Genomic DNA, 139,112 nt, shown 5'->3' with positions numbered 1-139,112 from the left:
GTACCAAATAATAATTCAAAAGAGGAGATAAGCAATGAGATGGTCAACAGAAAATATTGACAATTCTCATTGAGACTATGTCATCCTCTCAAAACCAAAATAGAAATTTACAGACAAGACATCTAAGCAATGAGCTCTTTGCAGGTTTATTACTATTGCAGCAGATTTGATCTGTCCACATTATCTTATAAGCAGTCAACTGTGAATACCAACATTAAAATCTCACCTGTTTGATTTTGCTGAAACTCTGAGGTATCGACCAATTCTTCTTCATTGGATTCATCATCCAGATGTTCTTCCTGCTCTTTATTTTCATCACAAGTCAGTCCACTGTAGCAGTGTGGATCATTTTCAGAGACCATGACATCTATTTTTTCAAACAGAGCTATTATCTCTGTTTCATCCATCATACTTCTTGTACATGTGTGGTATCTTTTTTCATCAAAACTGCTGTTGGCTTTCAGGTCTGTCAATGCACTTTCACATTTTTCATCTGACTCATGAGTCACAACTGTCATTAAATAGGAAAGTGATCCTTTCCCAAAAGCTTTTTCTAACCACTGCAGTCCTGAACTGTAATGGCTGTTATGCAGACCATTTGTTAACAGTAAGAGAAAGGCGTGAATTCCCTTATTTAATGGGAATGTGTCAGTGTCAATGTTTTGTAGACCAAGCATGTTAATGACAGAGATGTGCCGACCACATAAATCATACAGTTTAGATGAAAACTGTCCCACATGTACTTGTTTTTCATGGTCAAGTAAAATATTTTTTGATCCAATCTCAATGGACTTTGTGTCACCAATTAACACAAGTGTGAGTTCAGGAATCACTGAAACAAAATACATGCAGAATAATATCAATAAGACACACCACAGTTAAAGTGAAGTAGAGTTGTCTACATTATATTATGTTACATTAAATATAACAAATTAAATCTAATAATTCTTCTTTACCGTCTGTTGAAGAGTCTTCCAGTGTTTCACTCTCCTCTGCTGACTCTTCACTACTTTCGTTGCTGCTTTTGTTGACCTCCATGACTCCTGTTGAAGTGTCGGTTTTAGTTAGATGGATTCCCCTTTTTGACAGCTTTTGAAACTTAATTGAAATATAATATATACAATTACAGTTAAATTCTTAACTTGTTAAAATGTTACCTTTCTCATTGGTCACAGAAGGTGCTACAGACTTGATTTCAGACTCTCTTCCTGCTGATGTGCTTTTATCATTGTTGTCCACAGATTCAGCCTCACCAGGTTCATTCACTGGATCACACTAAGAAAACACGTGATTTTAGACCAACTGAGATTAAAATAGTCTGTTTTAGAGGTGTCGGGGCCAGGAAACATCAAGATAAACACACTAAATGAGGATCAACAAACACAGTGACACACCAATTCACTAAATAATATCACATAAAATGAGAGCAAGGTGAATTAATGTACACTCACCAAATGCAAATACAATCGGAATAAAGTGAAAATATAATAAACTGTTTTTAACTCAGATTATAATGTCAAGCATTCATGCTGTGAAAAAACAGTGTTACTAATGAACCAATGTGAAATGCTGTTCAGTCAGTTTGAAAGTGAAAGTAGAAATGATAATGACGCACTTTCTAAAAAAATATAACCTTGTTATAACTTCTTCCTCTTGATTTATGCACTGTTAGTTGTATGTATATTTAGAATGTGTGACACAGGTTTTAAAATAAAAGAGAAATATTAAAAATGTGCACAACACTGCAGTGAATGACAGAGTGACAGTGTGATCCCAATCTGGTTTTGAGAAGAAAAGAACGAAGAGCAAAGAAGTAAAACAGACTGTGACATTAAGTGTACTGGATTACTATAAGAGCATGTGTGCACTGCACTGTAAGCAAACAAACTGAATAAAACCTTTTTCACACATGTTTACATGTATGTCAAATTACCTGTCTGTATGAAAGTTACCAAATCAGAATCAAAGAGGCTAAAGGAGAAAAATCATATTGTGAAACTGAGGTGTTTCTATTGAGTCAAGCCTATGCGAATAGAAACTTTGTATGAACTCACCTTTGTCTTGTGTTTCTTGAGTTCTGCCAGAGATCCTGCCAGTCTCTGTTCTGCATATAGAAATCAGAGGATTATAACCTTTGCCTTGAGGTGTGTCCATCACAAACCCCTCCCACTTGCTCTGATCAAGTTTGGTGTGATGTGATAGGTATCATGTTCTGTACAGATCAACATAATGAATCTAAATCACTGAGGGGAAATATTTCAGAGGAAGTATGACTGCCCAAACTCATTATTTTCCCTAAATCATGTGATTTTAGAATTATGTTCAGCTTCTAGTGGGAAGAGTTTGATGTTTCTTGCCTAAACCAAACTTCTGTCAACGCTGAAATATAGTAAAACAAAGGTTGGCATTTAATGTGAACCACAGTGCTGTAGTACTCGAGATTGGTCCTGGTCTCGAGATCAGAAGTCAGGCATCTGTGTCACAACTGTCATAATTGTTCCTAGGTCTGCTACATTATATTATGATACACAGTAACCTTTGATTCCCAATGAAACGGTCTGCACTGCACTGATGTGAACCACAGTGTTGTAGTACTTGAGATCGGTCTTGGTCTCGAGGCCGGCCTCAAAACCACTTCTTGAAGGTCTCAGACTTGTCTCGGAATCAATTGCATTTTTATTCGGTCTTGTCTTTGCCTTGGACAAAGAGGACTCAGGATTTTTTAAAAGTCTGTGTAAAGTAAGAATAAATATGTGTTGTCAGACCAAAGAAGAAATTTTATTTTGATTTTTTTATGTATTATGTTATGTGCTTATGTTACAGTGTTTTTAAGATTGCTTAAGTACAATTTTGAAAAAAGTGCTCGTCAAATTACTACACTCATTTCACACATTAATAGCAGAACACCTCAGATCTTTTAGAAAATGAAACACATACAAACAATATTAATAAGAACAAAAACCCAGTTTTGTCAGCAAATGGCAGACACATGGTTCATAAGTTCTGACAATAGTTACACACTTTTGTACCTAAAAGTATTTTGCTTTCCTTTTTATTTGTCCACGTCGTCTTCCAGGTCTATCTCTAGCTATTCCTACTGCAATGTTGCCTTGCACTTTGGTTGAAGACAGGTACACTCACCCATTTAGAGTGCTTACACCTGATTGGTGAGTTTACACCTAAGTCATGATTGCCATCCTTGATTAATTGGTTGGTGTGTACTGTATTTCAAAATACACTAAAGCAAATTGTGAATTATTTTTCATATTATCAGAAAATAGTAATAAATAAATAATAATAATTTTTTTTTAATTTGGGCCTAAATAACACTGCTTATCTGTAACAAAACAGCTTTAATGTTTTAAAAAATGAAAGCAAAAAAAAAAAAAATCATAAAATGTCTTGTCTGTTGTAAATCAGGCCTTTATTACATCAGTCATATCATTTTAGAAAAACATTAACTAATACTGATGAAAGTTCAACAAGCAATAAACATGTTACTTCATGTGACCTCAGATGAATACACATTAAATTATTTTACAATGTACAGAGGTTTCATCACAAGTGTTATAAGATTCTCAAATCCCAGGTTCATCTTTATTTATGCAAATTCCATTTTGTTGTTGAGCATCGTGATGTAGTGAGAGATTATGTACAGTGTGAAAACAAAATAGAAAAAATCAAAAATCCATTCAAAATCCATTGTTCTGAAGTGTTACTGAATTGTATAATTTATGCAAGACAAACTAACTTTATTCACTTTTGTGTTATTTATGAAACAAAAAAGCCATAATTAATAGTTTGCTTTGACAATAATGATTCTAAATCAGTAACTCATATATTTAAAATAGTTTAAATAATCTGTATAAAATCATGGCAGAAACATAGTGCAGAGAGAAAAAAGGTCCAGGGCTAAGATCAGTATCACACAAACCGTCCTGTATAAAGTGAATACAGACCAGGATCAGGTGGTTGATCAAAGAAACCCTGACATAGATGCACGTGATAAGAGGAAGAATGTTTCTGTTGAGAAACAACAGAAACACACAATGTTCAGCCTCTCTGACTTAAAATGACACCAGCACTCACATCGCTGGAAGTTTCTGCTGTCTGTCAGAAAAAGTTTCAACATCTAGACTTTGATTTCTTCCTCCTCCTCAGAAAAGGCATATGGTGTTTTGTGGTTGTGGGAAAGAGCAGGAGAGGTGGTGCTGTTGCTCATCCTCGTTCCCTTTGTGAAGGACCCTCCACCATAATGACGGGACAGCACGTCAGCTGCCCTCTGGAACCTTTCTGCCTCCATTGCAGGCTCCGCTCTCTGAGGAGACCCAGTGGACACATCTGGTGTGCTCGGGGACCTCCTCTCTTCCTCTTGCTCTGTCCAGTTAGAGCTACAAGAGCGCCCCCTGTTGTTCACGTTCCTGTTGAATGATCCACTACCCATGGAAGAGCTTGGTGAAGTCACAGCAGGGCTTTGCACAGGCGTCTCTGTCAGAGAGTTGTCATCATCTTCTTCCTCTTCCTCTTTATCCTGTTCCTCACCTGCTGCCTGGCTGTGATTGGACATCTGAAGGCAGCTGGGGTTGTCAAACATGCTTAGTACCTCAGTCATTAAGGAAGGGCCAAGATCTAGAGTAAAGGAGGTGAGGGAGTCCGAGCGTGTCAATGTTATGCCACCACTGTCTGGCAGAGATCCTTTCCGAACATCTCCACCTTGATACTGTCTGTCAATGCGAGAGAGGCGGGGCAGAGTGACAAATCCAGACTGCAGCCCTGAAGACAGACAAAATATAAAAAGAAAACATCTCTTTGTAAATATGTAAACAACAGCATGAACTCCAAACAGAACTGACAGTATGCTATTTTCATGATTTGAACAGTGTTTATGCTTTGAACTTAACTTGTAAATCAGATTATTACATCTATATGTGTTCATAGAGTTTCTCTTTGAGAGGAAGGAAATAATATGGCGCCTTTAAAGTTTGAAAATGAGTTACTGTAAGTGTAGCAATTACAATCTTTCCCCATAGGGTGGCAGTATATAACAAGCCAGAAACCCACTCACTGCTGAGACTTCCCTGAGTTTCTGTCCTGGACAGACTTCATGTTATAAACTGTCAGAACAGAAGGGGATGCAGGAGCGGTGTGGGAAGATAGAAGAACAGGAGACATAGAGATATAAATGGGAAGTGCCTGGAAAAAGTAGAAATTGTCATGGTGCTTCATGATGGGAGACCCTGATGTAGACCACAAGCTGAAACACGTTGGTCTGAAACCAGAAGTCGCTGCTTATCTTCTACAGTCCAGTACAGAGTGAGTGATGCTCAGTTGATAAAGGTTTGTTAATAAAAACACAGGAATTATATTTACTTTGAAATTATGTATTTTTCTGTGTAATATTGGAATCAATTTTTGTCTAATTATATCTAGTTTTGGAAGACTGGAATTGACTTTAATTTTTAAGACTGATTAAGGCCGTGTAACAAACTCTGACTAACAGCTGACTGCGAGAAAAAATGACATGGGTGGCAAACTGAGATGACAAAATCATGACAAAAGGTCCCCATCATCCTTCACCTCACTGACTCTCTATGTCTGCTCCACATCACTCCGTTTGGTCAAATTCTTTATGAACTGAGTAAGACTTCTGGAGATAGAAAGGGGGTTTCCAGTCCAGCCAGAGCTGCTGCCTGATAAGCTCTGATTGGTTAGCAGATACGATGAATGGCGTGTTTATGCTGTGCGTTCAAGCAGTGACACACGCACACAGAGATGACAGGAAATGCCCACTAAGTATCTTTCGTTCTCCCAAACCAGCTGTGAGTGTGTGTTCGTGTTTGTGTTTATAGGCCTAATTGTGTACAGGTGTTGCCTAGGCGATTCCAGATGACTCAGAAGAAGCCCGCTTGTTTGCCGGTTACTTGGAGGAATGCAGGCGACGATGTTGAAAGGGAGAGGACAACCTCAGCCTCTCTGTTTGTGTGTTCACTGACATTTATAGTTCTGTTTGCGCCAAGTCAGCTCACCGGCTCTTTATGCTGTTTGGTCTGCTGGAGAGTGAATAGTGAGAACAGAAACTGTAATGATATAGTGCACCACCAGTTTTTTTTTTTTCCTAATTCACGGTGACTAATTCAGTGCTGCTCTACCACTTGGCTTTAGCCCATAACTAGGTCAATGATCATTCTGTCTGGATTGCAGGACATTTTAGGAGTTTTTCACTTCTGGATTTACTGTAATCTAAAGACAACAACCAAAAAGAGAAAGTACTGGAACCACAGAGTCATGTTCTGTTCTCCAGACTACTCATTTTTATAATAAATAATTTTAAAGTAACATCCAGAAACCAGTTGTTTGAATTGTTTTGCTGGAGCATGTCTGTTTTCCCAGTTGATGGCTTTCTTTTTCCCCCACATAACATATATACATTATGTTAATTTAACACATTAGTTTGCAAATTTGCATATGTGACTTCTGTTGCAAAATGAACAAGGATCACTTGTATCAAATAGAGAGAAAGATTTGTTTCTCTACTTTAAAAAAAACAACAACTTAAAATCTCTTTAAACACAAAAACTTGGCAGAGAAAAGCTGAAGTAAATCAACCCTGCGTGTCAGTGGAAAATGTGTGTGGAAAAACAATGCCAAATTATGCTTTCTTTTATAGATTTAGCCTAGAATAATCATCACAGGCATATTATAGAAGCCACACAATTTGAAAAATGACATAAATAAGACTGTTCATTTCACTTTTTTCTGTAAACGCTTGGGTCAGTCACACTTGAGAAATAGTCGATTGTTGACTTTCATTCCCAGATTGTCAAATACCAATACCAAAGTGGCTCGAAGGAAACCACACAACCCTACCGGTGGTGTTTGCACTGGGAAAGAGAGTCAACCATTAGCTACCTTTCTCCAGTATGACTGACCACACCTTTAACTGTGCAGTTTTACTGACATATATATGTCTGTGTTAGATGTAGATGACATTTGTGCACACACACACAGTTGAAGTTGCTGTGAATGAATCTGTACCACTATAGCTGTTCTGTTTTACACAAACCCCATCACATGCTGGAAGTGATTATCTCTATTATCTCACCATATGTGCAGAGGGAGTCATCTGTTGAGCTGATGGAGCTGGGGAACAGCACCCTCTGTAGGCACCCATTGGGGGAGTCCATGTTCAGCTGGGGCAGAGAGATGGCATTCTTGATGATGGGTGAAATGTCTGGTGGCGGAGATGACAAGTCACGGGAGCCCGCTCGTGGCCGTGGCACAGAGTTCTTCCGCACATGCCGAAAGGTGCGTGTGAAGAATCCAGTTGTCTTGGAGCTGTTTGCCGAGTCCGGACTTCCCGGCTCCCTGGTGCCCCCATAATTGCTAAGGAAGGAAGTGTCACCAAACACATCCCCACCACGGCCAACATGCATAGTATGTCGGAAATCACCCATCGGCGGACTGATCATATCCACGGAGAGTTCACTCTTGAAACGACGTTTCCCCTGAGAGCCAGATACAAGGCCCTTAATCCCTGGCAGTTTTCCCAGACTCATGGTGGCAGAAAAGTTGTGTGATTTCCCTTTAATTTGAATTTGAGTGTCTGAGCTCTGATTACATGTCAGTCAAGTTTAAACTCCAGTTTTTGGTCCACTGTAAAACCAGAGAGAAAAAGAAAATTTAAATAGCAAGACAGTGCGAACAGAAAACACAAATATGTGGTTGTTCAGTTAGCAGAGAATGTGTGTATAATCCATTCTCTACACGACCAAGGCCAACTATTCATCCACTGTCTGCCCACGGGTTCCCATTCAGATCTACACTGAAAGATGGCAGTGTGGACGTGGAGTCACTCAAGTCACCATCAACATCTGCTCTCTCTCTCTCCCCTTCTCATGCACATCCTGTCCTGCTGCTGCACATCTGTCCAAAATGACCAAACAATTAACTCACTTCTTCTACACAGCAGCTTTCAGTAATGACAAAGTAACAAAGAAGATGAATTACAAGGTCAGGATTTGTTTTCTCTTCTTGCTTACGTGGTTGGAGAATTTGGCGCTCAGATTTGAGTCAGTGAATGATAGTTTTGCAACTGCAACTTTCAACTGGTTCATGTGACAAAAGTAGACACAGACTGATCTCACCCAATATATATATATATATATATATATATATATATATATATCTTTTTAGACTTGGAGAACTAACTTGTTTTGCTTGCAACACTAAGAGGATCACCTCACCAAAAGTATTTGTAATTTAACCAAACCTAGTAAAAGAAGATTTTAAGTGGCAGAATTGTAAAGACAAAATGAGACTGGGCACCACTACACCTGATAAAATGTATAAATCATTTTGTTTTTGTAATGTAATTGAATTGGGTAACTTCACAGGCCCATTTTCACCAGACAGTGGTGCCATTTCTCACTAATACTTTCAGTTTAGCAATGAGCTACAAGGATTAGTATCTGAGTTTAAGTCTGAGTTGTTACTCAGTTCTCAAGCAGCAGTCGTCATCCCTTCATTTACTGATTAGTCATCTTAATCTACATGTCTCCTACCTCCTCCTTTCAGCTTCAGGAACCTTCAGTAACTTTATAAAATCCTGCACTTTTAAAGAAAAACACACCCGAATATCAAAAAGCAGCAAAACTTTGTTACTTACTGCCAGTGAGTCCTTTTTGCTTGTGTGTTCAATCGATTCCGACTTCGGAGAAGATCTTATGTGTCTCATCCACTAAGCTGTTCTGCGTTTGTTTTCCTCAAACTCCAAGCAGAGAGAGAGAGCGGGTGGTCCACTGCCATGCACCGTCTCCCCCTAAAGAGGTTTATCCATGTGTGGCACCACACTGTCCATGGGACATCCTGTCACCAGGCTTGTCGCCCCACTTCTTTGTCCACTGTTCCCTGGTCCCTCTGCACCCAAGACCCCAGCACTTCTGAGAGGTTTATCAGAGCAAACGAAGGAGGAGGGTGATGCTTTCTTGAAAAGGGCAATAAAGTAAGGCGCCGTAATCCAGCCACTGTTTTGTCTGCATCATCCTGGAAGAAAGATAAGGCTCCTTCAGGATTGTCCGTGCACTGGATTAACCGCTAATCCCTTCTGTCTTCCCTCCCTCTCTGACTCCCTCACTTGCTCTCTGCCTTCTCCAATCCACTTAGTCTTCCGATGGTGTCGGGGTAGGGGGGCTTCTGTGTTTTCATTCAGTTCACTTAAGGCCAGCTAAAAGAATAGACAGGGAGAAAGGGAGAGAAATGTGAGTTACACACTGGACCAAAGACTAAAGTAGAAGCATTCAGGCGCACATAAATGTGTCAGGCAACTGAAACTTGGTCTGACTGATGCTGGGAATGTTTTTCTCTCTCTCTGTGTTGCCTGTGGAGTCAGCAGGTTCTCAAGAATTTCTTAAGAGACTGAGTTTGACAAAACCTGACACCTCCACCCAGAACTTTGTGTATTTTGTGTACTTTCTAAGTCTGACTCATATGATTAATATTCATTTCAGCACTTCATTATTCTCTCCTGAGTCAACAGCAGCTTTTACACGTTTATACACTTTATAATTATATATATATTTTTTAGAAAGATGTGTCGATCCACACTAAATCCCCAATTAATTTGACAATCAAGTGATTATTTACAGTAAGTTATTTATCAAGCTCAAATGCTAAACATTTGCTGGTTCCAGAGGATTCTCTCCTTTTCTCTGTTTTTTTATCATCTGGCTTTGAAAGAAAATGCAATTCGAAGGCCTTGAACTGAGAAATCGTTTTGTTTTTTTTTACTTTTTCTTGACACTTTATAGACAACAACTGATCACTTTATTGGGAAGAAATTTGACAGACTAATCGATCATAAAAAAACAAAGTTAGTTGCAGTTTATTTTATGGCTGTTTATGGATAGGTAGTGATGTTCCTAATGTGATATTTATGTTGGAGGGAATCCATTTGACTCCGTGAAAAATAAATTACAGTTTAATGTGATGTGATGCTGAGTTTCCAGGTCTATCTAAGAGATTTATACACACATTAATACCAGAAATCCACTACTCCGGAGATATAAATTTCTCCTACAACCCCCACAGGTTCTGTGTATCTGTTTTTCTGGATACGCTACCTTCTTCCTGTCTGCTGAAGAAATGACTCCAGGGCAAAGGGAGTTCTGATAAGCTCCGAACACGTGACCTCTGCAAACCGCAGCCAGCGTTGGATTAATGTCACAGGATCCACTTGCCAATGTTGCTGCCAGGCTAATCTGGACCTGTTTTATAACAACTTGACCAAGGTGGTGGTGCTACTTTTGCTGGGCAGTGGCCTGGGATAAGATTACCTTCCCTAAATCTTTATCTAATCCCAGTTTTTCACGGGGGCAAATGTTTAAAGGTGGTCATCACAGACGGCATTCACTGAGAAATAGGGAATATGGTGAAAGCATGGGTGTGACAGAAGGAGAAATCAACTTAGGAGAGTGACCATTCATAATGAGGAGGGGAGGTTGGATTTTAGCTGTTGCCTGATCCCACAGCTCAGTAACATTTAGCTTAAGGGAGCGATTAGGGCCTGTGGGGCACGAGAAGGTGAGAGACAGATAAACATTAGCAAGGGAGACAAACGTGCACTGTCTGTGTCAACACCAAGTTTGGATAAAATCAAACATCAGAAACTGCTTCATGATGAACAGTTTCTCTCTCATCTGTCCATGTTTGGTGCTGCATATCAGTGACTAGTGACTTAATTTAGCGTGTTTTCTCCTGCTTCCATGGATGCCAATTTCTCTTATATCAGCCTTTTATATGGTTTTCCCCTTCCTTCGTGGTTTTGTGGGAGTAAACACAAATGAACTCAGATATCTTTGTGTACTATAAAGTGTAAGTGTAAGAATTCACTTTGGGAACTATATTCAGAAAACTGACTTCATTAGGAACACACAGAAAGACATTTATATCTCCTAAACGTGTAATTTATCCATAAATTGTACCTGCAGATGTCCATAAACAAGCCTGTTTTGCATGAGCTGCCTGACTGATTGCAGAGACAGACAAGGGGGGTTGGAGAGTGTAATGGGAACTGCATGCAATGGGGAAAGCAGACCGGACGCCATCTATTACGTGCCATCAAATAAAGAATCTGAGGGCGCTGATGAAAAACACATTTTTACCTCCTGTCGTTGTGTGTGTTTTCCCTTCCGGACTTCTATTTTAATGTCTTAATTCAATAAATCTGGCTGTCTTGTATCTCCCTGTTTGTCAAACATGTTTCCCTTCACTGTCATTCTCCCTGCTGCAGGCAGATTTACTGTGTTAGTCAAACATCTGGTATCACACAACCTCAAATTGCAGAAAAGAGCTCTGATGACATGTGAATCATCCCAGACGCTCAGAAAGAGATTGATTTGTGCACTTGTACTGCACATGGGCCTACACATTTACGCACACAAGGCTGTGTCGCAGTGGGTCATCTCTGAGGCTGCTTCCTCCACTGGACCGGAGGGCCATGGTTCTTTTACAGCACAGCACCAGCAAACTGTGGTTGAGGTCAGAACACCCTGACCATTACGCATGGCTCCAAAATACAACATGCACTCAGTTTACAAGGATCCACTGCTGCAACGTGGCAATCCACTCCAAGGCCTTATGGAGAGGTGTGTGTGTATGTATCTTTGCACTGCATAGGTGTCTTGACTGCAGTGATAGCTAACTGTGACGATGTGACATATGCGTCATATCTGACAATTGCAATTTGTAAATGAACTTCCTGTTCAGTGTCACACCTTCCTTAATGCAAGACTGAAATAACTCACAAGAAAAGACGTTTGAGATAAGAATTCACCACGCATTAGTCCTCCTCGACTGCAGTTCAATGGCTTCTTTTACAGCACACAAGGACTTCAAAGAAAACAGAACAAAACAGCGAGGACGCTAAACCAAATGAATCTTTATGACTGATCGTTCACTAAGTTGCATTAATGGGCAGCAGTACACAGGAGAAATGAGGCCAAGCAACAGAGAAGTGCAAACACATCTCATTCCATTTCAATAGCCACGCTGAACAAAGAGTAGAAGGAAATGTTGCCTCTCCAAACTTCCACATAGCAAGCACAAACAGAGAGGCACAGTTAAAGTGGCCGTTTAAAGGATCAAAAGTCTTGTTTAAGTCTGTGCAGCAGGGTAAACTCAATGACATGGGCCTCCACTTCCACCTTGAGTGCTCACTCTGTCACAGGTTTTTTTCCATTTGATCCTATTTTTATATCCCAATGTCGTGATCTTCACCTCTCAAAAACATAATATTATCTAGCTGCGTTTGTGGTTTACCATCACAATCATATAAAACATATCGTGGTCCTTTGCAGAACATCCGCTACACAAATCCACACTTCAAATCACACAGCAAACCCATTATTATGCTCATATATATTTAGTTTGCTGTTCCGGTTCTTGCTTGCTGTTCTCCAGACAACACAGATGTCAGTGTCCACACTGCTGCAGAGCGTAGGTCACTTCAGCAGGCAGATTTTGGATGATTGAAGGGCGGTCTCTCTAACCGTGACGCCACCTCCTTGACAGCCTGCCAACCCACTGATCTGAGATCTGGCACGGCTGTAGGACAGTTGTTCTGCGGTTCCACTGCAGAAGCATAGTGACCAATTGATTTTGATTGTTTCCACCAAACATAGTCGAAATCCATCAGTTAGAGACAAGCTGCAGTTCATGATGCGCTGCAGGATGTAAGGCAAGTAACATGACACATAATACAGGGCTTCATATTTCAATGGCAGGTTCTATCAGTATACGGCCTAAAACACAAATCATCACTGAACTAATGGGAAGTGATGTCGTAGAAGAGGATGTACAGAAGGCAGAGCAAAGTGTTTGCACTGATGAAAGAGGATTTTAAAGTCACTGTCTCTGATGCAGAGGATTGTCCTGTTAGTCCATTCATGTTTCAAGTTGGTTTTCTTATTATCAGGATTTTTGAGACTTTTCCTCTTGAGTTATTAAACTGAATAAAGACTCAATCTTTTGACTGATGCTCCTGCAATCTGGAGACAGATTTGGACTCTTTGGAGTTCTTGAAATGTTTTATTTATGTCTATATAACGGTGGTTATTAAAACTGCGATCAAGCTTTTCCACGAGTACAGACGTTGTCAAATTCATAAGCAGTTGACCACAGAGACACACAGTGCGTGACAACAACGTGTTTATCAGACGCATTTTGGTTTAAGAGTGCAAAAGATGGTCCGAGGTAGCTGAGGATTAAATTTAGACTGTGCAGAAACTTACAGTAACTCTCGCTGTGTCACTCGGACATTGGTTATTCCCAGTACACATTACACAACAAAGTACAAACTCCGAGTTTTAGAGCGATCTTACCTGAAAATGAAGTCGGAGCAGTATTTTTCGCAGAGAGAAAACTTCACCATCTCTCCTCTCTGTCACCTTCCTCGGTTTGCGGTCTTCACCGTACGTTTCCGCTTGGACGTGAACTTTGCATCAGTGCAGTGTAGTGGTGCAGCGGCTCTGCGCTGCTGCTGACAAGTGGACTGGGAGGAGATGGAGAGGAGGAGGAGGAGGAGGAGGAGGAGGAGGTGGGTAAACTCCAGAATTACTAAATATAGATTATAGACAGAGGCTATTGAATGAAGCCCTAATGCAGAGAAAGAATTAAATGATGTTCCTGATGTGCACTGTAGTCTACTGTGTGTGTGCGTGTGTGTGTGTGTGTGTCATCTTCAAGCATAAGTAAACTTTGAAATAAAAAATAAAATTAAAAAACACCTGGAATTTGACCTTATAAGGAGTTCCTAACAGGTTTTTGCAACATAACGGACTGTGACACTCAACAATATATCAAATCATGTAAACTTTTAAAACAAACCTTTCAAGACACATGCAAAAGATTTTAAAAAAGCAAAAAAAGAGGAAAAGGAAAAACAGAATACAACAACACAAGTACACAATGTTAGTCTGAGGTCATCAAAGGAGCCAGTGCGATGAAGGAAGACACAGCAAAGGCTGCAATAATAAACCACTGTGACTATCCCCACACTGTCCTGTCAGTGCTCGTGCTTCTGGCTAAATATGGCTATGTATATGTGCATGTTTACAATTTCTGAATTTTTTCAGCATGTCTGTGTGTGTCTGTGTGTGTCTGTGTGTGTGTGTGTGTGTGTGTGTGTGTGTGTGTGTGTGTGTGTGAGGAGCTTGAACTCATCACGTCTTAAGCTTGGATCCTTTCTGTCAGGCTTTGCCTTAGACAAATGTTTGACATGTGAACCGACTTTAAAACGAAGACAGGCTGCAATGATATTTAATCAAACACATGAGATACTCGGCGAACACAACAAAACACACACAGAAATCATCCCTGACCTTTACACAGCTCTGTAAACATGATCACTTAAGTGACCCCACAGGTGTCATCAGCCTTTCTTCTGTCTGTGACCCCTCTTCACTTCACTCTTCACAAAAATAACATCATCATCACCAACTTTCAGTCGGGCAACAATAAATTGCATATGTGTGAGACTGACCCTGTTCTGCTTTGTGGAAAGCTTACAGCAGGCAATAAGTCAATCTTCTACCCTTCACAGATTTATGAATGAGATTGGTTATTTGGTTTAAATGATCAGATGTTTGAATGCTGCCTCAGTTTGACATACATGCTCTCAGTGTGTGTATGTGATGTTTGGGGATCTAAAACAGAAATACAAGCTCAGATACAAAGACTGGTAAGTGCTTAAGTTGAGTTCATCACGTCAGTACACAGTACTTTCATCTGGACACCAGACTGAGACACCTGTAGCTAATAAAAAAAGGCCAGAAAATGTAGGGACTTGACCAAAATGTAATAAAATATCCTCTCTGAAATCAATGCAACTTGACCAAAATGTAATAAAATATCCTCTCTGAAATCAATGCATCAGTGCAACAGAAGCTCAAATGTCCATTTTACAACCTAGAAAGTAATATCCCATGACATGTGAGGGAAAAAAGTGGAAACCTGGGATTAAAGAGAAAAGCATGCAGGGTGGACACATGAGAGGAGGCAGATGAGAAGGCTCTGAGCAAGGGGAGAGGGGAGGTGAGCAAAGAGAAGGACATGTGAAAGGAGGTGGGGTGGGTTTGAGAGCAGACATGAGGAGGGGGGAATCATCTTGGCTGTGAATCTGTGAGGACGAGCTGAGCGGCTCCTGTTGACAACAGCTGCAAAGTATCAGACGCTCTCTGATGAGCAGTGAATGTGAGGGCGAGGAAGAGAAAGCCAAAGGAGCGATAAAAAAAAGGGAGAGAGCAATGACATGACATCCAACACCATAAACTATCATGTTGAAAATGTCATCTCCGTCAAACATTGTGTCAAATGGTGTTTTAATCTTTATTGTGTACATTTCAGTTATAGTAGGGATGCAGAGAAGTGTCAGACAGATATAACGGGAGAAGCAGATATCCACCATGGATAAAAGAGGACAAAGCTCATGGGCATGGAAGGAGGAAAGAAAATGCGGTAGGGAGGAAAGACTGCTAGTCAAACAGGATGAGAAGTCTCTGAGACAGAAAAACAGTTTTCACAGGAAATGACTTTCTCACAAATCAGAGAGGCGGCCAAGAACTTTTAACTCTTTTCAGACACTGAAACCCGTTTAGTATTCAACAGCTCACTCCTGTCACTCAGACAGAGAGATTCATCCAGTAAAAACACCTTTACACAGGTCAGGTATCAATGACAGATGTGTGAAGATGATTCCACTTCACCCAGGTTATCACTCTCCATGGTCTGGATATATTTTTTAGTTTTATTGTGAAACTGGCTCCTGTTCTGGTGGACAGATCAAGGTTAGACTCCCGTTGTCATAAATCCCAGATGTACATTTGGAGAACATTGCTCAGGAAGTGGGACTGTTCGGTTGAAGTCAGGGGGATAGTAGTGTGATGAGGTTGATATATGGAGGGTTGAGTTAAGGGGTACATAAAAGACGTTGACCCCTGTGTCTTTGTTTGGATTGCGCTCCTGTTTCCGTGGATTCTGACCTGCCAGGAAGCCGAGTGTTGGCTCAGAGACAATAGAGCATTGTAATATCAGTCCTCAGTGCTTTCTAGGCTACAAAAAAAACAAAACAGATGCGAACACACACAGACGCATACTAAAATACTTAAAAGTGGCTGTTCACCTTCATTTTTAGAAATCTGGTCTAAATTTAGGAGCCAGATGTTTTTGAGAAAAGGTCCAGAACAGAACAGAACATGGCACAGAGGTCATCTCTCTATCTGTGGAGTATCAAATATTCACCTTCTGTTTTGTAGGAAAACATTCACAGAAACATCCATGAAACACAGTCCACTTCTCAGCTACTGATGTTCAAATACACTGAATTTATCGCTTTCTTTTTTTCAAGCTATTGATTTTCTTTTGACGTTTGGCGCTCATGAAAAATACAGTATTTAACAGTGTACAGTATGTTTGTCATTGCTGTGAATCCAAGTTCACGTCAGCAGCGAGTGGACAGAAGAGAACTTTTTAAGTTCCCTAGTCTTGAGGTGTGGTTGTGTGGTTGTCAGTGATGAGACAAAATGATGATTCAAGGGTCCAAAGTCTAAATTTACTACTGAGGTAAATTTTATATGCAGTGCTACAGTTAACCGTGAACATGACATGTCTCCAGCAGCAATCATGTTCAACTTCCCCAGCAACAACATAACAGCTAGAAACATTCTGTAGTTTTGTTGGAGTCACATGGACTCAACAAGGGTTAATCTCTTGTACCCGGCCTGGTATAGGGAGACAGATGATGATGTCTGGGCGAGCTGGTGAGCATTGAAGCCAGCCATTGTACTACCAGACATACAGTATTCATGGTTAAAATGTGAACACAGATGCTAGAGATGTAAACAGAGACCAAATATCGCCAGGCGTTCTAAACGGTTTCCTGTAATCTCAATGAATAACTTGCATGTCCACATTCCTGTTATATAAAATGCTATTGTTAAGCTTCGTGTCTATTCGAGGACCCTGAAATATAACAAAAGTTTGTGAGATTACAGACAAGCATTGTTGTGTAGAGCTGGAAATAGAACTTAAGGGTCTGACCACACTGCCAGTCTCTGGCTTTATTGTTATCATTCCCGGGAGGAAAGGTTTTTCCTACTGTTTGTTTTGTTGATGTCAGTTTGGGATTCCCAAAATCCAGGAAAATGTGACCCAGTAGAAGGTGAGGCATGCAGGAAACAGTTACTCCTGGATCATATCCAAGTTTGTCTGTTTAGCCATCATACAAAGTGCAAAAAGAAGTGCATCCACTTGCAATATAGCACACATGCTGAAATGTGAGCTTAAATATACACACACAAATACTCAGACATGTGGACTGTTGTGTGACTGTTCTATTACTATTATGTAACGCTGTTCTTCTTCTGAGGCAACTTTTAGCATGTGGTTAGCAATAGTGGCATTTTTAAAACTGTTTGTGTATCTGGAAATTGATGTGCAGTGGTCGGTAAAGCTGTCTATGTCTGCAGTTCAAATGTGTGGTGGAGCTCAGATTTAGACAGCTATGTAATACCCTGTAATTCAAACGTCAACTCAAACCTCACGGCTCTGGAAGGACAGTGACAGGAAGGGAAGCAGGTCGGGGCGTCAGTTTTCACTGGCACCGCAAAGTCATGCATGTGCACATTTGTTTTTGCGAGTGTGTCGAAAAAGTTGTATAATGAGTCGATCAGCGGGCCATTCGTACGTCAGAGTGTGGGTGTCCTGCTGTGGGAAACAGGGGTACTTATAGGGTAACTACTGTGAGACTTGAGCTGAGGGAGAGTGACTGGAGCATCTGGATTAAAATGCCTTTTGTAGTATATATTCGTGCTTTAGATTTTTACTTCACACTGCTTTTTTAAGCAGTATCTGTGTGAAAACAGAAAAAAATGATGGTATTATACAGTCCAAGCTGTAAACCAAAGACACATTTTTAATTCTAAGGACCAAAAGACCAGGAGCAAAAGCTGAGACATAATGATTTAAAAACGTAAGCATGTAAACTTATTTACAGCTGCTCTTTGATTGTAGCCAGGGACCCGGTTGGAGGATGAATTCTCCCAGCCGCTCCACAGTGGTCCAGATGAGGTTTTGGGAGGTCAAGGATTAGCCACATTGTCTCCATATGAGGTTTTTGTCAGGAAAAAACAATCCTGTATGGCTTTGTTAAGTACTGCACACAGCAGCTCATTAAAATTACTAAAATAAAATATAAAATGCTTTCTGGTTTAAGGCATTTTTGTCCCACTCATTGTTTGTCTAAGCTTCTTGTTTGCTTCACTAAGAATTCCTTTCTTCAGTTTGACCCTCTGGTGTTACTGATGTTGATTCCATGTGAAACAGGAAATTGCATGGTATTACTCTGGGATGTTTACAAGCTCCTATTAAGCTACACTGCTGCTGCCATGTATGACAGAGAGTAGTTGCAGAGCTGAGAATGAGAGGACACACTGTATCAACTGCATAAACCACAAGTGGCTTTTTGGTCAGAGCAAAGTTTATCGCAGCACGGCACAGCACACTTAGAAACACATCTTCCTATTTACAAGTGGAGTGTAGACGCGTGTATGTTTCACTGGTGTCTGATATTCATTCTGCACTTATAATCTCATTTTTATCTTAAGTTTTTTTATCTTAAGTAACAGCAGCCTGATCAATAGTGAAACTACTGTCATGGTATCCAGGAAGCACAAATCACATGTTGAGATTTAAATCTATCTCGATTACTCATGCACCCATCCCTCTCTTTCTATGCCTCTGTTTTCCAAAAAAGAAAAAGAAGTCAGAAAAGACACATTCTTCACGGACACAAAGGAGCAATTCTGTGGAGCCGGCAGCCTTGAGTCATAGATGGAGCCATAGGGGGTCAGCTGCTGGGTGAAGAGCCAGGCCTGTTGTGTGCCGGGCAGGATCAGAGTGGAACAAACATAGAAATGAAACTTATAGACGCTTGGTGCCGTTCTGTGTTGAGCAACGGCTGAATAGTTGTACATTAAGTTGTACTTAAATAAATTCAGACATCCGATTTAATCCTAAACTCAAACTCTGTCTAACGTAAACTTGAGGTAAGAAACATGCTTCTTCCACAAAGTGCAGCAGTGATAGTTACTAGACACACCCTGTTCTCATTGCCTTGAAGCTACTATAATTCAGCTACATCTTCGTGGCCATGGTGGTTAATTGGGATGTGTATCTATCTCATATCTATCATGTCTTATCTTGTCTTTTCAAAAAGACACTGAAGCAACTGCAACTTATTTGTTGTCTGGAGAACAACAAAATGAACCTAAAGAATTAAAAATTAAAGCATGCCGCAGCATGGATTCTGCACAGTCTATTTCTGTGTGAATGTCACGATATTACACATTCCAGCATGAGCAAACTGTGGGGTCCAGTGCCGTTGTCAATAGCTTCTCTGTGCCGCTGTCACCTCAGAAACAACAGGAATGCTCATCCACTGCGGCCCTCCCTCCCTCCTTCCTCCAGACTAAGGCCCGGGCGAACTGTTGGAGGATGGATTGGGCTGTCGGTGGCAGAGGCAAGAGGGTAAATGACAAAAAGAGCAGAGAGACAAAAACAGTGGGCAAGAGGGAGCTATGAAAGAATGAGAGAAAGGCAGAGAGGAGGTGTTACGATTGTGAACTAAAACTAAAGATGATGCCAAAAAGAGAGGCGAGAAAATAAAAACACAAGCAGAGTTATAAAGATAAATGTTGATCCATGCACACAGTTAAGATAGAACAATCAGCACTGCTCAGCTACTCTAATTTTGTAGGCCTTTGTGACTACAGCTACAACTACAGCTCCTTCGGGGAGTGTATAAAATGCAATGATGTCGTCAGTGCTATTTTAGACATGTTACATGTGGCCAAGACCTGATGCAAAAGCTGTATTTATTCCTGAGAGAGAGAAAACACTACCCAGATTATTCAGAGGACTTTTTCAGAGAAGATGTCTTCACCTAAATACACTTCCTGTTGTGCATGCGGGTAGAATAAAATAGCTCATTTACATCCTCTGTCTACATTAATCTGTCCTATCTGTAAGCAACTGTACAACTGAGACCCCAAACTGTAGGCCTGTTTATTCAGGCTCAGAGACGGAGGGCAGTCTGACATTTCCTGTCCACATGCCAAGAAAAAGACACATTCTTCTGCCAGGCACCCCATATTTCCTGTCTGTCTGCTTCCATACTGTAACTAAAAGACATATTTCACACCACACCCTCCACCCAGTACCGTCCCACACACTCAAGAGTTTCCCCAGCTGCCTTGGAAGATGAGGAGGAGAAGTTAGCCTCCCAAATAATATGAAGCATCTATCCGACCATCTGTCCATCTTTGTGTATCTTTTAAAATATCTGATATACATATATGCAAATTTGAATTGTGTCAAACACAAAATCACCATTTTTTACTCATTTAATCCTCATTTAGTCTTTCACCTGATGTTAAACCCCTTATGTTTGACCTGTAATCATCACACTAATCTTCATAATGCTCTGGGCAAGATGCACATGTCTCTACTTGTTTCAACCCTTACATCACTTCCTGGTTTCATATATAGGCTAAACCCGTCATGAAACACTGAAATATCTGGTTGTACCATAGTTCTCACAGAATGAGTCACCTATTCCACTTATTTAATACTCTATTAATTATTGTGTGTAGTGCCAGAGGCATCACAGCCATAGATCTAGAAACAATAAAAGAAAACAAGGGGGGTGAAACTGTGTGTCACTCTGTGTCAGATCACGCTGGTGACTAACCTGCTCTCTCCTCCAGGGCAGGAGGTCCCACAACACAAAGCTGTCTCCTCTGTAGTTTTACAGTCTAACTTATTTTTGCTCTTCGTTGCAGTGAAGCACCTGGAAAGTGACTCACAGTGTTAATGAGTCATCACAGCTCCATGACAACCCTTCGCAACAAAATTCACGATTTAAAGAGCCAATCCTGTAAGAGCTGCAGGGGATATTGTTTTACTCACTTCTGAGAATATTTTGCAATATTAATAGTATTACTTGTTTATGGGCGACAGCTTTGAGAGTGGAAAACCGTTGGTTGAAAGCGCCATCTAGTGCTTAAATTATCCACATGGTTTTCTGATGAACCCACCCTGGCCAGTAAATGTGTTGATAGAGGAAATCCGCCGTAGTGTGTCGATAAGGGGGACTTTTATTCGCTCCTTTTGGCTGCCGATTGGCTGGTTTTGGTTGGTTAGGGTGGAGGAGCTGAGTGCGCCAAGGTGTGCGTAAAAGGAGGACCTTTGAGCTCCGCTGCGTTTCAGCCAGGTGGCACCCACACACACACACACACACTGACCTCACCGCTCAGTATCACTCCTCCTGACTCGTCTCTGGAGCTGAATGGGATGTAAGAGGACTCGATTACACTCCTTGGTCTCATCTTCAAAACAGATTCAAGCTGATTCAAGACATGAGTGGTAAGCCAACATTTTCACTCTTTTTTCCATGTGTTCATGTTCGTTTGAAATGTATCTCTGGGTACAAATGACTGACAGACTTTACTAGATTTTCTATCCATGTAGCCTTAGTGTTAGTGACAGGTTTCTGAGGTACCAGCGAAATGAAATATACATCCAGTGACAGTCTGAATGTGGTACTGCGTAAAAAAAAAAGAAGCATAATTAGACTTGAACAAGACTCAGGTTATTTTTCTGCATCAGCTGATGTGATATAAACAGTTAACACAATAACCTATCATATATATATATATATATATATATATATGTAACTAAGTCTAAATCTGCATCACATGTTCCAAACTTTTATGCATTAAACATAGATAAAATATCTTATAATAGCAACAGAAAGAAAGAAAGAAAGAAAGAAAGAAAGAAAGATGATGATAACACTACATCTTCCATAACAGCCTTCTAGTATATAATGTTCTAGTATATAATGTTGTGTCAGTGTTTGTTTTTTAATTAGATCTTCATTTTGCGGTGCAGATGAACTATTTTATTGTTCTCACTGAACCTCTGTTTTAACTGGGTGCTGCTGATCATTTTATAAGAAAATGGGATGACAGGTATGGGATATTATTCCAGTTTGAGTGAGTGGTTTCTACTACTTGTAAGGAGGAGGAGTTAAATGGTAATCACACGGGAACAATGTCTCAATAGACTGTTTATGGGTAATGACAGAGATTCCAGAGCATCCAGACCTGCCTCAGCCTGCCTGATAACTCAGATCAGAGGCACAAAGCAACAGACGCTTCACTCTCATTACGAGTAAATAACTTGGATTGAGACGCAAATCTTGAGGGGGTTATTTTCATGCTTAAAACTATGACAAAAAACTTTACTAAATGTCTTTTTTTAGGTAGATCAGCACAGCCTGGGAGGCCTGTGTTGTTATAGCACGCCTTGTTCAGCAATCTCTCACAGGATTTGGAAGGCTGCAAGCTTTCTCTCCCTTGCATCACCGATAACCGAATCAACTGTTCTTTTATCATTACTATTCCATGCAGATAATTCAAAGAATAACTTGGTGGTGGCAGATTTACTCACTTTCTCTCCTTGTCTCCTCCACAGTGTGAGAGAAACCTTTTGTCTGCAGTCCCCTGTGCGTGTTTTTAAAGTGCGCAATATGAGTCACACTGGTGTTTTCATTCCTGCGCTCTGAGCCACTGACCCACCATACATACAGCAGACCCTGGTGCTGTTATATTAACTCACACTGTATACATACAGCAGACCCTGGTGCTGTTATATTAACTCACACTGTGCATGAAATATAGGTTTATTGATGAGCATTTATTGGCTTTCACCTGATTAAGGATGTGTGAGACTTAAACACCATATCTGCTGTCCATGTGGACAATGTCTTCAAATTAATTGTTCATCTGTCAGACTTTGTAGGGAGTAAAACCACTTCAGCCCTCCTTGAAAGATTTTCTGTAATCTCATATCTCATTCATTTGCTATGCAGCAGATAAACCCAGAAATAATTTATGCATCCGTAAGAATGGCTTCTAAATCGTTTCCCTCTGACGTCTAAGTTTCTATTTAGACTGTGATTGATTAGATATCATAGTAGAAACATACTGTAATGATACAATTCTGATGGCAGAGACTTGTAGAGACTCAAATAGCCTCCTCCAGTCAATAACAAAGCATAGATAAAAGTAATTTTTCAAGTTGAAAGATATTTTGTCTAGGAGTGAACAACATCACATCAGATAATGCTGTAAATCTGCCCTCAGGATTGAAATGTGTTGGTGAAAGAGACCAAAATACCAAAACATTTCTGGAGTCACTTGTATAAATTTTCTCAGGACCAAAAACCTGCCTCGGTCAGCTCACAGTCATTTTTACAGTACTCTAACTTCATGAACCGCTTGTAAATTTTTCGACGTCTTGCAGGTGTTTGGGCAGAGGAGGACGGCATAACTCAAGAGGAGGTGCAACCTTCTCCTCTCTGGTCAGAGGAGCGCTGTGAGGAGCTTTGGGATCGCGTGGAAGGGGTACGGCACAAGCTCACGCGCATCCTCAACCCGGCTAAACTCACCCCGTATCTGCGCCAGTGCAAGGTCATCGACGAACAGGATGAAGACGAGGTGCTCAACTCCACACAGTACCCACTGCGCATCAGCAAGGCCGGTGAGAGGATCAGTAACTCAACATAGTTACACACCTAAAGCAAAATCATTAATAATTTAATCAATCACTATTTGACATGACCTAGAGGTTACCCCAGCTAGAAATCTTGTATACTCAAAGTACAGTGTATGTACTTTGTACTGTGTGATTCTTTTGTAAAATCCCCCAGAGAAGAAACATTGTGTGAATGACTGTGTAGCAGGTTGTCAGGGAGGAACAGGTGGGTGAAGATAAATGTTGCAATGAGAGAAACAGGCAGAAACTAAGGAGGGAGTAAGATGAAAGACAGTGATAAGTAAAGAGGAGTGTAAGGCAGACACAGAAGAATGAGGAGTGAACGGAGATAAAGATGAAGGGGAGATGTCGCAAGTAAAGACGGGATGAAGACAAGCGCCTGAGAACCCGGTTCATATCATTGTTGTTTCATTGCAAGCGAGTTAGCTCATCTAGTCATTCATTATGGTCATGTCTGAAATACCTATGTAACTACAGAGGTAAATGACACTCACATCAAAGAGGTAGCATTTATGTGGTTACACTGTTTCAGCTGTGTGATAGTTTACAGTACCAAATTACTTGGTAACCGTCTTGGATAATGATCAATTCCACACTGTTACAGCTTTTTCCCCTCTCATTGAACAGGCCGTTTGCTGGACATTCTGCACGGTCAAGGCCAGAGAGGTCTTCAAGCCTTCATGGAATCACTGGAGTTTTACCATCCAGACCAGTACACACAGCTGACCGGACAAGAGCCCACGCAGCGATGCTCCCTGATACTGGGTAAACAGGGATTTCTCTGCATGTTGAAGATGACAGAGTCAACTCAAATCAAGCATATTAAGACCTCCTTAAAGGATAGTCACATTTGTTTTGATATGCTTTTGAATAAATAAGCTACATTTTTATCAGAAATTCTTATATTCTTAAAAAATTGTTCATCCAATACTGCATTTAAAGAAAAGGATAGAGAGAAAAGAGAGAATTTACATGGATACCATTTGAATGAAAAGACTCAGGACTCAGGACTGTTATAGAAGTTATGCAGTGAATACGTGTATAACTGTGCTTGTGGTTTCATTTTTAGACATTGTATTGAATTTGGTCACAAAGATTTCAGGCCCAGAAGTACTTGAATTACTCCAGACTTGAGTTTAGTGTTGGGACTTAAATCTGAGTGGTTCTAGCACATAGTAAACACATTAAGAGCTAAGAGCCTAAAAACATTTTAGAGCCGGAAACTCAAGTCTTGAATGTTATCTAGTAGATAAGTGCTCTCTACAGGGCTAAGCACACAAATCTTTGTTATTATGATGCTCAAAAGTATTTAAAGAAATGAAGAGCAGGTTGAACAAGCAGAATATAATGAAAAGCTTTTGGACATTGGTCACTGATGCTGAAGTTGTAGAGCAGCTTAAGAGAACTTAAGTTAAGAAAATCTTATAACAAAAGTTCTTTCTCTTTGTAGATTTTGACCTTTGCAGCACCTCTATTTCACAGTGTGTATGCACAAGGTTTCAGTGAGGTGTACAAAGCGATAAGGTCATGCTTATCTCCTGGATTTTGACACATATTCATACACACTCTTTGACCTACGTGTCTGTTTACCCTCTCCATACATTAACCAGTAGTCTCCATGACCTATAACCTCCACCTGTCTTTACTCCCAAGATGAGGAGGGTCCAGAGGGTTTGACCCAGTTTCTGCTTCTGGAGGTGCGTAAACTGAGGGAGCAGCTTCGAAACAGCCGGATGTGTGAGCGCCGCCTGTCTCAGCGCTGCCGGATGGCGGAAGACGAACGCAGCCGCGCCGAACGCAAAGCTCAGGACTTACGGCAAGATAGGCTGCAACAAGAGAGGTTTGTATGATCTGGTCACAAAGCACTAACGTGTACCTAATTCGCACGTCTATGATTGTTTTGTACAAACTAATATTGAAGTGATGAGGGGGGCAAAACACTAACTAACATTAACTAATTTGGGCTTCTATAGAACACTTACCAGCCGATTTTAGACATTTTAGATTCTCAATTCTTCACAAAGCAGAGAGACTTATCATGTCATGAACCTCCAACAAGTACATTAAAACCACAATGAATGAATGAATTGGGAAACGTTCACAAAAAGCAGATCACAAAAAACAAAAAACACTTTTGTGTCACAAAAATGGATCAGTAAGAAAACATTATTCCCAAACTCAAGGCTGCGTCAAGACTTGGAGTCGGCCACTCGAGAGCTGGGCAAGCTGAAGGACAGGCACCTGGAGCAGGCAGTGAAGTACTCCAGGGCCCTGGAGGAACAAGGCAAGGCCTCCAACCGCGAGAGAGAGCTGCTCAGCCAGGTACGTGGGTTGCAAACAGCATGTTTTTTTTTTCACCACAAAGTTTTTAAACTCAGTGAACATGCAGATATTGATTTTTGAAGTTGTCTAGCACAGTCTGAGAAACTCCACTGAAGCAGTTGGGGTCCTTCAGTGTTAAGAGAGGATGACTCATTCCCTTCCACATTCCTAAACTAATCCTAACTCGAAAACCAGCTGTATACTTACTGAAGAAATGGTGAATTTGCTAAAGATAGTGATCATCTCGTCACTGTTGCTCTAAATTTTAAGGTGATTTTTTTAGGTGCTCTGTGAGAGCCAGAAATGTCTATTTAACACAAGACTACTGTTTGTCAGTTTGTCACAAAACCGTGTTGCACATAGAGACACGGGTAGCTATATTTAGAGGTTTTGAGAGATGTTGCGGTGATAAAGTCATAGAGGCTTTGCCTGATAGAATGATAACACAGCAAATAACATCTCCCGAAGCAGTTCAGGTGAAACTGGCATGCAGCTGCAACATAAGAACTGAACTGAGCAGTTCAAACCAACTGTGCAATCAGTTATCAGCTCACTTTTTTTTTTGCGTGTGCCTCAGTGATATAAGCCTGGAAATATTGTGTGGTTATATTTTTCCTTAAGATGTTTGATAACTAAAAGCATTATTTCCACTACGGTCTTGTTACCTACTGCATGTATAGTGTGTTTGCTAATGTAATTTGAATTGTGTTTAATAAACACTTTGGTTTACCTTTGATTTAACCTCAACTCTAAAATTTGGAAAGTTTGTACCACATATCTTGCATAACAGTCTTGCACTGACAAGTTAATGGTATTTACAGTACATAAAGCCTGCATGTCTTATTACGACATGTGATTTTTATCATCAATAGTAGATAAACAGCCCATTAACCACGTCTTTGCATTTTAAATATGTTAAGCATAAGAAATACCCAGCCTGCATTACAAAATGTTGGAGTATGTCTTTATGGCTGCTTTGCTTTGCTTGTTCTCCATACAGGTAGAGGAGCTAAGGTCCAGGTTGATGGAGGCAGAGAAATTCAATACTTCAGGAAATACTACATCAGTGAAAAGAAACAGTTTGATCTCTAATGGAGCAAATGGATGTCCACCTGCTTTACCAGAAAAGCTGTCGCACTACACTGAGGTCAAGAAAGAGAATAAAGGAACTCAGATGACGGACTCAGCTCCTGCCTCTGGAGTCATAGTATGTTTTTAAATCTAAATATTATCATCTGAAAGGTCACTTCTAGGTTCACTGTCTCTTTTTGTGTCATAGTTTGTCCCTCAAGCCAAATATTTTTCCAGTGATGTGACTAAATCACTGTGTTTTATGTCCTTAAAATGTTCTCTCTCTTGTTAAACCTGAGGCTCTGATGGATATCCTGCAGCAGGACCGCAGGGAGTCTGCAGAGCAGAGGCAGGAGCTCTGTGACATTATTACCAAACTACAAGGGGAGGTACAGAGCACCGAGGAGCAAAGGGACAAGGTGAGCAGTTGCCACAAAGACTAGATTTCTAAACTGAACCGGCCAGTGTTTTAATTTCTTTTCCGCCTTTCAGCAGAAGTTGTAATGCCAAACTATGTTTGTAGCTAGAGTCACAGTGTGAGCAGCTACGGCTGAAGGTGAGAACTCTCCAGCTGGACTGGGAGACTGAGCAGAAGAGAGGTGTGTCCTATTTCAACCAGATCATGGAAGTGGAAAAGGAGAGAGACCAGGTCAGTGTGAATGGATTGTATGAATCAAGGCTGGACTCATGGCTCACATGTGTAAACCTGCCCTGTCACGCTCACTGTCTAACCTCTACTGTGGTCTTTAACCATCTTACAGTGTCCAACAAGGAATATTTGTAGTTGTGTTGCAGTCGTACAGGTGCATTTTTATGCACTACAGTATTTACACCGTGCAAACTTCTTTTGTTCTTTTTACCAGGCTCTACAAAGTCGAGACAGCCTGCAGTTGGAGTACACTGACTGTCTGCTGGATAAGAACCGTCTGCGTAAGCGCATTGCAGAGCTGCAGGCCAACCTGGAGCAGCAGCAGAGGGAGCTGGAGAGAGAGAGGGATAGGAGCCGAGAGCAAATGGAGCAGAGCAGCCCCTGTCTGCACTGCGTGAGTAAACACAGCAGTACAGCAAGTTAAGAGTGCAGCACTGTCTTTCCTTTGCCACCACACACATGTATTATTCCCTGTGTGTGTGTCCCCCAGTCTCACCTGTCCCTGTGCAGTGAGGACCAATGCTACGGCCCCTGCTGTTCCCTCGGCCTGGACGTGAGACCCCAAGCCAATAGCACCCGTCCGCTGCTGCGAAAGGTTAAATTCACAATAACAGTGGAATCACCTTCTCCATAGCCATGCTTTAAATCAGAATGAGGGCTCTTCATTGTAGGAATATGGTGCTGTTGTCAATTGTTGGAGGTGTAGCTGCTGTTAACGCAGTGTAACCTCTCCTTTGTGTACTATAAGAGATCATTTTCATAGGACACAACTGTTCTGGTGACTGTAACATGTTTTCTCCCGTTGTTTACACTATGCAAGGAATGTAGCATTTCGTCTGCCAAGTCAATTTTTTCAGCTGGACTAGGATCTCATTACTGTCTAGAGTATGTGGCATTGTGGTAGATTCTTATGCAACTCTTAACATGTTAGTACCTGCACAATACCTCTCACCAGCTGTGACGTCATACTATATTTGTCTTTTCTGTGACACAGACGCCCTCTGGAGGCCAAACCAATGACAACTCAGGGGGTAAGTTGTGCGCACTAACACCTGGTAAATACTTAATTTTACCCAAAATGTACTTAAAAAATCAACCTGCTCCTTCACAGACTCCCGTTCCAACTCGGAGGAGAATCTCCTTTTGTCAGTGAGTATCGCAATGTAGCTCATAAATAAGCACAGGAACAAAAGGAAGAGTCACTCAGTGTGTTTTCATTTACTTCTCCACCTCCAGACAGAAGACAATGAGAAAGAAATAAATCGGCTCTCCACATTCCCCTTTCCTCCATGTATGAACTCTATCAACCGACGACACAACACAGAGTGAGTTCAGTCACTGCCACTGCATATTTCCATCCTGTTCCAACTGATTTCCTCACCTCATCCCTTTATTCTGCTCTGAAAAGGTTTGACTTGGAGTCCTGGGGCAGTGATGAGAATGATAACATCACAGGTATATTTGTTTCTGTCATTTGTTTTGCATGTCACGGTCTTTTTTTGCAAACAAAATGAGACCTTCAGGTGCTTATTAACTACATCAAACAAATGAACTTTGTCACAATGTTATATGATCTGATATGATGATTCATTTGGCACCAGAGTACAAAAAACAAACAAACAGAAAAGATGATGAGTCCAGTTCTGGTTTTGCTTTCTTTGCATTGTGAGCTTAACTTATGAGGCTCTCTGGTGTGTTCAGGTGAGCAGGGTGAACCTTCTCTGTGGGATTCCTGTAACTCCTTAAACTCTCATCTCTTCCCCCCTGACCTGATCAACCTGCCTGCTGTCTCTTCAAACCAACTCAGTCCCAGTGTTCCCAGGTACAATCTCACGGTTTTGCTGCCACAGTTTTAACAGCTCCACACATAAAAATGATGACGCTATGGTCCAGACTTACAAACATAACACAACTACTTGATCTTAATTTGTTTGTGGAAGCCTCAATAAGCAACCAAACAAACATTAATTTCTAGCAGATATAGTTTAATAGAACTTAGAAGTTATTAACATCTACGTAAACCAAATATTTGTATTGTACATTGTCACAGCATCCTGTTGCTTCCCATTGTTACCATCTTTCAGGAGACCTCTCCGCTCCCCGTCTTCAAGCCCTCCCATTTCACCAAAGCAGAGCAGAGCCAGTCTAGCTGATGATATTACGATAGTTGGAGGAAACCGAACAGGGATCTTTGTCAGCCATGTGAAACCTGGTTCACCAGCAGAACAATGTGGACTGAAGGAAGGCAGTGAGCTGCTGGAGGTGTGTGTGTCTGCGCAAATACATGTTTCATGTCACATGTTTTAGAAAGTGTGAAAGAAATGGAGTATAAACACAAGAACATAAGGCTGGAACATAACATGCAGTTTTCTCTTCATGTTGTCCAGCTGGAGCGGGTTCTGTTTGGTGGAGGCAGTGTGTCGCTGGCCCAGTGCACTGCTGAGGTTGCCCACTTTTCTCTGCAATGGTGGACAGAGCCTTCAACGCTCAAACACCAGAGCAACCCAGAGGGTGAGTCTATTTTCCCCAGACACACATAAAGTAGAGAAAGGTGGTCAGAAAGGTGAGACTAAGCTGTCCCCTCTTTTGTTCTCTGTCCTCAGCATACTCCAAGCTGTGCACCGAGCTGTCAGTGCCTGCTTTTATGGGTGCTGACTCCTTCTATGTGCGAGTCAATCTCAACATGGAGCCTCACGGTGACCCACTGTCTCTGAGCGTGTCCTGTGATGATATTATACATGTTACAGACACAAGGTACAATGGAAAATACCAATGGCGCTGTTCTTTGGTGGACCCACGCACAGCTAAGCCCCTGCAGGCAGGAACCATGCCCAACTACAACAGGTAGACCTTCATTTTACTGCTATATTATCTCAGACTGAAACTATTCTTTACACTAGCTCTTAAAGAAGTAAGTGATATGTTATGTTATAAGTGTTATGAGAATGTAAATGTAAAATTATTTTCCATCTCAGGGCCCAACAGTTGTTACTTATAAGGCTACGAAAAATGGCCCTGGAGCAAAAGGACTTCAAGAAAAAGGTAAGACTGCTCATGTTCAAATCACATGAACAGCATTTGAGTCACCAGGCTGGTTAACACAAAAATTAAATGTTTATTTTTCTCCCTTGTCTTGTAGTTCTTGAAAAAATCACCTGGACGTGTGCGTCTGGTGAAGGCAGTGGATCCCGTCAGCCGTGGGATTGGTTCTACGCAGCATGTCCTTTACACACTCAGCAAACGTAAAAGAAGCAGCCATAATGTTCCCAGAATGCAAATCTGTGTGGATGTTTGTGTGCACTTTGTGTTGATGTGTGCGTACCTCCACGTGTGCCTATCCCCTCAGGTCACGAGGACCACTTGATCCCATACAGTGTAGTGCAGCCGGTGCAAGTTCCGACTAAGCGGCCGGTCATTTTCTCCCCCTCTCTTCTCTCTCGTGGCCTAATAGAGAGGCTCCTGCAACCAGCAGAGTCTGGTTTGAAGTTCAACACCTGCCCACCAGGTATGTGCACAGCAAATACACTTAATCATACACATAATGTTCCAAACACACATGAACAAAAAGGTGATTCTTCATTTGATTGATTCACACCACGGTCTCTTCTTTCCTCTCGTTTCCTGTGGTTTTGCAGAGCCTATCCAGGCTTCAGAGAGACGAGACAAGAGAGTGTTCTTGTTGGATTCCTGCAGTCCAGAGCAGGCTCTGGGCATACGGCTGCAGTCAATCCAGGATGTCATCAGCCAGGTGATAAAAGAGACACAGCATTTCCATTTCATGGAAAGAGCTCATGGTAATAATAATGAATGTACATTATTATTATACTATCTAAATCTCCCTTTTTGTCTCTTTGTCAGGACAAGCACTGTCTGCTGGAGCTGGGGCTGCCCAGTGTCGAGGGCTTATTAAGACAGGGGATTTACCCTATTGTCATCCACATCCACCCTAAGAATAAAAAGCACAAGAAACTGAGGTATGTGCACACCATGCACTTTGCATCCACCCTGCTACAGTAAATACACATCAGATCATAGCTGCTTAAGGTGCGCTGCATTTTATTTTATGTTAACTACTTTCCAATACTTGAAACAGGAAGTTTTTTCCACGTTGTGGAGAGGACACCATAATGGAGGAGGTGTGCCAGGCCGAGGAGCTGCAGCTGGAGACGCTGCCCCTGCTTTACTACACCCTGGAGCCCAGCACTTGGAGCTGCACTGATGAGCTGCTGGCAGCCATACGCAATGCCATCCATAGTCAGCAGAGGGCGGCAGCATGGGTCGAACTGGACAGGCTTCAGTAGAAGGATAAAGAATGGGGATATTCACTGTCTTTGAATAAAAGAACTGGCAGCTGCCAGCAGACACAAAACCACATCCAGATTAGATCATCCTGCTACTCTGAGTGGACAAAGATCAACTTTTGACCTACCTGAAATCTCAAGGAAAGGCCAGATAAGGCCTACGTCCATGCATACAAACAGGAATTTAATAATTCTCATCTATATAGCCAAGCTGGACTGACAGATCTGCCCCCCATAGTACATACCTAGCTGTAGTATCAACAGGAATTATGCCATGTAACTTTTTTCCCCATTCAGAAAGCTTACTACACTTACATTTTTCTTATTGAACTGTAATTTCAAAATTATTCTTGGGGGATCACATAATGTTCACAATTTAATGGCAGTTGGGTGAGTCATTGTCATTCTGATGTTATGATGTGAGTGGAAAGTTAAGCTGTGACACAAAGAGAGTTGAAAGGTATAGGCGAAGGAGACTGGAGTATGTTGTAAGCGGTGATGTAGTGGATGGTACAGGTGCTCATCCATATTTTGTAACTGCATTAAAGACTATGTCTTTTTTGGGTATGCATAATCTTGAAGATGTAAACCACTTATACAGGTCATACTTAAAATATCAAACTGTTATATGAATACACATTTTTTTAAAAAGAGGATATTTTAGGTGGGTTATGTATGACTCAAAGTCAGAAAGTGCGGGATTTTGAATTTACACTATGACTGATTTTTTTTTTACTGACATATTTTTCTTTGTAACCAAGTTAAAAAATAAATGAATTCAAACATATTGATTTCTAATTAACTTGTGTGCTCAAATACACAGCAGACTTTGTTTTTCAAACAGAAACATAACAGCAGCTGACATGCTGACATGGCATAAAATATTACTTTCTGAATGATTTTGTTAAAGAGAAGAGCAAGAGTGATGCGTTTTAAACTTAAATGTTAACAGACGTTGCATCACTCATAATAAGTCATGTTTAGAATGAACATGATCTTAAGATTTGTATCAACTTCATGCAAGTTTGACGTGTTCCATAAAATGTACTCTTTGTTATCGGACTCCAGATGTTGTTGATTTGTTCACGGCTTAGATTTGGTTGTATTGTCTTTTTTTTTTTTATGATGATTGTGACAATGAAAACAAAATTGTTACAGAACAGTACATTTGTGTGTAACTTTTATTGGTAATTGTTTTACATTTTTAAAACATTATTATTGGCTCCCTGGACACTGGACACCCCTGACTTAAATGTAAAGAATTGTGTTCACTGTGCAGTTTTAATACCGCAGATGTCCAGAAAGCAGGTTTTTTTCTTTAGATGATGATGCTTATTTTTCCATACAAAATTCACAAATATATTATTAATTTCTTTACATGTAGAATCACAAACACTGAGGGAAAGTGCTGGGTACACAAATCTAGAAACACCTTCAGCTTTAGTTGAAAGGACTCTTCTTAAAATTGATAAATCTCTTTGAAGCCATAAGTTTAATATAGTTTTAGATTTCTTTTATTTTTTTCATTTTGTGGCGCTCCATGACATTCTTGCAAACATCTAACACAAGTTTTTAACAGGTATGTTATATATAGTTTTAACGTTTGTTTGGAACAAACATTTTAGATTTTTTTTTTTAAGGAGCAGCTGATTTTGACCCATTTGTTTACTTATTTATATTCCGCGTGTATGACGTCATGTTTGCAGCGCTCGGCCGCCCCCTGGCGGACGGGGCCGGCGCGCCTCCTGCTCCTCCTCCCCTCCCTGATCAACAACCAGCCCGGTGAGCTCATATGCTGGCTGAACCTCCACACAGAAGCAAAATGGCCGACAGTAAACTAACCGATCACACAGCGTCTGACAGTCATCAAGGGGTTATGCATGTTTTGTTTACAGCTTGAGAACTACAGCCGCTCAAAAAAAAAGAAGAAAAAAAGGGATACTCTCCTTTCCTGAGTTGTTTTTTTTTTTCTACGCTTCACATTTCGCCTCTCGCTGATGTCATTTCTTATTCAATTCAGCCTCGGAAGCCTCGAAGAACTAGCTCGCTAGGCTAGCTACCTTGCTAGCCTGCTAGCGGTAGGTCTGCAAGAATTTTTGCACAGAAGCACTTTATGTCCTGTGTGATTCCCGAGGTGAGTACAGCGACGAGGACGTTTGTTTGTTTTGTTGTTGTTGTTGTGGGTTAGCTTTTATTGTTTTAGTGTTTTAAATTTAACAGCGTCGCTTATCTCCGCCTTTTTTTTTTCTTTTTTTTTTTTTTAACACAGCCACCGACAACGTTTGGGTTTCAGTTTTAAGAGCAGCTCCGCTTGTTGAAGAAACGTCACTGAAGTTCGTCGTTACATTTGGCCCTGTCCGACCGTTAGTGCTGGTGAACGAGCTCGCGAGCCGCCGCCTGTTCACTGGACCTGATATTTTTTTTTTTTTTTTTTTTTAAAGTTACCTATTTCAAACGGTCAGCTGTGTAAATGAAATGCAGTGTTTTTGAAAAGAAAATCGTTTTTTAAGCTTGTTGTCTGCGGTCAACTGCTGCGTAGATACGTCGCGCGAGCACCTTGCTCCGGGACGGTCTTTAACTAATAACGTTACCGCCGCGAGCTCTCCGGGTCGTGACACGGTGCTTCACCAGCTGCTTTTGGTCGACCCCCCCCTGCATTAGCTGAGGTTTCTCATCCGAGTATTCTGGTGGTCGTAGTAGCCGGATAGCTATTCCCTTACTGGCCTGTTATTTACACGAAATCCAGTGTGCTGGCTCCTTAATGCGTGTGTTAACAGACACCGCATGAACCGAGTGTTAAACCAGTTGGTGTATTTATATAAGGTACAGTGGATGAGGAGGGAGGGCCATAAGTTGTCAGTTGTGCAGCTTAGCTAACAGAAACACTCGGCCCGGTTGTATTTGCAGCTCTGTGGTGTGTGTTTTTGTGTGTGTGCATATCTCCTAGGTTTACTTTGTGCATCGTGGACGCCAGGTGAGAGGTCAGCGAGCAGCCTTCATGACACTTTAAAGCTACTACTGCCGTCACAGTCTCTACTGCTGTGCAAGAGAACTTGACTTTTTTTTAATTTTTATATATAGATATGTCTCAAGAGTTTCAAGTCACTTGTTTGTTTGGCCGCTGTTCTATGTTTGTCTCTTGGTTGGGATTGCAATCGGTTTGCTGGTTAATGAATTATGCAGCGAGAAACTAGGCTACCAAGGGCTGTTGTCAAGCTGTCTGCCTCTCAACGTTACAGTCCTCACAACGTCGGCTGTGCAGGAGAATACTTGGCAGTGATCCGATGAAATACATGTTATTGATTTTTGAGTTGAAGTCAGTACCTGTGTGTGTGTGTTTGTGTGTATAGTTGTGTATGTGTGCGTTTTATTTTGAAAATGGTATGCGTTTGTGAGCATTAAATTACGTTCAGTATGGCTCGGTGCAACATTAATAATTGAATGTGTACATTTCTCCTCACAGACAGGAGAATCAGGAAAGGGAACAGTAGTTCATGGAAGACAAGAAAAAGAAGAAAGAAGATAAAAAGAAAAGGGAAACCTCTCAGAAGGTAAACGTGTCACCAAAAAAATTCACAGCTGACTTGGTCTATATATTTTGCAGAGGCTCAGAGTGATATTATTATTATTATTACCCTCTTCCATTCTCTCTGATTGTGTTTGCAGAATTGTAGCTGCTACATCTCAAAATTAATTTGCCAAGTAACTGAGGTGTATTGCTTTGGGATGGACTTTTCCATGTGTAGAACTTGTAAAATGAATATCCACTGTCATATTGTTGTGTTTGCTTAAAGAGTATGCTGCTAGTATATTTTCCCAGTTGCAGTAGCAAAACTACAACAAGATCACACTACATAGATTGTGATGTTAAAACATAAAAACATTTTCTGTTTGCCCTTTTTCTCTTCAGTTTGCCACAAGCAAATTCTCCTGTGCTTTGTGTCTGACTCACTTATCCTTTCTATTTTAGGTGCCAGAACAGAAAATCAAAGGTACGTTTTGTTTCCCTTTGTTTTTGTGTCCTCCTTTATCACTCACTGTTGCATATGATACAAATGTCAGTGGTATAGTGTCTGTGGCCTAGAGAATTATTCTATAGGATCAAGAACATGTATGCTTACCCTTTAGTCCTGATTTCCTAAACTTTAATCAAATTAAAAGCTATAGAGTAGTTTAACCTACCTGCAGTTGAGTAACATACCCACACCCTTACATTTCTTCAGTGATTCACACACACCTTTGTTGTATTTCAGTGCCAGAATCAGCCAAGCCCTCCTGTTCCCAGCCGCTCGCCACCCCAGGCTCAGTGTCCCCCAGCCCTGGCCCTGTTGCCCCCTCGTCCCCCAGTCCTGGTGCAGCCGGGGCTTCTGCACAAGTTCCTCCTGGTGGCGGGAACAATGCAAAGCAGCGGACTGCTGTGGCCAACGGACAGCCCTCCTCCTCCCCCTCTGGAAGCCAGACCTCCCAACAGCAGCGCTACATGTCCAGAGAGGTTCCACCGAGATTTCGCTGCCAGCAGGACCATAAAGTGCTACTGAAGAGGGGCCAGCCACCGCTGTCCTCCATGCTGCTGGGGGGAGGAGGAGGAGGAGCAGGGGAAGGGGGTGCAGGGGGAGTTGGAGGGGGCAGTGGATGGGGAGCCACTCCACCTCTTTCCTCACAGGGAGCAGATAACCCCAATGCAAACGCAGCTGGAGGCACAGGTGAATTTTTGTCTCAAAAAGATAGTCAAGTTTAAAATGTGGTATATGAATAATGGTTGCAAAGTTGTGTTTAAGACAATGTTAATATTTTAATTGTGTCCCTACAGATTCCAACCTGGGTTCATCCTCCCCTTCACTCCCCAACTCCTCCTCATCCTCATTATGTGTCGCTGCTCTGTCGTCGTCTTCTACTACTACTACTTCAACTTATGCAAATTCCACATGGGGGGCAGGCTCTGGCAGCCCGTCCTCTTCTCAGGGCTGCGGGAAGGTGATTGTGGATGGGACTGACCTGGGGGACTGGCCTAGCATCCTAGGCGGGGCCAAATTGAGTTCTGATGGGGCTGGAGGAGGGGTGCAGGAGCAAGACTGCCCCGGTAACAACAACAGTAGTGCCTCATGGAGTGAGAGAAACATCCAGCAGAAGGGAGGAGCGGGAGGAGGAGGAGGAGCAGGGAACATGGACAATCCTTCTTCACCTCGTTCTTCTCCTCTATCCTCCTCTTCTTCGCTTAATGAATGTGTTCAGTCAAGTGGTGGTGTGTGGGGCTCTTCCACCTCCTCTCAGGTGGAGGCAGGGCTAGGATCAGCAGCATTTTACAATTCCAAAGTCTCCCATCTTCTTCCTGGGCCTCAGGAGAGCCCTGTGGGTGGCAGCAGTAGTGTCCATGGTGCCAATTTTAATCCCAACGTGAACCCCTCCGCCTGGCCTGCCCTGGTGCAGAGTGGGACATCAACTTCGGCTAGCGACGGCCTTCCACTACATTCGTCCATTACATCAGCTTCCTCGTTCTCTGCCAGCACCCCCCTCATCACCACTCACTCTCCATCATCTGTGAATCAAACTGGTCTCCACCAGCAGCACACTGAGACAGCTGTGGGAACCAGGAGTGGAGAAGAGCAGCAGCACTTAGGAAGTCTAGGGCCGGAGTTGGGTTCAGGTGGTGGAGCACGGGGAGCCGGACCAAATCAAGAAGGTGGCGATGAAAGTGACTGTGGTGTTGCTAGTGTTGAAGGAGAAGGAAGTGGTAATCTTTCTGGCTCTTCTACTTCCTCCTCTGCTGCCTCTTCTTCTTGGAGATCCATGCCTCCAGTGTCCTCTGACCTCAGTACAGGTGCCTCACAGGCAGATGGATGGGGTGGAGGAGGGACTGTAGCTCAAGGGCAGGAAGGGAATGTGTGGGGCTTTGGTAGCCAGGGTGACAAGGCAGGGTGGGCCAGGGGAAATGATGGTGGCTCAAATACCCCAGTGGTATCTCAGGGAGCGTGGGAAGGAGGCAGTTCAGAAGCAGAGTGGGGTGGCACAGTGGGAGGTGTAAGTTCCAGTAACTTAGCAATAGGAGGTGGAAGAGGAGGTGATGGGAGCAGCAGCAGCAACAGCAGCAGCAGTAGTGGAGGCAGTGGAGGTATTGGTGGTAGCGTTTTGCAGGACTCTGCCTCACCAAAGTTTGCAACTATGACAAAAGCATGGGACAATCAGAAAGGGATGGAAAGTGGGGACAGTGCAGTTGGGGAGTGGGCTGGTCAAGGTGGAGGCACTGGAGGTGGAGGACCCTCAGGGTCTAGTGGAGGAGGGTCCATAGCTGGAAGTGGTGGAGGAGGCAGTGATGGTGGACAAAAGTCGGAGGGAGCCTCGTCTGCACAGAATTCCCAGCAGACCTCCAATGCTGAAGTGGCCTTACTCAGCATGCTCAATCGATCTGACCTGGACCCTAGAGTTCTGTCTAACACAGGCTGGGGGCAGACCCAGATCCGACAGAATGTGGCCTGGGACCTGGACACCGCACGAGGTGTAGGAAATAGAAATGAAAGAAACGCTTCATCTTCCTCTGCATTCTCATCAGCAACCATGAACACTACTACTAGTCGCGGTCCTGGGTACCCGTCTAACAACAGTTCAATAACTAATGATCTATCTGCTAGCAGTCACACGACCAACCTAAACTCTGGCCCTGCTACAGTTAGGGATGGCTGGGATGGGGCCACACAGTCCACCCCTGGTCCTCACATGCCTGGTAGCAATGTAAGGAAACCAGGAACGCCAGAAGAAGAACTGGAGGACAACCAGGGAAAGGCAGCTGGAGGCTGGGGTGATCTCCCACCCGAGAAACGGAGCAAAGGGTGGGGGACCGAAGATCAACAATGGGGAGAACGCAGAGGTAGAGGAGGGAACTGGAGAGACTTTGGAGAACAGGGTAGTGGGTGGGCAGATGGTCCAGAGGATAAACAGGGCAGAACAGGAGGATGGAAGGGGGCTGGAAGAGGGGAAGCAGGTGGCTGGGGAGGAGACTGGGGACAGAGAGACTCTATACCTGGAGGTGGGAGTGGTGATGGGCGAAGTAGAGGTGGAAGCAACGCTGATGAGGGATCTTCCTGGGGTAATTTGGAAGAAGGGGGATCTCAGCGAGGAGGATGGGGAGGAGGAGGAGGAGGAGGAGGAGGAGGAGGAGGAGGAGATGTGGGTGGAAGCAAATCCCACCAGGACTGGGGGAGTGCCAAGCCCCACGCAGCAGCAGCACAGATACCAAACAGCCAAGTGGCACCAATGAAAGCCCCAAATCAACAGCAGCACCAATCACAGGGCCAGCAGCCACAAGGAGGTCCCATGCAAGGAGGGTGGAACAGCCGGTCCAATGTTGGAGGTGGAGGTCCACCATCCAAGAATCAGAACCAAAGTTCGGGCTGGACCTCCGGCCCGATCCCCCGAATCTCTGCAGGTGGGGGGGACTCCCTGGAGCCCAGTGGCTGGGAAGAACCCTCCCCTCAGTCCATCAGTCGCAAAATGGAAATCGATGATGGCACTTCAGCCTGGGGAGACCCAACCCGCTACAACAGCAAGAATGTGAATTTGTGGGACAAAAAAAGTGCTACACCCGACCAAAGCCACAGTCAGCAGGCCCCACCACCACCACCCATGCAGCAGCAACCACCTAGAAGGCAGCAGGGGATGCAGCACAGCAGGGACACAAACACTGGCAATGCTGCAGTTGGTAAGCAGAAGGTCTACCATGTATAAAAAGAGAAAAAAAATGTGCAGTAGAAGAAAGTGTTCTTAAATTAGTGCATATTTTCTTTACTTTGTCTAGTTTATATGAAAAAGAGCAATGCCACAATTCAGTTTTTTCATATGTCCTTGATTGCAAATATCAGGAACAGCTGAAGCAGAGGACGACAACATTTGCTAATGTCAGCCTCATTGACATCTCATTGACTCTTGCCATCAATTACAATTAATTTCATCAATCTCCAGGTCCAGGTATGTGGGGAGGAGGTGCACAATCTGTGGATAATGGTACGGCTGCTTGGGGTCAGACGACAGAAGCAGCAACAGGATGGGGTGAGCCAGATGAATCTGGAAAAGGCTCTGGCTGGGGGAACCCTTCACCCAACCCTAGTAAACCTGGTAAGAAAATAATTAATAATAATTCAGAATGTTGTGTTATCTGAGTTCTAAATTGTTAATGCTCACTATCATTCTGAAACCTGATGCTGAGTCTCAAATGTTACATATCTCTAAATTTGACTGCTTCGGTTTTGCAGCAGGGCCTAAGTCGATGGAAAGCTGGGGTGGGAAGGGAGAGGGCTCTGTTGCAGCCTCTCGTCACCCCAGCTGGGATGAGGAAGACGATGGTGGTGGAGGGGTCTGGAACAGCACTGGTTCCCAGGGAAGCAGCTCCTCCTTCAACTCCGGAGGCTGGGGTCAGTCTCATGGAGGAAAGAGAGGCAACATCAAGGTAGGGAAAAGGAGGTTGTAGAACACAAATTAGTTTACGTAGTTTCTCATTTTTCATTGTATTAAGATAAAGAAGTTTTCATTTTGTATAGTAACTTTACTCAAAATTGACAATTGTTTTCATTTCTTTCCTAAAGAGTGGCGGAGGGGACAGCTGGATGAACCCGGTGTCACGGCAGTTTTCGAACATGGGTCTTCTGGTAAGATGTTGACTTTCTTTAAGTGGATCATCATGCTCATTTTCTGCTCTCAAGTCTGAGTCTGAGAGTTAGCTGTGTCGCTACCTTAGCCATCATATAAACTGACTCTGCCCATACATGTCTCTGTTTTTTCACCTATAATGATAATGTTGTCGCATGGCTTGGGGCCTCTGTTACTGTCCTATGAATAATAAATTCACTAAATGACTGTGTTGCTTCTTAGGGTGATGACCCAAGTGTTGACAAAAAGATGGAAGGAGAGAAGAGAGGAATAACTGACTATAACGGAGAGATGCGTAGGGGAGGACGAGGTGGAGGAGGTTACCGCATACCTAGTTCCAAAGACATGGGTCCTGTTGATATGGGACCCTATGGTGAAAAGGTATGAGACGAAAATAAAGTGACTCGTCAGTTGTGCTAATTTAATGACCTCACAAAAATGATTATGAAATGAGAACACTTCATCACAAACACAGTGCAATTGTTACATGCTTTTATGTTCTCTAGATGGGTGGCCATGGAGTGTTTGTTGGCAGTGGTGGAGGGATGCCTCCACCTCGAGGGATGCACCAGCCTGGCATGCATCCAATGAACCCCTCCCAGGGGTTACGTGCTCAAGTGCCTCATCAGTTCCTGTCTGCTCAGGTCTGTTTCTTCTGTCTCTGATGTTATTAATTATGATGAATGTTATTTTCTGGAGAAATGGGAGGGTCTCCTGAGTCCTTTCAGTTCCAAACTTTTTGTTGGTTGAATGATTTTCAGCTCTGACTAAATATTGCTGACACTGTATGTCACGAATGGTTATGGGCAAAGTCATGAGCAGTAAACACAGATTGATATGTTATTCCTGTTCAGTAAATTTAACAGTTTGTGGGGTTTGCTAGGTGTTGAGTGGAATTATTGATTTACTGATTGCCTTGTGGTCTGGCAATAAATAACAGCTATGGCTTTTAGGCCGGAGGGTAGTTTTTAAAAGGCCATTAACGCAATGTTTAGACATTATGAAATAATCAGCCTCATCTTATTTATTCCATATTTACTGTACTGTATTTTCCCAGCATTCCTCGGTTCTCTGTTTAGTCCGTGTAACTTGGCAGCTTGTTAGTCGTCGAATTTATCTGGCCCCAGACAGTAATACAGCCTCACACTTGTCGCATCTTGAAGTGTCTTCACTTGATGTCATTTGTAAGAAGTGACTGCTCAATATTGGATTCTTCACAATCAATATGTTTTGGTCCCCTGCACCTGTAGTCTTGATGGTGTGCAAGGATTTTTTTTTTATTATTCATAAATTTGGAATGTATCAATATATCAACAGCTATACATAAAGAAATTACTGTGACATGCAGGTGCCGGGTCCTATGCTGAAGCAGATGCCTTCTCCTGGTGGCAGCGTGGGTGGAGTGGTGGGAGGAGTAGGAGGTGTCGGTGGTGTCGGAAGTGTCGGCGGGGTCGGTGGTGTTGGTGGAGGAGTGTTCCCTCCTCAGATTTCCCCACAGCAGCTAGCAATGCTCAGCAACATTTACCCCCACATGCAGCAGTTCCATCTGGTACGTGACTAAATGTTAGGAATGTTAATTGATGGATTGATTCCGTCTTTGTACCTCACACACGACATATTAACATATTGGCAGTGTTTGTGTAGCACTAGCTTATGTATTCTTCTTTGTTTACCTTTATCGCTGACCATTTCTGCCCGCCAACCCACAGGCTTGTCAGCTCTTGCTGCAACAGCAGCAGCAGCAGCAGCAACAGCAGCAACTTCTGCAGAATCAGAGGAAGTTTCCTCAGCCTCAGCCTCTCAGGCAGCAGCCTGACCCACAGCAGGTGAGCATGCCCTATAGCATACCACAAAATATCATCAGACATATAAAGACCCTTCGTCTCCTATGATTCGGTTACTTAGTCCCTATAATATGTTACAGTTTGACTGCAGTCTACCCCTCAAACTGGTTAACTAGAACCTGTAACTCTAAATACTTTATCAAGTTAATTTATCAAGACAATTTGTGATCACTATCCGAATAACTGTAAATGATTTATTTTCTTGAATCTTGTTCTTCTCAGCTGGCAAGGATTATGGCTATTCTGCAGCAGCAAAGACAGCATCAGCAGGGTGGAGTTGGAGGAGCAGCAACAGGAGGAGGGAGCTCCAAACTTTCCCCCTCTCACCTGGGAGGAGGCCTGTCCAAACAGCCCATGGTAGACCCCCTTCCACATCCTGGAATGGGGGGAACCTTATCAGACCTTCATGCCAAAACGCAAGGGATGTACTCCGGTGAGTGCAACAGGGAAAATGTTTGTGGCTTAACACTCCCAACGACTAGATGCGATGTAGTCAGCTGAATAGGTAACTATAAATAAAGGTGGTACAAGGTTTGACGTTTTATGTTTACTTTTAGCGCTGATTGTTAGGCTGCCAAAATAACACTGTAGAATGCTATCTTAGAGTGCATGGAGTCTGTTTGTTTAGGTGATCCAATAAGAACCATCCAGTTATATTTATCTAATTTGTGTAAACACAGACACGTTACCTTTTGTAATTATCGTCACTATAACAACAGTTCTCCATTTTAAAAAGCTCCTAGTCTTAGTGCAACCTCACTGAACAGAAGCTGGTTAAAAATACACCTGCCAGCTCAGCTGTATTGAACTGAATATTAGTCAAAGTATAATGTGCTCATGAGTGCTTGTTTTTCTTTCTTTTTTTTTTCTTGCCTGTTAGGACTTGCTCCTGGTGGTAACCTGTCAAGCCTGGAGCTCAGTCCCATGATGGGAGGGATGAAGGACACAGGAGGACAGCAATCCCGCTTCAAATGGATGATGGAGGGACACTCCCCAGCTCCATCTCCCCCTGACACAGCCCTTCACAAGAATGGTAGGTTGACAGATGGTTTGTAACGTGATTTTTTGCAAAGGCAAAATTCACACTTTGGGAACGCACACCTCCCAGGCTGTTGTCAATCTGGCTTTAACCGTGTTGGTACACCTTCTTAACAATGTATCTGAATTAACCACCGTGAATCAAAGCGATTCGAGATGTATTCATGTCAATCTGTTTGACCCTATTTTTGTCTTTTGTGTGCTGTTCCCAAGGCCCTTTACCCAGTGCTATAAAGGTGAGAGGAGGATCTCCTTACTCCCAGTATGAAATGCTGGGTGGTGATGGTTTGGGGATTCCCCCTCAAGGCTCTACAGACAACTGGCACCGGACCCCTGGGAGTAAAATGGGGAACAAGCCTGCCACATCTAGCTGGCCTCCAGGTGAGGATGTAGTTCTCTGCTACATGCTACCAAAGGGCGAGGAATTGGAGTTAAAGGTGGAGTTGGTCAACCTGTCCAGTGTGTGCACATGCATACTGACTCAGTACTTGTATATCTCAGAAGCTTTATTGCTGTTTTTATTTTAGTACCCAATCTGAAGCAAGAAAAAGAAACGTCTTACTTCCATTTGTTCTTTCCTAGTTTTATTGATATGTACAAAATAAGATGAGTCTCTGGCAAATTGTCTCTTTGTAATAGTAATATATATACAACAATAAACATAGCCACAACTACAGAATTTAGCTTATGTTCTTTTGGTTGTTTGATTTTAAAAGTAGCAATGTTGATATATCATTTCAGTCGATCAATATGTTTTCTGTTCTCTGATGACAGAGTTCCAGCCCGGTGTGCCCTGGAAGGGAATCCAGAGTAGTGGAGACCCAGAATCTGACCCCTACATGACCCCTGGTAGTGTTCTTGGCTCCCCGGGACCCCCGAGCCTCAACGACTCAGACCACCAGTTACTGCGAGACAACATAGGTATTTTTGAATGTGCCAAATATTTTGATGAGCATAGCTATAGCGGTTTTGACAAAACAAACGCAACGAGTTCCAATTTGATCCCAAATAAAAGCAAAACATAAATTATAGTGACTTAGAATTGTAATGGCATTAGTCACTCTACAGCAAGAACATGAAGGTAAAATACTGAATAAAAATATTAGATATTACTATCTAAAGGCAGGGTTAACCTTAAGGTTGTTGAAGTGTTTTACTTTGCGCTGTCTTTTCATGCCTCAGCCCTTTGACTTTTAGGATTAGAGCTAAAGAATAAATCAGTTTTATGGTATTTTTACCATCTAAAGCAATCACTCAGATTTCAGTCAGACCTCTCCCCGACAACTTGAAATACCAACTATAAAATTCTAGCCAAATTTGTATTTAATGTTTTGTTTTTTTGACAGAAATTTGAAGGGCAGAGGTTTAACAAACAGTATTCCTCACAGACTCTATCTGTAGTGGAGCTTTACTACTGTTCCCTTGTCTTGTTGATGACGGGATGTGTTGCTTTTGTTTAATGTTTTAATGTTTTGCAGGGCCAAACCCCACCCTCAACACCTCGCTGCCTTCACCTGGTGCCTGGCCCTACAGTGCCTCAGACAGTCCCCTCAGCAATGCACACAGCACAGGTATATGTTTGTTTGTCTTTATTCTCTATATTTTTGCATTTTGACTTTTTAATCTCCTTTATCTTATTAGCTCAGTTGTTGTTTGCTTTTCACTTTCTTTGTTTCTCTCTATAGCTGTGTCTGCACTGTGTTTTACTGGTGTACAAACTATGTCCTCGCCACTCCCATTTTTGCGGTCTGTTTGTTAAAGCTTATTTTCCCCCTCTTTCTCCCACCTCCCCATTTCCTCTTCAGGAAAGTACTCGGAGTACAAGCCCAGCTGGCCCCCAGAGCCCATCGGACAAAACAAGTTGTGGAAGACCAATCGCAACAGCTCACAGCTGCCACGCCCTCCTCCTGGCTTAACTAATCAGAAACAGGCATCGTCCTCCCCTTGGGGTAGCGGAGGCCCACGGTTGGCCCGGAGCTGGGGAGGGGGCGGGATGAATCAAGAGTCAAGATTTGGGCCAGGTACTGTTTACAGGGAAAAGAGTGCAATGTATTATTTCCCCTTTCTCATTTTATGATGCTGTATAGCATGTAGAGGGAGGCCTTCTTGACAATGATATGACGACTCCGGTCTTACTGCAGTATCATGAACACTGGCATGAAAGTTATCTTTATGTAAATAAAAGATCATCTTTAGCCTAATCTTTGAGCTATGACATCCCCACTACATTTTACATCCTTCTTTTCTGTTTGTCTCTTCTCTGCTTTTCTTTTTTTCTTTTAAAGGCTCAGCTTGGAGCGATGGTGTTGCCTCCAGAGGCAGCTGCTGGTTGCTGCTGAGCAACCTGACCCCTCAGGTAAGAAGTGAGAAAAAGAGGGAAGGGACAGGATGAGAAATGGAAAGTCTGAGAAGCAAATTAATATTACATGGATAATACTCAGGGGTTTTACTAGGAAAAAGTGGCAAATTTTAAATATTATCAATGTCACTTGCAGTAATCCTATTGTCTGCGATAATGGGAGCATGCTATGCAATCAATGCATAATTAAAATGTTCTTATAACTCTTCATCGCAGCAGTATTGAACATGGCTATACAGAAACGGATGCCTAGGCAGATTGGTCAGTTTAAATTCAAAAGCATTAAATCTCTGTGCTCATTCATCTGTATTCCCCTTCAGTCTGTCTTATGCAAATTAGATGGGATGATGCATGACCCAGCTGTAATTGGATTGTGAAGTTGGATGATCCATTTAATCAATTAGGGTTTGCACAAATGACACTTGCATGACACTGCTCTGGGAAAAGCATAGAATTTTAAAGTGTTATAAGCTTTTGTTTTAGTAATATAGCTTTTCACAGTAATCCATCTTTGCTCGTGTGACAATTAGAATGATGAGGCCACTATATACAGTCTCATAACATTACTTATTAATACATGGTTCTGTAAGCTCCTAGATTTCCTGACCTTTTTCTGCGCCGATAATTGATGACTCAAGATTGTGGACAATTAATTGTCATTGTCTCTCACACACACATGACTGTAGATTGATGGCTCCACACTGAGGACTATCTGCATGCAGCATGGCCCCCTGCTGACCTTCCACCTTGGTCTGACCCAGGGCAGCGCTCTGATTCGCTACAACAGCCGGCAGGAAGCAGCCAAGGCCCAGGGTGCACTGCACATGTAGGTTAACCTGTAATCTCGCTAATGCACATATACTTATCATTGAGCATGCTGCTGTTGATCTAAAGAGCCTCGTCCTGTATCTACTTTAAACAGGTGCGTTCTGGGCAACACCACAATCCTGGCGGAGTTTGTGAGTGAGGACGAAGTTGCTCGCTATTTTGCACATTCCCAGGCCGGAGGGGCAGAGGGGCCCGGTTCAGGAGGGGCAGCGGCCGGCGGAACGCAGGGTTCATCTGGAACAGGCACAACTGTGGCCAGCAGTGGAGGTAGCTCCCCGGGGAATGAGCGAGCACCAGCGGGCACAACAGGTGGAAATGGAAGTGGTGGTGGTGGAGGAGGGGAAAGCGGCGCAGCGGTTCTAGGTAGCGTGAGGTCCTCTGGCTCTGCCTGGCAGAGTCTCGATGGTACAGGTAGTTCTTCAGAAACTTCTTCAGCCCAAGGACCTGGGCTGGGAATATTTTCCCAATGGAGCACCAATGGGGCAGGGGAGGGAGGAGGTGTTGGCGGAGTAGAGTCTGGGAGGTCTGGGCTCTGGGGGGGCATGACTGCGGGATACCCCAGCAGCAGCCTGTGGGGGGCACCGCAAATGGAGGAAAGGCACCAAATGGACAGCCCCGCAGCATTGTTGCCTGGCGACCTGCTGGGGGGAGGAGCTGATTCTATCTGATGAGCCCCCTCTATTTGTACGTGTAGGTTTGGACACACTGATACAACATACACTGGGATACATATGTACTTACTATAGCACACACACACACACACACACACACAGAAACACATTTACATGGTATGCATTATTAATGTAATACACATATACACACATGCATACATATACATGGTATGCATATTATTGTGCACACACAAAGCAGAAATGTGAGACATGCTTACACACATTCTTGTGGCCAGACTTAAGCTATTATATAAACAAATGCAGGGACTGTTAGATGTGTATACAGCCTTTTTCCACAGATGAAGATTTCAACTGCTTAGACTTGAAACCTGAAAAAGAATGAAAAGTCAGTTGGTCTGAAAGACTTGACTGGATTGCAATGTGCTTAGTAAATAGGGGACTTTTCAACAGATTTACATACACATGCACACACCAAATACAGACAAGCCTTCAGACAGATGGGCACTGTAAACAGCATTACCTTCATCGTATAAGAACTTAAAACTACTACATGATGTGAGGTTTAAAGTGCAGTTTGTATTCACGTCCCCTTAAAAACGGAGACAGAATCCAAACACATGCAAACAGCTCTGATTGAAAACAGAACTGTATCTTACTGTGTATGTTAAGTTAGTTTTTTTTTCTGTTTGTTTGTATGTATGGTTTTAATTTTTTGAACAGTGAAAAATATTGAAAAATGTCATTGTTCTGTTTTCAAAATGCTGACCTCCTACTGTTGTATCTCACGCACTCTTTCTCTGTTATTCTCTCTTGAACATGTTTGTTACTGTTGCAGTGATAAATGTTAAATTGCTGGCAGTTTGAGGCTATGTTGCATTTCTCCATGTGTCAGTACTGTGCGCAGTATCATACACACTATATGGACATGAGTATGAGTGAGACTGAGACCAAGTAAGTGGATTAAACCACCACAGTTGTTGTGCGTGTGTGTGAATGTGAGGATAATGTGTGTGTGCATGTTACTGCCTGTCATAATGTGGGCAAGGCTGCTTACTATACAGAAGGTCTATACAAAAATGTTTTGAGTGCATTCGGTATACTGCTGACTGTGTGTTTAAGAATTATTGGCACTAATGCTTTTTTTTTTCTCTCATTTGAAGTTGTTTGGTTTTTTATTAGCAGACTTGTCTTTTTTATTGTCCGACCTGCAATAATAAAAAAGAACATTTTAATGACACAAAGAGCTGAAGGCATAAGCGTTGAGAAAATGGACATGCCAAATCTTATCAAACTGTGTGGATCGGGAGGGAGGGGTGGGACGGGTTGTTTACAGATGCAGAGTAAGAGTTACCGTACGTTTTTAATGTTCTGTTGTTGTGTATTCGTTTTAAATTAAGACAGGCTTTAACACTCCTGTTCAGTGTTTTCGTTATGAGATTTTACAAAGGAAAAATTTATTTAAACAAATGAGAACAAGATTAATAAAGATGAAAGTATTGGCTTCTAAATGTGTCCTCGTGGTCATTTAAAAAAAATTTATTTAGGTTTCTGGATGCTGTTTTTCAATGTTAAACTAATCTGAGAGAACACGGCACTGCATAGTATGAAAAATCATGCTTTTGTACATGTTGCAGTGATGAAGAAATTACATCAAGAGAAAGGCCTGTGAGCTGTTCAATGACACGGCCACAGAAAAACAAGCCTGCATGTCCATCTGTCACCCTCTCATTACCATCCACACACCAATCCTATTTAACTCCCACGTCATTCTACAGTAAGCCACCGCTTACTGTATGAAATAATTTAACTTCTCCGATGTAGCTATGGTGCAAAAGTCGGTATATTGTTATGACAGACCACAGATTTAAAGGCAGATAATTAAATGATTTCCTAACATTTTGTGACATAACACCAGAAATTGTGATTGGCCTCAGACACACAGGTGTGATACAGGTGTGTAGTTGTTGTAGATTTGAGCATCATCTGGAAGATGCTTGGTAACTTTATTGATGATAGGAAAAATACAATTATTAATAATTAGATTAGATTAGATATACTTTATTCATCCCACCACAGGGAAATTCACTTGTGACAGCAGCAAGATATAGAAACAAAAGTAAGAGGAGGCCAAAACAAAGTACAATAGATATCTAAACTACACAATGACCACGAAAAAGTAATTAACCTTCAAAGACAGACAAAGTACTGAGGATAAGTGTGGCATGATATATAAAGAGTATTGTAGTGTAAAGTGACCATAGTGTAAGTAATCTTGCAAAGAACGTGACCATTATATAAATAATAGTATTATTTCCAGAGTAGTGACCATAATATAAATAGCATTACAAAAGTAAGTGACCACGATATAAATAAGAACTGCAAGGTATAAATAAAATAAAGTGGAATAAAATAGAAAATTTCCCTGAACATGAACAGGAGACGACGACACTCAGGTGGTGCAGGTGGATGAAGGACCTCACTAACGCAACAAGAAATGCACCAACAATGACTGGATTCTTCATAAAAAAAAATGGGATTACAACTAAAGTAAATGTTGAGGTTTTTATGGAGGTGGGAGTCGTTAGGTGTGACGTTTTTCCTTTAATGACCTGACATCCAGAGAATGACATCATCGACGCTGTGAACGGGCGCGTTGTTAAGTAACGAGAGGGGGAGACAGACTCGAACGGCCGCTCGTGCTGCTGGAGCTTTAGGGACTATCAACAGGGAGCGCAACCGACGACAGATCTAAGAGCTGGGGGAATGAGAGCCACCAGAATCCGCTCCAATCCTCTTCTGCCCGGGCTCCTATCCGACTGACAACCATCGGATCAGAACCTCCACCGTACCAGCTCTCGGAAGAACCCAATATCGGGTGAGTAGCGGGTCGGGGAACCGGAGAAACCAAGGGGGAAAAGGGGCCTGATTCGGCCGAATCAGAGTCTAGTATTCACGGCTTACAGGAGAGGGGGAGGGGGCGCGTAGTAGGGATGGCTATCAGGCTAGTACCAGCACATAAATGGGTGCGGTTATAAGAGTGATACACAGTTTGATGAAGTGCGATATAATAATTTATCAGTTTTATTTTAATGTCGAGCTGTATCATGGTGCGGTTCGTGTCACGGTTCCGTTAATGTATTTCTGACTAACGTTAGCTTAACGGCTGCTAACGGTTAACTCACGTAAATATCTTCGGCTGTTATTTTTATTATTTTTTTTTTACTATTTTTAAAAACTGAAAGCGTCTTGTAACACAAACGGAGTGTTTTTAAAAACAACATGGCGACTGTGTGGCTGTCTTTTATTTTTAATAAAATGTTATATTATGAGAAATATGTTGCCCTTGTTGTAGCGTAAATCACAGCTTCCCATCACAGCCAGGCAAAGAACACTGACATGTGACATTACTGTTAAAAAAAATAAATGTTTAAGCTGTTTTATTTTTATATTTCATATCGTGTGTTTATGTTGTATTAATGCTTTAATGCGTCGAGGCTGAAACACAGGAGCTGATTGTGAAGTGACAGCTGCCGTTAGTGAGAGAGGCGTTTTTCATGTGACACTTGTTTTCTCTCTTATTTGGCCACTTTCATAAAAGCTGGAGCACTTTATACACAAGAAATGTGTATTTAATAAATATAAAAAAATGTATTGCACACTCTAATTTAACGTGATTGCACTGTATAGGTGGTTTAACCTCCTCAGGACATCCCACATCTACCACAAAAACACTCCTAATGTGTAACTGTGCCATTTTTTTAACCAACCCACTCTTCTGTGGACACTCACTACCATAACAGCACATGTGCGTTTCAAGTGCAGTGTGATAGGCTAATTCCTCCTGCTGCACGTCACACAAGCCTGTCTTTGCAAATTTGCATTCTTCACATTGCTTTCATTATATACACGTCTCCTCTCATATACGAATGGAAACCATATGCAGTTTTAAAATTGTGTGCCGCCGTTCCTGTACCGAGTAATTAATCAATGGCACTTAACTGTGTAGCCTTGTGATTAATGTTGCTCCCTAAACCGGGTCCCTGGCTCCAGCACATGAGACACAACCCTCTTGGTGTAATGAAACCTAACCCTTTATTAACCCGAATCCATCCTCCTCCATCACATCCACTATGGCAGGCTGTCTCTCATCAGCTAAGAGTTGACAAGGCCATCGAGGAGCCTACATATCTTTTTTTTAAATTGGGACACACAGAGCAATGCAAGTTGTTTTGAATCCTTTAACAAAGCTCAGATGCCAGAGTAGCTTTAGAAACAGAGCCCGGTGTTTGCAGCTCCCCTCTTTTTTTAATCCCTCTGCTCACAATCGAGCAAAGTCACTTCTGGGGTGATTTTTATTTTTATTTTTTATGTTGCGATAAAGGAGGTTCTGGATCGGAGCTGACTAATCTGACAGAACTGATGACTGTTTCTGCTTGCTTGAGTTGGCATGTCCACAAAACTGAAGCTTTGTTTTGCAATTTGTCTGAGTCGTCATGAGACTTATTTCATGCTTTCAATAGGGGGGTGGATGCGGTTTGAGGGAGGACTCGCCTTGTTGGGTGGTCAGCAGGGCACATTTGGAACCAGGGTTCACTGTTGCCATAAAAAGAACCGTTTGTTTACATTGTGTTCCCAAATTGGAGGTGAGGAAACAAATTGCTCTCATAAGCGACGAGCTGTGCTGATTTTTGCTTTCTGAAGTTCATTGGACAGAACTGTCTCAGGGTCTCGACACAGATAAAAACCAGCCAGCGCTCCGTGGCTGCTCATGCCTTCACTCCCTTGGCTGTGCCAGTACAGAACAGTGTAGAGCTTAGTCTTGTTTTTGCAGTGGCTGCACAATGTGGCGTGGTAGAGGGAGTACTAAATAAATGATGATCCTGCTCGGGCATCACGTGCAGCTCAGCTCAGAAGATTCACTTCATTTCACTTCGTGTGTGTGTGCCCCCAAGTCTTGGTACTCAGGCGGCCGTTGATTCAGGTTTCCAAGTGGAAACTCGCATTTCTGTGTAGCCCTTATTTTGCTGTATTTTTATTTTTTTTCTCTTCCTCCCTTCTCTGCTTTTGCTGATCTCACTTCAACCTCCTCCCCCCTCCCAAACCTAATCGTGTATCTCTTGAGGCCAGACAGCTGTTTGCTGATCAACTAGCCCTGCTCAGGCAACATTCTCACACAAACACGTGCTCAGTGTGTCTGGGACTGACGGATCAGCATGTGATCAGCTGACTGGCTCTTGCGGATACCATTCCTCATTCTACCACTTGGGGAAAGTCTAGAAAATATATGTGTGTATCCAGTTAGGTGGTAGTAATCCTACAATGTTTCAGATTTAGTGGTGGCAGCACAGATGAGCTAGCGTGGTGTCCTGCGTCCTTTGCTTTATTATAATCTGTATTTGTCTGTTGGTCACAGTGACAACTTGCAAACATGGAGCTGAGAGTGGGGAACAAGTACCGACTCGGGCGAAAGATAGGGAGTGGTTCCTTTGGCGACATTTACCTTGGTAAGTGTAAACACTTTATTTTCCTTTTTTTGTTTTTTTTCATGTCTTACACAACTTTCCGTGTGTTCCCTCTGTTACGGTTCTTTCCACATTAGTTTCTCGTCAGTCTCTTTTCGTACTGTACCTTTTTAATTTCTTCACTTATCTGGGCACCGAACTGGATTTTCCTTCATCTTCATCCATCACAGTACTGGTGAACTGCGATTTGTCTTACTGTTTTTGTGCGTCTCCTCAGGTGCCAACATTGCCACCGGTGAGGAGGTCGCCATTAAGCTGGAATGTGTGAAGACCAAACACCCGCAGCTGCACATTGAAAGCAAGTTCTACAAGATGATGCAAGGAGGAGGTGAGGAGTGAATATATCTTTGACATCTTTGGCAATATTATAGATGGTAATAGTCTATTAAGCTTGCTGAAAAGTTTTCAAGAATTTGACTGAATTTGACTCGAATTCATCTTTGAATCTACACAGATGAGTAATGGAATTTTCAAGATTTACTAAGTTAAGATTTGTTACACGGCGAATAATATAAATTATACGTGTGTATTCTAGTGGGCATACCATCAATAAAGTGGTGCGGCGCAGAGGGAGACTACAACGTGATGGTAATGGAGCTGCTTGGTCCCAGTCTGGAGGATCTTTTCAACTTTTGCTCCCGGAAGTTCAGCTTAAAGACTGTCCTGCTTTTGGCAGACCAGATGGTATGACACACACACACACACACACACACACACACCTCATGTTAAGTCCGGGGCATTGGGGCATTTTCACTGTGCCCTTCATGTTAGGACCCCCACTGCGAAACAGTTCTGTTTACAAATGCAATACAGAGATAATATTTATGATCCCACTAGATGTGCCTGACCCAGTTGACTTTTATTTGTTGTTGCATGCTCTATATATAAACATTGCACATGATTCCCCCAAGGCTTCTTCAAAGATTATAGCTTGTTTTGGTCTCCACTACTCTTGTGCATCCAGTGTACTTAATAATTCTGGCCTCTTCTTAAACCGCGCTGGCCTACATATTTCATTTCACCCAGAGCTCTCTCAAGCACAACACATCTCACCTTTTGTTCTTACTGCAGCCAAGTTGCTGTGTCAGATCTCTACAGCGATGTTTGACTCTCCACTTATAGCCTGGAGTTATCACCTTTCCCTGTCCTGTCTTCATATATCCTGTTGTCCTCCCTTGTTCTCCTTTTTGCTTTAGTTCGCTCAAGGTATTGATGTATTGAGTGCACCTACTACTGCTCAGTGACTGAAACTTTATTAGAAAACAGCACAAGGAAAGTACTGGCTTCACACAGTATGTAGCGAGTCATAATGTGACCTTGTGGCCTTGAATTTATGTCTCCATTACACTCACAAATATATCCTGTCTGTGTACCAAAGTATTTTGTTTCATGCTGCAAAACCTGATAATTTCCTCACTCTGTCTCAAATGTCTTCTCCAGATCAGTCGCATCGAGTACATCCACTCGAAGAATTTCATCCATCGGGATGTCAAGCCTGACAACTTCCTAATGGGGCTTGGCAAGAAGGGCAACCTGGTGTACATCATCGACTTTGGCCTGGCCAAAAAGTACCGCGACGCCCGCACACACCAGCACATCCCGTACAGGGAGAACAAGAACCTGACTGGCACAGCCCGCTACGCCTCCATCAACACACATCTTGGAATTGGTAAGGCACACACACACACACACACGCACACGTGCCTGGTTTGCCTACTAGATTGGTTATTTGTTATTCACAACATTTGATTAGATCCTCATAAGAATACTGTCGCTGTTACTTGTTTATTCACACATGTGGCTCACGTGGCAGATATTTCTGTTTCTGCCGCACATGATGGTGTTTTCTATGAAGCCTCTGTTAGAGCTGTTGTATATAAACGGTTTGTTTATATTCTATGTATTACTAACATGGCAGAAAGGTCAAAGTATCTAAAAATGTGGTGTGGATAATGCTGACTACAGCAGACCGAAGATCAGCAAGTTACAATGTGTTCATTCAGTCCAGGGCTTTTATTATGCAACGGGGCCATAATGCCTTTTTTCCCCAATAAAGCTGCCTGAAAGAAAATATGACATTTGTATCAATTTTCTGTTAGTAATAAAATTGAGGGTTGAAGAGACAGTTTGCCACGTCACTATTGATAAAAGCCACATATCGTAACAGTGATGGGTAGTCATGAGGCTAGTCAAAATTCTGCTTAATTTCTTTTAAATGAGTCACATCCCTTCTCACCATGTGTCTGCGTCAGAACGTAATAACGGCCTCTGAATATTTTCGCGGTTTTTGAATCTGCACGTCTTATTAAAGCTTAACTTTTTCTCATTCAGGAAGCTTGTAAATTCTAGCTCTACATTGCATAAACAAATTGTTCCTCATTGTCACCTCCATCCCCTCCCCGCTCCTCTTGGACGTGCGTCCTCTCTGCATCGTGTTTTTGTTTATACACACACCCTACAAGATCAGATCATACAGAGGATGTGAGGGAAGGGAGCTCACGAGAGAGAGAAAGAAGGAAATGCCATCTGGGATGGAAAACAGTCCTGTTGTTGCTCTCTAAGAACATTTTTTATATGGCTAATCATTTAAACACATTCCCCATTTTATTTCAGTGCACTAGCTGAGCAGTTTCAGCCACTAAGTTTTTATTTCTGTATTTATCTGGGATATCATTTACTTTCTGTCCAGCTACTGGATGGACAAATATTAAATGAAAGTGATGGGACACAGTATTTAACCTTACTCTGTGACTAAAATCAGCATTACTGATTAACAAGCGCCACATGAGCATCTTGGGAAGTCAGTTTAGGGGGCTGACATGGCTCTCATTACATTACCATAACTTTTCACACAGATATTAGCAACTCACAGACTGACTAAAACAGATGAGCTACACATGATACAACCCTGAGGGGTAAAATAATTGTTTGGCCATGTTGTGTAGTATTCCCAGCTTGACTACTCATTGGCCTCTTATTGACTGGTCAAAGGCGTTAGTTTATTTTGACCTAACCTGTAAATAGAGCTTGGATAAATTAGTCGTTTTTGTAGTGCTGAGTGGACTTAATTTTCTCACTGTCTGTCTCTCTCGTTCTGTCAACAGAGCAGTCCAGACGTGATGACTTGGAGTCTCTCGGCTATGTCCTCATGTACTTCAACCTGGGCTCCCTCCCCTGGCAGGGCCTCAAGGCTGCTACCAAGAGGCAGAAGTATGAACGAATCAGTGAGAAGAAAATGTCCACGCCCATCGAGGTTCTCTGCAAAGGATACCCTTGTAAGTGATGTAGTGCCTCTGTGTAATGGAGCAGCAACATGCCTGCAGTTCTGAAATTCTCTGCAGCTGCAGTATTGAGTTTCCTCACTGTGGAATGAAGGACTAACGCTGCAAATGTTGTTTAATCACTGTAGTTGAAGTTTACCACAAAGTCAGTGATTTTGTGTTTTGCTTGCTGTTAGTGTTGTGTATTGACTTTCTCCTCATTACTGTTTTGCTTGTTATTTGTTCTCCTACAGCTGAGTTCTCCACATACCTGAATTTTTGCCGTTCACTCCGTTTTGACGACAAGCCGGACTATTCGTACCTACGACAGCTCTTCAGGAATCTTTTCCACCGCCAGGGTTTCTCCTATGATTATGTCTTCGACTGGAACATGCTCAAATTTGTAAGCGTTTTATCTGTTTTTGGTGCTTAGCTGCCATTTAACTTCTCACTTTTAAACAACTTACAATATAATACAGCTACTTTATGTTCATGGAAAGGCTTTAATGTGGCTGATCTCATCTATCAGGGTGCCAGTCGGACGGCTGAGGATGGAGATCGGGAGAGGAGGACAGGAGATGAGAGGGATGACCGAATCGGAGGAGGCCCCAGGGGGTCTGCATCGCGGGGCCTCCCCCCAGGTCCTAACCCTGCAGCTGCCAACAGAGTCAGGAACGGGCCAGAGCAGGCCATCTCTAACCCTGCCTCGCGGGTCCAGCAGTCTGGTGAGCGTTTAGCTAAATTGCTTCTTTTTTTTTTTCTTGATATCTGCATCAAATGTGGTTTTTCAAAAACAAATTTTGAATCCATAATTTCAGGGAACACGTCACCTCGTGCAATTTCTCGCGCAGAGAGGGAGAGGAAGGTGAGCATGCGTCTCCACCGCGGGGCTCCTGCCAACGTATCGTCCTCTGACCTCACAGCCCGTCATGACCAATCCAGAATTTCCACATCACAGGTGAGAAAACACTCCCAGCTCCCTTGTTTGCCCATGTGACACACACTGTGATAAACGGGGAGGAAAAATTAATATATGAGAATACTGTGTGTTGGAAGTGGATAATGCAAGCAGTGAGCCATCAGTTGAAGACTATTATAATAATATTATAATACTATCATTAATATAGACTTAATAGGATAATGGTAAACGATCCCCAAGCCATTTGTCAATTGTTATTGGACAGTGGTCCATATCATGACTAGATGTGTCCTGGAAATTTGGCATTTTTATGTATCGCTCTGTGATGTTGCCTCTGATAGGAGATGGATCTGGTTCAGATATAATAATTGTACTTGCTTTTAATGTATGTGTGAGTGAATAAACGATGCTAATCCCTCTCCTTGATTCTGTTTCCTTTGCAGGTCAGCGTGCCATTTGAGCACATGGGGAAGTAGAATTCTTTGGCTCTGCATGCACACGAAACTGACAGGTGAGGTTTAAATTTCCCTCATTTGTTCACATGCCGACTGCTGAAATACACCCTCACCAATATGTGGCTCTCCCTAACGACCATCACTTCATTTGTTGTTGCAGGGCTGCAAAGTATATTCATCGCTCCGGATTATTTTCATTTGTTTTTACCTTGTCTTATGAAAAGATGATTGCCAATGGACACATGGACCTTTTGGAACAGGACAGTACATTTTTAAAGGATCCAGGGATGTACGTGACAGTATCCAACATGCACTCTTTCATGAACCCTTCTCGCTGAACTGTGGACCACCAACACCACAATACAAAAAGCAAATGAATGACGGTCCTTACACCATTGTTACTCCATGGTTGCTCATACCTGCTCCAATCCTCAAAACATTTCCTTCAGTACCTTCTGTCTGACAAATGTGAAGAACTGTTGGCATCAAAGAAGCAAAGAGGTATCAGGGACACGCGCATGTTTCTTGTCAAAGGTCAACTTCGTGACTGATGTAGGCTTAGTAAAGATTTCTTTTTCAGTTTTAACACCACAGAAAACATCTTTTCAGTGAACGTCGCTTCTTTTATCTTTTCACGAGGACATCTTAAATTGGAGCTTGTTATGAGTTATCTTTCTTTGTTTTTTTTTGTTTTTTTGAGAGAAATAACAGCTGAAAGACGAAGAAATGGAGAGAGGTAGGTCAGAGGGTAGTGGACAAAAAAGAAAGGTAGCTTTTGAAAAGGATAAGTAAGTGATGTTTAGCTGTTGTTAAGTAATGTTTCTGGTGAAGTAGCAATTGGTGCTTGCTTGCCCCTTCTTCATCCATGTGATGATTTTACTCTCCCTCAAAACTCGACCACCAAAACCTCCACCACCCCCCCCTTTTTTTTTGGTTTTTGCCTGTTTTGACTTGGTGTGTTTTCTTTGGTTTTTAAATGTGAGTGGGTAAGGTGAAGAATGACCCATAGATATTGCAAAGACACACTCCCAAGTCTTGAGGGAAAGCTCCTCAGGAAATTCTGTATTTGACCAGAGACCATAGCTGCCCGTTTTGGCTAACAAATAGTGGCTGCAATTTTTATGATAGTTCTTAATGTTACCTTTTTTTTAATTCTTTTGTTATTGGAGGTCATAGGGGAGTGGGCAGGCTCTGTTTGGGATGACTCTTAGGGGGATGGGACATCCAATATTTCTTTTTTTTTCTTTTTTTAATGTTTACTTCACTGTAAATATTTTTTTATTTTAATGTAAAGCCAAAATGTGGTTATTTGTTTTAAGGTGTAAAGTAGAAAAATGCATACTAATGACAAATTGGGGCTGGGTTCAGAATTCTAGGTATTTAAAATACTAAATTGTGGGATTGGTTATTATTACTCTGCCAGCTGGGTCATCCAACATTGTGTGAGTGTGTGAGAGAGTGAGTGAGATGCAGTGACTCCCTGCTAATACAAGATTCATTTTGTCTGTTTTTATCTCTACTATTTATGTCAAACTATATTTTATCTGTCTGAAATAACTTTAATTTCATCTTCCTGTAACTTATTAGAAGTATTTTCTTTTTTCTTGTTCATGTTCTTTCTGCTTGTCCCGTATGTTCTCCTGTTCCTCGTGCTTCACAGGTCGTCCGCCTCATATCATACATAGGGCTTTCAATATTCCTTCTGCAAAAATGATATGCTAATAGGATGTCACCTTTTTTGGGTTTTAACCTCCAGCAATCTCGATGATGTCATTCAAAAGAAAACAACTGATGCAATTGCAGGGATGTGTAAATAACAGTGTACCGTGTGTATGTGTGTGTGATTACCTTTGTACAGGCCACCATGACCCAGTGGTATTGTAACTGTTGGGTTGGAAATGGTATAGAAGAGGTTGAGGTGACGGGGATTTCACTTTATGTATTGTGTACTGATATCTTGTACAGTTCTTTAACACACTTTATTTACAACAGTATTTGTGTATATTTTATGAAGTAATAAAAATGAATAACGTTGCTCACAACTTTTTTTTTTGACCCTCTTTCCTCCTTTAATGCTGCACGTAGAAGTTGTTTTGATTTGTTAAGGTGGTATGAACATCAGAGAAGTGAAGTGAAAGCCGGACTGCGCATGCGTCCAGAGCGAGACTTTTTGTTGGCAGCTGCCGTTGGTGCCGTGAACGGTCGACGGTGATGTGGAGGAAATAACGGCTGTCCAGCTCCTCAGCTTTGGATAGGAAATGGCGAGACGAGAGCAGATATCTTTCCATAAACGTTGTGATATTGTAATTGAGCGTGTCGCTTCATAAAAGCGTGTTTTTATATTTCTTTGTTTTGACTTTTACGGGAGGGAGAAGCAACAGCGAGCTAGCGCCAGGCTAGGAGAGGCTGGCTAACGGCAGCTCGGCTCGTTAACGGCTCCGCTGCGGACACGAAGAGGCAAGTTTTCTGGGTTTAAACCCGAGATGTGGTGACGGGGATAACCAGGCTGACTGTCTTCTGAATGTTAACGCTTTGCCAATTTAACTTTTTGTGCTTCTTTCCCCCCCTAAAAAAAAAATTAAAGGTTTGAAATCGACTTGAGACGATGAGCTGAATTGATGCTTTGATTGAAACAACTGCAGAGGAGGTGAGTGAAGCAGCAGGATGGAGTCATGCGCACTGAGCAGCAGCTACCATTTTCACTTTTAACTCAGAATCGCAACCACTGAGCTGGATCTCCATGAAACATCATGTCAGACTTTCTAATATGAACCACGTATGTGCTCCCTCGTTCTTTGTACAGCTGCGGTCACTGCTAAGTGGCCCCTGTGGTCTTCTCCTGTGTGTTTCAGGCACAGCCTCAGGTCTTATGATGGCCTGTCACAAAAGGCTGCTGATTCAATTGAGGTCAAAGTACAATGCATGTTTTAAAAAACCTACCCACGGGTGCAGAGGCAGTCAGCAGGATTGATGAGTTTGCCTCTATCTCTTGTCTGTGGCCCGCTGGGAAGCATCCAGCTCTGTTGTTGTTGTAGGTGCAAAGCTGGTGCTTGTGTTTGTACATGTTGAACACAGACCTCACTCAGATTATTCATTATTAATGACACCCTGTTTTGACTGATACACATGCACCCAACCATTGTTGGTTAAATTACAAGCTACTATAGCAAAGCAGATACTATTATCAATGGGCAGACCTTCTCCTATTATCAGTACATAGTAAATCACATCAGTTGGGACGCTGAAATTAAGATGTTAAATAGTCTACTTGATGTTGATCACATTGAAATGCATGTTTATTATTGGAGAACAGTCGTCTGTATCATAAATCATAATGATACAGACTGATATTGCCAAGCCCTATACATTTTTTAAATGTATAAATTCATGTCTTCTCAGTGCCGTCCTCGCAGTTTTCTTCGCTTAAACACTTGAATGTATTCTTGCCTGCGTACGTGACGTGTTCCTCGTTACTGCACTTCCACGAGCCGATCGAGGCTTTGGCAAGCAGCGTGAGTCATCCACGGCCAACGCTGAGCACCAACCTATATTTAGCCGGTGAAGAGAGGGGTTTGAAAGCCCATTGTGAAATTAGTTTTCACTGTGAATGATTAGATTATCACCTTTTTCCTGGAATCCACACCGAGACGCTGACGTGGATGGAGAAATGACACTAGTCAGAGACCTGCAAATGATTTGATCATGAGGGTGGTGGTGTCACATGGAGCGTCTTTCTGGGTCCTTTTTGATGTTGCTAGCTCCGTTTTTTTTTTAATTTGTCCGAATCAGTGTTGTGTATTTATGTGACACACACATTTATCTTTTTTACATTTATCTGTCAATCAGTTTTGAGTTATGAGGATTTTCCATTAGATGTGACATGCATATTCCCATTCTGTTGGCACAAATGCAGTGTAGGGTTAATACAAACCTAACAAAGACTATTCAGTTGGTTTTGGACTGTGCCTGCTGCACAGTTGACTTAGTTTTTTTGGCATTTTCCCATCAATCCCAGCTACGGTGATATAACGCCTACCCAATGATGAAACAGAGATTTGTGGAGTAGAACAAAAAACTGTGGAGAACATCTTTATCCATGCTTTTGGATGAGATATTTTATTTTATTTTAGTTTTCTAGTAGCACCTAGCTGAGGACACAAGCCTCTGTCTATTCAGCCTGAACTTGGGTGCAGATTTATGTAAAGGTGTTTCGTAACTCTGAAGGAATATGTTCATTTTTAACGCCATTTCGAGCCGCGCTACACTTTTGTTCTGCTCTCAGCGAAGCACAGAGAAAACCAAGGGAAGAAATTGGGTCAGCAGCCCTCAGCTCATTGCTGTCACATTGATTCGCTGTGTTTTGAGTGATTCAGCCCCCCTTCCCCAATGTGTTGGCGTGTGTGTGTGTTTGTGTTTTCTTACCCCTTTTTATCAGCCTCTCCTCACCCACTTACCTTATGCCTCCTCTTTTCACTTCCTCTGTTTTGATCTCGCTTTATCTGTCCATCAACACGGTCTCATTTGCACTGTAGATCTGTGCAGTGTCCTATTTTGCCTTCCTCTGTATCCTTTTTGGTTTCCTTATTCTAACATCGGCTTCAGATTTATGTTTTAGGCTGTGCAGGCCCGTTGTAATGCTTTTACACATTGCAGTGCTTCATTCAAGCTGTCTGTTACTACTTATTTAAAATGTACAGGCTAAATCAGTTTGTATTACCTAAACAATCTTTGCCGATGAAGTCTTATCTGTGCCCTTCCCTCATGCAGATGAGTCAACTTTGGCGGCGAGACTTAACCATGTCAGAGAGGTTGGGGAATGACTCTCCCGTCGGCATTGCCCCAGGGCCCCCAGCCACTGCGGCCCCACAGGGATCCAACACCTCCTGGATACCAGAAGCCCCAGTGGTCACACCAGGAGAGCCGTTTTTCCTCATGACCTCCCTTGCCCAAACTATATCGGGGTTCTTTGTTTGGACAGCTCTTCTGATCACATGTCACCAGGTAAGGAGAGCCTGACCTTTTTTTGTTGTTGTTGTTGCTCTAGCCACATGCAGACTGGCACTGTGTTGAAAGAGATGAGGATGTTGTTATGTTTTATTTAACCAGCACTGTTATTATTTTTAATGCAGCCTAAGTAGGTCTATCTGCTTACTCATTGTATGTAACACAGCAGCTTAATGCAAAGTGCAAATAAGTGGTTGCATCTGTTTCTTGCCTTTGCCCACAGCCTCTGAGCAAAGGGCTTAGCTACAGTACTTGGATAAAATCTAAATCTTGCTCATGGTCTTTCGAATCTACCCATTGTTCTCCCTCTTTTTCTTTACCCATGATGTATCAGAGGTAGGTTCATTGAGCACAAACAACTCCTTTTTTAGCAAAAGTAAAAAAAAGAAAAAAAAAAGAAAAAAGGTAGACACGTTCTCACGCACGGGGCATTTTTCCATGAGCTCCTGTTGATCAAAGGGTCCATATGTGCTCATTTACACACTATAAAACACATGCATACACTCACTTAGGAAGTTTCATGTCCTTAGAGGAGAGGTGTAGTTTATCCACTGAGCATTTACACTGAGATATTTATGTTTCATATATGTGTACCATCATGTGAATGTAATGAGATAAAAAATAATAATTAACCCATTTCTTATGGGTGACAAAAGCTGGATTTACCCAACGTCCAAGCCTAAGCTAAAGCCATCATCATGTAACAAATGTCCCCTGGCTGAAGACAAGCTGGGATGTTGTAATTTATGTTTGGCACCGAAACTTGAAGGCCTCCAGGGAAGCCTCCAAGTGCCAAGATTGATTGACAAACACTGACAAAGAAAGATGTACATTAAGTTTCAACTTGGGCTTTATTATGTGAGTGAAAAGCTACGAAAAATAAAGCTACAAAGCTGTAAATGTTAGTGATGCGTAAGTGCTGTTTGCCTTGTTTGTGCCTGTTCATCAGCCCTCGTGTTACACTGGAGTATTCAGTACGCGTCCTCTATATGTAAGCGAGATCTATTGTACCCCGAGGCTTAGGTTAATGATTTGTCCTTCATTGTTTGCTGCTGCTCTTCAAATAAAGGTTTAAAGAAGAGCTCTCTGTCACTCTGGCAACAGGTGCTCCTGGCTCGACTAGACGATCAAAGAGCAGGGGACGGTTGTAGGAAAGACAGAGTGTGTGAGCGTGTGTGTGTCTGTGTGTGTGTGTGAGCGTTTGTGTCTGTGTGTGTGTGTGTGAGCGTGTGTGTGTGTCTGTGTGCAGAGCGGGGAGGAGGGTCACCTAGCAACAAGCCCTGTGAGCGGAGTGCACAGTCTCGCTTGGCGCGTTGTCGCCCACTGTTTGTTATTTTACCAAAGGTGTGTGTCTGTTTACACGCCAGGAAAGGTGATAGGTGGGACATTGTGTAAGTGGAAAGGAGCCGGACGGAGCTGACAGAGGTGCCGGTGACAAAGGGCCAGCCCGTCCTTCCTGCTGTCTGCTGCACCCAATAAGAGTGATAAAAGCCCAGGATCAATTACCCAAAACAACCCCTTGTGTCACGCACACACCTTTCAGACACACAGCACTCCAATCTAGGCAAACACATACTGGCTGTATTCTGACCTGTTCAGACAGACTAGAGCCTGAGGAGAACACAAATGGAGGCAGCAATTAGAAAGCTAACCCATTTATTCACCGCGTTCTGAGCTGTGGTTTCACAAGGAGGAGGCTGATGAAGGTTCCCCTCACAGTATCTTACTTATTTTTTTATATGACAAAGATGTATTGCTTTTTCAAAAGCAGCTGTTAACGTTCTGCATCCTTCCAATCTGCTGCTCTCAGTGTGAACGTATCGATGTTCTCGAGTGCATGTGCGCCTATGCCAGTGTTCCAGCGTATTGTATCATTTTTCTCTCCCTCCCTTTGTATTATGTAATTTCACTTTTAGCTCATGCATGTGTTTCCAGCACGAGCGGCTCTCTCACAAAGTCAAAAGTCCAAATGATTCAACATGATACCATCAAGAAAAAATGTTCCAGCTGCTCCCATAGCAACTCATGCTGTTTTTGTAGCGCTGATCCAAAAAATATGGTTGTACTCCTCGAGCATTCAGTCACCGTTCACACATATGGATATAATTATTCCCAACTGGGACAGTGTGTGACATGTTGGTGTCAGGTTCAGGCTTTGGGAGTGACCTGTTTGTGCACCAAACTTAGGAATAATATGAAATAATATAAATTTTCACCTCTCTTCTTTTTAGATCTACATGCACCTTCGTTATTACAGCTCTCCAAATGAACAGAGGCACATAGTCAGGATCCTCTTCATAGTCCCCATCTATGCCTTCGACTCCTGGCTCAGCCTTCTTTTCTTCACCAACGAGGAGTATTATGTGTATTTCGACACGGTCCGAGACTGCTACGAAGGTGAGTGCATGGCAAACCATCATTTCGTGTTGCAGGCTCAAAGATCTGCTGCCATGTTTGGCATGCAAACGGCAAGCCGGTATTCACCACAGCGGTGGGAGTGAGTGTTTTGTGTTTCAGTGTGTCTTTTGACTCCCAGTAGAAATAAGGGTGTGAGAATTTATGTGTTTTGATACCTCAGTGGCAGATGGCCTTTGCAGTGTCTTCATTTACAAAGGTTGCCATCTTTGTTCTCATGTCTCCATGGCCTCATGGGATTGCAGGGGAGGGGGGAAAACCTGTTTCCTAGCAACTGTATGAAAACCAGCAAATCCTCGTGAATACTTTTTTAAAGGCATCTCGCTTGTGAGCGCATAAATCATAAGCTTGTTCTTTATACCACCAGCCTATTATGCATCTGCTGCATCCAATTTCTCAGAGTATTGGTACAGAATTTCAAAATAAAATAAGCAATTACATAACATTGGATTGAATGTTGGATTAACAACTCGTGATGGGCATTTGTCACTAATCTTTTACACTGAACAATGAATTCATTAAAAACAGAACTGACTAATTTATCCTTATAACAATAGTTAGTTTCACACACTAACAACATCATGTTATGTGAAAGGCTTCTGTACTCTAGTGTCGTCCTGCCTTGGCATGGTTGGCAGCACCTGTGGACTTAGGATAATGTATTGTTAATGTAGCAACAGATATAAAGTGTATCACTGCTGCTGCGCATATAGACACAGTGCTTTTTACTACGGGTAAAATATATACACTGTAGTTAGTGAGCAGTATTTAACAAATAGGCGTTTTGACTGAAATAAGACGTCGTCCCCACAGTTAAGGATCTATGTGAATGTTTGTGTTACTCTTTATTATTAACCCTCTTGGATATTTTTGCTTTTCACACTGCCAGTCCTTTAGAGCTGAAAGCGGTTAAAGTTAATTTTAGAATGAGAAACTAGTGTATGTGTTTAGTTCTGCAACAAAGCCAGCCCTGTGCTGACTCTGATCTGCTACGATCCCAAGCTTGCCTCTAAACTCTGCCACTTTAAGCCGTGAAGCGAGCGGAGGCAGTAGGGAGCTGGTGTCTGTGGGTTACCCTTAAATTAGCCTGAGAACACCTGGAGCAGCGGATGGAAAAACAGTGCTCACTCAGGGACACTCAATTGCTGGGATCAGTATGCAGTCCAGTCGGGTTTATTTAAATGATATGTTACTTGTCAGCAAAGTGGCCGATTAAATTGGTGTTTTCAGAATAGCCGGTACATTGTTGACCAGCACACAGGATATGGTGTAACTGTCCTGTGCGCTTTTTTTGGACTATGTGTCTAAATGTATGTAAGAGACAGATTTTAAAGGCAAGAGTTGCTATGTCTGTGTCATTAGTCAGCGATTTAATCTATAGCAGTGGTATCAACACACAAATCTGCTGATTTTTATTCCAAACACCTCAGTAGGTGACCTCACTGATGAGCTACGAGGACCTTTAGACAGATAGATAGAACAAGATTAGAGATACATCTGGTGCTTCTGCTAATAAAGGTCGGAATCATATTCTGACGTAATGTGTCGTGATAGTTATGTAACACATTACATGAGTGAACATCATCGCGTTGAATGCGCGTATGTCACTTGTGTAAGATCTTTTTGTTTCTCAAAACCGTTCGTATGACTTACACGACAATATTGTGTCGCAGTGAGACACGGCCATGAGCCACTGTTTGCTTTCTTTAACAATCTTTCTGCAGGTGTCCCATTATCACACTGATCCTCTCGTGCTCCCGGCACTAGAGCACTACACCTTACAATTATGCTCAGGCTTTATACCTCGCCCACAACATTGTCCAATCATCTCTAAGCCTGCTGGTGTGAATGACTCACCTTTCTGCCTCAAAATGGCGACCTCAGCAGTCCTGACACCAAATCAGCAAAAACGGCTGCAATTATGACAGTTAAACTGAGTGTCGATAGCACAGACTGCTGCTGTAGCATCAATAGTTGTGTTGTATAATAATGTTTTATATATATTTGCAGGCAGGTTGGAGCTTTCTGCTCAGTTACTTCTGACCCATTCTGAAGCCGAAATTAGCTTCTGATAGGGAGTGATTTTTACAGACGTCAATGGTCACCCTGAATAACCAGTAACGTTTTTATTATGTGCGTGTGACACTCCGCAGCCTTTGTCATCTACAACTTCCTGAGCCTTTGTTATGAGTACTTGGGAGGAGAGAGCGCTATCATGGCCGAGATCAGAGGGAAACCCATTGAGTAAGTTTTGTTTGCTCTCATCTTCCCTTTTTTGTCCTCTGTTCTTTTTATTTCTAGCATGAACATGAGCATTAGTAATAAAAATATCCCTTTAAATGATTTCATATTCACATAGCCTGCATACCTTTCCAATAATCCTGTCCTCTATAAACCTGTACGTCCTTTTAGGTCAAGCTGTATGTATGGGACCTGTTGTCTGTGGGGAAAGACGTACTCCATTGGTTTCCTCAGGTTTTGCAAACAGGTACCAATCAATATTGAATACAAATTCAATATTATATTCATATCAATATTTATTTCCATACAGTATGATACTCTACTAATTTAAGTTTGTAGGAAACTACTGTATGTATCCTAACACAGTAACTGTTGTGTCTTTTTAATGTGCCAGTCAAGTTTCATACCAAGACATTTTGATACATTGGACTTGTGTTTACTTCCCCTCCTGTCTCGCTCTCGCTCTCACTTCCTCAGGCAACTCTCCAGTTCTGTGTGGTGAAACCACTGATGGCAGTGATCACCGTCATTCTTCAGGCCTTTAAGAAGTACAAGGACGGAGACTTTAAGTATGTTTCCATAACTGGGACATGGAAATACACGTCGTGGTCTTCCCCCTTAGCAGTGATTTCTTGCGCCCTGACTTGCTGTGTTGTTTCACACTCCTGTAGACTCTGACTAACTTCAGCCTAAGGCCTTTTCACATTATGTCTGAGAAGTATTGGCTGTGCTCTCAATGCAGAGAATTCATATCTGTAATAAGGAATTATTGGTTAATCAATCAAAAGTTATAAATTCAAGTCTCTGCTGTGCAGTTGTATTATGAAGGCCTGTATTAAAACATCAGGAGCGCTGCTCTACAGTGACCTAACGCTGCATATTTATGAAAAATGGTTTCAGTTTCTTTGTTTCCTCTCTGAAGACATTTGCAGTGTGTATCATGGCTAAAGCACATTCTTTGTTTCTGTATCTCTCTCCTCCAGTGTGGCTAGTGGCTACCTGTACGTGACTATCATCTACAACATCTCCGTCAGTCTGTCGCTCTACGCTCTCTTCCTCTTTTACTTTGCCACGCGTGAACTGCTCGTCCCGTACAACCCCGTGCTCAAGTTCTTCATGGTCAAGTCAGTCATCTTTCTCTCCTTCTGGCAAGGTAAGAAAGAAGTTTAACACTCACACATACACATTTATTCTGACATGTTTTTTGTTTAGAGGTCTGTAGATCCAAGGACGTTCATGGAGCTCCAACTCTTTTGTCTCCGTTTCTGTCTCTCTTTGTGCTTTTCAGGGATGCTGCTAGCCATTCTGGAGAAGTGTGGAGCCATCCCTCGGATCAGCTCGACTAACTTCACAGTGGGCGAGGGAACAGTTGCCGCTGGTTACCAAAACTTCATCATCTGCATTGAGATGTTCTTTGCTGCTGTCGCTTTGCGCCATGCCTTTACTTATAAGGTCTACATGGATAAAAGACTTGACTCATATGGTAAAGGAAGTGTGTGGACCATGAAGATCGAGAAATTGTGTCGATAACAAAAAAGAGAGTCTGTATGTTACAGTGTGGATTACACTCCAAAAGTTTTCTGTCCTCACTCTTTGTCCAAACCTTTTTACTAGACTGATTCCTATCTTTGACACTCTCTTAAATGTTTCTCTTTTCTTCTGCTTTAACTTTCTGTTCCTTCTTTTTCATCTTGACTTCTCGTATCTTCCTTGTCTCTCCTTTCCCCTTGTCTCTCTCTTCCTCACCTTGCTGCACTGAAAGGCTCGTTTCCTATCTATGGACAGTACGGTAGGTCTGATGTTAGCCGTGTTTCGTCACCCCCATTACAGTGTTGTTTTTGAGTTTGATTATTAGGTGTTTATAACTTTAACAGTTTTCAGTTCAGCATGAATTATGTTCATACATTTAAAATCATGGTGTACGGCTGTCTTGTTGTCTTCTTTCTTTTGCAGTCACTGAACATTTTGTCTTTTTGTTTCTCCACAATTTTGTTCAGTGTGTGTCCTCCCCCAGCAGGAGAACAGATTTATTTATTCCATCCTGCTGATTAAATTTAGCAAAACTATAGTTTTTTGCAACAGTTCAGAGATTAATTTGGAAAACTAATTTAACAGTTGGATGGAAACATAGTTTCTGTATTTTTCTCACTCGTCCCTTTGACACCATCCTCCCTGTCCACTCTGCTGTGTCTCGTTATAATACTCCAACCTTCCTACCCCACATCCAGGTCGCTGTGCCCCAATGAAGAGCATCTCCAGCAGCCTGAAAGAGACCATGAATCCAGGGGACATGGTCCAGGATGCCATCCACAACTTCTCCCCAGCTTATCAGCAGTACACCCAGCAGTCCACGCTGGAGCGAAGCGGGGGGCCACCGCTCTCCCGCAGCCACAGTAACCTCAGCACCCGTGGGGACAACGAAAAGACCCTGCTGCTCAGCTCTGACGATGAGTTCTAAGACTGAAACGTGCACTCAGAGGCTCACTTTGCTCCTGTAGCCCATATCGAATTTTTTTTATCAGTTATGCGAGATAAGTCAGATCTTTTGTTGCTACCTAGACATGGAAGATCAGATTCTGTTTTCTCTTCTTTCTTTTTTTTTCACATTTAGACAACAGTGAAAAGATTTATGAAACTCTGGTAGGAAGGAATCGAGAGTTTTTACAAGGAGAAAGAGGAAATAACTGTTACACTAGAAAAGAGGAAGCATGAAGAGGATGGAGGGATTGTTATGAATATAGCTGGGAGAGATGTTTAAACATTAGGTTTATTAACTGTTGTTGTCATAGAGGCCATTACTGACAAATACCATATCTGTATCCATCTATTGAATATGGATTGATAGAAATAACTGTGGCTGCATACAGCATCCTTATGCTGCACTTTAAACACTAAAGCAAAAAAGATAGATTGGACAGATATAAAGTTTACGCTAGAGCAAATAAGTGCCATCTTCATCTGAAACTCATGGCCTCCTTCATCTTTTACTCTGCATATCGATTCTCAATCCATACTCCTCTGCCAATTCTGCCTCATACCGAAACATTGCCAAATAGAGGGAGCATCACCCTGTGCTCCAGTTAATGAGACACGCTGTCTTAAGATTGAGAATTGATTTATAGTGAAGCAAAACTACAGAGCTTTTGAATGACCACGCTTCATTTTAATATATTATAATTAAAACACACTTTTTTTTTTTATTATTTAAATGTTGTATGACCTTGAAGGTGTAACTCATTTAAACACTAGTTTGTTGGAAAATTGTTATTCCGGAAATATATTCTGTGTTTGTTTTCATTTTGTCGTGGGTTCCTTTTGGACAAGTGATTTAAAAGATTAACTGTTTGACTCCAGCTCGTTTGCCCGACCGGGGCTCCTCACACACAGCTCAGTTGGAGCGCTGAGGAAACAGCTGTAGAGATTTCAGTGTGGGCAGAGAGACTGATGGAAGGACAACACCCACACAGATTACAGATTACTGAAGAAGCAACACTTCCCTGCAGAGCCGGCCCAGCTGTGATGTGCTGTGGATTGTAATCCCATAATTAAGGGCATTACATGTAGCACGGATCAGGCCTGCATCTGCCGGTATTATTCATAATGGCCTCCCTCACTGCTGTTGTAGCGAGGACGTTGGTCATGGCAGACAGATAAGGCCATGTAAAGACGTGTCTGTGCAAACTAGGAAAAGGAATATATGTATGGGCATTAAAAGTTATGCAAGATGCATACAATGTTGAGGAAAATATATATGTACAGGGGCACAGTACATCAAAAGATGGTGATGCTTGTTAGATAAGTCCAAACCTTCAAGTCTGCCTGAGATAATAAAACTGTGTTTGAGTTAATTGTTCATACATTATCAACTGACGTGTATATGCGTTTTAGCAGAGGCCAGTATAGAAGCTGCTTGCAGTCGTGATTGTAAATGTTTGATGGCGGAGCACGGCGGTATAAAAGCTGAGCAGATCCTTGTGACGGGTGACACTGAGCCCAAACGCTGCCTCCTAAATGTGTGATGATCGTTTTTCCCTCGTTATGTTGAGTGCAGAGCGCAAACACATTTCACGCGTTGGCTCAATCCTATCGACTGCAGGTTAACGAACAGTGCAGTCCTTGTGGATAATGAATGTATCAGCCAAACTGACGTGCGTCTTCAGAAGAGCACAGTCCACTTCCCTACGTGAAAATCTTATTCAGTTAGCAGAATAATGAAAGTGTTTGTTGAATTGTTAAAAAGTTGGTTTCCAGCCATGACCGCTAACCCATACCCCTGCCAGCCACCTCCCACACTCACTGATTAATGCATTACTTTGTAATGGGTCTTTCCACTGAAGCTGCAGTGCTTCACTTAAAGGCGAGGTTGAGTAAATTTGTCCTGTTAACGTAACATTAACTTAGTGGTAATAAAAAAAAAAGTGAAATTCACTGCCCTATGCTCTGCCCCTATATAACAGCGTATCACACTGAGGCATATTGATTGAAAACACAGTAAAATGATTTGTTTTGATACAAAGCTGAATATATTAAAGAAATATTATACCAGAAAGGAAAGAGCGTTGTAAATAGAGTAAAACTAGGCAATGACAATGACTGTAATGGCATTGCTTGGTATAGTGCTTTAGTTTAATATTTTAATTTTCATATATTCTCTGGTTTTATTTCTGTTGTATACTTTTTAATTTGTATATTGGTAATATTATCTCATGTTTTTGATGCTATATTGGTTTCTATTGTTGAAAAGGAAATAAAAGGCAAACGCAAACAGGACATTTCTGCCAGTTTCTTTTTTTATTCATTCAGATTGTAGACGCCATCACCATCATCACTGCATCATATTTTTCAGTATTGTACAATGATTCTACTTTTATGAAACACACTGTCCACAGAAATAGAAACCCCCTGTAGCCAGCAGTGGTTGATAGTAACTATCTGCATTTACTAGTACTAGTACTGCACTTATATTTTACAGTTACAGCTACCAGTTATTTTGCAGGCTAAGATTTGACTTATATAAACCCAAACAATATACATTATAATAATTTGCATGTAACATTTGATGCACATGTCAATTAAACTAGCCAACAGTATATAATATACTATAGATCAGCTCCATCTCATCTTGCCGCATTAAAGTGGTGCTTATATATTAACAGATGTATTATTGCAATAATCTTGAGTGTACTTTTGTAAATTTAAGTACATTTTGCTGCTAATTCTACAATTTGATTAACAGTCTGAAAGCTGCACTTACTTGTAATAGATCCCTTTTTTATTTTATTATATTGTCACACGCCCTGTAATGAACTGCCAACTTGATAAGGGGGTTCACTGGAAAGGTTCTGCTGCACTAAATGGAACTGATCCTTAATTAGTATCATTGGAAACACCTGTGTTGACCCTGTAATCTTACCTTTGTTAAAATCATGTTACATTTTCATTGCAATTGGGTATTAAATATTGGAAGCTCATTTATATGTAGTTAGTAATAGTTTTTTCATCTCCTGAAAGTAGCAAATAGTAGATATTTGTAGAAATAGAAGTAATGAATATTTGTAGCTGTATTTTCGTTTTACATAAAAGTGTTTTTTTAATGTATGCCTAAAGTAAGTAAGCATCAAGGTCTTTGGAGAAACATCCTAAAGTTTTGTCCCAGTCAGCTGGAGGGGTGTGTCCCTGTTTGTGTTTGATTGACAGCAGCAAGTATCTAATAAACTGTGGGGAGGCAAAATAAACAGAGCTGTGCTGTAACCTACATAATATGTGTAGACAGCACGTTGATAGTGGAAATAAAGAGTAAACCAAACTGACATGTGTGTCAATGCATGTATGATCACATGCTGATTGAGCAGCTAATTATCTGTCTGGCTGGAAACTGTTTGCAGTGCACAGTCCCGTGCTGAATGTTTGTTTGGTTTGCTCGTGCAGCAGACGCGTGTGTCCACGTTTGTAAGATAAGAAGGAGACTTCAGCCGCAGAGCTGATGCGGATTTATTGTTGACAATCTGCGGCTTTTGTGTTGTGTAACAAGCACGGACAGTATAAAGAACATCTGGTAACAGCTGAGTGTGAACGATGACGTTACTGCTTTATGCAAGATTTAATTGTCATCGTGAAAACAGAAATATATGAATTTCTTCTTTTTGGTTTTTGATTTGGGAACACATTAAAAGTGATTTACAAAGAACATTTCATTGTATAACAGAAAACATAATAATTTAATTTCAGGATTTAGATTTCTACAGCAGCAGTTATGTCTTTAAAGATTCAAATGCTTCGTTATGTTATGACAATCCTAGCAGGCCATAAATAATATATTACAAAAATCAAGCTTGGGGCCGTGATTGGCCCCCGGGCCGTATTTTTGACATCCCTGATTTTAGACCATGCTGTCAATCATATTTAGAGGGGCGGGACTTTCGAAGCCAGCAGCCAATCAGAGTAACTTCCGCTCGCCAGCTATAACCGCTATGCTAACAACAACAACAACAACACAGCGGCACAGCTCGGCTGCGGCTTGTTTTCCTGACACTTTAACTCCAGTTTAAAGCCGTCACAGTGACAGCAGTTCACTTTTCAACAAGTCTACACGTTTATCGGCCCGGTTAGCTCCCTTAAAGTTAGCGTTTGGCTGAAATAGGAGGCGCGTTGGTGGGGTTTTCAAGCAAAGCAAGGCCTGCAGCGTAAAAAAAGGCTTGGCAGCCTCTCCGGGAGAAAGGCCCACTGTCCTGAAAACATCAAATCACTGCGAGTGGCTCCGAGATGAGAGGCTCGTACGGAGACAGAGACCGGGACCGCGGCCGTGACAGAGGGTAAGAAGCTGGAGAAGACAACACGGTCCATCTGCCTGCATGCAAGCGAATACCAACCACAACAGTTGGTCAACCGTTGGTCAACCGTTGGTCAACAGTTGGTCAACAGTTGGTCAACAGTTGGTCAACCGTTGGTCGTCATTTGAAAAGTCATATACCTGGTGACATGTTGTTTGTCACCTGCACCACATGATCATGTTGTAGTTTCCTGTTTATGTCTCATTGCATTTTTATTTTTATTTTATTTCATTTATACCTCTGCAGTTATTATTTATATGATGGTCACTTACTTTTGTAATATTATTTATATGATGGTCACTACTCTTGCAATGATATTTTTATTTGAGTCATGTATCACTTTCTTTCCAATATTTCTTACACTATGGTCACTTTACATTAAATCAAATCAGATCAGATTTTATTTGTATAGCCCAAAGTCACAAAGTGCATCATTAAAATCTGTACAGGGAGTGACACCCTCTGTCCTTAGACCAGTGGTTCTTAACCTTGTTGGAGGTACCGAACCCCACCAGTTTCATATGCTCATTCACCGAACCCTTCTTTAGTAAAAAATAAAATATGATTTTTTTTACTGGTGCACAAAATGAACCGTGCATTAACATCACCTTGTTCAAATAACAAAACCAACACAGTGCATGAACTCACAACAACTTACCTCAGTGTGACTTCTGCTGTTGCCTTTGAGAGACCAGTTCAGATATGCGTGGCTTCACCTTGGCAAGTGCCAGCCTCATGTCATTTTCAAAGTCTGTTCCTTTTCTTAGTTTTTATGTCCAGCATCCTCGAAAACGATTGCTCACAAAGATATGTTGTAACAAATGGTATAAAAAATTCCAGGGCGGAGGCTCCACCGAACCCCTGAGACCGACTCACCGAACCCCTAGGGTTCGATCGAACCCAGGTTAAGAACCACTGCCTTAGACCCTCGGTTCGAGTGAGGAAAAACCTGCCCACAAAAAAAACTTTAACAGGGAAAAAAGGTGGAAGAAACCTCAGGAAGAGCCACAGAGGAGGGATCCCTCTCCCAGGACGGACAGACGTGCGTCGTGCAATGGATGTCACGTGTACAGAACAAATCAACACAAACATATTGCACAATTACAATGAATGACATTACAATACTCTTTTTTATATATCATGCCACTTTTATCCTCAGTACTTGTCTGTTCTGAAGGTTGATTGTTTTTCTTGTTTATTGTAGGTTATAGATATTTCTGTATGTTTTTTTTTGTTTTTTTTTGTCTTTTCTACTTTTTTCTAATTCTGTAGTGTATGCTACACTTTCCTCTGCTGCTGTAACAAGTACATTTCCCTGTGGTGGGATGAATAAAGTATGTCTAATCTAATCTAATCTAATGTTGTAGGAGCCCTCGTTTCGGGTCCAGCAGAGGCGGCCCACCACCAGGTAGAAAGTTTGGCAACCCCGGGGACCGTTTACGAAAGAAGAGATGGGACCTGGATGAGCTCCCCAAATTTGAGAAGAACTTTTATACTGAACATTCAGAAGTGCAACGAATGAGCCAGGTATCGGTGAAATATCATAGACAGATTGTTTAGTGCCAGTGTAGCTGGTGTTTATAGTCTGTGTTTGTGTCAAACACCCTGTCCTGTCTTTCAGTATGATGTCGATGAGTATCGCAGGAAGAAAGAAATCACAGTTCGAGGCTCAGGCTGCCCAAAGCCCATCACCAACTTCCATCAGGCACAGTATCCCCGTAAGAAAAACTATGAACAACAACTACAACCATTAAACTAAATCTATTATTACAAAAAAAACTATGTTTTTGTGCCTAGAGTATGTAATGGATGTACTGATGCAGCAGAATTTCAAGGAGCCCACAGCCATTCAGGCACAAGGTTTTCCTCTGGCCCTCAGCGGTAGAGACATGGTGGGCATTGCTCAGACTGGCTCTGGGAAAACCTTATCGGTGAGACGCTTAAAGTCCTCTACCCTTGTACTTTTAAAGATGAATACATAACACAGGAATTACACAGCAGCATAATCTCCTGAACTCTCCCTCTTTTTCTTTCTTCAGTATCTCCTGCCTGCCATTGTGCACATCAATCATCAGCCCTACCTGGAGCGAGGAGATGGACCCATTGTACGTGAAGTGAAGGAATACATGAATCACTAAGTAGTCTGCTTTAGGATATCAGAGTTTACAAGGCTACAGATATTAAACATATAATACATTAAACATCGTTTAAAACACCAATGAGCTGTTTCTAATTGATTGTTCTGATGTTATATGTGTGTTCTGTAGTGCTTGGTTCTGGCCCCCACAAGAGAACTGGCACAGCAGGTCCAGCAGGTGGCGTACGACTACGGAAAGTCCTCCCGCATCAAAAGCACTTGTGTTTACGGTGGTGCTCCCAAGGGACCTCAAATCCGAGACTTGGAGAGGGGTAAGTGGATTTTACTGTTTGGATTAATGCTAATTAATACTGTTGAATTGAGTTAAATCAATTATTTAACATGCTGAAACTCTCCTAGGTGTTGAGATCTGCATTGCCACTCCGGGTCGTCTGATTGACTTCCTTGAGGCCGGAAAGACCAATCTGCGACGTTGCACATACTTGGTTTTGGATGAAGCAGACCGCATGCTGGACATGGGTTTTGAACCACAGATTCGCAAGATTGTGGACCAGATCAGGGTAAAGCTCATACAGTTCTGTTTGTTTTTGTATAAAGTTTATTTCTATAGGACGTTAGTGTTTTTCTTTTCGCAGCAGGTCCCTGCTTTAATAGCTTATGCATTGTGTTTTTGTTAAACAAAGTAGCCATTTAAGATTCTGACTTGACTTGTCTTGATTTATTTCGTGTGCTCCTTACCCAGCCCGACAGACAGACCCTGATGTGGAGCGCTACCTGGCCTAAAGAGGTTCGCCAGCTGGCAGAAGACTTTCTAAAAGACTATGTCCAAATCAATGTTGGAGCGCTGGAACTCAGCGCCAATCACAACATCCTTCAGATAGTCGATGTTTGTATGGAGAGTGAGAAGGACCACAAGTAAGTGAGTTGTCACAGAGCAGATCATTCTTTTCCTGCTTAGCTTGGTTGTTTTGTATTATACAGGGCCCTGCTGCTTTGTAATCTTCCTTTCTTTTAGCAGATATACTGTATATACTGTACATTTATGTATCTGTTAACGTTTTTTTATTTCCTCAGGTTGATCCAGCTGATGGAGGAGATCATGGCTGAGAAAGAGAACAAAACCATCATCTTTGTGGAGACCAAGAAACGATGTGACGACCTCACGCGCAGGATGAGACGTGATGGGTGAGTACACATGTAGCCGGACTATTACACAAGATTAACATACCCCAGCACCAGTGACTAATTTAATAATGGACCATTTTAAAACCTGCTTAAAGTTAATTTAGGTTCAAGTCGCTTGTCCCTCTTTTAGGTGGCCAGCGATGTGTATTCATGGTGACAAGAGCCAGCCAGAGAGAGACTGGGTGTTATCAGGTACAATGAAAACACGAACATTTGAACAACAGTGCTTTATATACTTCAGTGTCATTTCCACGAAGATGATGTTCAGCTTCTTATCGTCTTTTCTTTGTCTCGTGTTGCAGAGTTTCGTAGCGGCAAAGCTCCCATCCTTATCGCTACTGATGTGGCCTCACGTGGTTTGGGTATGTCCTGTGTGCTCGAGTGCAAAGCAATTCATTTCCTCAGTAGAATTACACACAGACACAAGATTTAATATGTAGAATGATATCGATGGTATAATAACAACAATGGTCATTATATAATGATCGCTGCATGTTTATTTACAGTAGAATTATGATCGAAAGTCAACTACATACACATACAGATTCAGAGTATATGATGCTTCTCAGATAAAATGTGTATCTAAGAAGTAAATCATATTTGAAGCAGGGTTTCCTGTCGAGATTTAAGCCACTCCTGCTCTCTTGAATAACACAGAACAACACTGAACATAGGAATGATGTTGAATAAAGTGTGAAGATGTAAGGGGTGAGGCTAGTGAAGCGCAGCCCCTTACAGGACTGCAATCAACCTTTAACCTAATTCTATGTTCATTTGTTTTCTTTTCATTTTGTTTTTGTTTGTTGTTTCCAAGTCTCTCCTCCGGCAACTAGAAGCACACAGGCCCTCGGGAGCCTGCAGCCGGACCTAGGCATGACAAATCGAAAGCTGACTTGGGGAGAGAGACGGCCTGATTAATCAGTCCCACACAGCCATCTCTACTGAAAACCTAGAACAGAGCCCACAAACAAAACTCTCCCCCCTTCCAGGACACTGGCTACCTGGGCGACTGGGGGGCGAGCGCGGGGTGCTGCTGGGCTTCCAAATTTGATCGTAGGGTCGGGGGCGGCTGTCAGGTGAGAGGGCGAAGAGGGGGGTATGGAGGAGGGTGGGCTCCCCTCAGCCATGCCATCGTCACGGTGACGCACCACAACATTTGCTGATTAAATTAACTCAGAGACTTTTTAACAAAGTTTTAGATGTTTACGTATTTATTCTGATGGGATATGGATTAAGAAAACTTTCCTGCACAGTCCTTGAAGAGATAGATTTCTATTTTCAATAGCAAACTTTGGAGGACAGATTTTTTTTTTTTTTACCTAAATTGGTCAAGATAGACGATAGAAAACACTTAAGTTTCATGAAGCTGAGATACAGTGGTGCGTCACAAGAAGACAGAGAAAAGAGACAACTGCCAGGAAGTGAGGGTGGAAAGCAGCCGGGCATGGACGGCTATGCTGGAGGCTCCCCTCTGACCGCCCCCTGATGCCAGCCCCTGACACCCCCCACCACTGGCTGTGCCGGCCGGCCTCTCCCTCTGCGGACGTCATGTCTGGTCCTGGCTGGCAGGAGTCCTGGCCTGGAGGAGCCACCTCTCTATAATCGACCCCCACCCCTCCCCCCTTTCTGTCCTTTCTTTCGCTCAATTTCTCCACCTCTCTCACACATCTCTCATCTCTCTTCTACCTGCGGTCACTTTCTGTACTGCTCATCACTTCTCACCCTGTTTTTGCTTGTTTCTTAAAGACCTCCCTTTTCTCATTCACCTACTTTCTTCTCCCTCCTTCCTCCACCCTTCGACCTCCTGTCTCCTATTATCTTCGTTGTTTTTTTGTTTAAACCATTTGGGTTGATCCTTGTCCTTTTTGTCCCTTTGCCCTCTATCCCTAAATCTATTGTGTGTCCTGCTTTCCACCCTTCTTTGTTTTTAACACTGGCCATTTTTTTTCTTTGTATACATCATACCCGACCACCAGTCCAGTTTGTAAATATCTCACCAGCTCCATAAGGACTAGCAGTTTCTGTCAGGACTCAAATTCCCTTGCAGAGCCCACTCTCAGATCGGTCCACATGTCTTCTCTTTAGTGTCTGTTTCTTGTTACTAAACTTGAAAAGTTGGGCTCGTTGATATCACTGCCTTTGGAAGTGACCTGGGAGGCATTTGGAACAAGCCACAGCAATCAAAGACCATCAGTGCCCTTAAGAAAATCTACCACTTCCACTGCTCTCCATCACGATAAGAAGCTACTTGTCACTGCCACCCACCCTAATGTAAGAGATGGCAGAGTAAGCCGTACTTAAAAGGATTTAAGATCCTTGACTTTTACACGAAAGAATCCAGCAAAGACCTCTCCACCCACCACTTTGCGCTGGAAAACAGCATAGTTGCGTCACCAGGCCCAAAAAAAAAAGGCTGGATGACACGAAGAGGCACATTTAAGTCTAGTGTAGGATCGCAACCCAGCACCGTCCAGCTGGAGCTCAAACAGTTTCCAGCTTTGGGAGTGTTGTGGAGGAGGTGGGAGAAGGGACTTTTGTCCTGTGTGCTCTCCTCCTACCCCTGCAGACCTCCCAGCACTGGTGATGGGTAGAGGGGGGGACACAGGGGTAACTTTGTAAGTCATCACTAAATCTCTGATACAGGGTAAGTACTGTACCTCCACCCCTCCCCACCCCCTTCCCCCATTTTCTCCTCCACCAGCCTTCGTTATTTTGCTTCCAAAACCAGACTTGTTTTTTCCTCTAATCAGCAGTGTTTTCTGAGCCCTTTGTCAACCGTAATGAGAAACAGACCTGATTTGTTTTGAACAGAATTTCCTTTCCCAAATAAATAACTTTATCCCATATTAAGAATAATCTGAGGTAGTTAAACCATACTCAGCCTGCTGAATCTCTCTTTTACACAAGGATAACCAGCTTGGTTTAAATTTCCCCCTTTTTAAATTTCACTAAATAATGTCCGACTTACTCAGCAAACTAACTTTTTCCATCACTTAATTCAAATCTGTAGCTCTGGCTGCATGTAACTTATTTGCATGTGTCCAAGTACGTAATTACCACACCTGATTATTGAGCCCTGTTTTGTAATTGGCATGGTAAGTAGATTCATTTTTTATTTGTGTACACATAGAATGATTTGACAGGTAAGTGATGCTTTCAGAGGATGGGTGTCTTGCAGGTATTGTCTGTCTGAATGTTTGCACAAACCTTAAAATTCATAAATGGAGCAGACTTGATTCATTTCTCAACCACTGTTAGTTTTGATCTGACTTCTGTCTTTGTCTTTTCCACCCCTCCAACCGATCCCATTACACCACCCTCCTTCTCAACCCTGCGGCTGCCTCCAATGTCAAGATGTGGAGGATGTGAAGTTTGTCATCAATTACGACTATCCCAACTCGTCCGAGGACTACATCCATCGCATCGGTCGCACAGCCCGCAGCACCAACAAAGGTACCGCCTACACCTTTTTCACTCCGGGGAACCTCCGCCAGGCCCGTGAGCTGATCCGGGTGCTGGAGGAGGCCCGACAGGCCATCAATCCTAAACTACTACAGCTGGTTGATACTGGACGTGGAGGAGGCGGAGGAGGTGAGGGACACTTCCTGCTGGATTAGACCACTATATACTCAGCCTCACACCCTCTCACCTCCTTTATCCTTTCTTTATCCCTAGGTGGCCGTCCCCGTTTCCGTGGCAACTCCAATTCTAACAACCCCAACCTGATGTACCAGGATGAGTGTGACAGGCGAATGCGCTCCGTGGGTGGGGGCGGCAGCACCACCACCAAGGACAGCCGTGGTGGCAGCAGCAGCAGCAGCAGCTATGGCCGTGACGGCCGAGATAGCCGCGGAGGAAGCAGCCGGGACGGAGACCGCTCGTCCTCGTCTTCCTCCTCTTACAGAGACCGCAGCAGCAGGGATGGAGGACGCAGCTATGGCTCCAGCGCCACCTCCAACTCGTACGACCAGTACCAGAATACCAACGGCAGCAGCAGCAGTCAGTACAGCAGTTCCCGGGCCAGCTCGGGGACAGGGGGCAGTGGAGTGGGGCAGAATCCACCTACTTCATCGGGTCCCCAGCCTCTGATGGCCCAGCAGTTCAACCCTCCCCAGCCCATGATGGGCCTGATGGGGCACTCACCATTCCAGTTTGCTTCTCCACCCCCCAGAAAGTAATGTGATCTATGTATAAATCACAACACAACAAACACAACCAGTCTCAGAATTAGTAAGAAATCTTGATTTCTGGGTTCAGTCCCTGGTAGTTCACCACTGTAACATCAATACACCAGTTAATGAGCATGGATGAGTCGCAACACATCGTGTGGAGAATTTTTCATTTCAGCAAGACATCAAAACATTTATTAAGTGTTGAATCCTTTATGTTTTTGACTTATTTGAACACGAATGAATCGGCATCATTTGTTGTTTGACATAAACGTGTCTGTATCATTTGACCAAGTCTTTTTGTACAAACATGCTGTTTTTGTATTGTGAGCCGCTAGAGAGGATTTCTGTAGTATCTGCTTTTCCCTCTAGGTGTGTCAAAGGTAGGTGCTGAAGTTTATTCTTATATCATGAATATAAGTTTCTGTTTGAAACTTTCTAAGTTACAAGTTCAGTTTGAATTGAGTAAAGATTTTTTCAGTATTTTCTTTCAAATGTATCTCGATTACATTTAGATATTATTTTAGGCCCTATGGCAGCAACGCTCTGCGGGGGCTGTGTGTGTAGCCATGGCAGCAGTTAAAAGTCAAGCATGTAAATGAGCTGCTTTCACATTTACGAGTTTGTGTACTGACAAATTTAAGACTCACCATAGATTATGGTTTTCAGTTAATCAGCAGTGTGGTCCGGTCTTTGCAGAGGTTTTCCGTACAAATAGTAACTTCTCTTTTTACAGTTTGTTTAATAAAGCTCTTCGATGTATCACTGTGTACTGTTGTGTCATTAACACTGAAATCATGGATGTGCATGGCAGCTTTAGGTGTTTTCATGTGGGGGGGACAACACAAATGAACGTCTTCAGGTCACCAAGAGAAAAAAAAAAAAACTTTATTACCCATTAGGAATATTTTACCAGTGTTATGCTCTTGCACACTGCACAAGTCAAATGTACAGAACTGCCATCATTGGTATTTACAAAGCAGTCATCAGAGTTTAGTGCAGTGGAATGTGACTGAGAGCCTGTGGGGAAGGAGGGAGTGTTCAGCATGGCTGACATGCATCGCAGACTGTAGAAACAAGTTGAACATGTTTGAGACGGACACTGCACGGAGCACATGGGTGCAGCTCAGTTTTGCATGTGCTCAAGTTTTTTTCCCCCCAATAAATGCTGAAATATTAACAAAAGAAAAAGAGCTAAAGAAAAGATTGTTCAAAATGTAATTTATACCCTACTTAAAATGCTTTGAATATATTAAGAATTTAAGGTTAGAATCTAGTTGATCTGTGTCTCGGGCAAACTGGAGACCTAATATGACGGACGTGTAACAGATGACAACAAAAAAACACATTCAAACGCACTAGAATTTAAATGTTAGAACTGCAAAATAGGCACATACGGCAGATATACGACTGTTAGAGTAAGATTGTTCTTTACACAAGATGAGGAAAGGACAGAAAAACAGCACTATCAAAAGAAACCTCGTCTGTGCAAATCATAACGTGGACTCAAGTTGTTGCAAAAGAAAGAAGTGATATTCACTCCATCACAAACTAGACACCAGAAAACAATTGATTAAGTATAGCGTTGTTCTGCAAACTAAGATGAGCCGTGTCTATGTAATGCTTACGTTCTCTCTCTACTGAATTTTGCAAGCATGTTATCGGAGCATGCAGAGTGAAGTTAAACGCAACTGATCATTTATTCAAACTGACCCTGTGCCTCAAGTGTTAAAGAAAAAATTCGAGCACACCAAATGAGCAAATATGCATTTGATGTTTTCATCCTTCGTAGCACTGTTAAAAAACAAGATGACAGGTTTTGTTTTGAAGCAGCCACATATAAAGCAGACTAGACCTAAACACACGACTCGTTTAAAGCAAAAGCATACACACGTTCACTGACTGAGCATGAGCGTAATCCCAGGAAAACAATCAATACCAATCAAAAAAAGTACAGTGTGATTACAAAAGAAAAGAAAAAAAAACAGGCTTATGTTGAGTTGGAGAGTTGGTTTAAAGGAAGGAAGCCGGTCTGAAAGCTGAGAGTCTGTCATGTGTTGGTGTGTGTTCAAATGCTATAGGTTCCCCCACGTCTCTGGAGGAGGAAACTGTTCTAGATCGCCGCTCTCGTTGTGCTCCTGCTCGCCCATGGTGAAGGTTAATCTGTACTGCAGCTGTACTTTGTCCTGAAACACACAAACACAGGATGGGAGAGGTAGGTTGATATATAGGTAAACCTCCAGAGAGCCTGAGCTGGACAGACGGCCTGTGTACTAATCTCATTACCGTGAGTCAGAAGAACTACTCAGTGAGATACAAGAGGGATAAATAGACTTATGACAGCCGTGTATGTGACTTGACGGGTTTTTTAAATTTGTATTTCTTGTTCTCGTCGTTCTGTTTGCACACTCGTAGCTGTAGCTTGCAACCACAGTAAGACTTTGTGGTCAAATGGAGGTTTAGACACGAGGCAGCCCCTGATGCAGCGATACAGTTAAAAATCTTTGCTTACCTTGTTTGGGTTTGCCAGCAGCAGGATCTGTGTGACTGCAGCAGGAGGAAGAATGGGGTTGAAAGCTGGGAGCTCTGTTCCTGATGGAGGCTGCAGCTTCACTGCCATAGACTGCAGTTGATAAAGAAAGAAAAACAATTACTGTAACAGCATCAGACACTGCAGCTGATCAGATGCAGTACTGTAGGGTCTTTACAAGATGAACAACTTTTATCGAGTGATTTACTGCTGACCTTTGGAGCCGTGGTCTGGAAGTCGATGTTGGTGACGGGGACAGGAGCGGACGACAGCATGGAGATGATCACCACCAGCACATCAGGACGAGACGGAGGCGAGTCGCGAGCGAAGTGAAAGAGAACCCGCAGACTGTGTCCATCAAACACAGTCACAGGCAACAGACTACCTGGAGAGAGAAAGGACAAAATGATGGAGAGAGAGAGAAGAGTGGATCATAAATCTGCACTTCCAGGTGGGCAGAAGCATAAAGGCGTCAAGTTAACTTACTGGGCTTAATGGATTCTAGCGGTACAAAAACATCGGTCAGGGTGACTTCTGCAGGAGGAGACTCTGTGTGAGTTGGGGACATGTCCAGCAACGTTGCTCCGAGGCTGGGCTGAGAGTTGAGGGGAGGTGCAGGAGGTTCAGCAGAGAATGTTGGGATGGGGTTTGGAGCAACACCGGACCCGGACTTGCTCTGGAGATCTCTTAGAGTTGGTTTGGATTGCTGCTTGTCCCTAAAAGCAGAAAAATGATCAAGTCACCCCTGTGTGCTCGATTCTACTCTTAAATCCTTTTTGAAAAGGTTTCAGGAACAAGCAGACAAGCCTGTCAAATTAAAACTTACAAAATATGACATGACAGTTCTGACAGTATTGTATCAGTAGTAGAATATGGTTAGTTAAATACCATTTGACCTGCAGGCCCTCTGGAGGCAGGGACTGCTGCAGCAGTGTCTTTCCCAGCAGGTCCAGCTCGTCCAGGGCCGAGTTTCCGGGTGTGGAGCCAGATGAAACGGGCTGAGAGTGGGAGGGTGGGTCTGGACTCAAGAGGAGACTGGGTGCTGCTGGGATGTCTGCATCTATGCTGTCAGAAGACTAGCAGCAGACGGTGAGAAAGCAGTGATGTCCATTAACATGAATTACAGAAAGAAGTCGTCACTGAAAATCACAATTATAATAATAAATGAATCCTCCCTCCGCTCACCTGGAAGGAGTCCCAGGCTGTGGAGTCTTCAGGCTGGGAGGCAGGGTTGGAAGTGTGTGTTCCTTCACTCAGTCCTGTGGGATAGAGTGGCGGTGCGGTTTAGAAAGTTACACCACACAATCCCAATCTGTATCCTGCATGCAACTTATCGGTGTGCGGTGTTTTACCGAGCGACATGAGCTCGTCGTCCAGGAGACTGATCCCCATCTCTTGTGAGGGGGCGTTGAGGCTGTCTGTCGGAGTGGGAAACTCCGGGAAGGATGGAGGCGACTGTGGCGATGTGTCCAATCCTGACAGATCTAGCAGCGCCGTTCCTCCTGTGAGAAACGCAGTCAAGCTAGTTCATTTCAAACAAAAACCGAATCTAAAGTCTAAATCTAATCTTCATGCATTTCTTCATGCTTCACCCACCTGTTTGTTTCTGTGTGTTTAATGTGTTGTTGCCATTTACTATCTCCCCCTTCACCTGCTGTTTGTACAGGTTGATGACGTGAGTCAGGCTGTCGTTGGCCTGCAGGATCTCCGCTGTGAAAAGACATAAGAAAATCTTCCTAAATAGTTTCCACAGTGTTGATCATTTAGAACAGACGTCTCTCTCTATCTCTCTTGAGATGTAGTGTGGGAACTCTGCTCCACGGGCTTGAAGTCTTTGACATTTGATGGCGGATGAATAAAAATAATGCTCACCCAAAGCCTCGTCATTGTCCTCTGTGTCGCTCGCCAGTCTGAACAGTGTAGGTCTCATTTTCTCACAGCGCTGATAAAGGTCCTGAAACCGCAAACAAAACAAAAACACAAGTCATAACCAGGTTTCTGTCTAGTATACCACTATGCGATACTCAAATTCAAAGTATTTCAGTTAACCTGTATGAGTTCAGCGTTGCTCTGGTTGCTGCCAGTGCTGTCGTAGTCCTGCAGAAGCTGAGTTAGCAGAGTGACGCTCTCTTTGACCTCCTGAATGGCGTTCACCCGCTTTGACACTTTCTCTGCTCGCTTCTGATCCTACAACGAGTTGACAGACGGCATACAGAAGAGGGCGTGACCACAAACAAAAACTCTATGAAAGGAAAACATAGCTGAAGGCAATAATTTGTTAAGTACAGCAAGGTTAGGGAGAGTGAACCAATCATCCTTGAAATCAAGGAAAGTTTACTTGGAAGAGTCCTGCTGAATCATTCTGCCAGTGACACAAAACCCCTGCAGGGCATTTCCTCATTCATTTAGTGTTACTGCTGCGAGTGCAGCACTCTGGTATTTTTACTCCATTTTGTAATAATCGCACACACAAGACGATACCTGCAGTGCTGAAGAGTGGTGGTGCAGTTAACGTAGAACAGACAGACTAATAAAAATGGTAAAAGAGAGAGAGTTTACCTCTTGGACCATTTCCTTGATGAGTTTGTTGGCGGCTTTAAGGTCCTCGGGGTGCGAGCTATTCAGCAGGCGAGACAACATCTGACAAAGCAGACAGCCAGAGGACACACGGGGGAAAAGGAAGAGGGTTCATAAATCCCGCAGGAGAGACGAGCACAGTCATGTACAGTGAGTGGGAAACTGGCTCCGGTCACAAAAGCATCTTTTACAAATAACTGATTCTTTTATATTTTTCTTACTTTTGACTTCTCTTCGTCCTCAAAAATGGCATTCTTGGGTCTGGGTGGTGGAAGGTTCAAGAGTTTGTCAGGTGGCAGCTCTGGGTCTTGTTTAATAATACCTGATTTACAAACACAGAATATGAACAAGTCAATGCATGACATCATTACCTATCACTGAAGTTGGAAATATTCAAATGGACTTGGCCTGTAAACTCTAGAAGTTATATTTTCCATTCATCTGATGACAGAGAGCCTCTTACCTTGTTTCTTCAGCATTTGATAGGCATCTGAGATCTTGGCCTCATCAGGCAACCCCAAAGTCCAGCTATAGATCAACTCCAAAACCTTCTTTTTTACTGGCTCTGGAGACCTTGAGCCCAGGTACTGAGTCGGAAAAGGATTGAGGACATTGAGACATTTAGACACAACACATGAACCATGTCTGGGAAAAACAGACGCACTCAGACTCAAATCTTACCTTTGGAGAAACTACTTTGATGAGTTCATTGAGAAAACGGAACTTGCCCACTTCGTTGTGAAACCTTTTGCCGCAGTTTTTCATACATGTCTCCAGAACCTAGGAGAGAAACACGGTGCCAAAAATAAAAACTAAATCTGAAAACAGCAACGCAGCACTGAGAATGCAAAGACTCATTTGGAAACTTCAACATCTTTCTGAATCGCAGAGAGGTTTTTGGAAGGCCACAGGATGAGATAATTTTTTTAAGCAGTCATGTATATGCGAAAGTATAAAACAAATATATATATCCCAGTACCTCACAAAGGGTGAGGTAGAAAATAGGTTAAAAAAAAGTATTGAGCCTGTTAACAACAGATCCTGGTTCAGATCTACACTCACCAGCAGAGCCTGCATGGCCTCCCATTCCTGTGGAGACTGGATCTTGTGGGCCAGGAGCCTGGTGGCCAGCTGAGGCCTGAAAACAGAAGTCACAAAGACAAAATGTAACCCCCAACACAGCCCTTCTTTGGGAGAAAGGATGACCACACTTCCACAGTTAAGGCTTCTGAGATGTATAAACTTAAACCAGCATTAAATAGATCATAACAGAAGCCATGCGGCACAAAAACGTCGTCCACTTACCCCTCCAGGTCATTGTTGAGCTGGTCACAGAAGGCATGGATGCTGCTCCAGTCTGTGTCTCTGTTTAGCGGGTTTGTGGCTCTGTCTGAAATGACAACAAATGGGCATTCGGATTGTTAGAAAGCATGTGTCTGAGATGTGTGTCTGCTTCCTCTCACAATCCAAAGACATGCACTTAATGGGTTAAATGATTACTTGTGAGCATGCATGGTTGTGCCCTGTGATGAGCTGGCAACGTGCCCTCTTGTCCTCTCGCCCAGAGTCAAGATAAGCAGCTACTGATAATGATAATAATGAATGGATGAGATGGTTACAGCAAAGATAATATGACTATAAGATTATTTACATTTCTGGATTTAATGTTTTTTATCTTATATATAACATAACAGGTGTTTAGGTGCATTATTTAAGGTAGGAGTTGCAACTGAATGCAACGTGTTGTCCATCTTCACATTATAGAGATGTTGTTGCTGCTGTTTATATTTTGTCTAATGCAGAACTTTATCAAAGGCCTGCAGTCCTCCTCCTGATGAAGTCTGGGCCACACAGCGCTAAGTGAGTGTCACGTTATTAGCTCGCTCGCTGTGTCACTGTGTCGTCTGGAACTTTCTCACGAGGCCTCGGTCACGAGCTAAAACCCCGCGACTAAAAACAAAAACAAAAACTAACGTTTCCCAGCTGGAGTGTCGTGTCGTGAAGCTAACGCTACGCCTGGTGTCGTGTGTGTGTGAGTGTGCGTGAGTGTGTGCGTGTGTTGACAGCTGGCAAGCTCCGGAGCTAAGGGTTAGCATCCTGGATGTGACGGTTCGAGTCCCCCTCTGTCTCTGTCTCTCTTTGTCTCTGTCTCTGTCTGTCTCTGTCTGTCCTCTCTTCGACGACAACTCACAGATAAACGTGTGCGAGTGTCCCGGCGCTCAGACAAACGCCGGCTCGGTCAGAACAAGTTTAAAATACTCACTGATACGAGACTCCAAAGTCTCCGCATCGGGCGGCGCAGCCATCACTGCGAGATTTATGCGAGGCGTCGGTCTCGCGAGGGAAGCTCACGAGCACGTAGAGGCAGAAGAGGCACAGAACTAGAGCGGATAGAAGAGCACGTAGAGGCAGAAGAGGCACAGAACTAGAGCGGATAGAAAGTAGAGATTTAAATAATGATGGATTTTATTATGTTTTTATTATATTTGTGTACAGTATGTAAACGCTGTGCCTCATTCATTTAAAAAAAATTAAAATAAAAAATAAATCGTTGTAATAATTATTAAAATTGAGAAATTACTCACTGGTGTACAATAAATAATTGTTATCTTTAAATCTAACGTCTTCACAATTAATCCTGATTATTTTATTGAGTTTTATAAACAAATTCAACTCCAATGTTCATAAAAAATGTTCCAAAAATCGCCAAATGTTACATTTTGAGGTTAGAAAGTGTGAATTTGAACGCGGGTAACTTTTCTAGCACATCTGTTTCTATCATCAGAGCGCGAGAAAGGGAAGGAAGTCCTTCAAAATAAAAGCAGGCCGTTTAGTTGCTATGGTCACCAATACTGTATCTATAGAGAAATTAGAGACGAAGCACATATTCCGCATAGTTTTATCATCAAACAGGTCAAATTTCGTCTCTTAATCTATTTTTTAAGCGTTTAAATATTATTGTTGTTATATTTTAGTTTAACCGGAAGTAGCGACTTTTTAAACTATTTTTTTTTACTTAAAACTCATGAGAATTTAAATAAGTTGATTTTTTTTCCAAAATCTTACATTAAAAATAATATTGTTGCCTGACACTGAATACGCTCACATAAAAAGTCATATTTTTACTCGAGGCGAGCTGTTTTATGGATGAAATTTTGCAATAACTGGTCGTAGTTGAGTTAACGGTCTGTTTAAATAAACAAAATAAATCATATATGATCTTTTTCTGTCATGCAGTGAAGAGAAAAACAGTCTGTCAAGGCTGCATCTGAGAAATAAACCTGTAATCAGAAACCTCCCTTTCCTAATTATAGCGTAGCAGCAGCTCTGCGTCTCCCTCCAGCGGCAGATATTGTGCGTTTCACACAAAGTGGAGCACAACAAGGTGGACCACGCCAAGTAACGGGATTTTACTCCGATTTGCACCTCTTCTATCAAACCGGTCATCGGAGTGCTGCAGGTGTCTGGACGCCTCTTCACTATATTCTGGAGCTCGTTGCTGGTTTGTGGTGCCTGTAGCTGTGGGTGAGGGGAAACCGTGTGAGACTTATTTTAACTTGGCTCTACGTGTGCAGACACCTTCTTTTCTACTTCACAAAGTGACATAACAGGAACGAATAACTTCCTTCTTCCTGCTGCTGCTCATCAAACAGATGCACAAGTTTGGCTGCAGCTTTTCTGCACGCACACACACACACACACACACACACACACACACACACGCACACACACACGCACACACACACACACACACAGGTTGTAGATGCTCGCTTCCTGTTTCCTCCACAGTGCCAAACCTGCCCGGCTTTATTCTGATCATCTCTGACATCTAAAGTGTCACGTTCAACCAGCACACGTGTCAAAGCAAACTCCAAACAAGACATGGCATCTCCGAAGACTTTGCGAGAGTGGTGCCTCCTCACATGCGCCTGTTACCCCAACGTGGAGATAAAGGACATGTCAACCTCGTTCAGGGATGGACTTGCCTTTTGTGCCATCATCCACAGGCACCGACCTGACTTGATGTAAGTACACCAGTAGTATAGAGCTGTGCAAAGCCATGCCTAACCAGATGGACAGCCTAATCTGATGCTGCATGAGTAAGACATTTCTAACATCATGAGCACATTGTCTGTTTTGGGGGCTGCACAGATTGACTGTCTAATCTGGAGCAGAGCAGGACTTGCACACTGTGTCTGATCTCTCTAACATTTTCTTGTCCAGTTCGCACAGCGATTGAATTGGGATCATCTAATCTCTGATCTTGAACAGCTTTTTTTACTCATGCACTGCTTTATACCTGTGCAGTCCCTCTGTAACAGTTTTATTTGTTTGTGATTGTGATTTTGTTTCAATCTCTCCGTTTTCTTCACCTTCCTCCAGAGATTTCATCTCCCTGTCCAAAGATAACGTCTATCAAAATAACAAACTGGTGAGCCACTTCCCGCCTCTCTTTGTCTGAGGTTTATTTACCATTAACGCAGAAGGCTGTGGGTAATCCGTATCGACACTGTTTACCTCCATGCTCTGTCTATCCTTCCTCATCTGCAGGCATTTGATACCGCAGAGATAAAGTTGGGCATCCCTGCACTGCTGGACCCAAAGGACATGGTTTCCACCAAGGTGCCTGATAGTTTGAGCGTCATCACCTACCTTTCCCAGTACTACCACTTTTTCAACAGGAAATCTTATGGTGTGTTGAGTAGAGCCTCTCTTTTCTGTTTTTATAGCTCTTTATTAGATGATTGATTGCCAGTTATGTGCAGCAAATTAGGAAGCAGAAGTTTATTGACTCGCTCAGAAGTATGAGGGACAATAACAAGTTACGGGGATTATATCTCTTTACAAATTTTTGACCCTCAAGGCATTTGCTTACTTTTTTCCCCCTGCTTTATCACCAGTATCTTAGTCGCACTATTATCCTTCACTCATTTTGTTATTAAAAATTTTCAGCCACACCTCATTCTGTTTAGCCAAACCATTCACACGTCTTCTCTTGACTTTGCAGCTGGTCTTGCCAGTTTGAGGTCATCACATGTCACGGTGTTAAACAACAACACAAAGGCCAAAGCTCCTGATGGTCTGAAATTCCGCAAGGTAATTCCTCACAGTCATTTTAATGCATATCTACTCCCAAAGTGGGCACGGCTGTTTTCTAATACTTTGTGTCATCTCAGCTGCTGGGCTAACAGTCTTCGGTTGCTTGTTTCTCTTCTATTTTTCAGAGCTTGACTGATCTCGAAACCAGCAAAGATCTCATGTCCAACACGAAGCCACGGACGGTGTGTAATTTGTGTTTTAAGCCTGTCCACCTCATACAGAGACATTTGATTGACGGAAGAGTCTACCATCGCAGCTGTTTCAGGTAACAGCGCTGTTCATAAGGTAACAGCAGCTTTTAATTTTATTTGTTTTATTTATTGCTTAAGATCCAGATGCAGAAATTTCTGGACAGTGTGTAAATCTGTTTGAGACGGACTGCAGGAATGCATCTCAAATGTGTTTCAAGTGACTACTATGATCATATCTGACATGCCTACTCACTCACATAAGATTATATGATCGTAGCCAAAGGAATCTGTATCTGCACTTGACCTACAACTTGTGAAGAGTGTTTTTTAGTTATTTAGACATAAGAGTAGGTAAGGTATGGGATTACTCTTTTTTTCCTCTTATTATATGTTAAGGATGCTTTAACAGAAATTTCATGTTTGTCTTTCAGGTGCAAAGTGTGCCACAACACTCTTTTAGCAGGGTCTTACACAAAGGGAAGTGATGCTGGCTCCTTGATCTGCAGTCACCATGTAACAGACAGTAAAAACACTCCTGCTGACTTCAATCAGCAAATTAGATCGACTGCGAATCAGCCCAGACGTACATCTCAGACAGGTTATTTTTCTCTTGGTGGATTGGCTATCACCAGCATCCCTCTTTACACTAAGCAAACAGAGTCACAGGACAGACTGGTTTGTAGAATAGCAGATATGGAGGGGGATGAAAAGGAGGAGTGCAACAGAGAAAACAGAGACTGCACTGTTGAACAAGAGAGCAAGGTAAAGAACCCGGAGCCTCCCACACCCAGTGTTGCAGACAGGACTGTCGAAGGAGCTGAAAACGCTGGACAAGCAGCCAGTCTGGCAGACGGCGAGGTACAGCAGGAAGTGGCAGAGACTCAAGAGCTCGCCAAGCTCTCTTCATCTTGTGCACAAGTGACAGAAGGAAGTAGTCAGCCAGATTCAGCACCCAGGCGAATGTCAGACTCTTCTGCAGTCCCTCGTCCTGCAAGCAGGAATAAAACTTCCCAGACAACATCCAGCTACCCCGCTGCAGGTAAACAGGCACTACATTATGCTACTGTTATTTACTTATTGTCTGTATGTTTATTATGTGAAGCCATTTCTGTTTTTCTCTCTCTTTCCCTGCCCAGGCAAGCGTTCACCCAGTGCGACTCACATGTAAGTAAACAGAGAGTCTGTTCTCTGCTTACCTTTGGCACAGACTCAAACTATCTCCTGTATTTCTCTGGAATATGTTGTGTGTGAGTGTGTGCATGTATATAATTGTTTTAAAATATATTTATTTATCATAATTAGCATGGCTAAAATGAAAGTACAACAAATAACATATTAAATGTTGGGGGAAAATCTTAAACATCACATAAAAGAATCTTTATAAATTTGATTTACCATCATTTCATTTCATGTATTTTTCAAGAAGGACAATTCTCATGTATCAACATTTTGTAAATTTGCCAGTGTCAGGCATTTGGCTGATTTCCAGCCCTTTGGCGAAATGTTTAAATTGACAGACAGAAGACAACAAGACACCAACAAAGACATTCTCAATACACAAGCTATGCAGAGCAACAGGAAACGGTGAAAACAATACATAGCTGTACGATAATGCAGCTAATCACTACATGTAGCCAAGCAGGCAACATGAAGTAACAAAACACAACCAGCAATACTGATTATAACTACTTTTGACACATGCAGAGCGGACCTAAGCAATAAGATATAAATAAAATCTGACAGTCATAATGTTGATCTTGATAAAAATAAAGAACCATTTTCTCTTTTGTTCTTCCTCAGTCGTAGAGTCACTTCCTTATGCACCTTTTTTCTTTCCCCTGTTGCACCAGACTAACCAGGGAAAGCCTGCAAGTGAAAACCAAACATCCATGGCTGACCATCATCCATCCTGGACCCTGGACACAGCTGCCTCCCGCCGCAGCTCCAGTTCCCATTGCTCGATCCAAATCTGTCTCTAATCTGCAGACGTCATGGTGCAGACCCAAAGTGCCTGGTCCCAATCCATTTGCAGAGGATGTGGATGAGGAAACACACGAAGAGGACACTAAACCTGAGCCTGCAGACCAAACTGACCCCTCAGTGGCACTTATCCTTTTAGGGAACGTAAGCAATCTGGGTGGAGTTACTAACACAGTGTGCACTTCAAGCGATCCAGTTGGAGATACTAGTCAAAGTAGTTTATCAGGTTTGGGTGAAACTGGAAAGACTGGAGGTTTACTAACAGATGTGACCGGACTGCATGCCACTTCAGATGAAACACGGAGTGCCAGTTTAACCAGGAGTCTCTCTGTGCCGGCTATCAAATCTGCTAACGGTCAAAGCTCCTTTACAGCTGTTGCCATGACAGAGGCAAATGACTCAGGTCAGGCTGTTCAGGTCACATCATGCCAAAGTAAGGTATGAATAACATAATCCAAAGAGGCTGTTTTTATGGGATGTTAATGCTGTTTAAACATATCACAAGGCGTTAAGCAGGTTTCACAGTCTGTCATGATTTTAACTCAACATCATATATAGTATAACTTGCCCCACAGTGTTCCGTTTTCTTCTCATTCATAGCTGGCCTGCAAAGAGAACCCTTTTGATCGAAAGCCTGGAATGTCCAAATCAAAGGTCGCCCCATCTGAACAGGCTCCTGCCCCTGGACATGGCTTCCCACTCATCAAGAGGAAGGTACAATGGCTGGATTTAGAACTCAAACTCTTTTATTTTCACCATTACAAATAGCCCTCATGCATAGAAATGTAGGGTTTTGCAGAAATGATGCATCATTTTAGTCTTAAATGTTGCTTTGCAGGTACGGACAGATCAGGATATTTCCACAGAAGACCTACAGGCGCAGATGAACGAGTTGGATAAACATCTGGCAGCACTGGAACAAAGAGGAGTTGAACTGGAGAGGAATCTGAGAGACTTAAAGAATGGTTGACCGAATTGTTCCTACCGTTTCTAGAAGAAATTTTATTTTACCGTGACAAAATCATTGTTTCTGTGAATCCAGTGTGCATAAATACTAACCTTGTCATGGGCATATTTATGTCTCTGGCCTCTTTCAGATAAAGAGCAGGAACAAATGCTAATGGAGTGGTTCTCTCTTGTCCATGAGAGGCATGTTCTGCTGCGCAGAGATACAGAGCTGGTCTATCTGTAAGTAGTACTCTAGTAACGAGTTGCATGTGCCATCTGTGATGTGTTATGTTATGATTTTGTGTTGTGCCTTTCCCCAGGACAAAGCAGCAGACCTTCGACGAGAGACAGGCAGATGTGGAATATGAGCTCAGATGTCTCCTTAATAAACCAGGTGAGTATGTAGTTCTGTAATCTTTGTTTCAGCTAACATATCAGACAATAATTACAATTGTTTATCTCAATAACAGGGATCAATAATCCTTATGATGGGGCCTATATGATCATATAAAGAAAGCCCCTACATTTCTAGGTTCACCCCTAACCATAGCACTGTTTTGATGTAGGTATGAGGAGTCTTATGAAAGCTGAAAGCTTAAACACACAGAGATAAACTTGAATATTTCTAAAAGCAAATTGTTACAGAGATTTACAGAGAACCGTAACACCGGTTACGTAAATGTTCGTATTCACATTCAGAGAGCGACTGGAGTGAGGACGATCGAGGTCGAGAGCAGCAGCTGATGGAGGAGCTTGTCGCCATCATTGAGCAGAGGAACGAGATCATCAGCAACTTGGATCAGGACAGGCAGAGGTGCACAGAACAAAACAACGCACGGTGCTTTCACATTCATAGATTTTTGTGTTGAAAAGAATGAATGCAACTTTGGTTTTCTGATCAGGGAAAGAGAAGAAGATCTAATTTTGGAAGACATGATGAAGAACAAAGGTGAGAAATGTACTTTGAGCCTTTTTCATACTGTGATGTGTCCTCTCCTGTCCATGTCTTACTCTCCTCTCTGCTTGTGAAGACGGCAGAGCAACTCTAGCATTTAGCACATAAATTCTCTCTAAGAAGACTCATGCTTTGCTGTATATAACTGTGACATCTCCTCTCCAGAGTTCCAGAAAGAAGAACTAAAAGAGATAAAGAAGTCAAAAGGAAAGTTCCGGGCCTCCAAAGTTTTTAAGATGCTGAATCATAAATCAGAGAGAAGCAAAGACTCCACGGACAAAAAGAGCTGAAGTACCATGAGTCAACAACAAACTTGTTTCTATGTGATAAAAGTGTTTATTGTGTTCATAAACAAAGTAAATGCCTGATTTCCCCGGTTAAATTAGGTTATTAATACGTTTTCTCTCCCATTCGTTTATTACTTTTTTTATTTTATTACATACCTGTATTAGTTGAATAATACAATAAATATTTATTTGGCTACATTTTGTGATGTTGTTTTTAAAATGCTAGTTATCTACTATACTGATTAAAAAGTCCAATTAAATTAATTTAGAACGGGTAAAACAAACAAGTCACAGGCTGTTTGATGACTAAAAATATTCACCCATCCAGTCAGTGCACATGTTATTTCCAACATCAGTTTCAATATTTTTGCACTGATGTTATGGCTTTAAGTTGGAAACACTGAAGAGAAGAACCTGCAAATCCTTGGAAGAGCTCAATCCCATCTTTTGTTTGTTCAATGCACAAATTCTGCAGCATTTATGAACAGACATTTCACGTAGGGTCAAGGTTGAATTATTTTTGTGTACTGTATCCTGACAAGCTCTTCTTGGACACCTGGTTTGTTTTTATAATACAGATCAACTATAGGCATTAAATGAGGCAGCTATTTAAAAAAAAAAAAGATAGCTGTGCTGTTTGGTTAAACATTTTAAAGTCATGGATACATAAATAAATACATTTTAAACAAACTCAGGTCATAATTTAGTCACGGCACATTTCTCCTTCCTTACTTTGCACTAAATCAACACTGCCAATTTGCTGCATATACTTTTGTACAATATATTTTATTCACTATTGCTATTTTGATATTTTATTATGTATAGTTTGTTCTTTATATTTTTATTCTTATGTTGTCTATCGTCACTGTGTGTAATGCTGCTGCTGCCAACTGCCAACTTGGGATAAATAAAGTCTATCTATCTATCTATCTATCTATCTATCTATCTATCTATCTCTATTAAAGCTTAAAAATCAGCACATTTAACAACTTTAACAAATAAACACTGACACACACCACAATCATTTTTATTTTATTACATCATGGCAAAAAAATTTGTTTTGTTGTTGTTGTCAAGTTTACAAGCGGAACTCATAACGAACGTTCCCCCTTTTGGGGGAACATTTCCAAACGCCACACCAAAGCAGCGGAAGCTGAAGGCTCGTGTGTCTCCATGTTGACAACAAGAAGTGACTGAAATCTGTCTGAAAACTTCAAATTCACAAACACAGGAGCTTCAGAATAAACCATGTCCGACAACGAGGATAAGTAAGTGACCACACGGAGCTCTAACGTGTTGTATAAACGTTGTATTTACGTTTAAATCACGTTAACGTAACAAAACGCGGGATAACGCTGTTAGCGCTGCAGCTAACTGACGTTAGCCTCTGTTCTCTGTCTTATAACTGTCTCATAACTGTCTTATAACTGTCTTTAACTGTCTTATTGTCACATTTAAAGCTTCGACGACGGAGATTTCGACGATGCCGAAGAGGACGAGGGGTTAGATGACCTGGAGAACGCGGAGGATGTGAGTCCGTCCTTTAATTAGTCATATTATTGGATTTTAATTGGATAAAACAGACATTAACTGAACCTGTGTGTGTGTGTGTGTGTGTGTGTGTGTGTGTGTGTGTGTGTGTGTGTGTGTGTGTTCAGGAGGACCAGGAGAACGTGCAGATCCTGCCTGCAGGAGAGGGACAGCAGGCCAACCAGAAGAGGATCACAACTCCTTACATGACTAAATACGAGAGGGCCAGAGTGCTCGGCACGCGAGCTCTGCAGATAGCGTGAGTGTTGTCGTGTACGTTGGTGTTGGAAGAAAGTGTTCAGGAGCCTTTGATGTCTTAGGCTGTATTATTTATTGACGCTTGGCCCAAGGAGAATTAGAGACACTCTCAAAGTTCATCAGAAGTGCCTGAGTCGGTCTCACATTCTGCCGAACTCATCCTGGTGGATCGACTTTAAACCACAAGAGAACACCACAAATACTACACGCCCAGAATTAGTCAAAGAGAACGTTTTTACCCATGGAGGTGTTATTGTCAGCATGTTCTGCTTGATCAAGGAGAATTAGAGACACTCTCAAAGTTCATCAGAAGTGCCTGAGTCGGTCTCACATTCTGCCCAACTCATCCTGGTGGATCGACTTTAAACCCCAAGATAACACCACAAATACTTTACGCTCAGAATGAGTCAAAGAGAATGTTTTTACCCATGGAGGTGTTATTGTCAGCATGTTCTAGTCTGGAGACACAGATGTCTCTTTACGCAGATTGGAACGTCAACAAGCTGTTTATTATATCTAAGAAGGCAGCAATAGGTCTCTTCGACCCTGGCCACCACAGTGTTGAGATAGACTGACACCTACTGTTCTCAATCAAAGCCAAACAGCTAACACTGCTGAGGACCTCAAGGCCCACACGTGACCTTGTGTTACCTAAGGACAGAAAGTTCCATAACATATGTGAACCTACACTGAGGTTGTCAAAGGCATCAGAACTTCAATACAGCGGTAGCTCACTCTGAGAGTGGACAGTTCAAGTCCAGCGTGGACCAAAGTATGGATGGTGGACTGCTGGGCTGGAGAGGTGCCAGTTCACCATGAGTGAGCTCCCAGGGCACCGCTATGTGTGGCGGCCCATCACTCCACCATCTCTCTACATTTGCAGGTCTATGAGCCATTGGAAAGAGGAAACGTCAGAGTGAAAATATTGTATTGTGTTGTGGAGAAATTGCTGAAGTCAGAGGTCAGTGGTGAGGTCAGGAAGGAAGGAAGTGTTCAGCACCCTCTGATGTCTTACGCTGTAATATTTATTGACGCTTGGCTAAGGAGAATTAGAGACACTCTCAAAGTTCATCAGAAGTGCCTTAGGTTACACGAGGTCAGTGTGGGCCTCGAGGTCCTCAGCAGTATTAGTTGTTTGGCTTTGGTTAAGAACAGTAGGTGCCAGTCTGTCCCAACACTGGGATGGCCAGGGTCGAAGAGACCTATTGCTGCCTTCTTAGATATAATAGATAGCTTGTTGACGTTCCAATCTGTGTAAACAGACATCTGTGCCTCCTGACTAGAATATGCTGACAATAACACCTCCATGAGTAAAGACATTCTCTTTGACTAATTCTGGGCGTGTAGTATTTGTGGTGTTGTTGTGGAGAAATTGCTGAAGTCAAAGGTCAATGGTGAGGTCAGGAAGGAAGGAAGTGTTCAGCAGCCTCTGATGTCTTATGCTGTAATATTTATTGACGCTTGGTTAAGGAGAATTAGAGACACTCTCAAAGTTCATCAGAAGTGCCTTAGGTTACACGAGGTCAGTGTGGGCCTTGAGGTCCTCAGCAGTATTAGTTGTTTGGCTTTGGTTGAGAACAGTAGGTGCCAGTCTGTCCCAACACTGTGGTGGCCAGGGTTGAAGAGACGTATTGCTGCCTTCTTAGATATAATAGATAACTGGCTGTTGAAGTTCCAATCTGCATAAACAGACATCTGTGTCTCCAGACTAGAATATGCTGACAATAACACCTCCATGGGTAAAAACATTCTCTTTGACTAATTCTGGGCGTGTAGTATTTGTGGTGTTATCTTGGGGTTTAAAGTCGATCCACCAGGATGAGTTGGGCAGAATGTGAGACCGACTCAGGCACTTCTGATGAACTTTGAGAGTGTCTCTAATTCTCCTTGATCGAGCGTCAATAAATAATACAGCATAAGACATCAGAGGCTCCTGAACACTTTCTTCCTTCCTGACCTTACCATTGACCTTTGACTTCAGCAATTTCTCCACAACATCCACCATCTCTCTACATTTGCAGGTCTATGAGTCATTGGAAAGAGTAAACGTCAGAGTGAAAATGATATTTTAATGCTCCTTCCTGTTTGGTCATATTCACTTCAACTATTATCCGGAAAGGTCTTATGTGATCTCTGATTTTTGAGCACATCAATATCATCCAGACTGAGCTGCAAGGAAAGATTAGACTGAAAGGTAGCAGATGAGGAACAAAGAGGTTCCCCTCTCTTAGCAGAACCACCAGAATCAGTTCACTTCTCATCAGTCAATTAATTGTTGATGAGAAGTGATTTGATTTGTTACTAGTCGGTACTCTAACTGAGCCCTACATGTATTGTAAGAGGGTTTGGATTTTAGACCTTGACCTGTCTGTCTGCTGGTTGTTTCCTACAGGATGTGTGCCCCTGTCATGGTGGAGCTGGAGGGAGAAACAGACCCCTTACAGATAGCAATGAAAGAGTTAAAGTAAGTGATAGCCGTACAGTGTGAATGATGAGTAATGCGATTTAGCACTTCTCTGGACTTCCCAGTATCTCACCGTAAACTCTGTTTGTTCCCTCCGACAGGAGCAGAAAGATCCCCATCATCATCCGCAGGTACCTTCCTGACGGGAGTTACGAGGACTGGGGCTGTGACGAGCTCATCATCACCGATTAACTGACTTATCCAGCCTGCACTGACACAACAATACACGCTGATTCAGACCCACCATTGTCTCAGGTCAGTCAGCTACACAAACCCAAAGGATTCCTAAGACGACTGCGTTTCTCACCCACCTGTTTGTACCTCAAACATCAGGCGACTCTGTGAGTCGGTGACAACGTAAAATGTACTAAACAGACACATTAAAACCCCAGGAGTGTGTCGCTTGTTACTCAGTCTTGTGTCATTGCACGGCACACAGCTAAAGTTCAGAGTTAGGATCCCCAGTACTTCTTGTTTTAGCAGCCGCATTATAACTTAGAGCCACAAGGGGGAAATGTAACTCAAGTCAAACATTTACTTTCTCTTCTGAAGTCATCCTGTGTTGTAATTATTCCATTTGTTGTTTTTGAAGGAGAGAAGAGATTAGTGTGAAAGAACTGTTTTATTGTTATTAATAAACTCTTTTGTATAAATGACCGTGCCTCATTCATACCACTCATAAAAACACCGTTACAGAAGTTTGCGATGTCTTTAAAGTTGGGTTCCTATAATCACATGGATTTAACAGTATAATTATGCAATAAACAAGCGGGATGTCCAGGTAAACTGAAGGAAACGCTTCAACCTGCAGCATGTTATACTGCTATATAAACATGTCTTCATAACCTTCTACAACCTGTGGTTAATAGCTCGCCCAGTTCAGTATTTGTACTTCTTGACGATGTTGATACAGCTTTAGTTTTCGTAGTATTGACTAAATATCCTCTGTAAGAGTCTAGATATGTCCACGTCAACCACTCACACAGCTTTCTTTTGTGTGCCAAGAGTTATCATGATTATTTAATAATCATGATAACTCTTGGCTAAGGTGATTTCATGTAGCTGTCTAATAATTAGACAGCTACATGAAATCACCTCAGTTTAGGTATAGACGGCTGTAAACCACAGATACAATGCCAGCTACACAAACAACCCCAAGAATGTCAGTATCAGTGTAGCAGTATGTGTCTGCTTGAAAATCACCATCTCTTACAGTTGAGATTTCTGGCACATTGGAAAATGTTGTGATTAGGAAACTGGAAAGTCCCATCAGAGAAGACAATGTCTGTTTCTGTTATCTGTTATTTCTCGTATAACTATTATAGAAGCCTGACATGTCCTCGTCTGTTTTAATGTTCAGGAGCTGTATTAAAGAGATGAAGCACGTATACTCCTGCAGGCAGCTGTGTGTAACCATGTTGTAACCGTCACGATGCTCTCTGTATCCCCCCCCTCTTCCCCCATACAAACACACACACACACACACACACACACACACACACACACACACACACACACACACACACACACACACACACACACAAAGCAGCCAAACAGTCACTGTATTGTTTCATGAAAATGGGTTGTTGCTCAGGCAGAAAGAGGGTCAGTGCATGCAGGAAGACGGAGGGGGCTGTAAATTTGTGAGAATGAGAGGATTAAGAGCTTTGTTGTGGAAGAAGAAGCCGTATGATGATACTCCGGCCACTGGTAGATGGATGGGTGAATGTTCAGCGTGTACATAGATATACAATATGCATCACGTGCATAATAAATACATCCTACTCTACTCACAAACATACAAACTGATGAAGTGTTTTCCCGTAATGAAAGCAGAGCCAGGTGTGTGTAGTCATATTGTCATTTGTCTAACGTCACCAGTTTGTGCCACTATCTATAATTGAGTGTTGCCGCAGTCGTGTTATTAATTTTTTTTTAAAAACTGCTTTCATCTGTGAGCCTTTTGATTGGAGGAGACAGCGCCTCGGGGTGATGCTGCACTCTTTTCACGGGGAGGATGGAGCAGCCCATGTGACACTCAGCAGCAGAAGCCGCAGTGAGGCCGGCATCAGGTCGTTCTCGGCCCCGGCTACGGGCACGACTAATAACTTTTGACTTTTGCTCACTGCTTTGTACTCTGTACTCTTTGTGCTCTGACCCCTGTGATGACCCGGCACCTTGACTAAACAAGTACATCATTCCCAGCATTTGTTGATTGGATGATTTGATCAAGGGATGATGAATTATGCTCAATTTTGGGAGGTGTTGTTTACACAGCCACACTTCTGTTCCACTTTCCAGCAGATGAGGTCAGCTGACTGTTGTGCAGTACCAGAGTTAGATTTTACCATCAACGTAACAGCATATCTGGTAGAAACCAACCCTGATACTTTTGATCCATTCTTGCCTTGCGGTGTACAGTGGCAGGGTGAGCTGATGACCTCATTGACAGCGTATCAGCTGTACGTGCCCCTCTCATCTGCTCCTGTGTCTTCTGCTCCGGGCGTTGACAAATCATCTAAACGGATAAGTAACTCTACCTAGGTGTTGTTTCTGGTTAACTCTCTTTAACTTTTGGAATGGTTTAATCCCATTACAGCTTCAACCTGAGTTTTTGCGGTGGATGGTGTGAGTGTGGGGGGGGTGAGAAGAGGAGGAGGAGGAGGTTAGGTAGCGGGGGTGGCAGGGTCTATGTGCAGAGAGAGTATGAGAGTCCCTTTGTATCCCGGTGAAGCTACAGGCCAGGCAGTTATGGGCAAGGCTCCCTCGTTGCCCTGTTTCCCTCCTCCCCAGGCTCCCCTTTCAATGGCCCTCTTTGTCTTTCCAAAGTATCACACAGCCGATTAAAGAGAGGGAATTAGGAGTCAGGCTTAACCCACAACACACAGAGAAACACACACACACATACATGCACACTATAACAAACTTGAAATGTGCATATAGGCGTGCATAACTAGTCGTATCCACCCCCCCCCCCCCCCCCACCCTCCATCTGTGGCTGGATTAGTTCAAACTCAAGGAAAGTTTCAGTCGCAGTAATCAGCTACAAACTTCATTAAATGAACGTGGATCTGATGACACTTCTGCTGCTCTTGTAACACATTATCCCCACAGTCTCATACGCTGCCTGCACACGTGAGGCCCCATCACTCATGTTCAGCTTACCTCTAATGGTCGAAGTTAAAGTGAATGATCTATTACAGCCGAGCAGATTATGCTGAGAATGTGAGCGGCGATTTGTTTCTCTAGTTACTGTGCTGTAGTTGTTATTCAGTCTGAGATGTTATTATTTATTATTATTTCAGTTATTCGCTCCATCGTAGAATTGTTTCAAGAGGCGGATTTTTATTAAAGCAGAAATAATAGAGCTTTATTTCAAGTGAGAGTAAAAGATCATTAGTCATCATCACATGTTAAGGCTTTCGCTCCTGCTGTTATTTTAAAAAAAAGTTGTGTTGCTGTGTTGTGCTGGCAACAGTTATACAAGAGTGGAAAATATGAAATACTAAAATGGCAACAACAGTTTTTCTTCATATTGGAGAGAAATCAACAAACAGCGCCCCCAAAACATAAAGCAGATATAAATAAGAAATGTAAAATTCATAGCAACATCAACAGATATTTCACACACAGAGCAACACAGATGTAAAATGAACTTATGCTGGAGGTAAATGGTTAAATAAAAATTGGGTTTAAGCTTAGATGGACCAAAAAATGAAGAAGAAGCAGTGCGGCATGTATATGGTTTGGATCTGTGTCCAGTAGTGATAAAGAATATTTAAATGATATACATGAGAGCAAAGCAAATTAAATGAATGTTTGTTTGTTTTTTCACTTAAGCAGATGCAGAATAACACATTTAAATAAAATACAATTCGGTTTTATGAGACAAGGAACAGAAATGACATGTGAAAACATGATATAAGACCAAAGAGAGATGCTAAAAGTAACATAAAATACAGAGTGTTGCTTCTCTGTTTCATGTGTGAGTAGCAGTTATTATTAAGGACAAGGCACGTTTTTATATTTAATATTAGGCTTTGTTAAAACATATTCTCCTGGAAGCTTTACTTGCTCAATCTCTGGCAACTGTCTCTCGGTATTGGCATCTCCCGCACTGAAACTGTGTCGGAGAAATTTTAAAGTCACAGAACTACAATCGAAAGATCTGACATTTCACATTGAACACTGTTCTATGTACACATTTTTGAATTACACGTTAAGGAAAAGAAAAGGCAGTGGTGCAGACTTTAAGTGGAGATAATAATGGCAAAAAGCATTAAACAGAATTACTACAGTCAACTGTTAAAACAATGGAAAAAGCTTCTAGCATGTATCCTATGACAAATTGCAATTGGTCAATGAAAATCGATTATCCAAGTATAAATATGTCTTTTATCATGAATGTCCTCCATGAATAGATCAAATATTATAATGAACATCATCACACTCATCAGTGCCATTGTGAAAAAGGCAAAAGTAGCTTTAAGACACCAACACATTTTGGAGTAATTTACAATAAATCCTGTTGGAAAATAGTTGGCAGCTAAAGAAAAAACTAATTAGCGACAAAATGCAAGGTAGTTTTGAGTGTCACGTTGGGAGAAACATCTGTACAATCTGTTTCTTCTTTACAAGTTTTGGTCTCAAAACTTTGGTCGTTTCACAAATATCTATATGCATCAATATACGCACATTTGTTATTTCAAGTACATCGTATAAACTATCCTGATAATCAGTCAGTCATCATGAAAATTGTTTTTTTTTTGTGTGTGACTAAAATATACATTTCACGTACCAAAATATCAACATGGTTTTATGGCGTTTGTCTTCCACGCATGTTGTGTGTACAAAAGGCATTTTTAAGTGAACACAGCATACTCATTTGAATTAAATAGGCGCAAATGTGCCTCAGAAACCAACAGGATGTCATCAGTATTTGTTGCATTGTCTTCCAAAAGCAATACAAATCTTAACATCTGTTTTGATAAAAGGTCAGTCTTGCCTGAGAAGTAAATGGGCCGCAGCCAAACATTAGGCACTTCATTCTTCTGGTACACACACAAAAAAAAGGCATTTGATATTGAATGAATTTGGCTCCCTCTCAGTCAAAGTCTGCGAATTCTCAATGTGTACCATGGTCCCTGTTGCTACCGCCGCCTTGTGGCTTGCAGGAGAGCGGTGTAGACTACAGTATGCCTCCTCTGATACACATGGAGGCACCAAACGGACAGGGACTTGATCCAACCACTTCTGAACACTGCCACCGGAGGTTCTGCTTTAAATCTAACCAGAACTCTACAATGTTGGTAGTTGTAGGTTGGTGTTTTTCCTCTGTGCTACCAAAGTAATACATTCTCACCTCTCAGTACTACACTGTGTGCCTCAAATGATCAGCCACGCTTCAAAAGCACCACTCTCCAAGCTCATCCTTGAGCTCTGACAGCATTTCTGCCACCGGGCGAGAGCAGAACGAGGTTTCTCCCCTCCTGTCTCCCCAGCCGACTCCCCCAGTGCCTGCACACTCCCCCTGGCCCAGACCGCTTTCACCATTTCCACCACCAACACTGTTATCGTTACTGTTGCTGCTGCTCCTCCTTGGGTCTGACATGGGGGCTGAACCTGCACCAGTGCCCTCTGGTCTCGTTGTCTGTCATGGCCGCGACAGTGTTGTGTAAACGGGCTGTTCCCAGTGCGTGGGGCTGTGTGACTGCGGTACGTTGGCTGAGTCAGTGATGGCGGTGTACAGGGGCCTCTGGGAGGGCCCCATGTAAGAGAAGGCAGAGTACAACCCCGAGGCTTGGCTGGAGTGGGTGTAGTATGACCCTGAGGCCTGGTGGTCAGCGTATTCAGCAAACTGAGCCCTGGAGGCCAATGAGGGGAAGGCAGAACTGTAGTGAGGAAGGCTGAGGGGAGTGTAGGTGACATGGGAACTGGGTGAGGCTGCCTCTACGAAGTGACCACCAGCACCTCCGGCCTCGCTCTTGATCTGGGCCTTGGAGGGATCTGAGCCCAGAGGGGTGCCATGATGTTGCTGCGGCTGTTGCTGCTGCTTGGAGAGCCAGGCTGCTGAGTGTCCACTGGCCGCTGCCAGAGCTGAGGAGATGCCGTAAGTGTACGGAGAGGATGGAGCAGCTGTTGAAGCCGCTACTCCCGCTGCGCTCTGCCCAACCCCCGGGTGCCCATTGGGGGGAAGGTACTGGTCAAACTCATTCACATCAAAAGGTTCCATGTTGACCATCACCTCATGGCTCATCTCACCAATGTCCACGTTACCAAAGTCAATGTGAGGTTTCCCAGATCCTGGAGCACCTGAGCTTCCCTCTGCTCCCATTGTGCCACGGGAGCCCCCATTCCCAACGCCCTCCCGTTTTCCATCCCCTGCCTTACCAGACTGAGGCTCAGTCTTGGGAGTGGTGGGAGGTGTGGGAGGACTGTGACTCTGACCTGTGGAGACACAAGAAAACATATAGTTAGTGTAATTTTACTTGGCAGATTCAAGCATTTATCTTCCTGTGGGCCACACTGTCCAATTGTATCCAGACTTTATTTAACATTGTGATAGGGGGTTAGTGGAAGGGAGGCTGCAGCCCACCTGCAGCATGCGGGTGGTGCACATCAGCCAGAGGGGACCGAGCCCCCCCATTGTGGACCACTTCCAGGTGGAGGCCCTTGTAGTGAGACTGGCTGACCTCACCCTCCGAATGGCCATCGGCCTCACTTCCTGAACCGGAACCGGGCTTTCCGTTCTTGCGACGTCGCGGCTGGTATTTGTAGTCAGGATAGTCCTTCTTGTGCTGCTTCCTCAGCCTCTCGGCCTCTTCGATAAATGGTCGTTTGTCACTCTCGTTAAGAAGCCTTGGACAAGAAGGAAAGATGTTGGTAGATAAGTAACGTGAAGTCCTCAGTCCCACATTAAGATGACTTTTTTAAAGGTTGCTATTCTGGGTGAAGTCAACAACAACACAGTGTGTGGAACTTAATTATCTTTGCTTGGCAACAGACTTTTAAAAATCATTTTAGTGGCTATTAATACATTATTCATTCACAACATCTGTGCAGCTGCATCTAATGTCATGCCTGCGAGGGGCTTTTGACTGCTGGGCAGTAATGAAATAAAACAGGCCAAAGACGCATCCTGTCTGCAAACGTGAAACTGAGCTCCTTATTACTACTGCTGGCAGGAATGGCATGAGAAACCCCTGACCTTCCTCAGCCTCGCTGTTCATCGTGTTTCTGAGCCAATTAACCAATCATGCCCGAGCCCCAAGGTCAAGTCTTCATCTAATTAATGTTCAGTCTCCACAAGGTTAATGAATTTAACCTTTCTGACCTTCTTGTTAGCAAATAGTGAGTGTTCACTTTGAGAAACTAGATGGATGGTCTGATGGACCTTTTAAATGTAAAGAGCTGCAGGGGTTCTGTGATCAAGAGGCAGCAATGTTGCCATTGATTTTTCGGAGGCTAACCGTAAAAATTCAATATACCTTGAATGATCTGTGGAGTATTAGCAGTCTCAAGCCACATTTTACACAAATGTGTAAACAAGCAACATGTGTTAAGTCAGAGAAGTAGAAGCTGAAGGTTGAAAACTGCATTTTAGAGCTGTGAGGTTGTAAAAATGCCGTCTGATTTATTTCGCCAGTAATTAAACAGTGTATGAAATTAGCCATGTGACCATGACACACCCACAGTGACTACATACAAATACCTCTCAAATGGTGTCCAACTGTCCAAAAGTGAACAGTTGGACAATGTGGCCATGTTTAGGGCAGCTTAAACATATCACACTCATATTTAGTACAGCTTATTATTATTTTGCAAAGAAAGTTACATGAGGGAACGTCGTCTTCTGACATTTTCTCATGAACAAGATCCCAATGATGTTCTTGTTCATAAGAAAATGAACTTAAAACAAATAGTCTGAATAAAGACAGATGTGTGTGAAATTATTGTCATATGCACGATAATTTACAGTGTGTTTTAACAGTTTTGTGTGTAAAATCCATCTACAAGTAGCCTACATAACATTCTTGCTTCTTAATATCAGCATTCATGTGCTCTTTGCCAGAAGGAAAATCCATGATTCAAAAGTACAGTATGTTGTACATGTTGATATACAGTATTGAGTACAGGATGCAAAAGATCAGCTGACTGAGGGAGCTTTACAACTCAGATCTTTTATTATTTGGGAACTACTGCAGTTTATTCTTGAAACTCTCAGGCTGAACCATGACACTGACCTTTGTCTTAGCTATTTCCCCTTAACCCCCACACTCAAAATAAACATTTATCTATAGCAGTGATGTGTTTCTTGAAAGCTAAAGATTCATCCTAAATATTTTGTCCTGTAAAATGAAGTGAGTGTATCTCCAGACCCACACCTAACTGGCCTGCTGTCTCCACGTTTCACAGCTGTGGGCGTGAACATAATCACAACATTGCAATAATTTGCCATCCCTGGACTATAATCGGCCTCCTCACCTCCAGAGCTTCCCCAGGGTCTTGCTGAGCTCCGCGTTGTGCAGGTGCGGATGTTGGTCTGCCAGTTTCCTGCGCGCCGCCTGCGCCCACACCATGAAGGCGTTCATGGGCCTCTTCACGTGCGGCTTGTTCTTGCTTCCGGAGTTCACGCGCACCGGCATTGGCACGAGGGTCCAGTCGTAGCAGTTGAGCACCTGACTCACAGCCTCGCGGATCCCCGCGGGGAAACGTTCGTCCTCATCGTCGGATTTGACGGACGAGCACCCCGCCCCGTCGTCCAGACCCGCCAGCTGCGGCTGCTGCTGCCCGTGGAGAGGCGAGTCCCCCCCGCCAGGCGCACCGGAGGAATGACCCGGTGACAGGGAGCGACTGTCGTCTGACATCCCGGGACTGAGCTCTACCTCCGATAAGCTCTGCTCCTCTCTAGACATCTTCCTGCCCGTAGATGATGTAAGACCTGTTCCTAAATGCCTATCTCTACCTGTCGGTTCCTTGTTCCTGTTTATCCCTACAGTTACGCACGGAGTGTCGGCTGACTGCTGTCTGATCTGTCCCTCTGGCCTTCCTCTTAAGTTATAATATAAACTGCCAGTCTGTCTCTACTCTCAGCCTCCGTTGCAAAACTCTGTGAGGGTTCCACATTAAAGTTCTTTCCATCCGCGTTGTTGGTATCATAGGCGGCTCAGCGCGCACCTTGGACCCCAGTTTACCTGCTAATGCACAACTCTCTGCGCCAAACTCACCGGGTCTCACTCCCCTCCCGACTTTCCCTTCTCTCTCTCTCCTCCGTTTGTCCCACGATTTGAAATCCAACGGCGAGGACCTGAAACAGCAGAGTGGGTGCGGAGCGTCAGTTCAACAAGCCAGAGGTGGAGTAACAGCTCCTGATTCATGAGGCAACAAAAACTTCAACACCTGTTGGACCATTGACTGTATTTCCAGGGAGAGGGGGGACTGTTATCTGATTAGTGTTTTTTATTACATGTTGGCCAAAACAAGACCTCTTTATTTCTGCTTGAATTTCTTTCTCTCCATCACAATAACAAAACCTAAAAGTCTGATCCTGAATGGACTGCCCCACCCTATTTTTTCTCAATAAAATAATCCTTTTTGTGGGTCCTTCTCCAGCCATGTCCCCATATTGTCTCCACTATCAGTAACACCTCAATAATTTCTTCAGATATCTATATTTATATTAATATTTGGTTCGTTTTCATGGAAGACTTCATTTTTCTTAAAGTGGAATTATTAGTCTTTTATCCCTAAAGTGGGTCTGCATGAAGTTCACTCATGTGATACATGAAAATAAGTATATACAGGCTCATATACACCTCTGTCCAGCTCATTGCGCAGTGCCTCTCTCTCTCTCTCTCTCTCTGCAGGCCTGAGCCTCGCCCCCCCAAACAAGCTACTGTTTAAGGTTTTGCAGTTATTCCAAGCTCCCCGGAGAGAAAGTGTTGGCATGATATGAGGCCGCAGCAGCACAGACCTTGGATTTATACTCCGCAGTTCTTGGATAAACATGGCCTGGCGCTGGAAATATAAACCCTGCGTGTGCGTGCGTGTCATTACGCGTGTGTGAATTAGACACTGTCTGTTTGTTGAACAGGGCCAGGTCTATCGGCGGCAGCAAAAAAAAAAAAAAAAAAAAAAAAAGTGTCCTTGTTTTGTCCATTAAATCAACACCCCTGCCTCGAACTTTACGTCCTAAATCAGCGAACTTCCTGTGAACCAACAACCCACAGTCCGCTGGTTTGTTTTCTACCTCGGTATCACATTGCAGGAAAATTAGTGATCTCGCTCACATCTAGTGACGGTTTGAAATAGCTTGTCAATTTAACAGACTGTGTGTTCATGGGTTAGGTTAAGTGGGGAGGGTGGGGGGATATGCCCACTTAACACTCAGGTTGCCTCACCTTTTATATTTGGTGTGAAAGGTTTATCCTGATATTTCAGACACACTGATGACGTATTAGTGAATTTATGTCCTTAGAATATTTACTCATTTGTGGGTGCTACTTTTTGCTGACCATCATTTACTTTTTAACAAATTAATCTTTCTAAAATGGCGTTTGCTCTGCTGGCTGATTGCGGAGACAAAATTACAGATTATGTTTCATGTGGCTCTTAATCAAAAGTAAAAGAAAAGAAAAAAACGGCTTTTAATTAACATCAGAGTGGATGTCAGGAATCGTATCCATTTCCAACAGAGGGGTCTGTATAAAGCTTTACCATCTGTCTGGTGCGCATTAATAATGATATTCGCCAACCACCTGGTCTGAAAGGTCCACTTCACAGACTGTCATCAAGTCCCCGCGGCAGGGACACAATGCGTAAACATCGTGCGTAAAGGCACCAAATGCCACATTGCGCACGTGTTGTCTTTGTTTGCACGACACAGCGTTTCTTACATAGAGTCACTCTAATGAAATATAGCAAAGGGCAATGATTGAGAATGATTTGACTAAGTGGTGATAATTTCCTTTGGTCAGTGGGTTGTTTCTTTAAGCAGATGGCGCCTCAAATTAGGAACAAACAAGCGAATGATGAACTCAACAGAGAGTCCTCTATCCATCATCGGTCTGCAGCAACAAATGTCATTTTTTATCTGATAATGCATAATATATAAATTGTTTCCGACACACCCGTCAAATTATGCTTGTTATTAATTTACATTGCTCAGCACATTTATCGTGCGTAATGAATTTCGGCTATGTGAACTCATTATCGCCGCTTGGCTTGGCAGTAAGTTGGCCTTAATTTGCTTGTTTGAAATTTTTTTTCAATTAGTTTCACAATAGATCAGATTTACAGTGCTAGTCCACACAGCTCCAAAACAACAGTCATACATGGGACAACCAACACAACAACTTGAAGTTCAACAATAATTTAACAAAATAAAATATAAAACAAATTGTTTAAAAACATTTTTCCTATATACACCAAAAAAAAAAACATTGTCAGTGATGTGCGTGGAATTGTTTGTCTCTTGCTATTTCCTTTTTTAATAAACTGTTTGAGATTTTAAAGAATAATTAACTAACGAACAATGACTAACCCTTTCTGTCTTGAACCTAAACTTTAAATTAAAGAATGTCCAAACAAATGATCAACGATCCATAAACAGTTTAAAACAGGAACACTTGTTGCACTGATACAAAAACGGAGCTCTCATTGAAAGATTCAGCATGGCAGTGATTATTATGTTTGCCATCATCACCCTTGTCAGAAATTGTCCTGTTTTTTAAGCTAAATAAATATTGTTTTTCTCAGGATGTAGGCCTGAAATGTGCCAAAAGTCATTTAAAAGTTTCAGATTGGACAAATCATTTTGGACTAGTATAGAAACACAGTCCTATAGCTCACGATTACTAAAAGAGTTGTTAATAATTATCGTGCAGAGGTAAGACTGCATCTCTAAATCTGAGCCGGGTTTCTGCTCCGAATGAATCCGACGAGAAGAAACAACCAAATCGCAGAGACAGAGCAGCCATCGGCGGCAGAGAGAGGAAAGAGTTGGAAATGCTAAGCGCCTTACTTCAGTAATGAGAAAAGGAGGTCGCCGGTTTAGCACGAGAATCCGTGAGTTCCCGAGTTTCCAAAGTGACGCTCGCTCCCCAGCCCCCTCGCTCGCGCTGCCCGAGTATGAATGCCTGCTCTGTGTGTCGGTACCGGGGGTTAAAGAGCTCCTTGTATGAGGCTGAGAGGGAAAAAAATAAAAAGATACCGGGGGGGACAAGTCTTAAAGGAGCAGCAGGACTGCACGGATGCTGGCACGGAGAGCTCTGATTGGTTGAAGCAATAGGTTGCTCTCTCCCTCTCCCTCTCATCTATCTATCTATCTATCTATCTATCTATCTATCTATCTATCTAGGACAGAACAGAAAAAGTTGCATGCAGTCTGGTACGAGCATGCGTAAATTACGCACGAAGTTTTACGCAAGGTGTTTTGTACATTACTGTCACTGTGCACGTGTATTCTTCGTGTTATACTTCCACGTCTAATTATACAGGCCTCGTTTTTTTTGCGTTAACAAGTCAAACAAAACAAAATGTTTGATTTAGTCCCTCCAGCAACTAAATGAGGAACAGTAGGCCTGGTGAAATTACACGAATCCAACACATAAGTACAAATTGGATTTTCACTCCAAAATTCAATCAAGTGCGCCGCTGCGGGACTTTCGTGGCAGATTATTCACGAGTTTGGTGAATGTGACGCAGTTTAATTTCAGATTTCAGAACTTTGTTTTCTGTCGCTGGCAGATCCACAAATTATGAGAGGTCTGATCTGATAAATAATCTTTTATTTTCACATTTTATACGATCAGTGATGGTGAATTTGCACCAGGACCTGATTGTTTCTTATCATATTGCATTCATGCAGCGCTGAAGGTATGATTTTTATATTCACCACCACACCACACCACACAACATCACAGGTGTAGACCTCATTCAGAGGCCATTAAAAAGATTGTGTGGCGCGGACAGTGAGCCTCTTCATGTCCATGTGTGACTTTTATAATTGCATCAGCGCCTCTAACTGGGAGCCACAGAGCGCGTGTTTCAAACCAAACAGTATTGATAGAAAATGCAGAAAGGAGAGACGAGAGGGGACACGATGGGCCGCACGGATACAAACACAAGCGCTGTTCTTCCCAACAATGACCCCTTGTATCCCCGCCATGCGACGCACTGGCACCCGATCCAGAAATCACCACTTTTTTTTTTCATTATCCATTAATGTTGACTGTGATAAGGGAATCCTAACCATGAGTGCATCTCTCTGTCTGATTCTCAGCCTCTTTCATTCCTCCTCTCCCCTCCTTTTCTTTGCGTCCTTTGTTTTTATCTCAGGTGAATTGTAATCATGTGATCAAAACGAGCACCCCCTTCCCCCTTAAATGAAAAAAAAAAATTGGGAACAAAAAGCAGTTCTGTGCATATGAAAAAAGAAAAGAAAAGAAGGGAAAAGCTTGTGTCTTCCCTTCTTCTGCCACTCTTTGTCCGCCTCGCAACAAACTCTGACATGTAGGGGGAAAATGCTCCAGGAGCGTCGGTGACTCAGCCCGGGGAGCTGCGGTGCGACTGTCCGGCTCCTGGAGCTTTAAAACCGGGGACTTTCAGAGAGCCACTCCGGGGATTTCTGTCCCGCTGTTGGAGCGGAGGATTTACGGCCCGGCCTCGGTTTGGACGTGAGTGTTTGTTTTGGCGTGGGTGTGTGTGCGTGTGTGTGTTTGTTTGTTCGTGCGTAAATAACGAAGGGAAACTAACAGGCCCACAAAGTAACATTACTACATGAACCGATGGCGTTTAGATGAGACCAAAAATGTCAATTCATATAGCCATGAGATGTTTGAGAGGGAAGTGTGCTGGTTGATGAAATTGGGTGGAATTTTGTCATAATTTAGGAAATATGGCGCTGTGACAAAATGCTTGGAAAAGATATTTTCTAGTAAAAAAAAGTGATTTGTTTGAGCTCAGAAACCTTGTCTGTCTCGAGAAAAGAGAAAATACAATTTATTCTTGTTTTATAATTTCCGAAAAAATGATTTAAGTGAAGAGAAACATTCATCTTGTAATGTTGTGTATAAGATAATGCTGCTGCTATATAACACCTGTAAAGTGTGTTATAAAAAAAAAGGCTGCCAGAGAGAAGAAGATGGGGAAATTCTCATGAGTCACGTTTTTTATTCTATTAGACTTAATTATATAATAGAGAAAATTTGATAATTTTTTTGCTACTCATTATAATTGTAAAATTGTGTTTAAATACATTTAATTTAACTGGAGTAGTTTTACATTTAAAACAACTTTTAAAATACTAAACTACAAAAAAAAAGGTAAAATAAATTGCTCTCAGTGATAAAAGACTTTTAAGAAATAATCAGTGATTTCCTGTGAACAACAGTCAAAACTTTTAGATGCTTGGTATGAATAAACTTTGATGGATATCATTTTATTTGACTTTATTTTAAGAGTGATACTTTGTGATGTTCTGTGATTGATGAAAAATCATAATCACAGTGAATAAAAGTAATAAAACAACCCAGAAAATCTGGAAAACTCATAACAATAAAGAATAATAGAATGAGTGATTACTCTGTAAATTTATTCATTTTTTTGTCTCCAAGTAAATCCTTTAATCATACTTCTAAACCGCGCTGAGGGAATTAGAAAAAGACACTTATGATGGACACAAACAGGCAGGCGAAATGATTCAGAGTAGTCCTGTCATGTGACAGAGACAGGATTGTTGTGAAGCACACATGGACAGTGACAGTTAAAGGTCAGTGGGCTGTATGGGTGGCTGTGTCAAAGCAGAAGCCTGACACAGACCACGCGATCCTGTGACCATTATAGGCCGACGAGGTCCATCCCCATCAGCGCGGGACCAGACCACAGAATCACCCCAGAGCTGTACGCACATCATCCCTGCTATTTAACATGACTTTATACATTTCTAATTTTGTGTTTCTTAGGATCAGGACCCAAATTTGTGGCAACTGGAGACTCACCACGCTGTTTTACAGCAAGTACATGAATTCAGAATGGAGCTTTCAATTGTAACAAAGTCCAATCCAAACCAGTAATCTACCGGTGAAAAACAGATACAGAACCATCTAATCTTTGGTGCCACTTGATGTCAACAAGTAGTAATCAATACACAATAAATGTACAAATTTGCAATGATTTAAATAGCAACTGGGAATGTGAGGTACACTGGATCTAAAGGAAATAACACCAGAGGAATTACAGTTAGATAAAAACATAAAACAGCTACATGATTAACATCAAAATGCAATCACAACCTAATCAAAAAGATCAATTCTTATACGTTTAAACAGCCCTGCTCTATTTAAGAAGCAAAACAAGAGATAAGAAATAATCCAGAATCCAAATTTAATGTGTGTTTTATGGACGGGAGTCAAGATGAGTTGTGTCGCCCTTTTCCACTGTTTCCTGCCTCGGACAAACACATTCCTTCTGTCTCGCAAGAATCTGTTCAGCTGACCTTGTAGTGATGTTGCTGTGGATGTTGTCAAAGCAGAGATGTAAACAAAAATCTCTAACGTACGTCTCTGTATCATTTGAAAGCTGTTCATGCCCCTCTCTCACTCACAGACGCACTCTTCCTCTCATTCGCTCCCTCTCTCTCTCTTTCTCTTTTCCTGCATGCACCTGTGCAGGACAGAGCAGGTGTGTGAGCGTTCGCCCCACTGAAGTGGCTCAGTCGACCATGCAGAAGGATCCGGTGGGCGACTGCCATTGCAGTTATTAAGTTATTACAAATGTAATCAACTCTTTCTTATATTCTGCGATAGAAGCAGCAGTCAGGCCTGAATTCCTCCGGAATAATGTCGGTAATGATGAGATACTGAGGGATTCCCTGATTATTTTTCCTGCCCTACGCAGAGGTCAGAGGTCAGAGGTCAGAGTCAGCTATAGAGCTGTTTCGCAGTCTTGCTCAAGAACACTACAGCAGATTGAATATGTTCTTTTTAAGCTTCAGACCGCCCCGTGCATTTTAAAAGTAATGTAATCCAACATGAAAGAAAGCACTGAGCATCTATAATTTATAGATTTATCCCATAATGGTGATAAATATCAGTCACGTCGCCACTTAAAATGTCAGCGGATCTTCAAACGTGTAATAAAAATAATTCAACCCTTCGCAAGACCTTCCTGATCTTTTCCATCCATCCATCTTTTCCTAATAAATTCATGCAGCTGTGTTACATTTAAATAAGTCCCCCATCTTGAGCGTCTCTGTGAATCCTGCCTTTGTGCTCGTACCACCAAAGTTCCTATTCTTTTGTGTCCGTCTTGTCTTTTTCTGAGTTACTGGTCAGGGTGTGTGTGTGTGTGTGTGTGTGTGTGTGTGTGTGTGTGTGAGGGTTTGAGGGTTTGGCAAGAACTTGGACGGGCTTTCACTGCAGCTGGAGAGTGAGGTGGCATGTTGTTTGAGTATGAGTGTGCTATATGTGGATATGTAAATGTATTTTCGTGTGTGTGTGTGTGTGTGTGTGTGTGTGTGTGTTTGCACGGCTATGTATGCATGCATTTATGTTACAGAAGGGTATGGTTGGTAAATATGTGAATGTGGGCTTTAAGAAATGGACGGTGCTGCTTCTGGTGTTGGACGGGTGGAGATGAATGGGGGTGAGACTTGGTGTGTGTGTGTGCGTGTGTGTGTGTGACTCTGTGTGTGTGTGTGTGTGACTCTGTGTGTGTGTGTTGCTACCTTAATGAATAGCCCATTGTGTGCTCTGCTTCATATCTCCACTGGCCAGCCAAAGGAAAGAATCTAGTTACTTCAATTGTGTGAGGGGGAACATCTAAAGGAAATTGATATATGGGGGTTGAGGGTGGGGTGTGTGTGGGGAAGGATGGTGGTGGGGTGGTGGTGTGGGGTATTGGGGTAAGGGTCCCAGGTGAGACAGAGAGAGAGCGAGAGAGAGAGAGTTTGGTTACCTGTGGCTGATCTGTGCTGGTATTCTGTAATCATCCTTTAACTTGGTTCATATTTCCTGTTTCCACTCTCAGAAACCAGCTGTACTGATAACCGTGCTTACTTATTGTTCATCATGCTGCGTTTAGAGTCTCCGAGTTTTGTTGGAAACATCTTTATGTCGCTTATGTACGTTTACAGACAGGTACATGGATAAGAAATGATTTGTAGACTGTTATGATGCTTTTTTTTTTGTGAGAGATCCTTCTCTGCGAGAACAGGCTCAACAGATGGCACGTTAGTCCGTCTCTCTGCTAGTCATGGCCACTTGGTCCAGACTAAAAGACTTGAACATCTGACTGAATCCTACTAACTCTGGTGATCCTCTGACTTTCCATCTTACACCAACATCGGGTCACAGTTTCAGTTTGAGTCACAGTTTTAGTCTTCATGACTAAATAAAACAGCACTGCTGTGCCTGTAAATACAGCTTCATTGTTAAGATTTGTGGACTAACGTCGGAGAATATATACATTTTGCTATATGTTTCATAAGCTTAATTGATTAAAAAAGTATAGTTTAGTTCCAGTATCAGTACTATACTGGGTGTGAACTCAGCTTCACATGACTTTTGACCTTTAGAGCCATCAATTTCACTTTTATTACTTTTTTTTTGTGCATATATACATAAACTTAACTGTAGGCACAGATGCACCGAGCAGCCGACAACACATTGATGAGCATCACACCCTTTTACATGGCCCTTAAAGCTGAGCGCTGCTGCTGCAGCTGTGACGGCAACAAAGGCCAAAGGAAAAAATGGGGTGGGGGGCGATTCAGGAAGAAACAAGAGAAAGAGAATCCTCAATGCTGCCTTGTGTCCCTCGCAACTTTCTCCCGTCTCCCTCTCGGAGTAAAATCATCTTTTAGGTTCTCTCCTCTCTGCATCCAGCAAGCGGGTTTGAATGTGTACGCAGCATGTGTGTTCTTTAGCATGAAAACACTTCACACCCCCTCACATAGAAGCAGATTTCATGGTAAGATTTGGAAATTCCCAAATAACCCATCTCTGTAGGACGAGGGGACATGCTTGAAAAATGATAATTGGGCGGAATGAGAGGCGAGGGACGTGGAGATTGAGTCATTTGCAGGAAAATGCAGAAAATGATGTTCAAGAATTCAGCCGGGGACAAGGGTGTCCTTTGTTCTGATGTTTCTGCTGCATGTCTGGCTGGTGGCTGTTTAGGACATCATCACACAGCGATGATGTGCCTCTCTAAAAATGTTCGATTTTTTAATGATTCTCTCACAGACTGTTTTTCCCCCATGGACACAAAACTAAATTCTCGTTAAATATCTAATTTAGCTTGACATCCTGGCAGCTGAGAACAACAATATGCATTTCAGATTCCTGCGTTTTGTTTCTTTATGTTATTCCATATGAACTGCGTGTGAGAGGTGAATGTTGTACTTTTAATTCCACGATCTTTGATGCAAACATATAATCAGTTTATAAAATACGATGCATTGTTATAAAGTAGTAATAAAAAAAACAATACAATATACCACTCACATGGGTCTCTTTGGCCTGATGCCTAATAATTATATTCAATATAGATGTTAATTACAAAAAAATGTATATAAAATTGATATTAGAATTAGCTCAACAGCGACCAAAATTTAATTTAATCGTGCAGAATTTGTACTTTTACTTCTGACACCACATTTTGTGGATAATACTTGTACTCGAATGCAGGACTTGGTATTTACTTTGTCATCTGATTTCTTCTTGAGCCACTGCTTTCAGCTGCATCTTAAAAAAGCATAACTATCTGTACATGATGTGACTCTTAAATGTTGTAAATGCCAGTTTCGGTCTTTGCTCTGTTGCTTTGAACTTGTAATGCTTCCTTCTCTGCTTGTATCTAGTGTTTTTAAGATGGGAAAAAAAAGTGCTTGAGTGTGAAGTTGCTCTCAGATAAGCTGCCCCTCAGCTGACAGACTTCTTAATTATTTCTTCTATCAGTGTCTGTGAATGCTGGTCCTGCTGGAGGACATCGTGATTGTATCAATGAATAAGTGCACATTGGAAGTGTTGACCTGGGTTTTACTTCCTCTGCGTTTACAGGACAGAAGCTGTTTTGATGCGAGGAGGAAAAACAGAGTTAGGGAGAACAGGAAGAGGGGTGATGCTTCTCAGGGGGAGATATGGAAAAGGACGAGGATAAAAAAAGTCACTTTCCAATCATGAGTTTTTCTCGGAACATTGAATTAAGCAGCGTGAACGGGTGGGGGCCTCGAGGGTCTGGGGGCGGCTGGCCGCAAAGATGCCTGAATGAAAGAGTTTGTTGTTTGATGCTGGGAGAGGGAGATGAAAGGGGAGAGGGAGATGGCGAGTTTGTCGGGCATCAGTCCCCTCTCCCATCGCCTCCTCACCCTGCGGCCCTCCCTCGCTCTGCCCATGTGAGCTAGAGTTCAAACACAGGGCCCACAGCTGCTCGCATAGACTCAGACACACACACACACACACACACACACACACACACACATATATAAGTACATATGTGGATGAAAACAAGGACGTCCACATGCATGTAAACACAAACAGTGGACTAAAACATACAGAGATGCAGAAACTACATGGAGAAATGTGAATGTGCATACATGTGCTGCCTACTCAACTATTTACAGACACACACACACACACAGCTACACAAACACACAGATGGTCACATGTGCGTTCGGCCTATTTCCCATTAAAGTTGTTAATAATGAATACCCATGTCTGGCTCTGGGTGCATACTCAAAGGCCAATATCTGTTGGCAAAGGTCAAGAAGGAATACACACAGTCGAGCATGAAATTGAGTGCACAAATGTTAAACTGAAAGAAGTTAAAAGAAAGTATTTGTATTAAATTTGATAAGTTTGTTGCAGTTAAGCTAAAGAAAGTCACCATGTGAACAATCTTTAAGGTCACGGACTCATACTACATTTTCATGTATAGACACAACAAATATAAATACATCAATATATCCTGACATGAAAATACAGCAGCAGAAGTTGAACACGTTGTGATGCAGGGAGGCTGCAAACATCGACACCGTTACATTGGTTGTCAATTATGTCAGCTTGAGTGATGGACATTTTATATTTTCAGCGTCTGTAACCGTATTACTCGTGTTCAGTCCGGAGCATCCAGATCAGAAATAACATCAGTGTAGGGGTTCAAGTTATCAGGCACCAACACACAAAGCCACCCCTTGTTGTTGTCTGCGAGAGACGTTTGGTTGTATTTCCTCTTGATCGGTCGAGATAATTCTATTTAACAGACATCAGGTTACAGTCGAGCTGTTGATTTGTTTGGTCAACGTAATGCGTTGAAGTGTGACTTAACATTCATCTGAACGGGAAGTGGATATGAATGAAGAGTTTAATGGTGCAGCTGTAGGGGAGATAATAATAATAACTAATCACTTTATTCATACAGCATCATATAGCAGACACAAAAGAAGTCCACACAAGTTTAAGAACAGATTCAATGCCACAGAAAGAGGCAGTACAATGAAAGGAGAAATTAAAAATCGATGGTCTGAAACAAAAAAAGAAAAGGGTAAAAGCTGACATTAAGAATGTAAGACTGGTTAAGAGTACAGGAATAAAAAGATGATAAAAGAAAAAGACAAATGGTAGAAATAAAAGATGAATATAAAAAAGAATAAGGATAACAAATAGAGGACATCACGAAAAGGAAGGTCTGAAAGTGATTTTAAAGAGTCATCTCCTCGGGCAGGTCGTTCCAAAGTCGATGGAAAAGGTGCGATCACCTCTAGTTTTGAGCCTCAACCTTCAACAAGCGAAAGTGACCTGCCCGAGGATCTAAGGTTATGCTCATATAGAGTGAACATGCTGGCTATGTAGTCAGGGGCCAGACAGGATTAAAAAGTGATCAGTAAAATCTTAAAATCAATCTTAAAATGCTCGGGAAGCCAGTGGAGGCTAGTTAAAGTCAGTGAAATGTGAGGTCGTCTGTTCAAACTGGACGTGCAGAGCTTGTGTTTCAGGTAGTGGAATGATAAATGAACCGTTCACAACACAACACGCGTTGTTGACGTTGAAGCTCATGAGAGTTAAACTGTTAATGTTTTACTCAGCTTTTATTGCTAAGTTTGAAGCACAAATGCCAACTAAACTATTTAGAATGGAGAAATACAGAGAGCGGACACAATAAAAAGATATTTAATTCATTGGATTGTAAACCTGTTTGACAGGTTTGCATGTGTCCAGGTCACCAGCCTCAGTCCCTTCTAGGATGACTCTCTTTGGCCAAAAATATTTTGGGAATCTGTAATTGTACACCTCTAATCCAGCAACGAGGAGACAAAAAAAAAAAAAAGAGCGATGGCTGCAGAGTTGGCCGGAAGAGTTGTCACTGGTGAAAAAAGGGGGGCATGTCTGAAATGAGATTTTCCGTTGCTAAATGTGAGGATAATGTCCTAACGGTGATGCATGGCAGAATCAGAAGCAGATGATTAATAAACAGAAGAGAAATAAGATGGGACGGGCACACAGGTCTGGGAATAAAACCAGAAGCGATGGACACAACAGGAGCACGTTTGAAAAGAGGTCACGACTGCAGAGATCAGTGATGCATTAGTGCCTCGGGGAGAGACACAGGAAGAGTGAGAGGGGTGTAAATCCCAGGAGAGAGACAGAGGGATGGAGAAGACGAGAAGATGATGGACACACACACACACACATCCCATAATTAGCATGCTAACAGGCATTTAAATGTCCCACACAAAGGCTCACTGTTGAGCCTCGCTCGCTCACTCTGGAGACAATGCACAATAAGAGTCAGTGGGAGCCCCCAAATCACCCTAATGGCCAATGTGGCCCAGCACGGCTGGGTATTTTACCATTCCACCGGTCACACTCATTCCCTCACTCACTGACTAGCTAATTAAAAGCCGATGGCCTCGAGGCCTGCAGTTACCGAGCAGTTTGCCCCCTTTTCCTCCTCATTTTTCCTCTTTTCATCTTTTTTTTTTTGACTTTGACAGAAATGCCTCTCCAGTCCTCCTGAGGTTCAGAGGTCCAGCGGGGTGGGCTGTTTTCACTGTCGGGGGGTTCACAAGGGAACAACGAGTGACTGACAGACAGAGATGGAGAATACATAATTAAAGGAAGCTCAAGACAGGACAAGCATGAGGGCTGACGGGGGAAGTATCTTATTAGCCTGACACAGGATGATTTTAACTTGATTAAAACGTGGACAGGAATGATTTAATTGTGGGACAGGAACATGTAATGACTGAAAAATGGAGATACTTTACATATTGATGTAAGGAAAGTACCCTCGAGAGAACAGCTGTGGGTGCTTTCTGTCAAAATGTAGACCTGATATCCGCACTACAGTATGTCCGAGACTGTGACACGCAGTGAGCTGCACATTTTGCAGAGGCTGATGATGTGTCAACCCTGCAGTGAGTCGAGGCCTGTCTGCAGGGAGGTTTAGCTTCACTGAACCTCATTTCAAATTCCTCAGTAGTGCAACCAGTGTACTTCAAGGAGGCACCCCAGATTTGCAATGTAATGACACCATGAGAGAGGTAAGGTTTTTCCCTGATAGATCCACCTGTCAGTAAGTCTAATGTCAGGAGGTTTGAGGTCCCTTCAGTCTTTTTCGTCTTCTCTCAAAAACTGAGAAAGAGACAGAAACGGTAAGACTGCAACACCGTAACCCTGCAGATACAGCTCAAATCTCAGCTGCCTATCATGAAACAGAATTTTCAGCAATCAGAGAGACAGTAGCAGTGTAACAAAAACATCTTTTATGTAGTTTACTTATCTGAAAAGTTCATTTTTACTCACTCCTCCAGGACTGTTGACTGAAACTGGACACACCTGGCTATATGGTGTCAAAAGACTGTCGGTGCTTCATGGCATCATCAACTCTTTATCAACAGACCAAAGCGACTGTACTGCCGCTCACACATTTTGTTCTGGCTCTATTACTCAAACCTGTGAGTGCTGTGTGTTGGACTGTTTGCATGTGTTAGAGCAACAAATGTCTGATGATTGACCAGCAGAGGGCACTGGTCTCCAATGCATGTATGGTACTTTCCTGAAAAATCTATATTTTTGCCCCATAAGTAGGAAAAACAGTGTACATGTGTGAAGGTAGTCACAAACAAACAAACTCCCTTGAATACTTTCTATCTAGATCAGACTGCTTCAGTCAGTCTGAAGTGTGTAACTGTGGCCCATTCATTTAGTTTGGATAGGAAAGTTATGTGACAAGGCGAGGGCACCCAAACCTTCGAGGTACTTACACAAACTTCAAAATCAAACCCCCCAAAATTATATATATACATATAAATACAGTTCTTCAACTTATGCATGAAGACAGACATTGGAGACATTGGACAGATAGTTCAAAGTTCCTTTTCTGAGTGATTTTAAAATGCTTAGATAACATATAATGGTTATAATCAGACTAATCTGACACTGTGGATAATTTCATAACCATCTCAAGTGCGTCCATTCACCACTCATCTGCTGATACTCCTCTTGTACAGGCGATCCATCACAGCGACAAACCAGAAGAGACACTTGACTGTGAATCATTGCGCACTTTAGAGCACTTTGAACATTCATCAGTCACTGACACAAGCCTTGAAAAATGTGATAAGCATACTGACCGTTACCTCTGTGATCGCTGTAATCTTCTGTAATGCGTTTCTCCTGCCTGTTTCTACAGTTTTTTTTGTCAAAATGATTTGATGCAACTGGAAAAGTCTTACTACAAATCTAGTAGACTCACATTCTTCATTCATCATCAACTAGTTTGTTATAAAGAGAGGAACTTCTCATGATGTCCATGACTTGACCTGACATCAGATCATCAGGGCTGGGAATCCACAGGACTTTTAAAGTGACCTGAGGGTGTCTTGAGTTTTTTTGGCACAATTATATTGTCCTTTGTGAGCTGCCACACCCGCTGCAAGGCCCCCCAGTGTAATAAGTCAGTCCTTTCACCGCACGCTGTCGCCCTTTCTGGAAAATGCACAATGTTTTTAGCTGTCCTTCCAACACACAACTAGTGGAGGCCAATGTTTATTTGACTTTTCTTGTATGGGATATTAATTATCATCCAATTGGGTCCTTTCATCTCAAAACATTCCTAAATGCCCTGAATGATTCTGTTTGAATTTCTCTTCTGCACCACTAGAGGGAACACACGCTTCATTGTTTTCTGCTGAAACTCTGATAGAAATGGCTTCAGAGGCCCCTAGTGGCTCTGGAGACGAACACACAGACAGTCTCCTCTCAAAGGCTGGCTCAGTCTGGCTCTTTATGCATGTTTTAACAAAGTGCATTCTGTCTTTTGAAAAGCAGAAACTTTCTTTTTTTTAAATTATGTAGATATTTATTTGCAACATCAAAAGATACAAGGAAGGATAAAGTGCTTTGTACTTGAGATTTCTTTTTCTTTTCAGCTTATTTCAGTCAGTTCAACAGTTCGCTGAGTGCAGGTATGTTTTCAAGCAGGGGTTAGAAAATCATTGGATTTATACAAAGCAGGGAGCAAAGGAAACAAAACGCTTGTCTATTCTACAAAGTGGCATCATCAGCTTAAAATCGAAAAGCAATATATTTTTCTTTTGGCAGGCAATGTGAATTTGTTAATAAAATGTTTTAAACATGTTGCTGAGGTTTTGCAAATACTTTTTAGACAAAATTTAAAAATCTAATTCTACTGAATGCTTGTTGCTCAGATGCACACACTCGCTCACACACATACAGCCATATTAATACAAAACGCCTGCTTAAGCAATACAACGAGCAGAAACAAAAAACAAAAAAACAATAAAAGTATTTCAAGAATGAGAGTTGTAGTATCATCAGGTGACCTAAAAGCTGTCCGAGATATTTAAACATTTGTATGTTTCGCTTGAAGTACCAGATGGGAGAAATTGGCTACATTTGATAATGAACCTGCTTTTAAATGTCATTATTTAACCTGATATACACTTTCACTTACACTTTATCCTCACCGTTGCAGTCCAGTGAACTTATTGCACATTTCCAGACACTCCTCACCCTCCATCCCTTTGTTTCCTGCTGTGCTTTACAGTGGCTTCACACCTTCCTCGATCAAAGACAATGAGTACACTTTGTACTGTGTGCGCACCCCAGTGTCCAGATCATAAATCAGACGTGCTCTGTTTCAACTCCAGACCTTTGGCGAACAACAGCGCAAACAGGAATTAAAGCCACTTCTTAGTATTGTTTCTCGTATCACTGGCTGTAGCCTCCACAAGAAACAAGCCAAGAAAGAAGTTATGAAACAATGCATAAAGTAAACAAATGTCTACTTTACTCCATATTGATACATTTATAAATAATAATAGACTCTTCTTAGTATCTATAACCTATAATCTGTGTTAAATATTTCATTTCGTTTCCAATATATTCTCTTAAAACTCAACTTTGTTTTCAGAATCAAAAATATGTTTTTTAACATAAGATTCAAAATGCAGTGATGTCTTCCTAAATTGTAATAAATCAATATATTTGTCAAAAGTTATTGTCTCAAGAAATCAAACTCAGAAAAATGCCCCTTCTGCTACACTTAGTGATTGCACTTTGAACGTTTTGTAGGTAGACTACACAGCAAAATCAACAACAGTAGACTCTCACTAACTAGCTGAATAAAGAGAGGTTCTTTATGTTTTACAGTAAAAGATTTGAAAAATAGGCAGTCTCACATACGTGCAAATAGCAGACTTTGAAGGGAACTATTGCAGGCATGATGACCGTTGAAATCCACAAACAACATGGAGATTATCAAGCATAAACCTACCACACTTTGATAAAACAGTACCTCTTTAACATCTTGACATCAGTCCTCTTCGAAAAGGAAGAGAGTTTCATTAAGACTGATATTGCTTTCATAAAATCTCTTGTTTACAGTCAAGTTATTAGATAAAGGTCATTTTTAACTACAAAAAAATATATATACTGTCTAAAACATGACTCAAGTTTCTGCTATTGTGCATCCTTTGGTTATGAAATCCTGTCAGCGTTTCGTCAAAGAAGCTTTATATTCCTCTGGTTGACCGTAATGGCTCTTCAAGAAATGCACTTGCATGTGCCAAAAGATACCGAGGAAAACAGCTTCTTCTTTTTCTTAATTAATCATCTCAATGAGAAGAAACTCAAACAGATATAAATATAAAACAACACTGGCAAGGCAAAGGGGGTTTACATTTCTGTACATGCAATCCAAAGTTGAAACAAAGACCACTGTGCCGGCGCTCTTTGGAGCTCTTGCTCACTCTTGCTCACTCTTATAGGTCACTGGATCAAGAGGCATGGCAGGCTGAAGGATGTCAAACTCCATCTGGTTATTGTCCATGTCCAAAACACACATGACATTGTGGCTGCCTGATGACATAGTCGCGGTGTCCTGGAACATGTTTTGGAAGTCTACAGAAACTGAAGTTCTCCTGTCCTCTGCCCTCTCCTTCAATACAATCTGAGAGGAGTCAAAGATGTCCTCTTCTTCCTCTCCACAGCTCAATGCGACCTCGTTCTCGTAACAAAATGCGCTCAGCGACCTGGGAATCAAGTCTCGTGCGGTTCTACATGCAGAGATGGGAGAAGCAGCAGATGAGGCCCGGCTCGTGGCCTCGTCGAGCTCTTTGGCGCTGAGGTGGGGCGTTGATGGCACCTCATAGGTGTTGTGGAAGCGACTGTAGTCTACCTTGTAGCGGTCTCCGTCCTCATATATCACAGGCTCAAACCTGTGACCCCAGAAGACCTCTCTGGCAAGGTAGGAGCTACGGAACTGAGTGGTCATGGCCGTGGCCTCCACCATCCCCTCCAAGATCACAACGATCTCAAAGTCATCTGTCTCCAGATCAGCTCGGCTTAAAGTGTACAAGGGGCTGTCTTTATCGATCTCATGGACTATAACCAGCGGGGATACTAGAAACAGCCTGTCTGTGCCCTCATCGTAGCCCACATTGAGGTCCATCTGCTCCAAAGGGATATACTCACCCTCAGTTGTGACATATGAACGTATAAGCTGGGCACGGACATGAGCCTCCACAATGTGGCTCTTCCGCAGGTTGCCCACCCTCCACATGAGGCACAGCTTGCCATCACGCTGGGCGATGACAGCATTTTTAGAGAACACAAGGGTCTGGTTCCTCTTCTTTGGTCGTGCCATCTTGGCCATGATAGTGCCAATCATGAAAGAGTCAATGATGCAGCCCACAATGGACTGGATAACCACTGTTATCACAGCGACAGGGCACTCCTCAGTAACACAACGCCAGCCATAACCAATGGTGGTCTGGGTCTCCATTGAGAACAGGAGCGCCCCAACAAAGCCCTGGACATGAAGTATGCAGGGCATCCTTTGTCCAGCCGTGTGCGAGGTGGGTCCATACATTCCCCCTACCGCCAGAACATCCCCCTTCACAAGGTGCTCCTCAAAGTCCCCATGTGCCCGGGAGACACCGTAAAAGATAATGCCAAAGAAAAGCCACGAGACCATGAAGCTCATGCAGAATATAAGCAGCAGGTATCTCCAGCGGATGTCCACGCAGGTGGTGAAGATGTCAGCTAGGTAGCGCTGCCTCTTGTCCTCCATGTTAGTGAATAAAACGTTACATTGTCCATTTTTCTTCACAAACCGGCTCCGTATTTGGTTGGAGCCCCTTGTCAAAATCTTCCCGTTGTAGTTGTTCATCACTCCTTGTCCCCTTGTGCTGGGCACGGCAGCAGAGGCCCCCGACCTCCTTCTGTCTTCTGTCTCTGTGTCGCAGGCCGACTCTAGTTGGAATTTGGGAGAACTGTGGCCGTTATGGAGTCTTAAGCTGGAGATCTTCTGGCGTTCCTCCTCTGGTAAAATGTCTGACACAATGCTGTACCTGGGCCAACAGAGAGAGGAATATTAGGATGGTGATATTAGACTGACACAAATGCATTTACATTCATTTAGACTCTTTTTGCCAAGTTTAGAAATTAATGTGGTGGGGCGGTTGGTAGTGTAGTGGGTTAAGCGGCCGCCCCGTGTGTGGAGGCTATAGTCCTCGCTGCAGCTGGCCCCGGTTCGAATCCCACATTGGACGGCTAATTTGCTGCGTGTCACTCCCCCTCTCTCTGCCCCCTGCTTCCTGTTTATCTTCAGCTGTACTATCATTGAAGGCATAAAAGGCCAAAAAAATAATCTTAAAAAAAAGAAAAGAAATTAATGTGGTTATGTAAAGTGTGTATTGCATGGAGTAATATTGGCCTTTTATAAGACATCTGCCAGTCTTGACATGACGGAGGTTGGCCTTTTATAAGACATCTGCCAGTCTTGACATGACGGAGGTTCCCCTATAAATATATATAAACAGTGAAAAAAAACAATCTAATTGAATAAAATGGGGATTTTTTAAAATATTTCATACATTTTTATTCAACAAATTTGTTGCTGGAACTGACAAAAAATCTATATAATTCAAACTTTAGTTTGCACAATATGGAAAACAGGAACAGGGAGCAGGAAGACAGCTTACAGAGCTTGAACTATTATTGATCCTTGTGTTCTTTCCGGTGTACCATTTACAGCACAAAGACATTATGCACCGTCTTATAGATATAGAGATAGGAAGATAATATGTGAGTCATTAGGAACACAGGGGATGCAAGCAGTACAAGATAAGAAACAGTCGACAAAGTTTAAGGGGAAACTCATTGGTGAGCACAGTAATAAAATAAATATATTGCAAAACACAAACAATAAACCTAAATTGACCAAAGTCCCGGTCACCTGTGTGTTATCAGTCATCTCAACCTGTCTCTCTCCTTTACATAAAGGATTACCAGCTGGGAAGGTGAGTTCAGTTTAGCTATGTGAGAAGGATTGCTGTCATCACAGATTATTGGATTATGCTGTATCTGAGCCAGCGTCAGTCAGACAACCCATTATGAGATGGATCGTATATGTTGCTGATTATATATGATGAATTTCAACGCCGTCTTGTAATCATTCGTTGGAGAGATCAGATATTTGAGGGAGGATTTTTGCTCCTTTTTATTGACAAATCAGTCAAATCAGTTTTTGAGGGGAGGGGTGGTTTGCCTACATTTTGTCCATGAAGTCAATATTTTTTAAGACAGGTGGGACGACTGCACTAAACTGACACGATTAAACTCTAATAATCAGTTAAAAAGGCTTTACTAAAGACCAAATGAAGTGGTATGAAATAAAAATACCATGTTGATGGCACAGGCTTAATGTACACATTGACACACTAAGACAACCTTTAATATTCTCTGCCTGAGGGGAAGAGCTCTTTGTGCTGGTCAGGATAGTGTAGGATGGCCTTGGCCTTTTCAAGGATCTGCTTGCTGTAAATATCCCTGAGCTGGGTCTGACTCACCCCGACCCGTTTCCAAATTAACAAGCCCATTCTTACGACCAGTAAGCCCGTGTTAAGCCTTCCGGACAAGGCAATGTTAGAAATTGATGGAATAGTTTCCGTGGTTCTGAGTTATGGGGAGCTTGTTGTGATGCCACACTGTGGTTTCACTCTTATTTCTCATTTCTTTGTTATTAGGGACTGAATCAGATTTTAGTTCAGAGATACAAAATGATCTACCTGTTGGACCTACGTGTTCCCATGGCAACAATGCTCACTGGTATAGGACCTGGGTGGAGGACCAAACATTGTCCTGCTCCTAAAGATCAGATCTCCACCATGCAGGTAGTGCTGAGAAGACTCCTGCAGAGGAGAGAGTAACAGAAACATCCAGAATCACTGTAATCAAACATAAGTTGCTGATTTGTTGTGAGTCAGAAAGAAGAGGCGCACACATGCATGACCTTTCCTTCATTCATGTGTTCATGTATGTTCACAATATACTGGTGTCTTGTTTTTAGATTTGCACCGAGACTTAATCCTTTGATTTGATTCTGCAAAATGTCTTGAGAAAGAGCAACCCTGGCTGTTTGACCTGGCTCTAGACAATAGAGTCATAATGTTGCATGTGGGTGTAAGTGGCATTATTATAGGTAATGCGACGTGTTTACTTTTGTTACACAGTTAAGCACCATGTTCTCAATAAGCCTGTCTATCATGCTCAAACCAAAAGTGCTCCCCAGCTCTCCAGCACTCTCACACAATACACTCCGATGGTTGACAGCTTTGTGTCTGTCTCTACGCCTCACAGAATCTAGCGAGGAAAATGTTAAAGGTTCATTATCAAAATCAGCATCACATCCAGACTCACTTGGATGTTTTACACCTGAGCAGCTCCTCTTAAACAGTTGAGGTTTTGCCCAGTGGCAGAAGTTTTGGTTCTGATAAGACAACATCACACAAATATCTCCCTGAAAAAAAAATCTCAGGCAACAAAAACCTCCCATTTTTCTATCCCTGACTCTTGCTTGTTCATTTTATTTTGCTAATCAGGGTGCTTTATCTCACAAATATTTTGAAAAAGGCTCCAGCACACTGTCAGCTTACAGTCATTTTAAGTGTAAGCTTGTGTTTTGAGATTTTAGTACTACAATTTTACTGCATTTCTTTTTATCTTTTTAAAATTACTGCATATTGATTAAGTTCTAAAACATGCATCTGCACAGTCTGTCAATCAATTTGACTTCAAATATCATTTCATCCCTGTCTGTCTATAGCTTCCTCACTATATAACAGCAAAAAAAAAAAAAAGCTTTTCTGTGACAAAGTGGAAACTCGGCTCAACTTTTCTCCAGGATATGAGATGTGACTCAAGTTTTTTTTTTCCGATTACATAAAACACTTTGTCCAGAAATACCGAGAAAATCCTGTCACATAATCTCTCATAATACCTGTGATGCAGAACAGATAGTCCATCAGTTTGGAGTTGTAGCTGCTGTGTTTTTGACATTTCCGTATCAGAATTGCACAGGTTTTTTTTTTTTACTTGATTAGAGCAGGTTTTCTCATAATTCACCAGATGTTGGTGTCAGCCAAACCAGAACATTTCATGTAATACTCACAATAATAAGTCTCACAGTAACAAAAAGTCTCAAGAATAAAATATTACAAAGGTCATGTTGCCATGCCACTGATGTTGCCTTCATTATCATTTTAGGGAAATTAAACATCTCAATCTAAAACAATTGTACATAATCAAGCAATGACACTCACACAGGTATATCTATATCGATATGCATATAAACTGTATTTAAATGTTATATTTTGACGTCTTGTCCGTCTCCATACAGGTGTGCTTCGCTTCTACAACACAACTGTAAATAAAGTCCTACCACCTCCAAGCTGCATCTATAAAAGGGAAAATGCAACCAGCCAACAATCCTCCATCGATGGCGTCCCCCTGTTGGTGCAAAGATTTTATAACCTGAAGTGAACCAGCAGGCCGAGAAAGGTAGAGCACAGGTACCGATGTGTTACAACAGAAATGAAACACACACAATACAATACAGTTCATGGTCACCGGGTAAAACCGGGGACTTTCACTGAAGCCAGTTACCATAGGAACACATCTCCTGTGGCATTTAGGGGGACGGAGAGAAGTGTAGAGACACGGCGGTGTAGGGGTGCTAGTATACAGTATTAAGTGCTCTCATAACATGAGTCAGGGAGGAAAGGATGAATTGGATGAGAGAACGGGCATAAGGGCAGCAATAAACATCTACATTTGATTTTAAGTAGATAATAAATAAATAAGGTGTAAGAAGTGAGTCTGAGTGGAGTCTTTTAAGAGGATTTACAAAACTTATATAATATCAGAACTATTACTGGAATATAATAGAGATATACAGATTTCATTAGGGTTGTTGATTTAGAGAAAAGTAGAAAATAATAGAAGAAGAAACTCTGTAGAGACTCAGAAACACTCATGCATACATAATCGTGTCTCTTAAGATTAGGACTGAATTGATTAGTCAATTAATCCATGGACAAATGAATCAACAACTATTTTGAGACAATCAAAGTCAATTAAGCACTTATTTTTTAAAAATGCCAAATATTTATTAGTTTAAGCTTTTGAAATGTAAGTATTTGCTTTTGTCTGTTTTTTTTTTATGAAGGCAAATAGATTTTTTAAATTTTATTTAGGATTGTTGGTCTGTTATTCTTCAGTGTCTGTGTTTGTATTGATTGAAGAAGTAATCATCGAGTATCCGATAAAAGAATAATTGTTAGTCGCAGCCCTGTATTTGTGTCTATGCATGTACTACTGTATACTTGCCCTGTCTTTGCTACCATATTGTATATGTTATTAATACTGGATGCACTTAATGTAGGAATTTGCAGTGTTGTGGAAGTCTTTTACTGTTTCTCTGCATCACTAACTCTTTCTGAATCTCATAAACAGAAAGAAAACAATAGCCAGTCATAATTTCTCACACTGAAATGTAAATGAACGGCTCCCTGGAGATTTCCTGATTGTTAATTCCAAAAGAAGCACAGAGACAAAGACACTGACGAGTTGGTTGGTTGGTTGGTGGAGTAGGATTAAGATGCAGAAGTGTCCACTTCCCCGAAAGCCTTTGGTAATCACCCCATGAGGAGACGCACTGTTACGTCTACCACAAAAAGAGATTGAGTAAATACCAGAGCTTTATGCCCAGATATGGCCTGACAGACGTGCCATCTAGTGGGACAATTATACAAAGTGGTCTGAGTCATTTTCCATTATATGCTGCTCATAACTGGTCGTTGAAAAGAGGATATTAGCTTCATGTCTGTGAAAGCTTTGTGTGAAATTATCAGATGCGTTCAAGAGGCAAATTATGTATCTTAAACGTATGTTTTCTTGCTTGATTGTCAAGATGATTGTTTTAAACTACTGGCATGAAAAGCCACATAAATGTAGTGTATTAAAGGAGGCACATATTTGCTAAACATTTGTGATGTAATTAACTCAAGTTAAAGACCTGTTGAATCCGTCTCACTGAAATGATTCATGCTACAGTGCTACTATACTGGAAAGTCGGTCATTCCACTGAGCGGGTTTACTTGTACTATGTGAAAATTAACAATACGTACTCTGGTTTCACCTCTGCTTGTCACGAGCCAACCCACAGAGACGCAGTCAGCCAGCGCAAAGAATTATTCCCACGCTACCATCTCGTCCCAGACAACCTCCATATTGGCTTCAATTCAGAATTTCTATTCCCATGTTTTTTTCTGTAACTTTGCAAGACATAGTGCATATAGCATTTATGTGATAGATCAGTTAGTAAGACAAATTGACCACACGAACATTTTGTATTTGCAAAAGCTCGAAATTCAGTCACGGGCTGTGACATAATCAATCCAATAATGAACTTAAAAGATCACTTTATACAAATGTCCCCCTGTGATGGTGTCCTGAGGCCTTTTCCTTCCCCTTCTAACAGCTGCAGAAAACAAAAAGAAGATCCAAAAGTTGAACTCAAAGGAGAGCTCTCAGGTCAAAACTTGTTTGAGGTAAGGTGCATAACAACGTCATTGCCTAAGGATATAACGTATACATGCTGGATGTTTCCAGGTGATGCTTTTGAGCGTCACCAGAGATTTTCAGTATATGACGGAGAAGCATGACTGTTCACTTGATTATATACGACACAGCAGTTTCCATGATGCCCGAGCTTTCGTCTGTGTGATGCAGTGTATGATAACTGTGACAGAGTGTATACTGCCTGAAGGTAAAACTAGAACTGCTTTTAATGTCTCGTCACCTGGAGTGTAAAGTTGTGAAATTCATGTATTCAACAAATAAAAAAACTTAAAATCCAAGTTATGATTGTGTGCATGTTCTGATACTGAAATATAATTTGTAAATTCAACATAAATGATACTCACCCTGCAAGTTAGTTGTTGTTTTCTGTCTCTCTCTGTTGTAATTTGAAATCCTTATCTGCCACCAGTTCACTTCTCAAACTCCCACTTTCACTGTCCACAGCAATGGTCCCACATCCTTAGATTCATGTGGTCTGGGATCCCCTTTTTTATTCTTTCTCTCTTTTAGTTTCTTCTTTTAGTTTCTTCTTCATCCCTTCTTCATTCTTTTAATCCGTTATTGTCCTCCGCTGCCTCCTTCACTGACTATAATCCTGTCTGTGTGCGCTCTCTTGTGCGTACTCATACACCCCGGGCTGAAAATGCTGTGTCAATCTCCCCTTTGCAGAGCATGGGTTTGGGAGGGAGAGAGGGAGGAATGGAGGAGAGGAGAGGAGAGGAGAGGAGAGGAGAGGAGAGGAGAGGGAAAAAGATGAGAAATACAGAAAAGAAAGGCAAAAAGACAAAAGAAGAGGAGATGAGACTGCTGGGGGGGCTGCCACTCTTTTCTGTGCTCTCTAAGCATGTGTAGGTGTTGAATAATGCCTGATGCGAGCAAAAACTCGCTTGAGTCATGATTTCTAGACTAACTCTCGTTGAGAAACAACAGAGATAATACAGCAACAGGAGGCACATATAGGAAATCTGTGGGCTTGGAAAGAAAGTGGTTGAGTTGCCATCATAGTTCAAAACTGTGCATCAACATGATAATTACAATAACATAAGGCTCTTACTGTAAATAGGCCTGTAAAACATAATCCCTTTACATTTCCTCCCTCACAGCTGTTCCGTGGATGGTTTCCAGCCTCTTATCGCTGGTGGCGCAGTGAGCCGACTGTCAAAGCATGTTAGATGTTCAACACAGTCAAAACTCCATGACCCTGCAGTTCGGTTAACATATGTGCTAAATGCCACATCAACAGAGAGAGTTACGCAAACAAACAAAACAAAGCAGTTTTTCGGGCCCTGCGTCATTCTGTGCTGAATTGCACTTTAACATGAAGTGCTGTGATGCTGCAGTGAGCTACCTCTCTTCAATGGTAATGGTTGCAAAGTGGGGAAGGTCATTGGTTACCCTTTGATTGCACCGGGTCAGTGTAACTTTGGAACTTGGCTGCAACGTTTGTGCAGTGAACAATGTTTTGTGATCCAAGTTTTCTTTTGATCAAAACTGTGTAAGAACAGAAGTGGATACAAGAGGTTTAGATTACGCTGCATGAGTATTTAGTTGAAGTGTCTTTGAGCCAGCCTCTAGATTTCAGCCGTGATGTTCTAGTTCATTCAACATAATGGTGGAGAATGACTGAGCCTGAAGACTACTGATAACTGCGTTTGCTGTTGGGATGAATGGTTGTTGGACACTTTATTCCTTTTAGTAACAGTCCAGACATAAAAATGAGGGGACAGAGATAGAGGTACCCCGGTCATATACAAGCTGGGAGCATTGTGGTTAAGGGTCCATCCATAAACATCCCATCATCTGTAAATCTACCTATATATGTTTCTCATTCACATTCATTGCTGCTTTTGGGAGCGTGCAGGGTCGCTGGTCTGGTCAGTAATTTGTGATGTCACCCCCAGGGTAATATAAGTATGTAAATAAAAGTAAACAGCAACAATGCTACCAAAATTTAAACTACAGTTTTAAATGTTAGTCTGGCACACGTTTGATGTGATGTGCAGTGTTTTAATGTTGTGGCAGGCACCTTTAAGTCTATTTTATTATAGTGTTGGGTAGTTTAAACTCAGTTGTAGCTACAATATTAATTTGCAAAAGGTATTACAGCTGTAAATGAATAAATGTGGTGCAGTAAGCCTTTGAAGATGGAAAGAAACATACCTCATACCTCAAAACTATACATTAGTTACAGAAAGGAAAGAAATGTGCTTCCAAACCCTGTTTATTTTAAAGAAAATTCTCTTTATCACCAGCTTAATATATAATATCAGTGTTGGCTTTGAAACTAAACCACAAAAATCTCTTTCTACCTTTGAAGTAACCATCAGAAGCTCATATATAGTGTCTGAAAAACAGGACGAGTACAGGAGCAGACTTCAGAACTACGTCAGCCTAACTTTGCATGCTCTCGCAGTCGTTCCGCCAGCTAATGAAGATTGACACAGTCTCATTATGCTCAATAAACGGAGACCCCAAGAGACATCTTCTAGCTTAATTTAGAATTCCCTCATCCAGAATCCACATAACTATATGAAATATGAAGTGAGCAAAATAGTTTCTATGGAAACCGACCCTCTCCCCTCCTGCCCTCACCCACAGCTCCCCTTTAGCCCCCTCATCGCTCCCTCCCTCTCCCTACCTCTTGCTCTCCATCCGTCCCTCTTCTTTTCTAAATTATAGAGCAGGGGGGTACCTCTTTTCAAAAATCTCTTCTCTCTGAATAGGGATGTGGGTGTGCATCTGTCCATATGACAAATTCACAGAGGAGGAACGTGGGGGCGGATGGAGACACAGCACTGTAAGTAACAGTGAGGTAGGAAACAGAAAACAGAAACTTAAGAGGACAGGCGGAGGGAGCTTCTGAGGGTAACATGAACATAAGAAGGAAACCAGGCTTGGGAAAGATGTCTGTTCAGGTTCTGCCGTCAAGGATGACATGAGGGTATTCAAGGGTTAATTAACCACGACAAAGACCATGTGAGAAATAATTGGAAATACTGGTGCCTAATTCAGCACAGCTTTAGTAGTACACATGCATGAAGAGAGAGAATAAAGCTAGAATACACGTCAGGTCAGACCATCAAAAAAGATCTAAATGTGAATGACGGCTACAGTTGTTTAGTATTGGTCAGCCAATCTAAACAGTAGACCCAGAACAGAGAAGTATGGTAACTTTATTTACTATTTCTCTGAATGATTTCTTGAGTTATTTAATGTGGAAAATATGTGTTAAGAGATTTATCTTTATCCTGACTTTGGTTTCAGGTCCAATTCTGGTGAAATGTAACTCCTAAATAGCAATAAATATAATACAAATGTATAAAAGTCATAGAGATCATTTAAGGCATGAGGAGAATATATAAGCTTGGAAAACGGTGATGATGCACATGCTTTAAAAGGAAGCTGCAGGTGGTTAATTTGTCCCTACACGACTGTCAAAATGATTATAACTATTAATTAAACCTCATTTTAAAGATAATCACAGCCTTTACCAGCTACAGTGTCAGTGCTCACAGCTGAGGGGAGCCTTCAAGCATGTGAGCGTTGGTGGTTTTGAACAGAGTCAGACACTAAATCACCGGGTACCATTACAGTAAAAAAAAAGATGAGCTGCGTACGCTGGGAGAAAAAAAGAGATCAGACAGTCACACAGTCCGTCATCTGAGGAGGAGATGACCAAGCAGATAGACCGGACTGTGCATGTGTATGTATAAATAGCTACTAATCAGTTCTGGGTGTCAGATTAGTTCCCATAACCTTTTGCTCAGCACACGCTCATTATAGGTGTCTATGTATGGGTCAGCTCTGATGTCCTCTACAGTGCGTTTGTCTGGAATAAATCACCCACTAGAGACTTAGAAAGCATAATTCTGTTTTATATTTTGTATATAACTGTCTGGTTCTTCTTCTTTCTTCTCTCTTCGTTGTTCATTTATCACTCTTACTGTCAGATTTCATGAAACATGAACACTTGTGCTTGAGGCTGATACTCAACTTGAACAATCTAGTGGCAGTAAAGGGGACTAGGCTCTGTGCTGGATGCTTCAGGGCTGTATAAGCTGTGTGTTCTCTGTTGGAGTACGGTGCCCCCTCACTTCTCTGCACCACCACTGATGCTCTCCAAGTAGGCTGAAAGCATTTCCTCCTGTAATCTCGGATGCCCCTGTGCTGACTCTACTGCATCAAACATGAAAGTAGGATGCAGGGGGGGTGAAGGATGTGTGTGATGCCCGTGTTCAGCACCAATTTGTGGATCAAGGAGGAGGATGAATGAGGAGGTGAAGTCGAGATAGGAAGGGCGAATGGTTTTAGGTTTGGGCAGTGAAGAAGGAGAGGGTGGAGAGTATTTTAAAACACGCTACAAGCCCACACTGGATGAAAGGATTTTGGGATAAGATTCAGATGAGCTTTACAAAGTGGCGGAGGCAAACGTGCGACATGTGACATATTACTCTATCTGCATTCATCAAAAACTTTTCTGTTCGCTCATTTAAATGAGAGCATTACGAAGAGAAACAGCTCGTCGCACAGATGGAGAAGACTTAAAACAAGAAGGATGAGAGTGCAAGGTGGATAAGGCTCAGGCAAAGCGCAGAGGAGAACTCTTTAATTTGAATTTAAAAATACATAAATCTTTGAGTCTATGCAAACACCAACCCTGTGGCTTGGGGATGGGATAGGATGCTGACTGTGAACTGCAGTGTCCCCTGTTGTGTTTGTTGCATACCTCAGATACAAGATATGAAATAAACCTGCAAAAATGATAACACATAAAATCAGTTCTTCTCCCATGAATTTAATTCCTAACAGTGTGCAACAGCCTTTAGACCTTAAGGGCTGGGAAATAAAATAGTAAACTTTGAATTTTTCTCTTATAATTTCCTAATAAATCTATCTGATGCAGGAAAACAGACAAAGTTTTTGAAAGAATGCTGCTCTACTTTACTTATTGCCTGCAGCATGTCGCCATCTGCTGTGCAAACACACTGGGTTTGCAGTCAAGTTAACCAAACACAGCCAACGACAGGAAATGTGGGCTTTCACCTTCAAAATAAAACATTTAAAAATAAGAAAAATAACTATTGAATCGCGTGATAATGTGACAAGACAAATCATGAGAGGAGTCAGAGTTATATATATGGTCATAACAGAACACATACTGTTGACTAGTGCGACTTTTATTTTGAAAAGCGAGAACCGGAACAGGATACTCTCGTTACTTTAGTGAGCTTCACGCACGCTGTCAGCCACGTCACCTCCTCTGCCCCACAGCTGAGACACTGAGTGGGCATCACAGTTGTTCACCTCTCGGCCTTTAGATAACGAACCAGCGAAAACATCCACACCGACTCAGACTTCACCGACTTATCCGTGAACTCCTTCTTGTTTTTCGGC

General features: G+C 42.2%; 12 protein-coding genes and 1 long non-coding RNA gene across 16 annotated transcripts in view; 8 read left to right on the top strand and 5 right to left on the bottom strand.

The window, feature by feature from the left end:
* Window positions 1-448: 448 nt before the first annotated feature.
* On the bottom strand, window positions 449-2,172 carry LOC109142208 (uncharacterized). The gene is made up of 4 exons (XR_003463412.1): window positions 2,055-2,172; window positions 1,158-1,275; window positions 957-1,043; window positions 449-832 (listed from the first exon to the last, which is right to left on the bottom strand). It is a non-coding gene; the product is annotated as an uncharacterized LOC109142208 (long non-coding RNA).
* A 1,233-nt stretch (window positions 2,173-3,405) lies between these two features.
* Window positions 3,406-13,567, bottom strand: cdc42ep1b (CDC42 effector protein (Rho GTPase binding) 1b). Its single transcript, XM_019278226.2, has 4 exons — window positions 13,377-13,567; window positions 8,666-9,223; window positions 7,103-7,653; window positions 3,406-4,773 (listed from the first exon to the last, which is right to left on the bottom strand). The coding sequence occupies exons 3-4, from the start codon at window positions 7,554-7,556 to the stop codon at window positions 4,133-4,135; spliced, it is 1,095 nt and encodes a 364-aa protein (XP_019133771.2). The 5' UTR covers window positions 7,557-7,653; window positions 8,666-9,223; window positions 13,377-13,567; the 3' UTR covers window positions 3,406-4,132.
* Window positions 13,568-21,145: 7,578 nt separating this feature from the next.
* On the top strand, window positions 21,146-34,082 carry zmp:0000000896 (caspase recruitment domain-containing protein 10). Its single transcript, XM_019278236.2, has 25 exons — window positions 21,146-21,474; window positions 23,419-23,655; window positions 24,298-24,435; window positions 25,324-25,510; window positions 25,854-25,992; window positions 26,993-27,199; window positions 27,363-27,482; window positions 27,587-27,712; window positions 27,927-28,106; window positions 28,203-28,307; window positions 28,707-28,743; window positions 28,824-28,861; window positions 28,949-29,037; window positions 29,121-29,167; window positions 29,414-29,534; window positions 29,797-29,974; window positions 30,100-30,223; window positions 30,316-30,556; window positions 30,688-30,754; window positions 30,852-30,954; window positions 31,059-31,217; window positions 31,348-31,460; window positions 31,571-31,686; window positions 31,806-32,004; window positions 33,960-34,082. The coding sequence occupies exons 1-25, from the start codon at window positions 21,468-21,470 to the stop codon at window positions 33,966-33,968; spliced, it is 3,087 nt and encodes a 1,028-aa protein (XP_019133781.2). The 5' UTR covers window positions 21,146-21,467; the 3' UTR covers window positions 33,969-34,082.
* Window positions 33,703-48,859, top strand: LOC104932718 (trinucleotide repeat-containing gene 6B protein). The gene is made up of 21 exons (XM_027284733.1): window positions 33,703-34,147; window positions 35,477-35,564; window positions 35,984-36,005; window positions 36,267-36,716; window positions 36,824-39,706; window positions 39,967-40,119; window positions 40,257-40,450; window positions 40,587-40,649; window positions 40,873-41,031; window positions 41,157-41,294; window positions 41,999-42,199; window positions 42,360-42,476; window positions 42,717-42,927; window positions 43,375-43,527; window positions 43,746-43,913; window positions 44,307-44,453; window positions 45,011-45,103; window positions 45,338-45,553; window positions 45,818-45,888; window positions 46,578-46,717; window positions 46,814-48,859. The coding sequence occupies exons 2-21, from the start codon at window positions 35,508-35,510 to the stop codon at window positions 47,385-47,387; spliced, it is 6,210 nt and encodes a 2,069-aa protein (XP_027140534.1). The 5' UTR covers window positions 33,703-34,147; window positions 35,477-35,507; the 3' UTR covers window positions 47,388-48,859.
* A 941-nt stretch (window positions 48,860-49,800) lies between these two features.
* LOC104932708 (casein kinase I) lies at window positions 49,801-59,549 on the top strand. Its single transcript, XM_010748008.3, has 11 exons — window positions 49,801-50,226; window positions 52,765-52,855; window positions 53,091-53,201; window positions 53,409-53,557; window positions 54,314-54,542; window positions 55,978-56,148; window positions 56,388-56,536; window positions 56,663-56,858; window positions 56,952-57,091; window positions 57,496-57,563; window positions 57,668-59,549. Exons 2-10 carry the CDS (start codon window positions 52,780-52,782, stop codon window positions 57,526-57,528), a joined length of 1,254 nt encoding a protein of 417 aa, XP_010746310.2. The 5' UTR covers window positions 49,801-50,226; window positions 52,765-52,779; the 3' UTR covers window positions 57,529-57,563; window positions 57,668-59,549.
* A 96-nt stretch (window positions 59,550-59,645) lies between these two features.
* On the top strand, window positions 59,646-71,937 carry LOC104932709 (transmembrane protein 184B-like). 2 transcript variants are annotated; one of them, XM_010748009.3, is made up of 11 exons: window positions 59,646-59,964; window positions 60,092-60,154; window positions 62,275-62,508; window positions 64,743-64,908; window positions 67,080-67,170; window positions 67,339-67,414; window positions 67,645-67,736; window positions 68,151-68,320; window positions 68,456-68,650; window positions 68,930-68,956; window positions 69,396-71,937. In XM_010748009.3, the coding sequence occupies exons 3-11, from the start codon at window positions 62,275-62,277 to the stop codon at window positions 69,623-69,625; spliced, it is 1,281 nt and encodes a 426-aa protein (XP_010746311.1). In that variant the 5' UTR covers window positions 59,646-59,964; window positions 60,092-60,154; the 3' UTR covers window positions 69,626-71,937. The 2 variants fall into 2 exon arrangements, with proteins under 2 accessions (XP_010746311.1, XP_010746312.1); XM_010748010.3 differs by lacking the exon at window positions 68,930-68,956 and having other exon boundaries at window positions 59,648-59,964; window positions 69,396-69,625.
* Window positions 71,938-73,614: 1,677 nt separating this feature from the next.
* Window positions 73,615-82,211, top strand: LOC104932710 (probable ATP-dependent RNA helicase DDX17). The gene is made up of 13 exons (XM_019278275.2): window positions 73,615-73,979; window positions 75,365-75,524; window positions 75,619-75,715; window positions 75,795-75,928; window positions 76,037-76,102; window positions 76,265-76,406; window positions 76,495-76,655; window positions 76,838-77,010; window positions 77,170-77,280; window positions 77,411-77,472; window positions 77,583-77,642; window positions 80,635-80,871; window positions 80,956-82,211. The coding sequence occupies exons 1-13, from the start codon at window positions 73,930-73,932 to the stop codon at window positions 81,456-81,458; spliced, it is 1,956 nt and encodes a 651-aa protein (XP_019133820.2). The 5' UTR covers window positions 73,615-73,929; the 3' UTR covers window positions 81,459-82,211.
* Window positions 82,212-82,315: 104 nt separating this feature from the next.
* Window positions 82,316-88,937, bottom strand: LOC104932711 (ADP-ribosylation factor-binding protein GGA1). Its single transcript, XM_010748014.3, has 17 exons — window positions 88,820-88,937; window positions 87,862-87,946; window positions 87,619-87,694; window positions 87,238-87,336; window positions 87,020-87,143; window positions 86,778-86,878; window positions 86,539-86,619; window positions 86,029-86,166; window positions 85,852-85,933; window positions 85,576-85,689; window positions 85,332-85,481; window positions 85,165-85,238; window positions 84,868-85,055; window positions 84,466-84,695; window positions 84,195-84,364; window positions 83,962-84,072; window positions 82,316-83,635 (listed from the first exon to the last, which is right to left on the bottom strand). Exons 1-17 carry the CDS (start codon window positions 88,860-88,862, stop codon window positions 83,525-83,527), a joined length of 1,977 nt encoding a protein of 658 aa, XP_010746316.3. The 5' UTR covers window positions 88,863-88,937; the 3' UTR covers window positions 82,316-83,524.
* A 930-nt stretch (window positions 88,938-89,867) lies between these two features.
* On the top strand, window positions 89,868-96,222 carry LOC104932712 (MICAL-like protein 1). Of its 3 annotated transcripts, XM_027284701.1 has the most exons (16): window positions 89,868-90,016; window positions 90,346-90,581; window positions 90,940-90,988; window positions 91,108-91,249; window positions 91,565-91,653; window positions 91,782-91,921; window positions 92,279-92,886; window positions 92,984-93,011; window positions 93,698-94,265; window positions 94,428-94,541; window positions 94,666-94,792; window positions 94,925-95,015; window positions 95,096-95,169; window positions 95,475-95,589; window positions 95,678-95,724; window positions 95,896-96,222. In XM_027284701.1, the coding sequence occupies exons 2-16, from the start codon at window positions 90,439-90,441 to the stop codon at window positions 96,018-96,020; spliced, it is 2,460 nt and encodes an 819-aa protein (XP_027140502.1). In that variant the 5' UTR covers window positions 89,868-90,016; window positions 90,346-90,438; the 3' UTR covers window positions 96,021-96,222. The 3 variants fall into 3 exon arrangements, with proteins under 3 accessions (XP_027140502.1, XP_019133770.2, XP_019133769.2); XM_019278225.2 differs by lacking the exon at window positions 89,868-90,016 and having other exon boundaries at window positions 90,290-90,581; window positions 93,698-93,971; XM_019278224.2 differs by lacking the exon at window positions 89,868-90,016 and having other exon boundaries at window positions 90,292-90,581.
* Window positions 96,223-97,127: 905 nt separating this feature from the next.
* polr2f (RNA polymerase II, I and III subunit F) lies at window positions 97,128-100,925 on the top strand. Its single transcript, XM_010748016.3, has 5 exons — window positions 97,128-97,285; window positions 97,478-97,547; window positions 97,676-97,806; window positions 100,198-100,269; window positions 100,371-100,925. The coding sequence occupies exons 1-5, from the start codon at window positions 97,266-97,268 to the stop codon at window positions 100,459-100,461; spliced, it is 384 nt and encodes a 127-aa protein (XP_010746318.1). The 5' UTR covers window positions 97,128-97,265; the 3' UTR covers window positions 100,462-100,925.
* A 3,851-nt stretch (window positions 100,926-104,776) lies between these two features.
* Window positions 104,777-112,514, bottom strand: sox10 (SRY-box transcription factor 10). Its single transcript, XM_010748017.3, has 4 exons — window positions 112,292-112,514; window positions 108,754-109,576; window positions 106,865-107,127; window positions 104,777-106,716 (listed from the first exon to the last, which is right to left on the bottom strand). The coding sequence occupies exons 2-4, from the start codon at window positions 109,182-109,184 to the stop codon at window positions 105,923-105,925; spliced, it is 1,488 nt and encodes a 495-aa protein (XP_010746319.1). The 5' UTR covers window positions 109,185-109,576; window positions 112,292-112,514; the 3' UTR covers window positions 104,777-105,922.
* Window positions 112,515-125,724: 13,210 nt separating this feature from the next.
* On the bottom strand, window positions 125,725-134,132 carry kcnj4 (potassium inwardly rectifying channel subfamily J member 4). Its single transcript, XM_019278212.2, has 3 exons — window positions 134,063-134,132; window positions 129,866-129,988; window positions 125,725-128,146 (listed from the first exon to the last, which is right to left on the bottom strand). The coding sequence occupies exons 2-3, from the start codon at window positions 129,886-129,888 to the stop codon at window positions 126,541-126,543; spliced, it is 1,629 nt and encodes a 542-aa protein (XP_019133757.1). The 5' UTR covers window positions 129,889-129,988; window positions 134,063-134,132; the 3' UTR covers window positions 125,725-126,540.
* Window positions 134,133-138,908: 4,776 nt separating this feature from the next.
* kdelr3 (KDEL endoplasmic reticulum protein retention receptor 3) overlaps window positions 138,909-139,112 on the top strand; it is a 2,590-nt gene continuing 2,386 nt past the window's right edge. Inside the window, exon 1 of the mRNA XM_010748018.3 lies at window positions 138,909-139,112. This exon is cut by the window's right edge and continues 240 nt beyond it. The gene's annotated coding sequence lies outside the window, so the exon portion shown is untranslated.

The sequence above is a fragment of the Larimichthys crocea genome, chromosome XII (assembly GCF_000972845.2).
Source record: "Larimichthys crocea isolate SSNF chromosome XII, L_crocea_2.0, whole genome shotgun sequence".
In the NCBI taxonomy this organism is placed as follows: domain Eukaryota; kingdom Metazoa; phylum Chordata; class Actinopteri; family Sciaenidae; genus Larimichthys; species Larimichthys crocea.
Note: the sequence above shows the minus strand (reverse complement) of the source record. Positions and strands in the feature narration are given on the sequence as shown.

Bases quoted from the DNA above. Each gene is read 5' to 3' on its own strand.
- polr2f (XM_010748016.3), top strand. From the start codon at position 97,266: ATGTCCGACAACGAGGATAA. The intron at 97,286-97,477 runs GTAAGTGACCAC...TCACATTTAAAG, and splicing joins ATGTCCGACAACGAGGATAA to CTTCGACGACGGAGATTTCG. The intron at 100,270-100,370 runs GTAAGTGATAGC...TCCCTCCGACAG, and splicing joins ATAGCAATGAAAGAGTTAAA to GAGCAGAAAGATCCCCATCA.
- LOC104932708 (XM_010748008.3), top strand. From the start codon at position 52,780: ATGGAGCTGAGAGTGGGGAACAAGTACCGACTCGGGCGAAAGATAGGG. The intron at 53,558-54,313 runs GTATGACACACA...TGTCTTCTCCAG, and splicing joins TGCTTTTGGCAGACCAGATG to ATCAGTCGCATCGAGTACAT. The intron at 57,092-57,495 runs GTGAGAAAACAC...TTTCCTTTGCAG, and splicing joins CCAGAATTTCCACATCACAG to GTCAGCGTGCCATTTGAGCA.
- LOC104932718 (XM_027284733.1), top strand. From the start codon at position 35,508: ATGGAAGACAAGAAAAAGAAGAAAGAAGATAAAAAGAAAAGGGAAACC. The intron at 40,451-40,586 runs GTAGGGAAAAGG...TCTTTCCTAAAG, and splicing joins GAAAGAGAGGCAACATCAAG to AGTGGCGGAGGGGACAGCTG. The intron at 41,295-41,998 runs GTCTGTTTCTTC...TGTGACATGCAG, and splicing joins ATCAGTTCCTGTCTGCTCAG to GTGCCGGGTCCTATGCTGAA.
- LOC104932711 (XM_010748014.3), bottom strand. From the start codon at position 88,862: ATGGCTGCGCCGCCCGATGCGGAGACTTTGGAGTCTCGTATCA. The intron at 86,879-87,019 runs GTAAGAGGCTCT...TTTGTAAATCAG, and splicing joins TCAAATGCTGAAGAAACAAG to GTATTATTAAACAAGACCCA. The intron at 85,056-85,164 runs GTGAGCGGAGGG...GTCTGCTGCTAG, and splicing joins CAGCCTGGGACTCCTTCCAG to TCTTCTGACAGCATAGATGC.
- sox10 (XM_010748017.3), bottom strand. From the start codon at position 109,184: ATGTCTAGAGAGGAGCAGAGCTTATCGGAGGTAGAGCTCAGTCCCGGG. The intron at 107,128-108,753 runs GTGAGGAGGCCG...TTCTTGTCCAAG, and splicing joins ACCCTGGGGAAGCTCTGGAG to GCTTCTTAACGAGAGTGACA. The intron at 106,717-106,864 runs GTGGGCTGCAGC...GTGTCTCCACAG, and splicing joins GCACCACCCGCATGCTGCAG to GTCAGAGTCACAGTCCTCCC.
- LOC104932712 (XM_027284701.1), top strand. From the start codon at position 90,439: ATGGCATCTCCGAAGACTTTGCGAGAGTGGTGCCTCCTCACATGCGCC. The intron at 91,654-91,781 runs GTAATTCCTCAC...TCTATTTTTCAG, and splicing joins ATGGTCTGAAATTCCGCAAG to AGCTTGACTGATCTCGAAAC. The intron at 95,590-95,677 runs GTGCACAGAACA...TTTTCTGATCAG, and splicing joins TTGGATCAGGACAGGCAGAG to GGAAAGAGAAGAAGATCTAA.
- kcnj4 (XM_019278212.2), bottom strand. From the start codon at position 129,888: ATGGGAACACGTAGGTCCAACAG. The intron at 128,147-129,865 runs GTAGATCATTTT...CTGTTGGCCCAG, and splicing joins GGAACACGTAGGTCCAACAG to GTACAGCATTGTGTCAGACA.
- cdc42ep1b (XM_019278226.2), bottom strand. From the start codon at position 7,556: ATGAGTCTGGGAAAACTGCCAGGGATTAAGGGCCTTGTATCTGGCTCT. The intron at 4,774-7,102 runs GTGAGATAATAG...GTCTGTCTTCAG, and splicing joins TGACTCCCTCTGCACATATG to GGCTGCAGTCTGGATTTGTC.
- LOC104932710 (XM_019278275.2), top strand. From the start codon at position 73,930: ATGAGAGGCTCGTACGGAGACAGAGACCGGGACCGCGGCCGTGACAGA. The intron at 73,980-75,364 runs GTAAGAAGCTGG...CTAATGTTGTAG, and splicing joins GACCGCGGCCGTGACAGAGG to GAGCCCTCGTTTCGGGTCCA. The intron at 75,929-76,036 runs GTGAGACGCTTA...TTCTTTCTTCAG, and splicing joins GCTCTGGGAAAACCTTATCG to TATCTCCTGCCTGCCATTGT.
- LOC104932709 (XM_010748009.3), top strand. From the start codon at position 62,275: ATGAGTCAACTTTGGCGGCGAGACTTAACCATGTCAGAGAGGTTGGGG. The intron at 64,909-67,079 runs GTGAGTGCATGG...GACACTCCGCAG, and splicing joins GGTCCGAGACTGCTACGAAG to CCTTTGTCATCTACAACTTC. The intron at 67,415-67,644 runs GTACCAATCAAT...TCACTTCCTCAG, and splicing joins TCCTCAGGTTTTGCAAACAG to GCAACTCTCCAGTTCTGTGT.
- zmp:0000000896 (XM_019278236.2), top strand. The intron at 30,557-30,687 runs GTAGACCTTCAT...TTTCCATCTCAG, and splicing joins ACCATGCCCAACTACAACAG to GGCCCAACAGTTGTTACTTA. The intron at 31,461-31,570 runs GTGATAAAAGAG...TCTCTTTGTCAG, and splicing joins TCCAGGATGTCATCAGCCAG to GACAAGCACTGTCTGCTGGA.